This window comes from Zootoca vivipara, chromosome 9 (genome assembly GCF_963506605.1).
Source record: "Zootoca vivipara chromosome 9, rZooViv1.1, whole genome shotgun sequence".
Taxonomy (NCBI): Eukaryota; Metazoa; Chordata; class Lepidosauria; order Squamata; family Lacertidae; genus Zootoca; species Zootoca vivipara.
In genome coordinates this window covers 27,863,928-27,994,730 of record NC_083284.1, presented here as the reverse complement: position 1 = coordinate 27,994,730, position 130,803 = coordinate 27,863,928, and the positions used below count along the sequence as shown (strand labels likewise).

General features: G+C 42.5%; 2 protein-coding genes across 4 annotated transcripts in view; one reads left to right on the top strand and one right to left on the bottom strand.

Annotated features, from left to right (window-relative positions):
• Positions 1 to 27,314: 27,314 nt before the first annotated feature.
• SYNPO2 (synaptopodin 2) lies at positions 27,315 to 120,563 on the bottom strand. Its single transcript, XM_035111525.2, has 5 exons — positions 120,242 to 120,563; positions 61,173 to 61,324; positions 56,703 to 57,475; positions 50,601 to 52,918; positions 27,315 to 34,483 (listed from the first exon to the last, which is right to left on the bottom strand). Exons 1-5 carry the CDS (start codon positions 120,344 to 120,346, stop codon positions 33,911 to 33,913), a joined length of 3,921 nt encoding a protein of 1,306 aa, XP_034967416.1. The 5' UTR covers positions 120,347 to 120,563; the 3' UTR covers positions 27,315 to 33,910.
• An 8,863-nt stretch (positions 120,564 to 129,426) lies between these two features.
• Positions 129,427 to 130,803, top strand: part of SEC24D (SEC24 homolog D, COPII coat complex component) — a 59,941-nt gene continuing 58,564 nt past the window's right edge. Inside the window, exon 1 of one of the 3 annotated variants that reach the window (XM_060278559.1) lies at positions 129,427 to 129,631. The gene's annotated coding sequence lies outside the window, so the exon portion shown is untranslated. Of the gene's footprint in view, positions 129,655 to 130,803 lie in introns of all 3 variants that reach the window. The other 2 variants (XM_060278560.1, XM_035111604.2) reach the window with 2 other exon arrangements.

Genomic DNA, 130,803 nt, shown 5'->3' with positions numbered 1-130,803 from the left:
TCCATTTAGAGCATATTTAAAGGACATATCCTTCCCACCAAATGACCCTGGGAACTGTACTAGAGGTCAAAGAGAACAACAATTACCAGACCTTTAGAAGGCATCTCAAGGCAGCCCTGTTTAGGGAAGCTTTTAATGTCTGATGGATTTCTGTATTTTAGTGTTTTATTGGAAGCCGCCCAGAGTGGCTGGGGGAACTCGGCCAGATGGGCGGGGTATAAATAATAATAAATTATTATTATTATTATTATTATTATTATTATTATTATTATTATTATTATTATTATTATAGTTTGCCCCTCACAAAGCCATGATTCCCTGCACTCTTAATGAACTACAGTTCCCATGATTTTGAGGGGTTTTAAATTATGGTGTTCTTGGCGACTGCCCCTCGACTATGGTCTCTTAACTCAGTGCTCCCCAACCTTTTTATCACCGCAGACCAGTCAACGTTAGATAATTTTACTGCGACCCGCTGATGGGGAGACGTTGATTGTTTATAGTTTATTTAGATTGTTTTGATTTAATAATTTTAATTTAATTGTATTTAATGTTCCTTCGGCAGCCCGGTACCAATTGATCCACGGACCGGTACCGGTCTGTGACCCGGGGGTTGAGGACCACTGTTTTAACTGATACTCTTTACAAGGTAATTGATAATTATCCTGGGGGGGTGGTGGTGAGGAAATTTACAGTAAGCAGCTTTGGGGTTATTTTAGCTTATTTTGAGTATATGTTTGCTTTATTACACTGGACATTTTTAAAACAATAGACCTCTCACCATACTCTATTGAGGGAATGGGTTAAGAATATTTAAAAATCTGTTTTGACCATCTTTACCTCTTGTTATCAAGATCTTAATGGTCCCTTTCCCAGAAAAAAATCCTTAGACAATTTTTATTATGTTTAATGTAGAACTATACAATTTGTAGAGCAAATAAATTATATGCTGGACGCTCAATTCTTAGTTTTTGTGGGGTACCCCAGGGGTCTTCCTCCTAGTAAGCCCTTCTATGGAATGTTGCATCCAAAGTGGTATAATGTTTATTACACAGCTGAAATTTTAAAATAGGGAGGGGGGGAATCATTAGCAATTGTTCTGGCTGCAAAAAGGAAACCAGTATTTAACTCGTTGATTAATGAATGGCCACTTCAGGAATGCCAATGCCATAAGAGTGAACAGGAAGAAACTAATTTAAAGGGCAGAAGCCAAAACGGATAAGCAGGAAACTATGAATTAAGTGACCATTTGAAGAGAGAAAAGCCGCAGCAGCTCTTTAAGAGGCCACACTGGACAAGCAAGTGTTACAATTGCCTTTTCTGGAAGCGGGTGGCATTGTGGTCTAAACCACTGAGCCTCTTGGGCTTGCTGATTGGAATGTCAGTGGTTCAAATCCGCACGATGGGGTGGGTGAGCTCCCATTGCTCTGTCCCAGCTCCTGCCAACCTAGCAGTTCGAAAGCACACCAGCATAGCTGCCAAGTTTTCCCTTTTCTCGCGAGGAAGCCTATTCAGCATAAGGGAAAATCCCTTAAAAAAGGGATAACTTGGCAGCTATGCACACCAGTGCAAGTAGATAAATAGGTACTGCTGCGGCGGGAAGGTAAACAGCATTTCTGTGCGCTCTGGCTTCCATCATGGTGTTGCGCCAGAAGTGGTTTAGTCATGCTGGCCACACAACCCGGAAAGCTGTCTGTGGACAAACACCGGCTCTGTCAGCCTGAAGTGAGATGAGCGCTGCATCCCATAGTCACCTTTGACTACCTTACCTTTACCTTACCTTTACAATTGCCTTTTGATTTTATTTTTTTTATTACCACAAATCAGGTGTGAAAAAGGATGGGAGGCAACTCAGACACAGCAGATTGCAATAGGCAGCCCTGTTTAGGGAAGCTTTTAATGTTTAATGGATTTCTGTATTTTAATGTTTGATGGATTTCTGTATTTTAGAATTTCCGTTTTGTTGGAAGCCGCCCAGAGTGGCTGGGGGAACCCGGCCAGATGGGCGGGGTATAAATAATAATAAATTATTATTATTATTATTATTATTATAGTTTGTTAGGAATGACCTCCAGGTTCTCCATATAACCCGAGAGAATGAATTATGTACATTCCAAAGAAAACAGTTATTGTGGAAACAATCTACTACAACTCTCTGGGCTGTGTTCACTTTTGAACATCTCAGGTCCGGCTTTGTATTATTTTTGAGACTCCTAGTGCACTGGAACACAACAAACGGTTCCTCAAATATCTCTGGTGTCAACCAGATAATGACCAAAACATTTTTTTGCAGTGGGTAACATCTCCATGACTGCACCATTTTATAAATGTTTTTAAAGGATTTAAATTTTTTTCTCCTCCTTTAGGAAATAACAATCACTTCTCTCCAATGAGGAGTTCTTTCCCCTCCAAACAGATTGTTTGTTATGACTGCAACAGCACCCCACCGCTGCAGCAAAGATACACTTGATTCATTTTGTGAGGTCAGGATAATGCACTTACTAATGCTGGCAGGGCTACTGCTACTGAACTAAAATCTATTTTTTCCGATCATCTGAAAAGACCATAAGAAGCCACCTGCTGCTATGACTCAGCAGTAATGCCACTGCCTTTTCGTAGAACAGTGCAGCACCTGATAAGAGGATGAAATTAAGCTAGCGCAAAAGAAAAAGTTGCTGTATAAGACAAAATATTCTGTCCATGCAGCTAAACATAAGGACCAACTGGAAAGTGCTATGCAGCCTTATAACATAAAAAGAATTTGATTCCAAAGTGTACCATACTGGTTGTTCTTTATTTTAAATAAAGTGTGGTATTCTTTTTTTAAAAAAATTTTTTTTAAAGAGAATCTTTCTCTTCTTAAGCAAGCAGACCAGCTTTTCCCAAGATCTGGTTCACAAAGCCAAATTATTTACATGAAGTTTGATATTTTAGCCAGCCAGCTATGATAAATGATGCAATTTATCTTTGCGCAGTCATTTGGCATTAAATATGAGAGCTGTTCAAATCAAAGAAAGGAAGAAAATGACCTAAGTGATTTTGAATAAGCACACCATGAATGACAGGGCAGGTTCACACCATACATTAAAAACATACAGTATGTTTAAACCACATGACTTCTCTCAAAGTGCAGGGCAGCACCCCCCCCCCCAGCCCCTGACTAGACACAGTGTCACATAGATATGTCAGCAGAGTTCCCCTGAGCAAAGCTTGAAGATCTCTGGGGGCTCATAGAGCATAGCTGCCAAGTTCTCCCTTTTTTAAAGGGAAATTTCCTTATGCTGAATAGGCTTCCTTGCGGGAAAAGGGGAAACTTGGCAGCTATGTCATAGAGCCAAGCTCGAAAGAAGTGAATTTTATATAAAGCTGTCTTGCCTGGCTCACCAGCCTGCACAACTTACTGAGATGCAACGTTATCTTCCTGATTACCTGTGGAACCATCAGCAGGTCTCCAGATCGCCAACCTTGACATGAGCTTATGTCAAGCTAATATGGTATCATCCACATATTATTGGACTGGAGTTTCCATCATCCATGACCATTGGCTTGCTGGAGCTGATGGGAGTTGCCTCTGGAGACACAGTATGGACTACCCCTGACTTGTGCTATCATAAAAGCCACCTGACATTGCAATGCTTTGGTACAGAATTTTGGTCCAGATTTTTTTTTCAAGCAGTAGCACAGATCCACTTTCTTCATCTGAATTTTCAGCTGTGAGTGTTGTGGATATCTTTGGCTTTCCCCCCATAAAAGCAATATCTGACTACTGCAGCTCCTTCAAGACATTTGATCCAGTTTCATCACTGCTAAGAAGTTGGTAAAGTAGATCTGTTGGGTATCCCTGTGTTGGCTTGGGCCAGACACTTCCTACTGCCAAACTGCTTCATGCAACACTATTGGACCTAGATCTTCAAATCGTGTCCTCCCTCAGAGAGGTGCGACCTGGCAACCGAACCCTGTGTTGTGGGTGGGTACGATTGGATAGCCACAACACCCTATTGGTAGGTCCCTTGATGCTGGGTTGAATCAGGCCAATGGGGTGCTAGCCAAACAGACCAAGGGAACTATATATGACCATGCACGTGACTCAGAGCTTTCTCTTTTGGTCAGTGCATCGGAACACCCGCCCACCTCTCCCTACTTTTAGGGCTTGTGCACTTGACCTTGGTATGCCGTTGTGTGTCGTCTGTCGTTGGGAGGGGCACGGCAGGAACTTTCCCCACTTAGCTGATTGGCTGGTGCCATTTGGGTTGTGCCTGCCGCGTAGCAAATTGTCACAACTTGTAAGGTTGCAGATAGGCTCTGGTTCAGGTGATAGGGATGGGGGAACGCTCTCGCCATCCCTATGTGAAGGTTATTCTGTTAAAAGAATCAGTTAAAGGAATCCAGGGACCCTGAGAGGGGTTGTGCCCGTGCCTGAGTTTAGGGGGGACACCTGGGTGGTGGACATAGCATGTCCCCGGCTTTCAGCCATTCCAGGTGTTCACCCTAGGCTGACCTATGCTGGTGCCCTGGGTCAGCGCTACCTGCAACTGTGCAGGAAGCTAGTTGAACCAGAGCCTATGCAATCACTCACCTGATGTAATAAATAAAGTTGTGGCCTAAATTCTGCCAAAAACCAAACCAATATTTGAGTCTTGTCTGAATTTATTTAACGGGGGAGGTTTAAAGGTCTAAACACGCAACTCATATGCTGTATAAAAAATGGATGCCCGAGGCCATATTTTAAAAGGTGCAATGTGAAGGAAACAAACACATATTTTTGCAAATGCACACATGGCAGTGATTTGCACATTATGACCCCATTTCATGGACTTCAATGGAGGAACAAAAGGGCCTTGGTGGAATAGAATATTTAACTTTGAGCTGCACATGGGGAGCTATTTTTTGAATGCTCTCCTATATAAAAAAATAAGCAGGTGATCACTACAATTAAATCAGACTAGTCTGTCAGGGTGAAAAGTGCTATCCCAACACTCTCTTTTCTGTATTTGTTTTCTAATTGCAGTGACTTTTTTTTAAGCATAAGGAATCATTCACAAATATTACTCTAGCTGTGTGCAGTCTTAAGTGGTACAGTCCATTCTACCACCTCATTCTGCAGCAGGTGCCTATGAGGTCAAAAATCAACATCTAGCAGAGTTGAGAAAATGTTTTGATTAGGTTTTATTGGAATCATGAAAACTATAGCAGAAAGTCTGAAGGCCTTTCTCCAGAGATTATTTAATGATAACCATTTATACGTCAAGTCTACTGGTGATAGTTCTGTACTCAAGCTTTATGCTGCTCCAGTCTTAAGTTTTAGCAATTCACTGAAAGGCCTGGTTCACATGGCACGCTAAACCAGGGGTTATGTCCCTGGCAGGCCAGGGTTTCTTCAGTAGACTAGCACTGTCTCTCACAGCTCCCAACTCTGGTGGCAGATGCAGGAGTGAAGGCTTCCCTTAATCTCCATATGTTTCAGCTGCCACTCTGCAGCTGAATATCCTTGCCTGGGTGTTAGTTCCTCACAGGCCAGGGCTTCTGCTCACAACACAGTAAGCCAAACCATGGTTTACTGGACTTCACTAACATGGGGACTCCTGGAAAGGAGCTTGCATCCCCTTTACTCCTCCACTGCCCCCTTTGCTACAGTGCCATGGGAAGCTAAGGTCTGACTTAGCATGTCATTCAGACCAGGACTTATGGTTTAAGTCTCTCCTCACTAACAATGAGCTGTAGCCATGGTCTTGCAGAGCACTATGGAAGGGACCAGGGAGAAGGATTGCTTCATCTTTCTCTTGCTGGTTGCTTTTTGTAACAAAAACAACAACTCTCAAATTCTTTCCCACTTCTGCCAGTGTTCCAGACTCCCAGACATACTGTAGAATGACACTGGGATAAAAGCAGGTAGGCCAGAGAGTTCAGGCAGGAGAAGGTTAAAGTGCTTCTTTCTCTACTGTCCCTTCTCTGAGGCAAATCACCTCTTTTTGAGAAAAGAGGCCATCACGATCTGGTTAGACATGGCTGCTGCAGTGAAACATTCCCCTCCCCAAAGCTCCCATTCGTTGACACAGTAGGACACAGCCATAAACCAACTGGATTACAGTGAAAGGAAATATTTTTGAATGAATGGCAGACATTTGGTTACCCAGAGGCCAGGGCAATACTGACCTCAGTTCTTCCTCTAGCAGTTGAGTGAGCCAATGCTTTCCATGTTTGTTCTTATTCCTCATGGGATTGTTCATTTTAATCATGCAGTTTCCTCTAGTTTGCACAGCTGACCAGAACGGAAGACCAAACTTGAAGATGGAGCTGGAGTGGGGGTGGGGGGTGGAACCAAGTCATATAATCCAGTTTTTCTCCATTAATGCAATTTCCAGATTTCTTTTTCAGCCATGTCATAGGAACACGTTCAGCTTTCACAGCAGAATATAAATAAATTTTAAACCCCTGGATGCATCTGCTCAGCAAGACTTTAAGCTTGTCCTTTAGTTCTTTCATAACTCACGGGAGGAGGGAACCTTTGAGGGTGACTTTTATTTTTTATTTATTTTTGCCTCATTAGGACTTGTCTCTTTTTTGTGGCACTAAGCACAATGTTTAGATTGCAGGGCAAATTAAACAGCGTCTCAGCAAACACATGTTCCCAATCCAAAATAATGGCATTTTTATGGTTTCTATCAGCAGAAAGAGGAGCCCTTAACTCTTTTCTCCCTACTGTCTCCCTCTCTGCCCATGCAGAATCCTAGATAGGGCCGGTCCTACTCTTAGACAGAGCTGCCGCAGACAGCAGATGCTGGTGTGCGTGGAGAAGATCAATTACTGGTAAGCTGTCGGATGGCAGAGCTGTGTGTGTCACATGGTCTGCTGATTGCCCCTTAAGCTAGCCTATTGCCCTAGCGCAGGGGTCAGCAAACTTTTTCAGCAGGGGTCTGGTCCACTGTCCCTTAGACCTTGTGGGGGGACAGACTATATTTTTTTGGGAGAAATGAACAAATTCCTATGCCCCACAAATAACCCAGATATGCATTTTAAATAAAATCACACATTCAACTCATGGAAAAACACCAGGCAGGCCCCACAAATAACCCAGAGATGCATTTTAAATAAAAGGACACATTCTACTCTTGTAAAAACATGCTGCTTCCCGGACCATCCGCGGGCCAGATTTAGAAGGCAATTGGGCTGGATCAAGCCATTGGGCCTTAGTTTGCCTACCCATGCCCTAAGGGGTAGTGGAGAATGGTGTCCTGTCCCCAGCATTATGGTAAGATTCAACTGCTAGCTTTTATCCATGGAATGGGAGGACGGGAACCATCTTTCCTTCTGCCCCAGGCACCAAAAATCTCTTGGTTTGGCCTTGATCCCAGACATGTGCTTCCCTTTACAAGCATGCATCTGGAAGTACCAGCGAGTGATTTGTGACAGAAAGCTGGCAGGGCAGAAAAGTGTTATGCAGTCTCAGCCACATCTCTGCATCAAATCACCACACCTCCCACCTCAGTTTCTTCTCCCCAAGAGAAGTGGCTGTCGGTGTTTCATTACATGCATTTCTATGTACCGGGCAGTTCTCATCCGTCGTTTAAGCAAATCCACTTAGACAAAAAAATAGACGGTTTTGAAAGAATTTTAAAACATAAAATTCTGTAAGGAGTCGTAAGTGAAATTTATGTTTCATCTGACAACAAAATATGCCTATGTAGTTATTGCCAGTGCATCTTCCCAGCAGCATACAATTAAATTTAAGACACCGGCAACAAAAATGTTCCTATGCCTGCTGCCCACACCAACTCCACTACTGGCATGCTTTCGTTGCCCCAAAGCCGCATACTGCATCCATAAAAAGAAAAGAAACTATGTTCTGTAGAGAGACTTGTACATGAATAATGTTCTGGGCCACGTATTAAGAAATGAGCTGTCAGCCTGTAAAGTGAAATTATTTTGCCCCACTTGCAGCTATGTTTCCTTTAATTTTTATATATTATTTTAATTTTTTAGAATTGCCCTTGGATTAGAGTGAAGTATATATGTGTGATGAATCAGGGCATAGCTTTAATTTTTTTTATTAATCAAGATAAATATATATTAATTCAAAAAAAAAAACTCATTCTTGCATGGTATAGGGGCCAACAAGCGGTAATTTTAAAATGACCATGTGGCAGACCTAATCTGTCCCAATTGAGAATGGGTCTTTAAACGAGCCAATCAAAGACACTGCACAGTCCAAAGAGATTGCCCAGCACAACCCAAAATGCGTACTCCATGATCTCTCCAAATGTCATTGTGTCTTTCAAATCTGCAGTCATATTCAGCCATGTGCAACACATGAATTCTATCCTGGAATTGAAAAAGGATGCTGTTGTACATGCACAGTTGACACTAAGTATGGGCAGTATCTGTCAATTTCAATTTATCTCAGTTTCTCATTTTTCCACTCTTAAATTTGGTTCTATATCAGTTTATGATTTTTTTAAATAAAAAAAATCAGTCCTTCTGAAAATTTAGCAATTTAATGTGAAATTCTCCAAATATATACATCTTTGTATGCAATTTTGCCTAATATACACATTTTTACAAAGCAGTTTCCCCTTACTTAATGCATTTTGTATGCTATTTTCACTAATACATGCATTTTTATGCCCACTTTACCCGAGTGCATTCATTTTTGTATATATTTATTACTTGACTAGAGAACTGTAATGCAGAATTTGGAGAGCTGCAAATTTTGACGCATGGCTGTGTTTCAGTTTGCACATCGTTTTCAAAGTGTAGGTTCACCTATAAATGTGAACTGAATCGGTGTTCTCCCCCCACATTCCCTAGCTACTCTCGTCATGCCTACATTGCTCATATTTATCAGCCCCTGAGTCTTGGTGGGTTGATTCAAAGAGAGGCTAATGCTTATGTATTTCAATATGCAAGCCAATAATAATTAGGTAATAAAAAGACAATTCTAATAAGGCAAGCAGCCCTACCTGCTTCACTGTAGCACGTTGAAGATGGAGGTGTCAGTTACAGAGGCTTTCAGTTTTTTTCCATCTCCTTTTTGTTCTCTAATCTCTTAAATCATTTTCTTTAACAATTACTTTGGCTGTTAGAATATCTGCAAGCTTTCCTGGCACAAATTTAGCATGACCTAGATGTATTAAGTTTGGTTTTCGCAACATGAAAGGCACTTAGATTTTCATTTTCCTCTTTAAAGGGATTCAAAGTGGATAGACTGGCACCACTGTTTTCGTTTTCGTTGCAGGAGCTTACAAGAACAGTCTTTTCAAAACAAACTTCTCATTGTTATTGGGCAATGGTAGGATGTGAAACTATGGAGCTGTGTCACTTAAGGACTGCTGGTTTTTATGGTCCAGGAGAGAAAACCCTGTGCAGATTTTGGAGGCCTGGAATAAAAGAATCATAGAGTTGGAAGGGACCCCAAGTTTTACTTGGTCCAGCTCCCTGCAATGCAGGAATCACAGCTAAAGATTTCCTGACAGATGGTCAACTTCTGTTTAAAAACTTTCAGTGAAGGAGAGTAGTCTATTCCATGGTCAAACAGCTCTTACCATCAGAAAGGTGAGTTTTGTTTTTTTAAGGAAGACCCCCAAATCCAGATGTATGGCAGCCCTATGCTAATGTTTAGTTGAAATCCATCTTGATCCATCTTCCATCTCTTCAGCGATCACTCGTAGCTGAATAAGATTGTCTTCCATAAACACGGTTTTAACAATGAATCCGTAAGTGACTGTGGAAGCCAATTCTGGATCCACACGTCCTTCCACATTGGTTTCCGGGCAGGAGTTGATCACGGTGTGGATTTGCCGAGCGTGCCTTCCTTTTAGCACGTTTCTCCCTTGCATCCTGATATCGAGTGTCTTCAAAGCCCATGACACCTTTGGTAAAGGCTGTTCTCCAACTGGAGCACTCACAGGCCAGTGTTTTCCAGTTGTCAGTGTTTATACTACATTTTTTTTTTTAGATTTTTTAGATTTTAGATTTGCCTTGATACAGTCTTTAAACCTCTTTGACAGCCCTTCAGATACGTGAAGATTGGATGCAGTAGATTGCCTTGGGTAAATCAATATGCGGCTTTCAGTGATCTGCCTCATGCCAGGCTAAACGTGACAGATATTCAGGCTACTTCAATGCTGTATAAGACTGTACATAACACATAAAACAGGAATCTTACCTTATCTGCACTCCAATGTTTGTTTAGTCTCAATTGCACTAACTCCAGGGAAACAGGTTCCACAACTTTCCCAAGCAATCTTTTCCTTTAACCCGATCATGCTTATGGTCATGATGATTCGCCAATCTCAGTCTGCCACCCAGATAGTGTGGCTCTGTTCAAGGCTGGTTGCCCTTTCCCTTCATCCATGCCAGTAAGACCATTTACTCCTCACTGTTCTTGGCAACCTTTTGGTAATTGTCAATATTCCCATTTCTAGAGCAGTCCACAGTTATTGACATTTTACCATAGGCTCCATATACATAAATGTCGAGATCCATCTTATCTTTGTTACTGCCATAACATTTACACACTATTTTGCATTTCTGCATTTGGATTTACCTCCTTTAAAAATGCGTCCCTTAATATAAAACTGTTATGCATGCTGCTCTTAAATTTCATTGTTTTTGGTGTATGCTAATTCCCACCTTGTCTTTCATTATTCTTTCCCCTCTCACTTTCTGAGTAATCAGAACACTTTATTAATACATATTTTCCCAGATTTCTTCTGTGTATTATATTTGTTTGCTTGATTTGTATCATTAATAAATGTAATATAAGAATTTGCTGGTTTGGGGATTTTTGATCCATTGAATATCCTGGCAAAGAGTGTTGATCTCCACAAAAACACACAAGGAATCACAGGGCAATTAAGGACATGTGTGCATTATTAGCTAGCCCTTGCTGTCCTACAAACACAACATGCTTAGGTGATGGAGTGTTGCTTGGTACTTAAAAGACTCAGGGTACAACCCCATGATGCACATTTGCATACAATTTACACATGCTAATTTATAATGTACAGATGCAAATTTAGGCCTCTGAGCAAATTAGGATGGCGTTTCACTAGCATTGTGTCATACCGCATGGAGAAAGAACCACCCTGTTTGCAAAGTAAACATATACCGGTTTTACAATTTTTCCTATCATAATTCATTTTTGTATGTTATTTTCTTGAACACGTGCATTTCTTTGTGCACTCTGCAACATTATATACATTTTTATACACATTGCTTGGTTGGAGAACAGCTTTGCAACTCAGCAAAGTGCTAATTTGGAAGGATGGCTGTGTTACGGTTCTTGTATCATTTTGGAAAGCATGTGTTAGGAAAGTTTGCCTTTAAATGTGAACACAATAAAATGTCTCACCCATCCCTACTCCTGAGTCACCACCTAACAACAGTGCTCTTACATCATATCACTGGGTCACTCTCGACAAAATGATTGTGTTGTTACCTGTTACGAATGTGTCTGGGCTTGCTTTGAACTTTTAAAAAATACGTTTTGAACCTAAAATTTAGGGAGTTTCCATGTTGCATTTAGGACCCTGTGCCACCAATAGAAGTGAAATTATCACTGTATAACAAACAACAACAACAACAACAACACCCAAATATGAGGGTTTTGTGACTGCCCTTCCTGTCACATACTGTGGCCCAGCTGCATCCAATGGTGACCACTAATGAAAAGCACTTCTGCTTGCATAAGATGTGGCGGTCAGTTTTTGCCAGTCCTTGCTACCCACTGCCAGGGCTGGCCCTACGGCAAGGCTGGGTGGCGCAGGGCGCCACGCTGCGAAACGGGGCGGGGGGGGGGTGCACCGGAGGGATCTTTGCACCACGGTGCCAGGGCGCCAGATATGCTTAAGACGGCCCTGCCCACTGCAGCCCTCCCCTATACACCTTGAATTGGATAGCCCTCTGCAATGGCATTAGATATGCTCCTTAGGACTGCTGAGGACTGGCAATAATTGTGTGCCTTTCCTTGTGTGAGCACTTACCTTTTCCGCTCACATAAACACACCATTGGGTACGAGCCTAGGTTTTTAAATTAGTATGCTTAATGCTCTATTTAACATTGCCTTTCTGTCACACTATCCCCAGTAAAAATAAAGGAAGGTAGCTCTGAAGGAGTCAAATACCTGTTTAATATGCACCAGCTTTAGATATTTGGTTTTCTTGTAGCCTTTTTTTGTGGCGAAGAAATATTTCCGTTTCATGTTAGTTTTTCCGTTCCCTCATTCCCCGAGGGATGCATGAGTTCAAAGTAAAGTTTCTCAGATTCAACATGTTCTGCCAAGACTTCGTGCTTCTCTTTGGCAGGAACAGCCAAATAACTCAGCTTGCAATGACTGTGTATGCAAACTCTCTTCTGAGGTGCTGTGGAAGTAAAAGGTCACAGGGAGAGGTTGTGTGAGAGGCATGCTATTGTATTGAGGGCACCACGGACTGGAGGTTGTTATGAAACCCTTGGAGAGGTTGTTGAGGAGGAAATGGGATGAAACAGGTATGTGGAGGATGGAATAAGAATCACGAGAGAAGTATATGCCTACATGTGGTATTTCTTTGGAGATATTTACAAGTATTGAAAATTCTGCCTCTTAAAAAGAGCTATGCTGAATCAGATCAAAGTCCTATCTTCTCCAGCATTCTGTTCTCGCAGTGGCAAGCTAAAGGAGGGACTTTTGTCCAGCTCAAGGCTGGCTGATCTCACCTTCTCTTGGCAAATACAACTTAAATATATTTATGAAAAAACGCATAATTACCAATGGTTAATTAATGAATAACTCTATTGCCAGCTTAACAAAACAGACATGCTTCTACTTTATTAATCTTCCAACTCCCTTCTCTCACTATATAATTTTGAAAGGGCAATTTGGGAGAGCAAAAACACTTCTATTGTTCAAACAGATATTGTTTAGCTCTACTCCCTTTTACTTGGCAAAGGAAGTTCCCGTACTCTTTTATATTCCAGTGTCCCCAACATGGACAGGGTACACATTGCACCAGCAAGAAGCGAGCAATAAATGCCTTCCTCCTTTTAGAACAGCCACATAGTTGTTGGGTGTGTGGTTTTTAGAAAAACACACGCGTTAATCATCCTGGCTTCTCCACCGCCCCCTTTCCCTTGTGAATAATTTTCTCTGTACCCTTCCCAAGTGAGAAAACACTTTATGGAAAGAAAATACAATGGTCGATCCAGGGAGGGAAAATTTGAAGAATAGGAATGGTGAAGTTGGGTTGATGTGGGAAGATGAAAACAAAGTGTGTTTTTGTGTGCCTGGGCTGCAGTACTGCAAGAATGAGTGAACCATATGCATTTCAAGACAGAGGCTGCAAAAGAAGATACAGTTCTCATTAAACTAAAGTCCCCTTGCATCATGTAACACCCACAGCATACATTTAAACCAGGGGTAGGCAACCTAAGGCCCGTGGGCCGGATGCGGCTCTTTCGCCTTCTCAATCCGGCCCACGGATGGTCCGGGAATCAGCTTGCTTTTACATGAGTAGAATGTGTGCTTTTATTTAAAATGCATCTCTGGGTTATTTGTGGGGCCAGCTTGGTGTTTTCACATGAGTAGAATCATAGCTGCCAAGTTTTCCCTTTTCTCGCGAGGAAGCCTATTCAGCATAAGGGAAAATCCCTTAAAAAAAGGGATAACTTGGCAGCTATGGTAGAATGTGTGCTTTTATTTAAAATGCATCTCTGGGTTATTTGTGGGGCATAGGAATTCGTTCATTCCCCCCAACCCCAAAAAATATAGTCTGGCCCGCCACATGGTCTGAGGGATGGTGGATCGGCTCACGGCTGCAAAAGGTTGCTGACCCCTGATTTAAACCATATCCCCAGCCTAAGAATCATGGGAACTGTCGTTTGTGAAGGTTGCTGGGAACTGCAGCTTTGAGAGGGGTAGATGGCAGTTCCCATGAATTTTTTTTTTTTTGGGGGGGGAGAAATGTGCTTTAAATGCATGGTGTTTACACAGCCTTATTTTCCAGCTGATGCCTGTGAACAATTTCTCTTTGTGGTTCGAAATAATTGCACTACCGTATAAGCAAAGAATGAAGCACCATGTTGACCATACCATTAACTTGTGCCTCTTACCGCACTGAACAAATGACAGTTCCCAGAATTCTTTGGGGGCAGCCATGACTCATATGAGTGCTTTGAATGTATGGTGTGCCTGTGACCTTTGTTACTTGTAAGCTGCCTTGGAAGGATTTAATTTCAAATGGTGGGGTATAAATAATGTATAATAATAAATAGTATATAATTAATTTAAGTAGTATATAATTAATTTAATTGATGTAAGGAAATCAGCCCTGAGTGCTCACTGGAAGGACAGATCGTGAAGCTGAGGCTCCAATACTTTGGCCACCTCATGAGAAGAGAAGAATCCTTGGAAAAGACCCTGATGTTGGGAAAGATGGAGGGCACTAGGAGAAGGGGACAACAGAGGACGAGATGGTTGGACAGTGTTCTCAAAGCTACGAACATGAGTTTGACCAAACTGCGGGAGGCAGTGGAAGACAGGAGTGCCTGGCGTGCTATGGTCCATGGGGTCACGAAGAGTCGGACACGACTAAATGACTAAACAACAACAACAACAATTAATTTTCCAGCCAAAAACTGAATATGGATAGAATACCCAGCCTGTCATCTGTGAGCAGCTCTCTCTCACACCCCTTTCCCCTTCATTTGCTGCAAAAGTCAAACTAATACACCTAATACAGCAGATGAAACAATAATCATCTATAATGCCACACCCAAAGACCCTTTCCTGAAAGGTAAAACATAATATATCTCCTTAGCTTGCTGTTACTGGCTGTATATACATAATAGATTTGTGAATTCATTTCCTTCCACTTTTGTATGAGCTGCAAATGGAAAAGTAGGTACTGTACTCGGGAATTTAGATGAGCTGTGTAATGAACAGCCCTTTCACAATCACACACTTTCTTGGGGCAACGGGGCCAGCACTGATAAAATTCTCCCAGCAATACTCAGATTCCTCTGGATGGAATGTCTTCTAGGTTTGGCTCTGATACAATTACTGAAGAAAATGTATCCATGTAGGTGCCTCGTTTGTAACGAGAGAGAAAGAAAAAGCAAAGAAAGAGGGAGAGAAAGAGAGCAGTAATATGCCAAGCATCACATAATCTCTTGCACTGCTTCTTTCTCTGTATGGAAAAATAAAGTGAACCAACAGCTATCTGCTAGTGTCTGTAGTGCATTTTCCTGAATGGCTAGTGGCTTAACACACCCTAATGCAATTTGTTCCATAAATTCATTTCTGCTTTCTATTTTTCCAGATTTTTGTGGTATGGAATATGGTCCTTCCCCCTTCCCCCTGCTTAATTTGGTTGGCATCTGCTTATTTTTATTGTTTGTTTCTCTCCCCCACACCTCCCCCACCCCATAGAAAAGACCTGGTGAAATCAGTTTAGAGAGACTTCACTCTTCACTGCCATGTCCTTTTTAGATGATTAACAGAAAACAACCCTCCAACTAGCACATGCTTTCCACTTTACATCAATCCAGGCATGCCACAAATATCTTCCATACCAAACCAGTTCTCTACAGTTGTGGAATTAAACCAGCTTCAATAACTTTGAAGTTCATGCCAGTTATTAGAGTGCGCAGTTTCATAAAAACCTGAGACAATCCTGTGCCAAAAATGCATAAAGCAATAGTATTTGTTCCTAAGTCATTTTGAACTGGTCACATGGTGAAGCAGTCCTTCGAACTAGTGCTGTCACAAAGTGCTGATCTTGCACCAGATCTTGCACCTGCACTAGGGATTTAGGAGGTATACTTTCAACACCACAGCTGCACCAGTGCAACTGCACTGTACAAGGAATTCATAGAATCATAGAGTTGGAAGAGACCACAAGGGCCATCCAGTCCAACCCCCTGCCAAGCAGGAAACACCATCAAAGCATCCTTGACATATGCCTGTCAAGCCTCTGCTTAAAGACCTCCAAAGAAGGAGATTCCACCACACTCCTTGGCAGCAAATTCCACTGCCGAACAGCTCTTACTGTCAGGAAGTTCTTCCTAATGTTTAGGTGGAATCTCCTTTCTTGTAGTTTGAATCCATTGCTCCGTGTCCGCTTCTCTGGAGCAGCAGAAAACAATCTTTCTCCCTCCTCCATATGGCATCCTTTCATATATTTGAACATGGCTATCATATCACCCCTTAACCTTCTCTTCTCCAGGCTAAACATACCCAGCTCCCTAAGCCGTTCCTCATAAGGCATCGTTTCCAGGCCTTTGACCATTTTGGTTGCCCTCTTCTGGACACGTTCCAGCTTGTCAGTATCCTTCTTGAACTGTGGTGCGCAGAACTGGACACACAATTCCATGTTTCGATACTGAGCAGCAAAAGGCCATGGGACGTAATGGACTTTGGACTGATAATGTTAGTCAAACTATGGTGTACCAATAGTTTAATCAACCTATTTATTCATAACATTCAACGCTGCTTTTCATTAGCTAGCCTAAAAGACGCTCTGAGATTCCATAAAACTAAGACAAAACACCAGATAAAGCAAGAGAGCCGGAAACTGAAGCCCAAATAAAGAGAGCATAATCAAAAGGATAGCTGGTAACTGTACTTTTGTGAGGAAAATAGCGTTCTCCTAACAATTCTCAGTAGGATTAACAAACTGCAGTTCCCTTCTTTGGGGAAAGCCATGGGTGTTTAAAGTGGGATGGTGCTGCTTTAAATGTACTAAGGTAAAAAGGTAAAGGTAAAGGACCCCTGGATGGTTACGTCAAGTCAAAGGCGACTATGGGGTGTGGCACTCACCTCACATCAGGCCAAGGGAGTCGCCGTTTGTCCACAGGCAGCTTTCCAGGTCATGTGGCCAGCTTCTGGAGCAATGGGACACTGTAACGCGTGCCAGAGCACATGGAAACGTTGTTTACCTTCCCACCACAGCAGTGACTATTTATCTACTCGGGTTGGTATGCTTTTGAACTGCTAGGTTGGCAGAAACTGGAACAGAGCAACGGAAGCTCATCCTGTCGCATGGATTTGAACCGCCAACCTTCCGATCAGCAAGCCCAAGAGACTCAGTGGTTTAGACCACAGTGCCACCTGCGTCCCTTTTAAATGCATAGTGCAGATAGGGCCCCACTTTTGCCTTGTGAAATTCAAAAGGTGGCTGGGGGGGGGGAATAAAAATATTTGGTTCTGCCTGACTCTGGCTTCACCTGTTTTCCACCTGACCAGTCACAATGGGCACTAGCCACTGCTGGATATCAGTTAAAGGTAAAGGTAAAGGGACCCCTGACCATTAGGTCCAGTCGTGACCGACTCTGGGGTTGCGCGCTCATCTCGCATTATTGGCCGCGGGAGCCGGCATATAGCTTCCGGGTCATGTGGCCAGCATGACAAAGCCACTTCTGGCGAACCAGAGCAGCACACGGAAACACTGTTTACCTTCCTGCTGTAGCGGTTCCTATTTATCTATTTGCACTTTGACGTGCTTTCGAACTGCTAGGTTGGCAGGAGCAGGGACCAAGCAACGGGAGCTCACCCCGTCACAGGGATTCAAACCGCTGACCTTCTGATCAGCAAGCTCTAGGCTCTGTGGTTTAACAAACAAAATATAAAAAAATCCCTTCCAGCAGCACCTTAGAGACCAACTAAGTTTATCATTGGTGTGAGCTTTCGTGTGCATGCACACTTCTTCAGATACCAAGAAAGGCCAGTTAGCCTCTCACTGCTGCGATGGAGGAGAAGTGTCACTGCTGGAAGAGAGAATATAGCTTTCTACCCAGCAACAGAAGTTTGGGTCGACCCCCTTTGCTTACTACTACTACTACTACTACTACTACTACTAATTTATACCCCACCCATCTGGCTGGGTTTCCGATGAGCAGAAAACCATTTGAATTTGTGCCAGTTTCAAGCAAGGACAGAACCCCAAATCACATGAAGTGCAGAACCGTCAAGCTTGCTTCTACATTTATTTTATAGCCTTAAAATATGATCGTTAAGTCTACTCACACAAAGAGGCTTTGGGTCATGCAGGGAAAAAAGGACACATATTACGACACGGCTTGTTAAGAGATTAGCTGTGCAGCTATATTTACTGTGCAATTAGAAATGAAATGAAAACACTGAGATAGCATCAGCATCATTATCTTGACTGGAAATGAAACGTAATTAAGCTGACATACATTTGTGGCAGGAATATGGGGCACATTCTTATCTGCCATTAGCTGTGGTGTTCCCTTCAGCTTGCTATCTTCTTTCTCATTAGCCACGTCATAGACTTCCTCTGTCTCTTCTCTTGCACGTCGACATAAAAGCTGTCAGTCAGATAGATTTTGTTCCAACTTGTGTAAGGAAAAGTCCTTCATCAATCTATTCAAGGTTTGTATGATGCAAATGGGACCTGTAGCAAAATGGTTCACTGTGGTGTGCTCCTGTAGACCAGCCTTTGCCAACCTGGTGCCCTCTGGATGTTGTTGAACATCATCCCCTGCCAGCACAACATGAGTGGAGTTCTGGTCCAACATCTGGGGGGGGGCACAAGATTGGTAAATGCTACTGTTGAGAGTAAAGTCATCCATGCCATTCTCCAGTAGACTTGATACCATTCCCCCACAAGCTTGTCAGTTTCACTTCTCCCCCCTTTCTATTTTTTTCTAGCCTTGAATTCTCCACATTTATCAAGCAATTTGCATTTTAAAAGGCCTAACTTCATGAAAATTCATCATCAGCTCAGTGCAAATTTCTCCAAATAAACACATTTGTGTGCAAATTTTGTCTAATGTAAACATTTTTTTTTGCAAAGCAGCTTCCCCTAGTAAAAAGCATTTTTTTTCTAATATATATGTTTTTGCACTGTACTTTCACCAATATATGCGTGGGGTTTTTTTGGCACACATTGCAAAATTTGGAAAAGTGCTAGTTTCAATGGGTGGCTGTATTTCAGTTCACATACTGTTCAGGAAATTGCAAATTTAGGAGGTTTGCTTCTAAATGCAAACTGAACAAAATCTCTCCCCCATCTCAGCCCACATCTTGATTTTCTGTTTCTCTCCCCTCAGATAAATTCAGGTGAAACTGGGATTTGGCTGGAGATGGTTGAAACAGCCCTGGGTCAGATTTGGTCTACACGGCACAATCTGGGGCTGTCAAAGGGGGAGGGCAAACATTCTGATGGTGAAGATAACAGGGGGGAAGAAACCTATGCATCTCTTTCTCCTAACTGAATGTTTAATTAGGGTCCCTCCCAATGCTACGATTCTATGGTTTTTAACCCTAATTAAGCACTTTGCAACACCCCCGATCAGTTCAGGGCTTGGATCTGAGTTGGAAACTTCCCTGAGATCTACAGATGAAGGGCAGTATACAAATTTAATGATGATGATGAGATGATGATGATGAAGCATCCGAGGTCAGATTGAGTTAACAAATACTTTGAGCAGGGTTTTTTTCCATACTGTATCTGAAGTTGACTCTCTGCTGGCACATTGCTCTATTTTGCTGTTAAGAAAGACTCATTAGGAATGGGTGTGCTTTGCATTCTTTTCCTACTCCCACATATTCTTAGGCCACTCCTTGCCTAAAGCATGTGCTATTTTAGTTTATTTCTTGCGTAATTATTTAGGTTTCTGCCCTGAAAGTACAGGGTGGGTCACAGGGTATTTAAAAACCAAAACACAAAAGCAAATCCCAAAATATACTCAGTGGGTCATCTTGGAAGACTCAAGACAGGATTAAATTCTCCGATGCAGCCCTGCTCACTAAAAGCCATCGCAAAATGTAATAGATTGGAAGTGAGTTTTGTTGCCCACTCTGTTTTGTTTTTGCTCTTTAAATATTCTGGCCTTATTAGGCATTCATTAGGCTGTCAAGTGTTAAAGATAGAAAGACAGTCTGCAGATAAGAACCAGTGGGGTTCTGGTGCCAATGGTCAGCTGGTTGGGAAAGTGTTGGGGTGGGGCAAGGTGGTGGTGAGGTTGGGGTCATTGCCAACCCAGAGCTTGCTCCCACAGCTTCACCACCACCTTGCCCCACTGTATCCTGGCCCCAGTGAGGGGTGCCACTGCAGCATCATACCCTCCAACACATCGGCAGCAAAATTTGGGACACTATCAACTGGGATAGCAGTTTTCTGTTTTTTCTTGGGGGGAAAGCGGCCATTTTGGACACTGTGATTTCATGTGATTTTGAAAAGTGATCCCACCCCCATCACTTTTCGGGTATTGCACCTAACAATGGGGTGTCACACAAGATTGCAGTCCTGGGGCTTTTTGCGGTGTGAAATCGCACGTGATCACTATGTCCAAAATGGCCGCCTTTCTCTTGCAAGAAAAAATTGGGATGTCCTGGTTTTTCCGGAGCACTTGCAGTAGGGTGATGCAACATGCTTCAGGCGGCTTAGATTAAGGCAAGAATTGGTCTCTGAATAGTGCAGCAATACTTTTTTTAATGTGTTGGTCCTGGTGGTGTGGAGGGCATTGAGGAAATTTAGGCAGCAAAAGGTCTTGGCCTAGCACAGTGTGGGCCCCCAACTGAGCATGCACTAAGCTTCCATCAACATACCTGCAATAGTAGGGATTGTGCTTGAGATGCTGGTGGGTATTCCCAGAGGCTCAGTGGGAGCATCTAAGTATGGGGCTGACTAGATAGGGTGAAGCCTCTGCTCCTTTATAAGCTCTCAGCCTGATCTAAATAATTTCAAATGTTCCCAGCTTCTTTGAAGCTCCAGTTCTCTTGAAGCTCCAAGCTCTAGTACAAGGCTTTCCAGAAAACAGACAAATAATTAAGGCAGTCTGTACACACTTGAATAATTTACATTATCTACTCCAACTGCAGAAATCTGACATTTTCAGTTGCAAGAATGCCAGTTGTTCAGACCAGACTACTAGAGGTGCTGGCCATGAACACAAGCAGCAGTAGGTGTGCATTGCTGTTTGACATGCTGCTTTCCATACCCACATCACTAGCATTGGGCTGGCCCAACACATTTTGCTGCCTGAGGCAGAGCATAAGATGGAGCCGCCTGCCAATTTCATATCTACAGCATGAGGACACTGGCAGGCCATTCGGAACACACCCACCCCTCTCTTCCAAGAACTTGTTGCTGCTTCCCATGACCTCTTCTCCAGCACCTGCTGCCTAAAGCAGCTACCTCACTCTGCCTAATGATAGGGCCGGCCTTAAACCGCCAGAAGGTACATTTTCGATTTGTGACAGCATGTTCAGTGTGTCAAGTGATCTGAGGCTCTCATTGACAGGTTGCTGAAGAGGAAACAATTTGATCCTAGTTCTTGCCTAAACCTATGACTGTGATTTCTGATTCACAGTCACAAGTGTTCTGTGGAATATGTTAGACATGCCTGGATCACCTCCTGCAAAATAACCATTAGCTAAGGAACCCTCCCAGCAGTCTTGCAGCTAGGTCAAGTGATTGCCCAATGCCAAACAATGGGTCAGTGTCAGAGAAGAAGCCATAGTTCCTGACTCATTGTCGCAGGATCAATTGATGCTTGCCTCTTTGCACGTTGGTACGACTTCTCAAATAGCTTGTTTTAACATATTCAAAGAGTAACTATAAGAACCTCAACCCCCCACATTGTTAAAATGTACAGCACTAAAGAGCCAAACCACAAACCTCTGTCTAGAGGAGGCTGTTGTGGCCACAGCAGGGGTTCCTTCATTTAACTGCCTATATACCATATACTGTATTTAAGGTACATGGCTTCCTCCAAAGAATACTGGGAACTGTAATTTGTTAAGAGTGCTGGGAATTGCAGCTATATAAGGCAGAAACTTTCCTAGGAATATTTGGGGGAAAGCGTGTTTCTCAAATGGATGGTGTGCACACTGCTTTAGACCTGCACTCCCAAATGTTTCCCGATAAAAACTCACAAAATTCACTTTGTTTGTTTGTTGACATCTCTTCTGTGGGCCATCTACTTTTGTTTTAGTCCTCTAAACACTTTTTAAAAGCATCATTCATTTTGGAAAATGAGGCTAGAACAAGAGATTTCAGGGGAACATATGAATATGTGCATCCCTCTAGTTTTTCAAGGATGCAATCCCTCAATCAAGCACAGGATCTGTTTACTGGCAGCGCATAGCACAACAGTGGAGGTAGCACTCTGTATCCAATACAGGGTAGAACTCTGTATCCAAGTTATACTTTTCCCAAGAGTCTCCTAGTCTGTAAACAATTTAAACTGTTTCTCTTCCTCACTGCCCAAAGTGGTATAATGATTTTGTTGCAATGTGTGCAGGGGATTGGGGATATATTGTGGGAGTAATGACCCAGCCAGTAGATTGTTAGTTATCAAAAATGAGTTGGAGGAAAGCAAAGACGGGGGGGGGGGGGAGTTGATGTCATGGGGGAAGAGAGGAAGGATGTGAAAAAGGGGGCGGGCAGTTTTATCCAATCCTTCATCCATATATTATGCCTGCTGGAAAGGGTGCATATATCTCCAGTGGCCACATCAAAGCAGATAAATATGAGAGCTGACACAATGGCTCCCTGAATTTGATGTGAGTACAGTTGTGCCCTCTTTAGTAGGGACTTTAAACAGTACATACGTACAGTATATTAAATGCACTAAATAATCCGTTGGCTTTTGCTACTAGGTCTGTCTGCCCTCTAATGGGCAGAACTAGAATTGCACCACTTTTCTGGCCTGTTGGTTAAATTACTTCTGCATTACACTTTCTCAAGTAGTGTTCTGCATCCATTACAAAATATATCAAAATTCTGTTTCAAATGTTCATAATATTTACAAACACAATGCCATTTCTGTATAAATTTGGATAAAACAAAATGTGCCACACACTTTTGCTCTGATCTAGTTGCCATTGATGTAGGAAAAATAGCTAAAGAAGCTGAAAACCAAGACCAAATAAACCAAATGAAGACAACCTAAGAAATATATGAACCTTTCCCTCAATTTTGCTTTTTAATCTGCTCTCCTTTTAATTCACTTCTGCCGTTATTCCCCTCCTTTGAATCCCTTCTTTCCTTTCTGTCTTTCCTCCCTGCACTGCCCATTACGCTATTTCCTGAATTTATTCTACTGTATCTCTATTTTTGTAATTGTATCCAAGTATTTTTTTATATAATTGTATCCAAGCATTTCCTTGTAATTATATCCAGGTAATTCCACATTGTATCTAGGTATTTCTTCTTGTAACTGTATCTTTACTACTTGTAAATGTGAATCCCTACTGTGACCCTTATGCAATTGTTACATTTGGGGGTCTTTGCAATGGAAATTGACCCCTTTGCATCCTTGTGCCTTACCAGTGTTTGTTCAACTTCTCAATGATTGTAACTACTTTCAGGAAAATAAGAATTGGAACCCATGTACTGTATTCAAATTGCATCTCTTTATTGTAACCATGAAAGTATAAATGTTATTTTTAGCCTCAACCTGATCACTTCCACTCAGCTCCCCTTCCTTCTTCCGTAAAGTGCCAGACTACCAGATCCATTTCCTTTGACCCTGCGGGAAGAGGAATCCAACTGTTAGATAAAAACTCTCATCCCTATTGTTATTCTAGAAAAACGGGTTACCACATCATTTGCCATCTCTCCCTAGATTTCTAGGTATTACTTTACTCATGTAGATAGGATTTGGACCCCACCTTGTATCTTGCACCCAAACCTCCCTTTTGCACCCTGCACCCATGTACCTCCCCCTTACCTTGTAAACTGATGAACCTGTGACGAATAAGACTACCCACACTTGTGATTGTATAAATTTCTGGACTTACCTTTGGGCAGGGTTCTGCATACCTTTTGTCACCTTTGCGTAGGGAACCCAGTTGCAACAGAATAAAAAGCCGCTTGCTTCTTTCTCTCCTTGGTTGGACATTACCCGTCTTCTCCAACCATAGTGGATCCCTTTGGACCCCCGAACCAAATTCTAAGTTTTTTGCATCACCATCAAGAGCTCCATATTTGTACTGGCTTCTTTATTTGCACATCAATATAGTACAGTATACTATATTGATGTGCAAATAAAGAAGCCAGTACAAATATGGAGCTCTTGATGGTGATGCAAAAAACGTATAGTACAGTATGGGACCCAGGTGGCACTGTGGCTAAACCACTGAGCCTAGGGCTTGCTGATCAGAAGGTTGGCGGTTCGAATCCCTGTGACGGGGTGAGCTCCCGTTGCTTGGTCCCAGCTCCTGCCAACCTAGCAGTTCGAAAGCACGTCAAAATGCAAGTAGATAAATAGGAACCGCTCCAGCGGGAAGGTAAACGGCGTTTCCATGTGCTGCTCTGGTTTGCCAGAAGCGGCTTTGTCATGCTGGCCACATGACCTGGAAGCTATACGCCGGCTCCCTCGGCCAATAATGCGAGATGAGCGCGCAACCCCAGAGTCGGTCATGACTGGACCTAATGGTCAGGGGTCCCTTTACCTTTATAGTACAGTATAGTACTATACTGGGAATTCATCTGCATCTATGGAAGCAACTCCTGGATCAAAGCAGTTGACTTCAACCGTGTGCTGATATCTCAGGGAATGTCTTTTTAGGGGGTGAAATTTAAATTTTTGCAAATTTATTCAATGAGTGGTCTTAAAAATACATTGTGAGGTGTGAGGAGGTCAGTTTGGCTATAAGTTTTGTGATTGGACAACATTTAGCTGGGTAAATCTACATTTGATTAAAACACACATAAACTGCTCTTGGAAAACCAAGGAATTTTAATTTTACCTTCTGAAAATGTCAGGTAATGCTATATAAATTTTTGTTTCTCTGCATAAGATATATATACTATGAAGCATACAACATTACCTTGTAACAACATTAGAAAGTAATGACATCAGTTAAGAAGAAATGCAAACAACAAGTTTCCCAAGTCATGTTTCAACTGTTTAGCTCCCCTATTTTTTAGAATTTGAAAGCTGAAAAATTCAACACGCCCTATTAGTCACCTAATTTTTGTTTTATGTCAAATCTTTAGTTTTCACATATCAAAGCTTATCTTTACAACCTAGAAAAATGCTTTGCTTGCAGAATGACAACTTGATCTACTAGATTCCACACTCGAAGCCATCTACTGTGATTGAAAGTGTACCCGACCACAGAGAAAACCAGCTCCCCTGCAGAAGACACTGTCTGTCTGGATTTTAGGTCACATTTAAAACAAAACTTGTTGTGATCCACATGCCATGATACCAGAAGCATTGTGCATTGTAATTTATATGGTTAAATTATTGGGCCTACAGATATTGCTTCCATCTTTTATCTGTCCCTTGAGACAAAGTGCATTAGAAATGCTTTGGGGGATGAGCACATGGGCTTTCTTTCAAATACGATGTTTTCCAGCAAACACAGAGAGATCTGCTCCGATTATACTAAAGCTGGCTATTAAGATCAGGAAATAACAGATTAAATCTAAAAGGGATTAGCATTTTATTAACTACATTAAAAGCTATACAATTTTTATTGGTTTTGATGGTCCTGTGTGTTTAGTGATGGAAGTGAAAGTATGTTACCCTGTGCATTATTGATTAAATTACACTATTTTCTTTTATTTCAGGCCACTTGTATTAATCTTGTTTGTGTATGAAGACTGACATGGACTAAGACCACTCTTCTTCTTCCTCCCCCCCCCCACTCCTGACTAAAGAAAACTAGAGTACCTAAAAAAAAACCCAGCTCAAATAAACCAACGTTCTGTGGATATTTTGCTGTCTGCGGAAGCAAGAAATGTAATTTCCCACTTCACCAGCAATTTACTGTGTGTCTATGCAATCAGCAAAGACCAGAAATATGCACCTAGATTATATTAATTAAAGATAGTTTACCATATGCAGGACAAGCTTGGATAAGAGAGAATTCTGGTGTATGTGAATTCCTGTTCAGCTCATTGACATGCAGGCATCTAGAGACCTCTTTGGAATTCAGGGGACATTTTTACATGCCTCTGAAAATTTTGGCAGGAGCAGCATGAGTGGGGGTGGAGCAAAGTGATTTTAGCCTGGTGCACCAGCACTCTGAATGCTCACTTTTAAACCATAGCTTAGGTTAACGGTGGTTTACAAAGACATACAAAGTCATTATCTACAATGAGCAGCAGCAGGTCTCCAGAATTCCAGGCAGAGGACTAAGGTGGCAGGGGTTGAACTGGGGTCCTTCTGCATGCCATACGTGTGTTCTGCCACTGAGGCATCACCATTTCACAGATGACACCTAGGCATTAAAAATGGAATACTGTGTATCTGTGTCAGGGGCTGGTCTGGATCGGAAGATTGGGGAATGCAATTGCAGGAAAATCAGTTCCTAACAGAAGAGGAGGGGGAATATTCAGCCCATCCCCTGCTTCCAGCGTTGCCAGCAGCAGAGAGGCAGGCAGACACAGAAGCTGCACAGTTGAGAGAGGAGCTACCTAGCTATCACATAGTAGCTAAGCAACCAGAAGGGAGGGAGTAGCTGGGCAATACATTAATAGGGAGGGGGTTGCCCCCCACTCTCAATTGGTGCCCTTCTTGCTGCAGAAGTGGGGAGGAGTCAGAGTAGGCAACAGATATCCTTGCGGAGGGTTGCCTGTTTGTGCTTGTAACAGAATGCTGTCAAAAAAGGACTATAAATCTACCAAATGCTCGTTAATTCTTATGGGTGAGCCACCAGGAGGGAGAGGGAACTCCCATATTTGACAATGTGTGACGAACAGCTATCCAACTGTGTATCTATATATCACATGTACACAGTGGAGGGAAATACTAAGGATGGTGGTTTCAAACGTGACCCTTGAAGCATTGGTGGGGGAGGAGAAAAAAAAGATGAAAAAGGACTTAATAGTGCTGTAGAAATTGTAATGCTGTGTGTTGTCTGTAGTCTGTAGATGAAACCTGTTGTATCGGATATATTACCAGGGCACTTGTGGGTATAGGGCGGTGTACAAATTTAATAAACAACAAGAATAAAAAGATTTATTTAAGTTTGCAGAACTGGTGTGGTGGTGGTCAGACAGACAGACAAACAAACACAGTGTGGCACAGACTGAGGAAGTAAGTTTTTTTTGAGTCAGATTACATACACAAATGGGGAGAAATAAAGTGAAGTCTTTCATCTGATTGGTAAAATCATTTTTTTATTAGATGATACCATTTTACAACTCTCTCATGCATTCTAACAAAAGTGTCATTCCCTGGCAACCTAACAGCTGGTGAAAGTGGGAAAAAAAACTTAAGAGTACAAATCTTACCTGTTATGCAAAGGCAGTGGCAATAGGTACTAAGTTGCACTGAAGCAAAACAAAATAATCACAAAAGTAAGGTATCTTTCTTCTAGTATAAACATAGGATATTCACTTTCAGTTACATATTCAGAGTCTCTGGCATCTTTTATGCAGAAATCTCTGTGATGTAAGAATCTGTTGGAATGTCAGTAACAGCTACTTAATACTGCCAGAGTATTTTCTTCCTTCAGCAGATAGGATCTGTACCTTTACACACAGGCACAGGGGAAAAAAAAGTAAAGTTCTTGAGTGAATGTTCAGAACTCACACAAAACTTGCACATACCTATTTCAATAAAAGAAGTGGGGCTGTAGGAAAGTGTGCAGTGCAAGCAAAGCAAAAGAGTGTGATTTTTCTTACCGCCCATGGTTTATTAGGGGAAAACAAACCAGGAGTCGGCTTCAGATGTAATGCTAAACCAAACTGTGCACTGCACAACACAAGCTACTTCAGTCCTTCTGATGTTCCACAGTTATTTCAGTAATAAATGGGATCCTAAGGTGGTGCTGTGGGTTAAACCACAGAGCCTAGGGCTTGCTGATCAGAAGGTCAGCGGTTCAAATCCCTGTGACGGGGTGAGCTCCCATTGCTTGGTCCCAGCTCCTGCCAACCTAGCAGTTCGAAAGCACGTCAAAATGCAAGTAGATAAATAGGAACCACTACAGCGGGAAGGTAAATGGCATTTCCGTGTGCTGCTCTGGTTTGCCAGAAGTGGCTTTGTCATGCTGGCCACATGACCTGGAAGCTGTACGCCGGCTCCCTCGGCCAATAATGCGAGATGAGCGCGCAACCCCAGAGTCGGTCACGACTGGACCTAATGGTCAGGGGTCCCTTTACCTTTTAAGAGTAATTTCAAGAAAGCTGAGCTTCTATTTACCCATTCAACAATGCAACAAATGTGCATCAGTTCCCAGCCTTTTAAGCAATACCTGTCCTAACTTCCAAAGATTTTCTTTATATTAAGCCTCCTCTGAAACCTTTACTTTCACAGCCTATGACAGTCAAAATTCTCATCAGCCTGTAGTGATTTCAGGACCACACACATTGGCGTAATGCAGTTGATCACTATATGTATGGTCAGTGAATCACACTGCAAAAATGAGAAGTACACCACCAGTGTAGCCACAAACCACTAAACCCATCAAGTTTTTAAGTGGCATTCATGCCCCATCTTAATCTGATCTCCCTCTTCCTTTTCTGCTGTCTCATCTGATCTCCTGAAACTTTGCTTTTTGCCCCATCAGTTTAATCTTACCAAGCATAGTATCTCTTCTTCCATTGCAGTTTTCTAAACAAAGCATCGGCATTTAAGAGAAGCTGAGTTTAATAGATTGTAGCAAAGCATGTGGCCATTCCTCGCCAAGCTAGTTACAATAAACCTTGCAAAATCTGAACTCCTAAATCATAAGGCACCCCCTCTGCACATTAATAACATTTTCTTAAAAGCAGACATCCTGGCATGTCAGTGAAATGGCAAATCCAGATTAGGTTTTTCAGAGCAGAATTTAAATTCACTCTCGTTCTATTGTAAAGCACGGCAGTAGGAAGCACCTTAACATCTTCGTTTGTAGGCTTAGCATACATTTTTGGAATGTCATCTGAATCAATGCACATTTTTAAATATTTACCCTTCTTTTCCTTGTCTTACTTTTTCATGGGTCACGTACTGGAGACACACTGTCCATACCAAACCTCACCCACAACTGAACCTAACTTAAGACGATGCTATCTAGACCAGCATCCTATAGGTATCCTTTAAACATGACACGAGGACAATATCACTGCCCTACTTGTGTCCACCTAGTGCCTGTGCCTGCCTAGTCTGCTGTCCAGGTGCTGCTAACTGTTGAGAGACAACCCCAAAGCACTTGTTTCCCCTTCTTAGGGGTTCTTTGGCTTTAAAACCAAACTTGGACCAGGCAGCCCTTCAAACTAAGGGCTGCCCTTTGTGAAACAGCAAAAAACAGACCCCTGTGTTGCAATGCAAACGAGAATCAAACAGAGCAACAAACGACCATACATGAGAATGCAATGTCAATTCTAAAAGAACTCTTTATAATGTAAATAGGGCAGCAAATAATAGTGGTTGTGAAACAGGACATGTGGCCACTTTGTCCATGTATAGTTTAATTCTCTTTTAAAAACCCTCTAAGTTGGTGGCCGTCACCAAATCCTCTGGTAGATATTGCCACAGTGTGAACAAGGCCAAAAGAAAAATGGGCTCTATATAATGCCCTGTTAGTCTGGTTTGACCCAACAGAAAAAAAGTCCATGCGGAGTCTCTTCCAAGCAGGATTTCGTGTCATGACCTTGTCTGTCAGCACAACTAGCTTAATGTCTTTAGATATGGTTAATTCTTAAAACCTTTGGACCACGGGAAGCAAAAACTCCCATTGAATTCAGTGAGCCTGTGGCTTGAGCTTAAACCAGAGAAGCTAGAGTCACCCTCACCATGATAGGCAGGGCTAAAGGTTTGCAACATTCCATATAAGTTCCATCATGTGCTACCTAGCCATACACAATCCCCTGGTTATCTCATGACTTCCCTGCGGTCGGATGTGTCATGATGGGTGCAACAAGGACAATACTCAGGGTTACTGTTCTCAGGATTCTCAGGGAGCAGAGAACATCCCAGACAGAAAGACACACACACACCCTCTTTACGGTCCTTCTTGTGATGTGGAAATTATTTGAAGGGGCCTCAAGTATCCATGCTCTGATCAGATATGATTTCATGCTTTTATCCGTGCCATATTAGGTTTTGTACAAATATTCAGAAAGAAAACAGACATGGTTGTTTTTTCAATACTGAGAAAGGGCAGGGTGTGTGTGTAGCTGCATTTGGCTACATTTATGTTTGGGGGAAGCTAATTAATCATGGTCCAGATAGAAAGGCAAAGCATTTCAAAACAGAGACCTGATCCCTTGGGGCATACTTTGGCCTCCAATAAACCAGCACATGAGTCTCAAATCCACAATGTAGAGTTTCATATTGCCTTTTGCCCCAGGCAATAAAATGTCTTGGACTGGCCCTAGCTTTGGTTAAGCCAGGGACAGCCAATGTGATACTTTCCAGATGATGTGAACCAAAACTTCCATTGCCTTTAGCCAGCATTGCCAATCGTGAGGGATCATGGGAGTTGAAGTTGAAGAACACCTGGAGGCCACCAGGTTGGATATTGCTGAATTGAATTAATATTAATGCATGTCTCTTTACAGGTTCCCTTAAACTAGGCTCAAACCACTGAACACTTATCAGAAATCTACTTCTATACAAAACTGACTTTCTACAACTTGAATCATAGTTGATCTATAGCAACCTTTCCCAACCTATTGCATTCCAGATGTTTTAAAAGCTTGTCCAAAATGCCTAGAGGCAACTGGTTGGGGAAAAGCTGCACTATATCTATGTTTTGATATCTCGATAAATCAGATGTTCCATGACAAATACTCAACTACTAGTGACACAAGAGAATGTGAGCCACTGAAGGGTTGGTAAGGTTCACATTTCACAAACATATGCAACTTCTAAGGCCCCAAAGGGACTTGCATAGTACATAAATGTTGCGACATGTGCCTCCAAATCACTCTGAACAAAATCTAAAGCATTGCTTCCCACTTACATTATCTGCCCTGTGATTTTTGAGGTCACCCTGTGGTGTTCAAATACTAGGAATAATTTCTACATGCACCAGACTTTGCCACATGTCTTCAAACGGATGGTCTTGTGAGACCAGCTTACCAAATTTAGCCATGAAACTCACGGGTTTGCTATTCTAAAGATTGGCAGGTTGGGGGAATCTATGTACTGTATATATGCCTGCCTGTCGGTCGGTCTGCACAAGCACATACTAGGCTATGCACAAGTATGCACATATTGGCAAAAATGCCACACAAAGTTGCATTAGATTTCAGAATTCTGCTTTGCAAAATACATATATTAAGCAAAAGTGAATACCAAAATGTGTATATAAGGAGAATTAGGTACTAAATGCTAGTGAATTTTCAAAGTGGTGGAGTTTTTTTTGGGGGGGGGGGATTGTGTGGAAATGTGGAGAACTGAATCCAAGAGTGGAAAAATGAGAAACTGAGAGACATTGAAATTGACAGATTTGCTCATCTCTAATGACAACTGTGCATATATCACAGAGTCCATTTCATATATGAAGAGAATTATGGAGTACTATTTGTGGCATTGCACATGGCTGAATATGACTGCAGATTTGAAGCACATGCACAATGACGTTTCAAGGGATCTTGGAGTACACATTTTGGGTTGTGCTGGGCAATCTCTTGGGACTGTACAGTATCGTGGGTTGGCTCTCTTAACAACCCATTCCAAAATGGACAGCATCAGAGTTGTCGCATGGCCATTTTAAAACAATTGCTTGGTCAGCCTCTATACCATGTAACAAGAAGTTTTTAGATTGGAAAAATATGAAACTGAGAGAAATCAAAATGGACACCCACCCCTACCTCTTCCTTTTGCAACACACTTACCTGCCTTCAAATCCTGCATGGCTTTGCACTTCATACCCCATGATTCTTTTCAAATGCTATTTTTGCTAACACTCAGCTTGTATATGTGATAAAAGATTTATTCAATGTCAATCCTGCTGTTTATTTCACTATAAACCTTGCCCCAGCTGGTGGCAGAGAAAAGGGAGTGACTTTGTAATTGCCAAAGGAGAAACCAATCAGCATTCTGCATGCCAGCGTTGGCTGGAAACAGGCGTTTGGTTCTTTTAAGAAGGTGGCACAGCTATCCAAAATGCAACGAGCCACAACAGGCTCACTGTCCACAACATGTATGCCTGTAGAGAGACTATTAAATACTTCTAGAGATCTGGCAGAATGCAGAACATTCTGTTTCTTCCCCCCACCCCACCCCATCAAAAACAACCACAACAAAAAACCACCAAACCATTGCCACCCTTCTTCAGGCCATCTTATTCCCTTGCCATCTAGTTTGCTAGACTTTGAATGTCTGTGAAAAGTAGTATCACATCTTCTTCACCTCTCTGCATTTCAAGCTGAATAAGCTTCAAAGAAGGCTATTCCCCAGCATAGCTGCCAATTTTGAACTGGTAAACAGGATGAGGAAGTTTATCAGGATGAATTGCAGTTTTTCAATATGTTGGAGTAGCATCAGACAGCAAGCAGTGTTGCTCTAAGGCAGAGGTGGGGAACCTGCGGTCTTCTAGATGGTGCCTGATTCCAACTTCAATCAGGCCAAAGCAACATGATGAGGGATGCTGGCAGTTGTATTTGCCCCTCCTGGAGTTCACTTCCAGAACAGGGGGTGGGGGTGACGATTATAAATTGTGATTTCCCAGCTTTTTTTTTTTTAAAAAAAGGCAGTAAAATACAGCTTCTGGAACTGTTTGCCTAAGCCAGGTGTCAGCAAACCTTTTCAGCAGGGGGCCGGTCCACTGTCCCTCAGACCTTGTGGGGGGCCGGACTATATTTTGAAAAAAAAATGAACGAATTCCTATGCCCCCAAAATAACCCAGAGATGCATTTTAAATAAAAGGACACATTCTACTGATGTAAAAGCATGGTAATTCCCAGACTGTCTTCGGGCTGGATTTAGAAGGCAATCCCCCGGGCCTTAGTTTGGGGAACCCTGGCCTAAGCTTTAACAGGTTTCTTACTCAGGGGAACCTCCCTCCTGTCTCCAGTTTTCATTGCCCCGTCATAAAAAAAAAAACCAATCACCCTTAGAGGAGCAATTTCCACCCCACCCCACCCCAATGCTAAAGTCTGTCCTTGCAATTATCTTCCGGAAATTTGTCACAGTTCATCCCTTTAGAAAGGTCTATTGTACCTGCAATTTGCATGCAAATATTGTATGGTTTTGATATTTATAAGTGGGAGCAGAGCTTGACAACAAGTTGTGCATGAATTTAGGAGGCCGCCGTATACCATTAGACTATTTGTTCACCTGGTTCAGCATTGTCAACTCTGATTTGCTGGACTACAACTCCTCTTATCCCTGACCATTGGCCATGCTGATGGGGGCTGGAGCCTAACAACATCAAGAGGCTATCCCTGATTTAGGGAATCTTTACTTGCTCCGGCCCTTCCCTAATCCATGATTTACTAGGGAAAGCCCCATTTGACTTGGTGAAAAATCCAACCACTGTGAAACGGTTTAAAGTCAGTGGTGACATTTACACTGAACAGAGACCAGGGAGTTTCTTTAAAACCACAGACTGGACAGCAAATAAGAGGTGGACATTTAACCAGCCACAAGCAAGTTAGGATGGAAAACAGAAAGACAGCTTTTCAAAAGACCCAAGGATACATTCTTGATAAAGGCTCATTGGTTAATTTACAAACATTCAAATCCCACAATTGTTGCACTCTTCCCAGCTGAAGCTTTCACCTTTGAATTTCATTCTTCCACAAATGTGATTTCCTTTTAACACACACACACATGCACCCAAAGACAAAGAAAATCTTTGAAGCTGGTATCAAAAGCTGTTGCGCTACTGAAAGCCTCATGGATCCACAGCACGGATGCTGTGCTACTTTTTAGGTAACGCTTGATCTCTTTTGTCAATATCTTATGAGGCCAGCAAACAGCTGTCCCACACACTTCTTCACATTTTCAATTCGCCCTCGAATCTAAGACTTGTAGAACTTCAAGAAGAGAAGCTAAAACAGGGTCTTCCGCTCTTCATGTTTGGCGCCTCCATCCCTTTGGAAGTGGGTTATAGTTGGAGTCAGCTAGCGACAGGTAGTAATCAGACCTGGAATCCATGGAGACCATGTCAGGATCTGTCTGGGCACGTTGGCCATAGTATGCATACTGTAGACGAGAGCTGCAGGGGGCAGTGGAGCTCGGAGCAGACACTGTGCTCTTTGCAGGGAAAAATGCCGCTGACTGGCCCCTTCCGAGCGAAGCTAATTTTGCATGGGCACTCGGAGCAGGATGCTCATAAGCCACTTTTTGTTTCCACTCATCCGGCGGGGCAGGCAGTGTTTTCCGGCGAGCGGCAGACACAACATTTGCAGCGATCGACTCTTGAATGGTCTGTGGGCCGAAGGCATCATCCACTAGCCCAAGAGGGGACTTGGCGGCCGCTTCCCAAGGAGTCAGCCGCTTCCCAGGCTTATCAGCTGCAGGAGGTGGTTTGCTAAAATAATCAGGAGCAGGTTGGAACACCACAGGAGAGACAGGGGACATGGATCGTGAAGTGGCTGAAGGTGGCCATCCAGGGAGTGATAAAGACCGTTCTCCGCCTCTTTCCTAGAAACAACAAAACCTTAAATATAATGACAATCACTGAATAGCAATGACAGAGACTTCCAAATTAAACAACAGGTGGTTGTTTTTGTCTAGTGCTACTATTGTAATACTGTGCTATAGCCCCCCAATTTTATAAAAAGAACAAATTATGAGCAATAGTATTAGAAAAGAAAAAGAAGGAATTTGCTGGAAAATTGTAGGAAAAAGAAATCTTCCAAGCTTCATTACCATTGCCATTGAGATTTCAGCTGTCTTTTCTTATATATCTTGATGAAACATTTTTTCCTCAAGGAAATTTTGAGCATCTACTATTACTGCACACAAGAAAGTTCTAGAAACATAGGCGATCAATTAGCAGCAATCACCAGCCCAACCTGTTTGCAGGCTTGCAGTAGGTGGTCACGTCTGGAGAAGTATGGCGACACAGCAGGTTCATGGCCAGGAATACCAGAGCAAACAGTTAAGGGGGTGATCAAATCAAGCACATCTATGGTGGAATTCATGGAAAGGAACAGAATCAAGGAGAGAGAGATATGAAAAGGCAAACGACAAGAAGAATTCATAGTTCTCAAAGAGGCAAGGAAGACAAATTCAAGGAGACAGAATTTTGTGTGAATTTTCAGTTCCTTGGGTGGAACGATCCTTGACCAGAGTAGCCAAACTCAATCCACATGTGATACATTCAGGTAGCTTGTGCAGGCAGCAGAAGTCAGTCCCAACCCTAAGCTTTTAAGCTTCGTGCTTTTGATTGACACATTTGACGGTGAGGGAGAGAGGATGAATTAGATAGCGTTAGAGAGATAACTGTGAAGAAATTAACTCATTGGACAGTATAGGGATGAGGCAACTGTCTCAATCCAGATTTTGTTGGTCTACAGTTCCCATCATTCTTGACCACTGATTTATGCCAACAGGGGCTGATTTGAGGTGAATTCCAACAACATCTGGAGGGCCACAGGTTATTTCTTCTTAACTTAAAATCTCAAGCATGCTCTTCTATGAAGGACAGTTCCAATCCACCAATCATTGCTGCTGTGTTCATTTCAGGGAGGTTATGCTGGCAGTTCCTGAGGGTGACCCTTATTTGGAATTGAAAGAGAAAAGGTGAGAGGATGACCTGCGTACCCTTCAGAGTACTGTACCTCCTCTGTCAACCTGTGCTACTATGTTTAAGCTATTCAATAGCAAATATTATATTCAAGAGAATGATTATGCTTGTCACTCATTCTAACATACTTATATCCCTCCCCCTCCCAATGATTACGTTCAATATGGTTAGGAAGGCCAAAATTAAAATCAAAGCATCTGACTGAGCCTAATTGCAAGTGTTTGTCTTCCACCATTATGATACTCTACTTAACCCTGCTCCTTTAAAATAAAAATAAAGCTTTGCCTTGACGATTTCAGAACACTCTGACCCATTTATAGGAGCAATCCATTCATAGTTCACAAATCCTAATCTGCTTAGGCAATGAGCGCTTTCATTCATAAATCCAGTGCACTGCCCCTGCAATCTTCTTTCATATACAACATGCCCTTAACCTACAAACACTGCCTAATAGGCTGTTCAGATGTACAAAGAGGTCTTGTTAGGCTGCACAAAGACAAAAGGTTTTGGGACACATGGGTGGAAGGTGATGAAAATTGAAACCAATATTTCCTAAGTTTGTGAGTTATACCACCCTAAGTACATACACGTGGCCTCAGGCTTCAGGTACCACTGACAGTTACTTCCAGGTAAGGTAGTGGCCCAAATATAAGCCACACCCGCAAATAAGCCACACCTTTAGAATTCGGGGGGGGGGGAATAAAGACAATACCCAAATATAAGCCGCTCCCTTAAAATTCTGCAGGCACTCACACCCGTAAATGGCAAATGTAGAAGAAAATCCTACAGCAATATTGCAAAAGCCAATTTCTGTAAGGTTGCAAATTTAAGCTGCACTTTAACTTTTCACAGTTGGATTTTTTTTTGGGGGGGGGAGTGCAGCATAAATTTGGGCCAATACGATATATAGCTTGGATCCAAAGTTGCTGTTGCATGGACAGAAGGCATTGCTTTTCATGTGAAATTGCAACAGTTTTAGGGAGGATGTAGGAGCACAATGGGGAAAGGAGTGGGTGAGGAAGTTAGGCTGTGCAGCTAAAAGCTGTTGTGCCAAACTGTTTAGTTGAATACTGAGTATGGAAGTAAATTGCAGATAGTTTATGGTCTGCGTTTGTGTTATCTTCCACCACTATTTGGAGGGGAATGAGTAATGCAAACAGGTCTTCTACATAATTGTGCCTTTATATGGAACATCCGCTTTACACAAAGTGTTATCTGCATCGTGGAGAAGAGAAGAAATGGGCTTTCTCATGTAATGGCTGTATCAGTCTTGGCAACCTTAGAAACTGGAAGGTTTCTAGCTACCTACTACACACATCCTAAATAACCATCCCCTTAATCTAGAAAAGTAAATGCAGGAAGTTAACTACCTCCTGCATTTTTGACCTACATTACACAATCATAGCTTTGTGTTGGTGCAATTCTTCTGCCAAAACATAACGCAAGGTTACTGTGTCACACTGACCTTGCGTTACATTCCTCCTGTTATACTGACACAGAACTATGATTGTGCAACCGTTCTATGTACTGTACTTCATTCTCCACAACTTGGCATTTCAAGCAATGTGGTTTTTCTTCCTCAGGAAGGTTTTCCTTCTTCTTTCCTTCTGACTCTCTAGTCAGGTTACATCACTCTCTTCTTCCTACTTTGTCGCTGGGGTTTGTGGCTTTTCTTTTTTCTTTGCATTTCCTTATTTCTTAAATAGTCTTATACTGTTCCTTCTGACTTCCTAGAATGCAACAGCCAAACAGTGTTGTTCAGTCTCACATAATCAGGCAAGATTTTTTTTTTTAAAAAAGAAACACCCCAAATTTGCATGGCCATTCCACCTGCCACCGAACACACACACAACAAGACAACGTTACACTAATATAGTGTGGGGAATATGTTGTGAATAGTTCAGCCCATCACAGAAGCCTTACCCATCATGGCTAATTTCCTAAAAAGTAGAAAAGGTGGAAACCTGGGCTATAGACAGATGTCCTTGCATTTCCCTGCTGCCTAGCCCATCTGTCCCAAGGAGTAAAGTAAGTAAAAAGAAGTTAAAACACCATATCCTATCATAATAAAAAACCATCAATCTTTACAATCTGGGGATATAGATGATAGATGGATTAGATAGAATAAAGATCCTCAAAAAGTCCTTACCTACCAAGGGCAATAACTATTTTCTTATACTTGTCCCCAGTAAATCCTTGCCCTTACTTTGCCTCTGTCTTCTAAGGAGGCTTTCAAACACCACCAGCTTCCTTCTATAGTGTTAGTAAACCAAGCATCAAAAAGAAGCAGACACGATCTGTTTACTAACATACCCTGCTTTGTAAATCCTGTGAGCCATTCTAAATCTTGCCTGCAGTCACATACCAAGATTCATATCTTCATTGCTGACCTGGTTCGTCATAACTGTGGAAATTTCTCTGAGTGGAGACTGTGTAGATGAAGCAGTGTTGTTATAAATGGGTAGAGGAGCAACTCTAGTAATTGGAGTTATTGGAATGAGGTGTCATTCAAGGAACACAGAAAAGAGAAGAGTAAGTGAATACCCCCAGTGAGGTATGCCAACTTTTCAACTGATTTTTGTAGCCGTGCCTTTAACAGCAACATGTCCTGCAGCAATTAGTAGATGATAACATTCCTCTCCATGCCAGGAGAAGTCAACAGCTAAAGGCAGGCATCCCCAAACTGCAGTCTTCCAGGTGTTTTGGCCTACAACTCCGATGATCCCTAGCTAACAGGACCAGTGGTCGGGGAAGATGGTAATTCTAGTCCAAAACATCTGGAGGTCCGAAGTTTGGGGATGCCAGGCTAAAGGCAATGCAACAAGGTTAAAAAGTTGACTGCATTATCTACAGGATGCAGAGATGCATTTCAGTGCTTTGAAACAGTAGGAAGGAGGTGAGCAAGTGGTTCATGAGGGGAATATTACCAGTGTTTGCCTTTTTTAAAATCTGACAGTACACCCAACAATGGGACGCGGGTGGCTCTGTTTGTTAAACCACAGAGCCTAGAGCTTGCCGATCAGAAGGTCGGCGGTTCGAATCCCCGCGACGGGGTGAGCTCCCATTGCTCGGTCCCAGCTCCTGCCAACCTAGCAGTTAGAAAGCACGTCAAAGTGCAAGTAGATAAATAGAAACCGCTCTGGCGGGAAGGTAAACGGCTTTTTCGTGCACTGCTCTGGTTTGCCAGAAGCGGCTTAGTCATGCTGGCCACATGACCTGGAAGCTGTACACCGGCTCCCTTGGCCAATAACATGAGATGAGCGCTGCAACCCCAGAGTTGGTCACGACTGGACCTAATGGTCAGGGGTCCCTTTGCCTTTACCTTTACACCCAACAATATGAACAGTTTGCTGTCATAGCTTTGACTACTTTGTGGTCTCAATTGTATGTAGCATTAAACCATAGTTTAGCATTATGTGAATAGGTCTTGGGGTTTTCAGCTTCTCTTTCCCTACTCTGCTATTGTCACAGGGATAAAACTGGAAGCTTTCACTTCTATTTTTAACTAATCACAATTTATCATTATGTACAAACCTGGGCAAATCTTAGAAAAACAAGTCAACTTCAAACCGTGGTTTACAATCTTGGCTTGTTTCCCTAAACCCTAGTTATGCACAGTTTGGGGGTATGGATGTGACAATAAAATTGCAGTTAAATCAAAATGGAAGTAGAAGTTTCTAATCTCCACACATTCATGCCAGAAGACGACTGGGTAGCAGTGAAGACACAACCCCACGGCCCATTCAGGTAACAGTAAGCCACACTGTACTGCACTCATTGCCAGCTTAAAGTGATTGCTTTGATTTTGTCTGTCGTTTGGTTCCTACAAGCTTTTGAGTTGTCATGATGAATACACTTCGTGCTAAGTCAGTGCAGCTCACTTCAGTTTCACACCTCCTTAAAAAACAACAACGAATAGCTTATTTCATGTACTAAGACGGCATTCACTACTGCCACCTTCTGGGGCTCAAGAGTAAAATCACACATGGTTGACTTTACTAGAGCAAGACACTAAGGACATTTGTTAACAGGTGCAGTGTATGAGCCTGCCATTGCTTCAGAGTTTGGCTAAAAATCAATTGGCCATTTAAATCTGTTAATACTTGCATGAAGAACTGTATAATTACAGTCATACCTTGTGTTGCGTTAGGTTTATGTTGCGTCTTTTCAGCTTGCGAACGCGGCAAACCCGGAAGTGTATCTGAAGAAGTGTGCATGCACACGAAAGCTCATACCAATAACAAACTTAGTTGGTCTCTAAGGTGCTTCTGGAAGGAATTTTCTTATTTTGTTTTGACTACGGCAGACCAACCTGTAACTGTTTCAAAGTTGCAACTTCAGGGGGTTATCCCTAGCAGGTTTGCAAATTAACTTATCACGCACATTCTTCTGGGTTGCTAAATTGTATTAGTTTGTCAACAGTTTTAGTACCTCTCCCACCAGTTAAATTTAATCACTGTAAGGGAAGCTAAGGCTCATACATGTAATACTAAACAATGAGTGATACCCAACTATCTTATAAGTAGAACCACTGAATAAATGAACTTGAATTATGCAGGTCCATTGATTTCATTGGGTTTATTCTGACAAACATTGGGCAGCATACTATGGTTTTAGCATCATGTGTGAACACAGCCACAGAACAAATACTCATAAATACATGCATATATACACCAATATTTTCCAAATCCAACCATTCATCTTCCAGAGTATGAAGCATGTCCTCTCAAAACACACACATACAGTTCCATCCTTTCCCAATGACAGTTAAAATTTCTTTTTAATGCAATGCTCCACCAACCACACTTACTGCCAGTTCTCTGCAGAATTCAAATCCCTACCTGAAAAATAAATTCAGCACTACACTGAATTTAATGGGGTTCAGTTATTTTTAATGCAGGAAGTAGGCTTTTAAGGGATGTAAAAACCTAGCTAGCTAGCTCCCCCCACCACCACCTTTGCATTTCTCCACACTACTGCGGAGCCCCCATAAGCAATGTTATTTTAAGGCTTCTTTCTTCACTACATGGACCTAACCATTTACAGAATATGTAGTGAATATATTATGGCACTATACAGCAAATCTGACTTGACTATTTCATTTCACTTTTGCCCACGTACACCAACATTCTCAAACATTTTCACGACAACTTTATAATGAGCAATTTTCATCCCTGAATTGTAACTTTAAAAAGTAAAGAAGGTAAAGGAGCCCTGGATGGTTAAGTCCAGTCAAAGGTGACTATGGGGTTGCGGTGCTCATCTCGCTTCAGGCCAAGGGAGCTGGCGTTTGTCTGCAGACAGATTTCCCAGTCATGTGGTCAGCATGACTAAACCATTTCTGGTGCAACGGAACACTGTGACGGAAGCCAGAGCGCATGGAAACACCGTTTACCTTCCCGCTGCAGCAGTACCTATTTATCTACTCGCACTGGTGTGCTTTTGAACTGCTAGGTTGGCAGAAGCTGGGACCGAGCAACAGGAGTTCACTCTGTCACGCGGATTCAAACTGCTTATCTTCTGATTGGCAAGCCCATGAGGCTCAGTGGTTTAGACCACAGCGCCACCTGCTCCCTTAAAAAAACACTTATTACAAACTTTAAAACTCCATTGTGTAACATAAATACACGCACCTATAGGCCCTAGAGGGTCTTTGGTGGTGTTCATTGGATAGAAGATGGAACAGGTCCTAAGAATAATCACATCTTATCTCAGCCCTTGAATTACAGTTCTACTTTATTAGCCATAAATTATCTTAGTGCCTCATCTACCTCACATGACTGTTGAGAATCAATGAAGACGTCAATGCACTTTGAATAATAACTATAGTGCTCTGTAAATAATAACAGAGGCATTCGATAGGCTTGGTGACATATCCTGACCTACTAACTACGTGCATAACTCATCAACATCAGTATGGAATCCTGTGCAAAGGAACACTAAACTTGGAAATAGAAGTTCACTGGGGAGCAGAGGGGAGCATTGTTATGAAGGCATGTAATTCCCCCCTACTGTCCTCTAAACTATTTACAGAGGGAGGGGGAGGGCTTTGAAGAGCGACACTGGCAGCTCTTATTGCATCCAATGAATCATAGGAAGACCTTGGGATTCTGGAGCTGTTGTCAGACTATAACATTCACGGTTGCTCTGTGTGCATTTCAAATGCTATATTGGGCCACAATTGTTTTTTTCCCAACTCAAGGAAACAAACTTCTTTTATGGGAAGTTGTTGTCCCATATGCCTCTTGAGTAGATAACAACTCCGCCCCTGTGAATTTGGGGCTGGGGTAAGAGCATCATGCATGGTTGCACACTGCCAAGTTATAAATTCATATTAGAGGCTGTATAAACGAAGCATGTAATGCTACATTTGGGTTTCTTCTGCTGTACAAAGTAAAGTTAGATAGTTGATTGGCAAAGTCCTCAAACACTGTGGAAGGGGGGAAAAATTGAATCCTGGGAGTCCCTAACCCAAAGCCAAGATCCGTTGGTATCAGCAAGTTATGATCCAGCACATCTCTAACTCAGCCAACTGATTCCTGGTGCAGCCATGCTAAGATGGCATAAGCCCCACATCTTAGCCCAGCTAGAGAGAGCACAGAATAACTCCTTCATTCTGGCTCAACCAGAGTTCAGCCAGCTGAGCTGAGAATGGTGGATCTTACACCACTGTAAGCACTGAAAAGCAGGTATTCCAGGGGAGTGATATGGTGGGATCGAGTGGGGGTTGGATTTACCACGGATCCTAACTCCATTCAGCTTAGTCATGTGACCTGATAAGCCAGAGCAACATACTCTGGTAAGATGGATAGTGTAAGTCAAACTCTATTTTAAAGCTTAGCCCTCCCTCTCTCAGGCATAGGACAGCTGAACCATCAGGACCTCTGTTTCTGAACAAAGTCTGTAATACCACATTGGCTTAATTTAATTTCCATCAGCTACCTCATACTTAAGATTGCTCTGTAAAGCAGAAGTAGTCAATATGGTGTCTTCCAAAAGTTGTTGGATTGCATTGCAATTTGGAGTTGACTATCATTGGCCTAAAGGGGGGAAAATACATAGTTGCAGATATCTGCTTAAGATCAACAAGCTTGTCTGCTTATCTATACTGGTAACAGTAGGATCAGGGACGGACTTTGGTAATATGGCACCCTGAGTGAGAACAAAATTTGGCCACCCCCCAAAAAAATTATTTTCACAATAGCTCCTTCCTTTGTTATTTATTATTATTTTGCACCCCATGGCTTGGCATCTTGTGCAGAGGAACTGCCTCTACCACCCTAAATCCAGAGTTGGTAGGATCATCTGTCCCTAGAGTTATGCCACTGCAAGGAAAATATTGAAACACATGAAGGAAAATGATCTTCCAATGTTGCTACCAGAATCAGCCCCATTGTCTCATACCCTGGCACTCACACCTTTTCAGAACTTACAGGGAGATTCCTCACTGAAAAGCTGGAGCAGCTGAGCATCCCTGTAATCTGGAGAGCGCGCTCAGGCAAAGGGCTGGATACCGTGTGTAAGCCAGGCTTGCTCTTATAGGACTCTCCTTCCCCACTCCTGCAAGGGGCCCTGATTCTGTTCTTTCTTGCTTAGAGATTGTCACTCGTGCATCTTCAAGAACTGTCTTCTCGTTGGAAACTTTTCCAAACAACATGAGCATGTCTCTCTCACCAGGCAGAGGAGCTAACCCTTTGGAACCTATTGGTTCTCCAATTGCACTTGCAAAGGCTGCACGGTTCCTCATTTATAGCTATTTTAACTCACCAAGTACTTGTTTTATAACTGGCTTTATTTTGTCTTCACCATTGATAGAAATCTTGTCAGCTATATTTGTGCATTTGTAATTTTGTACGGTATGGGACCTGGCAGCTACAGCAACAATTTTTTGCATGGTCTGTGGTATTTTAGATATCATATATTTGCTGCTATTTTTTTTTGGGGGGGGGTGTCTTCTGGTTGTTCCCTCACTGCAGGAAGTGAAATTCTCCTTGGGGAAAGCCCTCCCATCAGATGTCAAGGAGATAAAGAACTAGACAACTTTTAGAAGACATCTGAAGGCAGCCCTGTATTGGAAAGCTTTTAATGTTCGATGTTTTATTATGTTTTAATATGCGCTGGAAGCCATCCATAGTGGCTGGGAAAACCCAGCCAGATGGGAGAGGTATAAATGATTAAAATTATCATTATCATTCTTTTATATATGACTTGTATGTTAATTAAATTGTGAATTGACTTGTTATAGAATGTGGGTTTTGCTATATTATTTTGTCAAATCTTTGAGTTGTGATTGTGACCCACAATTGGAAAAAGTTTATGTACAAATTAAAAATCAAAACAGAATAGAGTAAGATGCGCATCGAGTACTTTGTGGACAGAAAGGAGACTGTGCCTTCTTATGCTGAAGACAATGTACTATCTTTCTAACACCATGATAAAAAAAAATCCCAATAGAATAACAAAGCTCAAACCCGGCAATAAAAAACCAATTCTATACTTGTACATTTAGCAAAATCTATGAAAAATTGAAGAAGGAGCTATATAACCTGAAGGTTTCTCAGCCCTGGTCTAACGTGGCCTCCACTGTCAGTGTTTATGGGCATTGTGAGGTTGGCCACTGAATGGTGTCATGAAGGCAATACACCTGGGACTCTTGGGATGAGGGGCTTCAAAGGGACCACACTATAGAGCAGGCATCCCCAAACTTCAGCCCTCCAGATGTTTTGGACTACAATTCCCATCATCCCTGACCACTGGTCCTGTTAGCTAGGGATCATGGGAGTTGTAGGCCAAAACATCTGGAGGGCCGCAGTTTGGGGATGCCTGCTGTAGAGGCATCCCACTAGCAAATTCCACCTGACTCATTATCTAAGCTGGATTTCACTAGAATATTAATGAGTGGAAAAAGCAAAGACCCTGCTTTCAAAGATATGAACTCACTTCTTGAGGAAGAGCCATTAGCAGCGCCCTATCTTTTGTGTTACCAGTGAAAGAATGCTCCCACTCTACCCCAAATAGAATTGTCCATTACATGGGCAAACATGTATTCCACATCTTACATTTACTGTACAAGATAATATGATGGGGGGGGATTGGGGTGGGACACCTGCAGGTCAGGTGAGGCTGCTTAATCCTTAATCACCTGCTGCTTTCCCTCTGCTGTTGCTCTTCCTCCCAGCTGAGCTTCTTTCTTGTTTCTGAAACCTGGCTGGGAGCAAAAGCAGGGGAAGCAATTGGGGCAAAGGAGGCATTGCAGTGGGGAAAAGGGCAGGCGGTGAAGGATTAAGCACACACGGCTTCCTCCCTACAGATTCCTCTTCACCATGTGCATTCATGTAATTCAGCAAACATGGGGCAGGGAAGCTGCCTTCGCCTGCATAACATGAAACTCCCGTCTGATGAGTTGCCTTAACCAACCTCATTGTGGCTTTTATTAGAAGGGGATGACGCATAAGGCACATGTGTGTAGGTTTACTATGGAAGTTGGAATCCAGAGAACATTAGCTTCTGTCTGTAAAAAAAACCACACATTTCTAACCCACCAGCAAAAGCTCAGTAATAGGACAGGGGCTGGCAATTTCTGAAAACTTTAAATACCTTCCACAGCTCTCCATAGTTGTCTATCCTCTGCCTGTTTCATACCGCCACAGCCTCTGCCTTAGCAATCTTTTGCCACAAAATTCCAAAGAATTTGAAAACACGAGTGCTTGAAAAAACATTGCATTGCCTTGACAGATAATTCAGATTTCTGGGTGTGTGCTGTGCAGCCGTGAGAGTAGATTGATCTTCACATCTGCTCACATCTTTCTTTCTGAGTCTTCCAATAAGAATGCCAGTTAAGGCTTCTTTGGGTTGTGGTTGGGCGTGAGGCAAATCACTCTGCTTAAACTGGACTGAGACTCACCATCCACTGATGTCACTCAGACAACTCAGCAGCTGGGCATGGCTTTCTGTCATTCCTGCCCTAGGCCATATTTGAACAAGAGGTGAGAGGGGCTGTATTCTATTACCAGTCCCCTTTGCAACCCATTCCCTGTGGAGTTAAAAATGAAAAGCATCTAAAACTTTAGCCACAACTTAGGAAGAGGGCAGGCTTTTCCCATGTCATTGCAAAAATAGGTGTAGCAGTACAATTCTCAGAAAATATCCTTTCAGAGCAAAGATGGGAATAGAACATTGCATTTATCTATGAGCCCTCTTCCTAAACAGCCAAATTGGGCGGCTATTTTGATAGGCACATTTTTTAAAAAACCAGTAACTGCAAGTCTAATGTTCTCATTCAAGATGCTGTTTTGTGGATTCAAACACCTAATGTATTTATTTGTCTCTGATTCAAACAAATATTTTTAATTAGTCAACACATATTTACTCTTGTGGGTGCCCAGAGGGTGGATCACGGTTGTGAAATGCTTCAGCACATATCCAAATTACAACTCACCGTGTCTTAGTTAAAACTTAGATTTTGAAGCAGTCACATGTCTACTCACCACTGAAACGGCAACTCATGTTGACTCAACCCATTAAAAATAGTTGGGGAAACCAGACTGGAATAATTTATTCCTGTACAAACTTCTAGCAGAATGGTTTATAGGATCCTGGGCCTCTCAACCCAATTTATAATCCAGTTCTGACAGATATGATGAGGTCTACTCACCTTACCCGAAGCAGGATTCCCCAAAGGCAGACCCTGAGAAGCAGACAGCAACTTTGAAATGCCAAAATGTGGCCAACAGTAGCCACCCTTTGAGGGCCAGACCAGAGAAGAATGATAGCACATTTCTCAGGTCGTCTCAAATTCATGGGGCAGCAGCATTGATTAGTTTCTCTGTTCAGAATTTAGGAAAGTGAGCAAAAAGCAGAAGGGAGAAGGAAAGCATAAGAGAAGAGAACTGTAGGGGATATGCAATGAAGCTTTAATGAGATGGTTCAGTATGAGCCTGGTGAGTGATTAGAGAAAGACATCACCAGGCTTCTCTCACTTTCCTCCCTCTGATAGTAACAGCAAAGACCAACATATATGGCTGCAGATTGATCAGCTGTAGAATCACCCTCATAACCGTATTGGCACCAACTCTGCACAGCAAATTTATGACACTTCAGTTCTATTGATGTCCTACGCAATTCACACCCTATTCAGATTTAAATACTTGGATTTAATTGAGCTGTTGATCAGGCTGAATTCATTCCACCAGAATCGGAATGGCATTTTGAGCAATTTTGGCAGAAGGAAGGAGAGAAAGGAAAAGAAGGAAAGAAAGACGTCGAAACTCTTTTTCAACTGCAGATAAAAACATGTGAAATCAAAGAAAAAGCAAAAAAAAAACACAAAGAAGAAAGGAGCAATTTTAATGGTAGAGGAAAAAATACAGCAGGTTGTAATTGGAAAATGTACAGAAAGAAGATCTCAAGAGGATTAAAATATTGATACCACATAATCTTAAATATGTTGTGTTGCAAAAGAATCCTTTGTGTACATATTTCTACGTAACATGGGCTGTTTACTTAAAATTGATACAGCCACATTTGACTTCCAGTATAGACTATTTCAGCTAACAAAGCCTACCCTAAATATGTTGAGCTTTGGACAAGAACCCCACTGTAGTCAAAAGGACTAAATATGTTCTAGCTAGTCAAAAAGAGTTATTCCATTTGCTCTATGGACTTTGGATAAGTCCTACATGTTAGGAAATGCTCCTTTTATGTGTGAAGTATGAAATATATGCCTCAAATGTTTCCTAAGTGCAGCACATTTAACCCTTGTTCATTTTTGGATGGTGATTGGTCTACTTATACAGTACATCGCTGTTCTTTCAATATTATAGTCCAAATGCCTTCCACATGACTGGAGAAAAGCTGTTCTCAATTGCCTGCCCACTGGACGCAATCACATGGGGCGATATCCAATAAACTAGTCCCATTAGCACAAAAGTTTCCGCCTATCACAATGGAACTGGCCCCCTCCCATCTCCTGTGTGCCCCCTTTCAACCTCCAAAGCTGTTCCAGAAGTTTGGAAGAAACCTCAGAGCAGATTTAGGGGTTCCATAGAAGGCAAACAGAAAGAGGAGAGGAAGGGGAGGTTTTGTTGTGCACTCCAATATCCTTGTGCTAATGGAACTATTTTAATGCATACCACCCAAGGGAGGCTTGTCCACTGTGTGACCTAGTCTGTTCACACAGATAAGTATGGCTTCCTTACATAAATTTCTGTAATTGTGACATCAAGCCACAATGGTGGAAACTGGAACCAAGAAACTACCCATTGGGGTATTCCCCCACATTTGAAGGCTGCAGATGGTGTTCTCTATGAAATGCATCTTCAAAGGCCCTCATGACATATTAAATTGAAGTAATTTCGACTGCATAGAAGCAGTTTTGATGTCCTGAGTGTGGATAGGTAGAGCTTTTCCAAAGGTGGTTTTTTAATGTTTTGTTTTGCAGATTAGGGACTATTTGCAACATTATTTTAGTGGTATAGGAAGTGTTGCAGCATGTGCCCATCACACATTGCTGAAACCTTGGAAATTCAAGCAGTAGCTGTTTGTGTGAATTGGACTGTAGGCAAGGAACAGCTCTGTTTCAGAGGGATTCAGTGATGTGAAGGTGAGCGTCAATTTCAGCACTAGACAATGGGGCAACATCTCCCATTATCACCACCAGCCTTGTATTGATTCAGGCAATGCAAATGAGAATGAAATGGCATTATGGCCACAGTAGGTTTTGAGGGCCTCCAGAACTTGGTATGCTACAGTGGGGGAGGACTGTAACTGTGTAGATCACATGATTTGCATGCAGAAGGTCCCAATTTCAATCCCTGGCATCTCCAGTTAAAATGAGAAGATAACAAGAAATGGGGGCGGGGGACTCTGCTTTAGACTCCAAAGAGCAATTGCTAGTCAGAGTAGATAACTCTGGGATCTATGGGCCACACAGAAGCTTTGTATGTTCATTTATAAAAATTCAAACTATTTTCAGACCAGACTTTGTTTGATCTTTTAATCAACAGTCAGTACATTCACATGAACTGTCCCTACTCAGGCACTTTCCCATTATGGCTGTATGTCCAAAATCCATCTAAATAATTTAGCCAAACCTAAATTAATTATTGTCCTTCATTTTGTGATATTGGTTTAGCTAGAAGTGTGGAGAAAGTCTATCCCTTAACCCCTTTTTAATCACCTCAGTGTGTGCACTCAAACTGTATTCAATGGAATTCAGTCTGTCTAGAGCAGGCATCCCCAAACTTCGGCCCTCCAGATGTTTTGGACTACAATTCCCATCTTCCCCCGCCACTGGTCCTGTTAGCTAGGGATCATGGGAGTTGTAGGCCAAAATATCTGGAGGGCCGCAGTTTGGGGATGCCTGGTCTAGAGTGAATACAGCCTAGACACTCAAGCATTACTGGAGATGTCAAATATTGTTCTTTTGTATCACAACCATAAATAAAATTGGCAGAACCTAACCCTGGATATTCAACCCAGCAAACATGGCGTGGTAACAGTGTCTTGATCCTCCTGGTCCACAGTGTATTATTACTCAAGAGTAGGGTGAAAGAGCAGAGTGCACAAAAGCAGAGTGAAAAGAAATACCAGTGGAAGAAGCAGGACTGGAAAGCTCAAGGTGAAAATGAGAATGTGCCTAAGCGATCCACAGAAATATGAGGTCAGGAACCATGGCATGTCATTAGACAAGTATTTATAAGGCACATACTGCTCTGGTTGCAAAACTGGTATTCAAGGACGTGTCCCTTCAGTTTATAGTCGCTATGCTTTCACGTGAACATATTGCACCACTTCCACAACTGTAGGACCCAGCTCATCCTCCTGGCTCTTCCACAGTTCTGCTTGATGTGTAATTTTCTACTTGTCAAAAACAGAACAAAATGCTAGGCCTGGGGAGGTCAACATTTTCCCTCCAAATGGGAAAACTTTGAATAGCCTCTCCAGCCTATGGCTTTCTTCTTCCAAATCTAGTAATATTATTTACCCTTAACCAGGGAAAGGGGGAAATTGAAGAGGTAATTCATGATTGCGGATCACCAGTTTACTCTCTAATGACCCAAGTCTGCAATAGAACCTCCAGCGAACTAAACTGACCAGTGCTGATTTGTATGAATCATTTCCCTGTCGTTATGGGGTCACAGGATCAGGTGTAACACGGCCACGTTATTATAGTGCTTATGTGAGGTAAACTGTCACGGATCCGTGGTGTGTCACCTTAAGCCGAGAATCAAGGAAATGCTGCTGGCGAATTCACCACTTTGCATGCCCAGTGGCTATACAAAAAGGAAGTAATTCATCCCCCCCCCCAATATGGTTGCAGTGATAGTAGGAATGGGGCTCTGAAGATGCCTCATAAAAGGGATTCAACTGCAGAATTGGGCCAAGACTCTATACCTATTTTTATACACAACATTCATAAGAGACATAACATTTGAAGGCACTTTTCAGAAATAAATCTAATATCATTGTTATTTTGATTGTGCTCCGACCCTTTGGCCGCCAGTCTCCCCCACCCCCACCCCAAAAACCTTCTGTGAAACCTATGTTCTAACAGATGAATTACAGGAACAAGGTTCCCTGTGTATTTGTGTACTGAAGCACTAACACCAAGCATCCTGCTTACTTAATATGAAGTGGCACGTACCCATCTTAGGACACTATGCATGCATAGCCATGAAAGAGGAGTGCATACATAAATGTGTGTCATTGCAAATTAATATTCATTTTGATTCATTTAAAAATCGTTCATTGTGCCATCCTATGCATGTTTACTCAGAAAAAAGCCTCACCATTTTCGGTGGGGCTTACTCCCAGGTAAGTGTGCATAGGATTTCAGTCTGAAGCCTTTTTTTTTGGACCCAGATTTCATGTGATATATCTGAAAAAAATTATTAAGTAAGCCAAGGATCGCTTGAGTGCCAGATAACCACTGCAAATAATTCATTGTGAGCTAAGTGGATACTGAGTTGTAGCTATGCTTTACTCTTCAATGGCCGAGGGTTTCCACACCTGTGCTGAGACGCCAACTTTCTTGGCTGAGAACTTTGGCCTGGGAGCAGTAAACATAGAGGATGCTGCTGGTTCTTGCTTCGAAAAAGAAGGGTAGCCTGTCGACGCACAGGACTCAATGACAGGGCTAGAGGCATTCGACTGGAAGAAAGGCTGCGAAGTGTAGGCTGGTACAGAGTACACTGAAGATTCCCGGACATTAGAAGGAGAACCGGCATTGAGCGATCTTGAAGGTAGAGCTTGCTTTGAGGCAGACGCTGAGTCGAACTTCGCAGGCTGTTTAGGAAGTGCACTTTCCTTATTATCAGAGGGAGGTTGGAAAGTAAATAAGGATGAATTAAGCTGGTATGGTTGATGCTTCATAACTTCCAAAGAGCTAAGCGCTTTCTTAGGCTTTTTCTTGGTAGTTTTGGCAGCAGCAGGGGACTTTGACTGTGGCTTGGTAGCAGCGAGAGGATAAGATGGAGAGTAGATGGGGTTATAGCCCACAGGTGGTGGTGCCCGAACATTCGACGAATATTTCCAAGATGCTGGTAAAGACGGAGTTGGTGATCCGGCCCGCGCCATATTGGCCTGCACGGTTTCTGAGTCTACCACATATTTTTCCATCCGCGATTGCCTTTTGGCAAAGAGCTGGGCTCCTTTCCCACTCAAAGCTGGGGGCATCTCGAAAGCTGGCCCCACCCCTCCAGCAAGCACAGCATTTCCTACTGGGGTGGTGGGTGTTGTTTTGGGTGTATAGTTTTGGTGTGGCGCTGCTGTTTGAGGCCCTTTAAAAGGACTGGCTAGCTTAAGAGTACTTGGGGGCTGTGGAGGGGAATAAGCAGGTTGGGGAGGAGGGTAAGCAGGTTGTACTATGTTGACAGGTTGGGGAGGGGGGTAAGCAGGTTGTACTATGTTGACAGGCTGGGGAGGGGGGTAAGCAGGTTGGGCTGTTTTGACAGGTGCTGGAGCTGCCATTTCAGGGGAGTTTGGAGCTGGAAAGATAGGAGGTTGAGTAACAGCCACAGCTGGAGGTGACCAGACTGGTGAAGTAGGCATTGCGGCAGTGGGAGAAACCTTTAAGGAGGGTTTGGGAGCAACAGGAGGTGGGACCTTTTGCTTGCCTGCCTGGATTTGCATGAAATTGCAGGCCTCTGCTCCCAAGCTGAGGTAGTCTTCTTCAGGCCCCGATTCAAAGCCTGCAGCACCGCCTTTTTTGCCTTCTGTATTCTGTACAAGGGACAGAAGAGCAGGGTTAGGGCTCAGCTTGGGGGTGTCTTTGAAAGTAAACATTGGCTTTGCGGTGCTTCTTCTCTTTGCCTCTTGCAGTATTCCAGTTCTTTTGGCAGGCACCGCGATCCTTTCATCCCTGGATGCGATCTGTTCTGTTGACTCTGCTGGAGACCATATCGCCGGCTGCGCTGCACTGGCGGCAACTGGAGACAAAACAGTTCTGTATAAGGTTTCAGGGGGTGGGCTGACCGAAGTGTAAGGCGGTGGCGCAGGGAGATCTGACAGGGGGCTCGTCATGCTTCTGGTGGGAGAAAACGGAGCCGCTGCTCTGTTTTGTACACCAGGGAAAGGCTTGGCTGTTCTGTTGGAAGCAGCAGTTTTAAGGGCTTCTGAGGATGGGTACATCAGGTTTGCTTCGGGAGTGATCCCGATGCCATTTTGCTGAATTGCTGCACCGTGACTATGGCTCACTTCTATGTAGCTTTTGCTAACATGGCTTTTCACCCTGGAAGATTCTTCCTGTTTTGCCTGATATGAGGAGGAGCTCATTTTGTAGGTGCTCTCGGTTGCTGTGGCTGCCTGGTGTTCCTCAGAGGAGCTGTGCCCTGCCTGCATCCTCATTGCCTCCTGCTCAGCCGTGATCTGGTCCAACCGTTGACGCCTTTTGGCAAACATGACTGCCCCCTTGCCCTTGCTTTCTGGAAGCAGCTGAGACATCTCGTCCCCACTTTTTGGTTTCTTTTCAACCTCAAGCAGTCCAGTATCCCAGTCAAATGTCACAATCCGATCTTCTTTGTCAATGTCGGAGAAGAAATCTTCATCGATTTCCGACTCGCTCGTGCCTAGCAAGGTAATTTCAAAAGCGTTCTCTTTGTCACCTTCTTCACCTTCGTCTTCTTCGCCCTCGTCCTCGTAACGCTCTAGCTCCCCAGTCCCGTAGCTGACCAACGTATATTTCCTGGCTCTTTGGCGACGCTTCTTGAACATCAACACCCCCTTGGAATTGGGATTTGGAGCTGCTGTCAGCAAGAGGGCAATGCTCTTACATTTAGACTTGGCTTCTTTCACCTGCTTCTCTGACTGACTCTCGCTCCGTCTGAGCCCTGCAGAAAAGGATTAAAGAACATATCTCAGGCCACAGTGTAACATGAGAGCCATTTTAACCATAAGCTGCACAATAGCTATTTGGGGTGCAAGAGTGCGGTCCTAATCTTTCTTTCTCTAGAGCTAGAATCTTCCCCCTTATGTAAAGATGCATAGGCAAGGCATTAAGAATAATCTTTTCCCACAGTTCCAGCCATGATAAAAATTCCATAGCAATCATTCCTCCCTGGCTGACATTCTTTGCACAATTTTTTTTCTTATGGATTTGCTAGCTCCACTTTCAAGAGCTTTTGATGTCACATATTTGCTTCAGTCTGTGTACATATATAAGCCAGTATAATATAGAAGATAAATCAGATAGATGTACGTATACTATGGGTGCTGAGTTAGGCACATATGCTCCGGGAGAAGTTTGGAGAATATGTTTATTAACTTAAACAAGATCAATTCTTCTGAAATAGTTAAATGGTTCAACTTGTCCAGAGATCTCCCTCTCCCCACCAGTCTGAAAGTTATGGTGTAAGGAATAGGAGTTTGAATCAAACCTGGAATATTTTATATACACATACACACACAGCCCTACTGGGACACAACTAGCCCTTGTATTTCTCTATCCTGAGCCTTCTATCCAGCATAGAAAACCATGGTTGCAATGTAGTAAGCTTTTATAAGCAGATTATATGATAAAGAAAAAGAAAAGGATCCCACTGGAGGTGTCCAAGCTATCATGCCCAAAGTAGCTATTGGGAACTCTCCCAACAGTGCCATATCTGCTCCTACAGAAGGCAGCCCAATTTTGCTGCTGAATTACAGGGCAAGACAAGTCACAAGTTCTTCTAGAAACAGAAAAAGATAATACTTGTGGTGTGATCATCCAGGAGTTGTATCCACAGGGGGGAAAGTTTGATTCCCTGTACCCTGAAAACCATTTTGAATGTGAATAGTGGTAACCATGGTATTGACTCCTGCTATTCAGAATTGGATTTTTTTTAACACGATGAAATAAATACTTTAATTAAATGTAACCAGACTGTTAATAGGGAAAGCACTTCCTCTGGGGAGTGAACAAATTAAAGCAGACTCTGTAAGCAGACCTAAATCAGTGTTATTAATTTACATTTATTTTTTAAATTACATGTTATAACTCTACTTTAATAACTAATTTCTGTTAATGTCTCTACAGTGGTACCTCGAGTTAAGAACTTAATTCGTTCTGGAGGTCCGTTCTTAATCTGAAACTATTCTTAACCTGAGGTACCACTTTAGCTAATGGGGCCTCCCGCTGCCGCCGCGCTGCAATTTCTGTTCTCATCCTGAAGCAAAGTTCTTAACCCGAGGTACTATTTCTGGGTTAGCGGAGTCTGTAACCTGAAGTGTCTGTAACCTAGAGCGTCTGTAACTCAAGGTACCACTGTAGTTTTTTTTAAAAAAAAGAAGCTCTGGAGGATATAAACTTTTCACCTTGAATGAACTGCTATTGGATCCTCACATTTTGCTATCCTGAGATAAGCGGCATTTCCTTCTATTCATATTTCATCTCATATTTCATTTTTTACACATGTAGGTCTGCGCCTGAGTGTAAGCATTGTAATGCAAAAAATGTTTCCACCAGTATCACGGCAATCCTATGCCCGCTTATCTGAGAGTAAGCCCCATCAATCAGAGGAGGACATACTTCTGAATAAATAGGCACAGGGTTGGGTTGCCCACTTCCAGAATCATGTCTTGGGCAATAAGGGGAAAGATTCGGTTGTATAAGACATGAGATCTTAAACATCAGCAGGCACATGCTACATGATAAGCAGGCTGTAGTGTGAGTACTAAAGCATAGAACAGAATCCCCAACCCGGTGCCTTCCAAATGTTTTAGACCATAAATCCCATTATCCCTGACGTTTTACATCACTGCCTAGGAATGGTGGGAGAGAAGAGTCCAAAAATCTCTGGAGAGTACTTGGTTGGGGAAGATCGGCATATTATATATATATATATATATATATATATATATATATATATATATATATATATATAGTAATATGGAGCCCTATTGCTTTACAGGCTAGCTTATATTTCAGTGTGGGATATACTACCCCATTTTCCTTTTGATGCATTGCAAACAGCATCCGTTTGAACATAACAATGTTACATAATATTTTAGGCTGTAGATAGCCTAATCCAGGGAACATGGTTTTCATGAAGATTTCCATAGTAGATAGTTGTTGGGAGCCAAAGAGCCCTGGAACTAGAGAGCCACACCCCAGAAGACATTAGATTTGGGTGTTATCGAACAGTAATCTCATGGTAAAACACCTTTGAAGCTGTTTCTAAAGCAGTTTATGATATGACACGAGTGTGGGAGCCTATTCAAAGAGCGGGGGAGACAAAAATCATATTGGGTGCACATTAGCCCTTGTGTATATGGCACCTAAGCCTATAGTGACTCTTTAGATACCAGCCTATGATCATGTGTTTAGAAATGAATGTATTTTCTTCTTTAAGAAAGGAAATACAATTCCCTGATTTGTATTCATTGCAATGGTACTTGAAGAATGCAAAACATTCCTGTATTGAACGGCTTAATTATGGGTATTTAGTCAAACCCCTTTATAACTAAACCGATGGTGTAATCTGACAAGCACAAGCCCACAGTTGCTGCTGGCTTCACTGCCAAAATGCAAAGCATGCATGCTGTTCTTTTATACTCTGTTAAATATGACATAAATATGTGGATTACAGCTGGGCACTTCAAGCATAAGCAACAGCTTAATTTACACAATGATGCAAACGGTTATAATTCTAAAAATATGCTTGCAGAGGAATTAGTAATGGGCTAGCATGCTCAGCCTGTGCAAGACAGCTCAGTGCTACAGTATATCACCAAGCCTTTGTCATTTTGCAATGAAAAATCCCTTGATGGAATTCTTGAAATAGTCCACAATGAATGCACAACTGCCAGGATCAGAACTGAATCAATAAAAGGATGCTTTGAGAAAAGCTGCATCTGAGTTAGTTGTTTTTAGCTGTCGTACTATTGGTCAACTAGTTTACTTCCAATTAAAGACCTTGTGTAGATTTTGCACTGACCTCTAGGTATGGAAGGCAGAAGGAATAGTAAGTTCACTTTACAGTGTAGAGAAGCCTTGCAAAACTGAAAGGGATCAGATAACTGGCCAAAAATACACATGCTGGTGTCTGTCAAAGCGGCTTTCTGCAAGCATCATCAAGCTTCACTACTTCACTACTTTTCATTTTTTTAAAGGAACTTAAAAAAACTTTTAATAGAACTTTTAATAGAAGTAGCATCATAAGTATGCCAATTCTAGACAAAACACAGCCTTTCTTTGTACATGGTAAAACCTACAAGCAAGAAATGATATGCCTGACAACATTACTCCTCTTCTGGGACAATCTCTGTCAAATTGCCTTTTACGTCTTTGTTAAGAAGCCCCACAGGCTGTCTGTACCAGCAAGTATTTTTAGAAGAAGAAAGTTAGCAGTCCTAGATAATGTTTCAAAGCGAGCTTTCTAGTCAGTGCTATGAAGAACATTCAATTCCTACTGATTTTTTTTTTAAAAAAATATTGCTACAGGGCTAACAAAAACCATACATCAAAACAACAGAAACTGAATGGCATTTAGAAAAGTGAGGGAGGGGATATTAAGAAGCCCCCTTTTAAAGTTTATATTAATCCTAAGCACATGGACGCAATTGCACTTTGAAATGTTCTATGTTGCAAAATGTAAGTCTCAAGCAAAGCCACCCGCTTAGCAATAATATACTCACTGGCGTGCCTTGCCCTGTGTTTGTGAGGTCTGCTATGTTCCCTTTCAGAGTGCTGGTCGTCTTCTCCCTGCTCTGTGCCTTCTGATGAGATTCCGAAGGAGACTACAGAAGGAGGTGCTTCTGACTGCCCTCCTTCCACTTGAGAATCCACACACCCCTTTTCGGCCAAAGACCCGAACTCTTCCTTTGCCCTGTCAGAGCAGTCTAGGATCACCTCTACCTTGGTGAGAGACGGCTCCTTTGTCTCCGCTCCGAGGTCTGCTTTGACCTCTTTGCCGCTAGCAGCCTGGAATGTTCTGCCTGACCACTGGACAGCGTGGTCTTTTTCAGCCGCGGGACCTGCAGTCAGCCAGCTGGTCCCATCTTGCGGTAGGGTGGCTCCCGCTTCTGAGGACTTGTGCTGTTCAGCTCCTAGGACAGTCAGGCTGGGAACACTGCTGCCTCTGTGTTTGTCATGCAAGAGGGACAACTGGAGCTCAACTGTCGGTCCTGGCTTTTCCCCAGTGAAAGCAGGCACCTCTATGAAGTGTGTTTTAGGGGCTTCTATCACTTTGGGAGGGATTTTGTGAGAAGGGGTGATATCTCTTTCGGCATCGCTTTGCTGCTCTTTCTGGAGTGTTTCATGGGTTGCCTCTATGACCTGCAGTTGTCGGTGGGGTCTGGGCGCTGCTGTTCTGATTTGCAGGGTAGTGCTCTCTTTATATTCCTCATTTTTAATGCCACTGCCATTTTCTGTTTCAGGACTGAAGGTCTCATTCACTCCACTGGAAGATCTGCAGAGACACAAATAGCAAATCTGAGTTGTAAATCTACCGTAATTGCGTATCAAGCAACTGTTTAAAAAGTTTACATAATCAATACAGTGCAACGCACAAGCAGTCAATGTGCTGCCCTCCAGACTTTTGGACTACAACTCCCATCAGCCCCAGCTAGCATGCTCAATGGTCAGGGGTGATGGGAGTTGTAGTCCAACAACAGCACACCACGGCTATCCCTGGTGTATGCAGTGTTGGACTTAAGCTGGGGAGCACCAAGAGTTTACAAATGAATCTCAGAATGGAGCTGGGCCAGCAAGAAATCCTCTGGATCCCAAGTCAACCCTGCTGCTGTTGTGTGATGACAACGAGCCTCATTCAGGCCTTTTCACTGCACCAGTCTAGGAGCTGGCAAAGCAAACATTCAGTTTCAACCTTCTGCCCAGGCCAGCATCAGTGGCAGGGCTGTAGATGTGGCACTGGGCATCCTGCTTCATTAAGTTCCACTGCTGCCAGCCATATGTGGGGTGGCTTTTCTTCCTAGTTATTATCTAAATCTATCACATAATTTGCTTTGTAGGACAAAACTAGTAAAGTGTGTTGTTGTTTTTTTACTAACAGTAAGAAACGTAGACACCTGAACAAGTGTTGACATTAATGCCAATGGATCTTTCTAACCTGGTCTTCCAGTATATTGATGAGCCTCAAACATATTCCCATGTATCCCCATGTATTACGAAGAAGAACATGTTAAAGATGGCATTCTTTTCACTAGATCAAAACATGGCTTAGTGTGACTGTTCAAATGCGCAGATTATTGGAGAGGATTGTGGCTGCCCCACCAGCCCTGCGGTTCTGCTGCCATACTAACTGGGAATAAGCCATAGTTTGGCTTAGTGTATCATAAAAACCCAGGCTCATGGTTTGTCTCACTCCAGACATACCGTAAGCTGTCACCAAGGTTTGTTCTTCATTTAGTGTATATGCCACACAACTGAGTGGAACCATTCAAAAAAAAAGGGGGGGGTTGGGGGATTTTAGCTGTTAGCACTGAAACTGGAGACGGGGTGAGTCTTCGAGGGATGGACAAGCTCTGCCCTGCTATCCTCTGATTTTGCTCCAATTTCCCCGAGAAAAGTACCTTTACCTTTGAGGAATGGTGGCATAATACATGGGGGAGAGCTGACTTCAAAACAAGACAGGCTTCACAAGATCTGTCCTTAATTGCAAATGGCAATCCCTTTGGTCCCCAGCAGGATCAGGCCACATGTGACTTCCAGCTAAGGGAATGCTTTGTGGTATCGAGGTTCGCTGTCTGCCATTGGATACCCTATCCCTTCTCAAAGACAAGATCTTTTGGGTGAGAATGTTTGGAAAATTGTCAGTGAATGTGTGAACCAATCCTTTGGGTTTTTGAGCATTCAAAGCCCAGTTGATTTTTAGGGCAAGCCCAATGAGTCCCACATTTTAAACAAGTTTTTCAAAAGCATCTAACAATGACTTTTTCTCTTTCCTTGGCTCCTAGAAGCCAGATTGTCCAAGTATTGTCATCAGAGAACTATTCATCTCTTTGTTACTGCCTAGAGGCAGCAATGGACTATATATGAAAAGGCAAAACAGAGGTGCTCCTGGTCAGGAGAAATGACAGGTCACTTTTTGTTTTTGGGGTGGTGAGAGTCTAATTAATTATTCCCTCTAATTCTTCTATTAGTTAAATAATATTGTACTTCACAGAAAGGCTATGTAATGGGAGGTTACTCACAAATTCCACAGGCAGGATAAATAGGAAGCAGTAAAATATATTGAATTTGTGAGCAGTGCATTTCTGTTTGAAATCATCAGGGGCTTTTGCTGAATGGAACTAACTTGTGGGCTTATTGATAACCCACTTGGCCATTGGGAAAGGGAACCGCTAGTTAATATAGCTGTTAAGTGTGTTAATATAAATGTCACCCTGAGCTTGTTTGGGAGGAAGGGTGAAATATAAAGTTAATAAAAATATACAGTATCGTGCCACATTGAGATCTCCCTTTTATTTCTGCTTCCAGCAAATTGCAGAGTGGTGCCTCAGCAGCACTAAAGGGGATCTAATATGGACCCAAGGCTCGCACATCTTAAAGGAAAGGGGGGAAATGTAAATCCTTGGTTCCTTCAGACCCCATTACTGTACCATACATCCAAGTGATATACCATTAATTTTCTATCTGGCTTCGAGGAAGCAAAAGTTCAGTATACTGAATAAAAAGCATAAATAAATATTATGCAGGATCTGGCAGTGTTGGCTGAAGATTTTGGGGGAAGCTGGTAAATTAAAAGACATGCTTAAAAAGCCATCTGTTCTGGCAAATCTCAGTCCCACTCTGTCTCTGTCTTGCACATCTGTATCAGTTGTTGGAAACAGTACCTGGACACAGGGCTGGTCCGTAATATCTATCAAACTATGGACAGAGCTCCCAAAAGGTCAAGCATCTTAATTTATGCAGCCCTGTGAATGTAGCTGGTTTCCATCATGTTGTGTTATTTGGACAATCAATTGTGGTGCTTAATAAACTATGAATCTGTAAACATTTCCTTGTAGGAAGGAAAACTGGGGGTGAGCCAGATAAATGTTAGCCTTTATTGGTAGCTTAGTGTGTCTGGATTTCTGTTTATGTGAGGACAGGAGGGAGGGAGGGAGGGAATGAGGGAGGGAATGAGGGAGGGAAAGCGGGAGAGACAGAAACAGCCACAAAGAATTCCCCCCTTAAAAGGCTCTCTGCCTACGGATATACTTGAAGTCTTTATACACCATCTCCTGTCCCCAACAATAAATGTTTGCCATTTGCTGTGCAAGATTAAATATCTTTCTTTAAAGTCTGATGATGATTACAATTAACGAAGTTGCACTTCTGTTGTGGGGAGATTGACCACAAGATACAAAGTGCATTGTTCCCTCTAGGACTTAAATTTCAGTGTTTGTATCTGGTCTGTGGGATTTAATCTTCACTTTTATTGCGCAAATGCATTTTCTGTTACATAAATGATAAGTGATACAACTCCTATCACACCACAGTACGAACTTCAACAGGTTGATGCTGTTTAAAAGTGAAGTGAACACCACTTTGATCCCTCTGAAAGTTTAGATAATTTTATGTTATGACTGTCAGAATGATCCTATACCTGTTCCATGGGAATTAGGTAAAGGGACCCCTGACCATTAGGTCCAGTCGTGACCGACTCTGGGGTTGCAGCGCTCATCTTGCGTTATGGCCGAGGGAGCCGGCGTACAGCTTCCAGGTCATGTGGCCAGCATGACAAAGCCACTTCTGGCGAACCACAGCAGCACACGGAAATGCCGTTTACCTTCCCGCTGTAGCGGTACCTATTTATCTACTTGCACTTTGACATGCTTTCGAACTGCTAGGTTGGCAGAAGCTGGGACCGAGCAACGGGAGCTCACCCCGTCACGGGGATTTGAACCGCCGACCTTCTGATCGGCAAGCCTCAGTTTTCCAATGAAATAATTTATTTATCCATGTAATTAATTTGCACTTTCTTGATGCAATTATGAAGTGCAAAGAACCAGGCATTGTGATTGTGAAGATAAGTGTTCTTAAAATGGTCTATTAAAAATTGTGCAAAGTGGCATAGAAAGTGCAAAGTTGGTTCCCAAAATCGCAATGGGACTATAACATGGACCTTATCAGTATATGTAGCCAAGCTGAGTTTCCTTTACCTCTTGATAAGCATCTGGAGAGTGTCAGCCAAGCCCTCCATCAGAGCGATAACTTCAGAATAGGTCAAGTCGCCACAAGGGTTGCCATTGATAGATATCACCTCATCCCCTTCACACAGCCCAGCCTTGGATGCTTTGCTTTTATTGCGAATCTGAAACAAATAAAAAGTAAAGCATCTATTCAGATAATGGCAGAAAAAAACGTTCATTTCATTCGTATGGGGCAACAAATTGCCACAAGAAAGTTGTATTTAAGCATTGTTTTGATTCACGAAAGACTGCAATGATTGCAGTAATTTATAAAATTCTTCTACATTTCATCTACTTACATTTTCAATTTCTCTCTCTATCATTGCTGACCACATATCACCAGCTTATGCCCCTTTATTTCAATCAAAGGATGGGTGCCCCGGAAGGCTATATTGTGCAGATGTCCAGAGTGATGGTTTGTAGAATGAAAAAAGGACACTCACTAAAACCCCTCTGTCACCTCCGAAGCAGGCTAGCTGCAACAAAAAACCCTTGATAATTTTCTTGATTGACAGAGAATGGTTGAAAAACATAATAAAGCAGAGTTGTACAGATGTATCAGAACAAAAACCCAAACCAGGCATGTTAGAATGTATTTCTACAGTGGGATGTGCCAAGCTTCTTCCACTTTAAAATGCCAATGATGTACCACTTGAATACTCAGTCATTTCCCTTGCTCTTTCACAGGGTCATTCACATTTTAATGGTTATTTTTATAACTCAGCATTTATTTTGTTCCGAAGTTTTTTAAATATTGAAAACCAGAGGGAAGTAGACTCAATCCGGCTAATGGATTGAGGTTGAATCCTGAAAAGACAGAAATACTGTTTTGGGGGGACAGGAGGCGGGCAGGTATGGAGGACTCCCTGGTTCTGAATGGGGTAACTGTGCCCCTGAAGGATCAGGTGCACAGCCTGTGAGTCATTTTGGACTCACAGCTGTCCATGGAGACACAGGTTAATTCTGTGTCCAGGGCAGCTGTCCACCAGCTCCATCTGGTACACAGGCAGAGACTCTACCCTGTTTCTCCAAAAATAAGACGTAGCCAAAAAGAAGCCGTAGCAGGATTTTTAAGCATTCAAGGAATATTAGCCATACCCCGAAAATAAGATGTCACAGTGATAGGTGCAGCAGCAATGCCGGCCACAGCAGGAGAAGGAGAAAAAAATTAAGACACCCCCTGAAAATAAGCCATAGTGTGTGTGTTTTTGAGGAAAAATAAATATAAAACGGTGTCTTATTTTCGGAGAAACATGGTACCTGCCCGCAGACTGTCTCACCAGAGTGTTACATGGTTATCTCCTGCTTGGACTACAGCAATGCACTCTACACATGGGGATACCTTTGGAGGTGACTCGGAAACTACAACTAATCCAGATTGTGGCAGCTAGACTGGTGACTGGGAGTGGCCGCCGAGACCATATAACACTGGTCCCAAAACACCTACATTGGCTAACAGAAACATTAAATCGTTTCTGAGTACAATTCAAAGTGTTGGTGCTGACATTTAAAGCCCTAAATGGCCTTGACCCAGTATACCTGAAGGAGCGTCTCCACCCCCATTATTCAGTCCGGACACTGAGGTCCAGCTCCGAGGGCTTTCTGGCGGTTCCCTCACTGCGAGAAGCAAAGTTACAGGGAACCAGGCAGAGGGCCTTCTCGGTAGTAGCACCAGCTCTGTGGAATTCCCTCCCACCAGATGTCAAGGAAATAAACAACTATCTGACTTTTAGAAGACATCTGTATCTGTAGCCCTGTATCAGGGTATTTTTAATGTCTGATGTTGTACAATTTTTATATGTGCTGTAAGCCACCCAGAGTGGCTGGGGAAACCCAGCCAGACGGGTGGGATATTAATAGTAATAATAATAATGATAATACTAATAATACTAATACTAATAATAATAATAATAATAATAATTGTTATTACTTGTGACATCACAAGGAACCAGGCAGTTGGTGCTACATACAGCTGTCTTCAGCTGCAAACAGGAGGAATGAAATTCCATTTAACTCAGCTCTTAAGACAAGATTCTACCTGAATCTGTTGCTTCTACAGCAGGTTCAGACCCTCCAAATGTCTCTATTTTCAAAGGACAGTCTGAGATTTACAGGTTTCTGATTTGATCCCGGAAATGTCCCACTTTTCTTTAGGATGTCCTTATTTTCATTGGAAAATTATTGGAAGGTATGGAACAGGATGTCCCTATTTTCATCAGAGAAATGTTGGAGGGTATGCAGGTTTACTGCTGAAATTGCTGAAGTCTTGATACACCAATACTGTTTCTTTTTCTGCATATCTATAATCTAGCTTTGAAATGAGAATAAGTGCATGGAATTGATATAAAGCAATGTTAAGCCGACTTAACAGTGCCTCAACGGAACACAGATACATGAACATTACAGCTCCTTGCACAGTGGTTTGACCTGGTAACTCACTGGTTGGGCACCTGTGGCTTGGGGTTGTAATTAGGCCTGCAAGGACTCAGGGGCTGGCCCACCAGGCTATTTTGGATTAACCATGCCCACCTTTCCCACGCCTAATGATGCGGATGCAAGAAAGGAAGAACCAGGAGCCCACTCCTGCACAGTAACAGAAAGAATGAATCAAATTTTTTAAAAGTGCTCAATTTTGGTTGCAAGAAAAGAATTGGGAGCACACTCCTGATTTTTCCTTTGCAAGCATGGTTTGAATTCAAACCAGGGCTGAAAATGATGAATCTTGAAACTTCAGTGATATAATGTCACATGACGGAAAGTGACAGACAGATGGGCGGTGAGAAGAAATGCCTTCAAAATGTGATACCTTCTGAGCCTCCAAGACTCACCACCCCTCATGCTTCCTGAGTCATACTTAGCTGCAATAAAAATAACTTTTAAACCCAAACTAGTGACACACAGTGAACCTAGCTGCCACCGTGACATCAGGGTATTCAGTTGGATTAAGTAAAGAGAAAGCTCTGTCAAAACATTTTCCTTCTAAACAAAAATCCGAAGTGGCTATCCTAGTGGATTTTTTCAATAAAATGGATTTGGAATTGAAGCATGGTGACTTTAGGGTGCACCTGTTAGTAGATACCAAGACAAGTCCATACCTTGATAGGACTGGTAATTTCTGGTGACTTTTCCCACTTGGATTATGCCAGAGCCTTACAAATTTGTAAGAAACAAAATTACCAAATGCGTAATTTTTAACTGTGCAAGTTGACTGAGATATTCCTTAGTCTGCAAACTATTTCAAACAGGCCAGCTCTATGCATGGATGAATGAACATGACGGAAAAAGGAGTCCTCATATTTATCCTCAGATGTGAAGTGTGATCCTCAGATGTGAAGTGTGGCCCTTGTGTTTTTAGTCCAAACACAACTGTTCCATGAATTGAAGCAAGTCTGCATCCCTTGGATTATCTCAGATTGCAAGGGTAGAAGAAACAGGTCTGGGATATCTATGACTCAAGTCACGTAAAGCACCAGAGGCCATAAATAGAATCTTACATTGTTGGAACTGGCAGCTAATCCTTGGAAGTACTAGCAAGACAAATTGTTAGTATTTTATGAGTTCCAGGACTAACATAAGATATCTACTTTCTGTTATAGTTCGCATGGACTATGAAATAATATAATATTCTGAGATGTGTAGTGACATTAACCAGGTGGACATCTAAGAACTCAATTATATTAGCCAATGCAACAGCAAATAAGGACATCTCTGCAAAGAGAAGGGGAAATAGGCTCAGAAGTGCCCAGCAGTTCACCCAAGCACCCATGTTTATAAAATTGTTGGCATTGCACAGATCTAGGGATAAAAACAGATGCCTTAAATGGGGAGTGGGAGGAATGAAACATGCTTATGAATATTCTCTGTCGAATAGAATGCTGGTCTAGTGCCCTTTCCAGTAAATGGCTTTTATCGATCAGTGACTATCTAGATCTAATTCATGACAACAAAGCACTACAGTACAGTACATGACAATCTCCAAATATGCTTTTGGTGTCAGAGAACAGGACAGGAGAACCAAAAAGCCAGATGCCAATTCAAAGTGGATCAATAGTCTCTGCGTCATTTAACCTCCTCAAATAAGGTTCCTGCCAGAGTTATTGAGATGTATTTATTTGCTGTCTCTGCCCTAACAAATGCATCTTCCTTATGGTGAATTTTGTTGCATCACATTAAAGCTTCTTAAAACTTCTTATTGGTTACAAACAATCATTCCTAGCGCACCCCCACTCAGAGCAGAAGTATACTTGGCTCAACATTTCCCCTTAATGCTTATCATTTGGGCCTGTCATTTTAAGAAACTAACTGGCAGAATGCCTTGATGATAACCATCAGTAGGGTAATCCTTGGCATAGCCATGGTCATCTTCACTGTTGAGAATACTTGGCACTCATTTGAACAATATCAAAGCACACCCTCCATAGCCTAATTGCTCCTTGTAGAGATGATAAACACTTACAAATATGGTGTGGTATGCTGTGCACATATTTTCCTTGGAGGAATATATAAACACCCTTGCAAGTTTGGTCTCGAACCTAACAATTAAATGCCTTGTTTTTGCTTGAAATACAGAATCTAGGGTTTTTCCATTATTATTATTATTATTATTATTATTATTATTATTATTATTATTATCAGTAACCTTCGGTGCTAATATTTGGGAGCCTGCATTCTTACAGCAAAGAACAATGCATATTCCAGGGAAATATTTGGTTGCTGAAAATAAAAGTTGTCAGTGATGTCAAGGGAAAATACAGCAGTTTCCAATTTCAATCTGGCTGAAGCTGTTAGTCTTATTGGTGGAAGTTGGGTTTAAAATATAGAGGAAACAAACTCTCTAGTCACCATTGGGGCATTTAATCCACTGCTCCTGCCACACATGAGGTTAATGAAGACTGTCTTTAGCTTCTTTGACTCTAAGATAGTTGCTAAAGTTGCTTGGTTTAAATATGCCATCTATTCTCCAACAGCAGAAATCCATTCTGGCCTTCTGCAGTCATTTTCTACAGCCTTGAACTACCTTATGTTGAATATGTCTAGACAACAGCTGCCTTACTGGAACATTCAAATGTCTCCCTTTCCTTCCCCCTGGTGCAGAGCACTGCTCCTGTTGAAAGATGTGTTCCATAATACGTATACAGCTCTCCCTCTAAGGTAAGTTCAATAGTGTGCCACCTGCTGGTTGGAACTGCACACAGGAAGAAAACACAATGAGAAATTCAGATTTGCATTTTGATTGTGTTAAAAGCATGTTTCCTGAATTTAGTGATTTAGTTATATAGGTCCACATGCACCCCAAACCTGAACTTAAATTGGAGGGCTTAACCTTACTGACCCCAACACTATATTACAAATCACTGAATCCAGACTGATAACTGCAAGAGTTCAAAACAGATATAGCAGAAGAACTCCCGGAGTCACTCCATGGCAGCCAGAGCGATTTCTGGAGTCTGCTTTTGGATTATTCCAAAAGTGATTTCTCTCCACTGATTCCAATGTCATTTCTGGGCACAATTTAAAGCACTGGTTCTTACATAGCATAGAAAGCCCTTTTTTTTGTTTAGGGTGAGGTAGCTGAATGGCTGCCTACTCCCATATGCTCCTGCTTATACAATGCACTCAACATCAGATACTTTGTTTGTCCCAATATCCTTGAAGGCTTCCTTGGTTTTATGCCTTTCAGGGCCTTTTTTGTTGTGGCACCCAAGTTGTGGAACTCCCTTGTTTTGACCAGCTTTCAGCTGCTTTTGAATTTTTCTCTTTCCGCTGTTGAATAAGCTAGTTTAATTCTCCTCTAGATTTCATTGCATTTCAATTGTAGAAACAGAATGGCTAGTGTCCTGTACAAGGTACCCTGACTAGTTTGGAGAAAACAAAGGCAAGGGAACAGAGTTGAGCAGCATGAGACAGATACTGGTTAAAGAAAAAGAGAATCTGGATCCCACAGTGATCCACAGGCTTGGAGCATCTTGAAAAGAGGAGCATGGAACAGTATTCTGGACACACCCCAAAAGCTGAGCTTGGGGATGCAAGAGAGGTTTAGCCGTAGGGAAGGAGCTTATCAGCAAGCACTAACCTAAGTTTGTAAGGCGGTCTCCTTAATATCTGCGATGGACATAGATGACATTAAACAATAAAAGCTACAGGTTGTGAGATTTCATAAGTTGTCATGAGTTCTTACAAGTTTCCCACATCAGAGTGGGGACACAGACACACACATGTCTCAACCAATCAGATAATTTTTAGTGGGTGTGGCGCATATGCCCATTAGAGCTGCAAATATGCATAAAGTTGATTTTTTTTGTATTTTGGGCAGCAAGCCTTTGTAAGAAGGGTATGAGGGTGAAGCGAGTGGGGGATCTGTAATATTGTTGCATTCGACTGGTTTGGGTACGAGTGCTTGGTTGGTTTCAGGGACGAGGGAGAAATCTGATTTTGTTTGCACTTAAGGTAAACATTCCAAAACAATGTGCGAATCCTTTGAAATTTTCACTTTTCTGAATTTTGCCATGCACTTCTAGTAATGCCAAAAAAAATGCATATTCTATGGTAAAGTTGACATTAAAATGCATGTATTAGTGAAAATAACAAACAAAATGCATTGTTGTAAGGGAAGTCTCTTTGCAAAAATGTTAGCCAACATTGAATAAAAAATGTATATGTTATACATGTATATATTAAGAGAATTACACTATAGTGTGAATTAATTTTCATGATTATTTTTTTTAAAAAAACAGCAAACAGACCTGGAAATGTGGGGGACTGACATTAAGATTAAGGCTTTACATTGTTGTTGTTGTTGTTGCTGCTGCTGTTGCTGCTGCTGCTGCTGCTGCTGCTGCTGCTGCTGTTAAAACAACTGGGAGACAAGAAACCCTAGTTGTTCCACCTAGTGATCTGCCAGCCAATTCTGATCTTTCTTCTGACCCCCCCCCCCCCGCTCTGGAGAGTTGGTTCTGTACTGAAGTCGACCACTTTCCCTGTGCTCCAGAATAAGCTCTCCTTCCCAGTCATGCTATATATTGCATATGAGGTTTGTCTCCTCCACACATCCACCCAGTCCAAAACACTGACATCAGTGGAGCTTGTTTAGATACACAGGTTTCAACTATAGAGTAGAATAAATGCCACCTTTGAGGGTACATCTCAGTTTCGTTACCCACAAAAAATGAACGGCTGCAAGAGGCTGACCATTCCACCACATAGAGCAAAGGCCCCTCTTGCTGTCTGCATCCAAATAACCAGTTGAGTTCAGTGGAAGGAAAAGCTTGCTTGGGTTTCAAAAGCAGTACCTAAAGGGGCTAGTCTTATCATTGTGCTAATGGACTGCCTTTCCCTACTCCTCCCCCTGGCCAAAGTCCAAGGTGAGCAACCGAAGTAGGGGTGAGGTAACGCTCACCAAAATGTTAACCTGGCAAGCTGACGACACAGCACATTTTCAAAGAGTGAGCCCCGTGCATCACATTGGAGCTCCACGTTCCATCAGAGAATATTGTGCAAGTCTCCATTTCCCCCCTGCAACGCAACATTTCGTCTGAGCTCTCAAACTTCTCTTCTTACGGAACTGGCTCTTATGTCACTTTCCCTGCTAATGCTTGTTTTAGCTTAAAGTATGTGTGGCTGGGGAAAGAATAAGGCAGGGAAAAGGAACCTCCAGATATTGTTGGACTACAACTCCCATCATCCCTGACTGTGAGTCTATGGGAGGGTGAAAGAGGAGTAGCACTCTTTACGTCCATGGAGATGGGAAATGTAGTAAGAGAAGAGATGCTGTTGACAGCTGGGAGGAATGATGCTCTGAATGAGAGATGTGACTCCCCTCCAATCTGTGCATGTTAATTATGGTAATTCTTTATAACTGGGATCTTTTTCACCTTGCTGGCTACCGTTTTAATCTCTTAAATCAGGTTAGTTTATTTGTATGGCTTTGTGCAGTGTTGTATAAATTGGTTTTATGAAAAATCTATTTACTTATTGACGCTTTGATTATTTGTATAGGCTCTTATATTCTTTTGATGTTTATTTGATGTGTTGTGAGTCATGTTGGGCACAATCTTGTGGGAAAATGTCAAATGAATGAATGAATGAACCATGCTAAGTGGGAGCTAGAGTTCAAAAAACAGCTAGAAAAGCACAGTTGCTCCATCCCTGGGATAACAGAAAGGGACAAATAATTGCTTAGAGTGGTATCACTACCTATTCCCTTCCATGTGCACTGAAGCTCCTTTACTTCTTACTGGCACCATAATCTGTCATCTGCTTTGCTTTTAATTCCTCCTGAAATCCTGTTGCTGATTTTAATTGACATAAACGTGCAAGGCTGCTTCCAACTTTGCAGATGGGATTCATAGAATCATAGAGTTGGAAGAGGCCCTGAGGATCATCTAGTCCAGGTATCCCCAAATTGCGGCCCTCCAGATGTTTTGGCCTGCAACTCCCAAGATCCCTAGCTAGCAGGACCAATGGTCAGAGAAGATGGGAATTGTAGTCCAAAACATCTGGAGGGCTGAAGTTTGGAGATGCCTGATCTAGTCCAACTCCCTGCAGTGCAGGAATCCTGCACACAGATGTCCCTGGGTGGCCTTCTGGTTAACAGCCAGATGCACGGACCCATTGCATCACAGATGGATTCAGTAGCATGCTGACAAACTCAGGGTGCAGAGTTATTATTTTCATTATTATTGATTAAATTTGTACACCACCCTTCCACACAGTTCAGTTAAAGTGGATCTGACATCCTTGCGCAACAAGCCTGCTCCCCCCCCCCAAAAAAGAGGACTTTTTTGCAGTAAATAATGAGGAAATGCACTGGAAAGTTTGGGATAACTTATGACCTCCCCACAAGCAAATCAGAATGAAAGCTCAATAAGCAGCAGATGGTGTATAATCTCCCCACAAATTTTGTGCAAACAAATCAGAATGAATGCTCATTAAAAAGGTCTTCTGGAAGTGACTTAAGTCTTCAGCCATTTTCTCCTAGCTTTTCCGTTCACACAGATCTTAAGGATGCAAGTAACAAGAAGCAACATCAAAATATGACCTGGCGGCTGGAATAGAACCAGGGAATGTTTTAGATTCCAGTGAACATCTTTGCAAAGGAGGAAAATGATGCCCTTGTATGTTTGCTAGAAGGCTTCTTGCTCCATGGACCTTCTGCAAAGTCCGTGGTGCCTGTTTCCACCTAATCATGGTTTTCCTGTCTATCAGTACACAGCAAATGACATCTGCATCATGCTCACTCCCATCTGTGCTTAGAATAAAGTTTTACTTTCTCTCCAGATTTCTCTGATAGAGAACAATGCCCATTACAAGTCATCCTTGGCCATAACCTTAGCAAAAGCAAGCCTCATAGCAGCTACAGCAGCTAATTGCCCTTTTATTGCCTGTATCTGTTTCTTCCAATTGGTCTGGTTTATAGCTTTCCTGCACTCGATGACATAAATAAATGAGGAAGGCATGTGTGACTCTGCCCAGCAGGAATACTGGAAGCAACAAGGAAAGAATCAGGGGTGTTTTATAGGCCTATTTTCCACCCAGCATGCAATTATCACTCTCAGTGATGTCTCTGGGTAATACTGAAATGTAATATATTTTTTGCTACTTGACTCATTGCTTGGGCAGCCTACCAGTCAACACCAAGAGCCACAAACCATATAGAAGGGCAGCTTCTCCTCAGCCCTGAAAGTAAGGCAACTGTAGCTGGAGTTAAAACAGTGCTCAAATTACCAAGGGTGGCGGGAGGGATAGGCCTTTGGCTCCTTACCTTTTGTGACAGTTCCTTTAGATACTGTTTTTAGAAGGCTGCATGGTAGGCATGATTCAAACAGAATTGCAGGGGGTAATGGCTAGAGTTTTGGGGTCCCTTTAAGGGCCTCCCACTACTTTCCTCTCATCAACTGAGTGCTTAGTTTTTTAAATAAAAAAACCAGTTAGTTTTACAATTGTAAATCTCCCTTAAAGAGAGCACATATTGCGGTGAGACCTGGAATCCGACACCCTGTGTTGTGGGTGGGTTCTATTGGATAGCCACAACACCCAATTGGAGGTCCCTCATAACTGGGTGTGATCTGGCCAATGGGATGCAGTCTAAACAGCTCGAGGGACCTATTTATTCCCATGCACATGACCCAGAGCTTCCTCTTTTGGCGCGTGCATTCGGAACACCAACAGCGTGTCCTCAGCGAGCCAAAAGAGAGAGCTATTTACCTTTGACGATCGTCTTGGTGATATCTTTCTGTTACCCCCTTTTATTATATTGTTTTTCATTATTCCTTCCCAATTTGTATTATTCCCCCCCATTTTTCCTTTCCCCCTTCCCTGCCCGTTATTGCAAGCTTTTAATGACCTAACTGCGGAGTCAGGTGTTCCCTTGGCGGCTGATAAAACTGAAGGCCCAGTCACGAGGTTATCTTACCTCGGAATTCAATTGGATACTGTGGCTTTAACTTCCGCTTTGCCTGAAGTAAAATTGATGGCTTTGCGTGACATCATTATGGAATTTTTGCCATGGGAAAAGGTTACCTTGAGGCAGATTCAAGTCCTTGTTGGGCCATTTGAATTTTGCGTGCAGGGTTGTTCCTGGTCGCCCCTTTTGTGTGTGCTTAGCAACACTTTCTGCAGGCTTGCGGTCACCCCATCGCTGGGTCCGACTGCCCAGTAAGGTCAGAGCAGATTTAGAGATGTGGCTTGAATTCCTGGAGGAGTTCAGTGGTGTATCCTTGTGGCAGGATACTTTGAATCTGCAATTCGATTTCCAGGTCCCTTCGGACGTTGTGGGTTCCTTGGGTTTTGGGCTCTATTTCTGTGGCCGCTGGTGTCCTCAGAGGTGGCCTGAGCAGTGGCAGGGTACAGCCATTACCTGTGATTTAACCTTTCTTGAGTTTTCCCCCATCGTAGTGGCAGTGCACATCTGGACCACGGAGTTCAAGGACTGGCGGGTCTGTTTCTGGTCCGATAACCAGGTCGTGGTGAGTGTTTCTGTAAGTCCCTTTATTCTAGAGACCCTTGTGCAAAATTTGTTGTCCATTCACCATTTTGTATTGTTATTATTACACAAAAATCACTAATTGCCTTCTAACCCACTGTCTCAAGGCAATTTACAAACAGTTAAAAACAGGAAAAAAACAATACATTTGGGGGGGAAAGACTAAAACCCTAACAAGTTTGACTTTCATGTAAAATGGTCCATTTATTCAACTGGAAAAGCCTGTCAGAACAAAAATGTCTTCAACTTTTCCCAAAAAGTACAAGCAGTGGATGCCTGCTGTATTTCAACAGGACTTCTGTTCGACAGAACCAGCAGCAGACCTTGTGGTCTCAAATTTCAGCGGTGCCCCTGTGCGATGCCAAAATTTGGTGCCCCCCCCCTGCTCTTGCCTTCTAGTGCACTTCATAGTTGCGACACCCCCTGCAGTGCACTCGAGGCTCCATGCGCTCCCCTAAAAACGCCTCTGACAGAACAGGGGCAGCCACACTAAAAGCCCCACTCCAAGTAATCTTCTAGAATGGTGTTTGCCTGTGTTCAGTCCAGCACATTGCAGGGTGGACATGGTAGCTACCGCAAGAAAAGACAGTGAAAACTATCTGGAGGAAATTCTGCAAAATGCCTTCTGAGCAATTTTGACTCAGCTCTAGTACCTATGTAAAAACTTCACAAGAGGAAGGGCATGCCAAGCACTAGCAGCTGCTGCTGCTGCAAAACACAATGTTCACACAGCAGACTTTCAGAAGGCCAGTGTGGCCTTCAACTGTCAGGGTTAGATGAGATATCAAGGCTAAATTAAGGACACCAAGTCCATGCCTCGCACAGAAGTTATATCAGGAGCAGCTTCAGGGTTGCTGAGAGTGGAAAAGGGAACAATTTGAGACCCGGTGGCATTATTGGAGCTGCTGAAAATTACCAGCCCGAAGGAGTTTTGGGGTTCAAAGCCTTGATATTAAATACAACCGAATCTGTACTTAGCTAGATTAAGCATTTCCCTTATTTATTTTATTCTCACTGAACCAGAAGCACCATATTTTGCAAAGATGTGTGACCTGAATTCAACATCATATTTGAATATCTACTGGTGTGTTACTAACAGCATATATGTAATATTTTTATCATTCATCTCTATTAGTAGATATTATTATGCTGGGCATGTTGGAACCAATAGTTGGAACCGATGTAAAGCATATTCTGCCATAATAAGAAAATGAGCTTCGGAATCTTTCATAATAAATGGACACATAATGAAACTGAGAGGTTTTTTAAACCTCAGAATTGCTTTTGAATCCCATGACCTAGTAGATCCATCCAAATTCTGAGCACACCTCCAGAGAAACCATCACACACACACACCCCACACACACCTGGGAGTGAATGTGCCTTTTCCAACCATCACCAACAGGAGGCGCTATAGCTGGAGAGGTAGAGCAATCCAGAGTGTGAGAATGAATGTTCATCTACTTCCTGGGCATAGCTCCAGAGAAACTATCACCACCATAACTGCTCCTTGACCAGCCAGTTCAAATCTTCAGCAACTCTTTAACAAATACACATAAGAGGTGGCTATCTGCAGGAAACACTGTCCCTTGGACTGGTTGGTTATGGTGCATTAGCAGGGTTTGTTTTCTATTTACAATGTCAGTTGTATTTTACTTGGCCTCTCCCAAACCATCTTGTTTTTTAAAACCATCATCAATCATCAACATCATCCCACACAGAGAAAACTATCAACATTTAAAACAACTGCTATGTGCCTCTCTGAGAGTAGGAGGGATGGATAGCCAGATCCAATGTTATTTTTTCCTAATTAACATCAATAGCTTCAATAGGTAGAGGTTTTTTAATGAAAATATGGCCAGCCTGCATGATTCAGCTCAATTTTGGCCTTGCGTTATGGAAAGTAAGGTTGCAATCCTATAGAACACTTGCCAGGAAGAGAGTCTCAGTGAACTCAATAGGACTTAATTCTGAGTAGATATGCAAAGGATTGCATGGTAGGGATCATTTTATGGCCATTGGCACTTCACCAGCTCTCAGATTCAGCTGTAAAATGGAAATAATAATGAGCTAACTTATAGATTGGAAAGGAAAATAATAATGAGCTAATTTATAGATTGCTGTGTGATCCCAAACATCAAAGGCTAGAAAGCATTGTACAAATCATATATAGAAACAGCAAAAGGTGGCCAGGATTCTAGGGATTTTTTTTTTCTACCAATCACTTCTAGGCCTGTTGGCTGCCCTTGCATGAGTTGTGTGAATGGGGAGAAAATTGTGTGGAACTGAAATTATGACAGTAAAACTGTGATCTCACAGAAAATTCACACTCACCACTGATGCTGTTGAAAGTCCATTCATCCTAGTGGAAGATCATAACTAAACTTGTGATTGCTCAAGCATATATGGCCAGATATGCCTGAACTGGGAAGCTCATTTGTTTTGGAAAGTTGGAAAAGGACATCATAAATGGCCCTTTTAAAGTCATGTGATTTGAAGATATAATGTCCCCCTCTCCAGGTTTTGTGCGAGTAGACAGAATGTGAGCAGTTTGAAATTCAGTTTACTAGCTAGGGGTGGGAAAGAGCTTATAAGGCGAATGCAGCCTTCAGCTCCACACTGCATACAAGTACGCAAGCATACAAGGCAAGGCAGAGAAATGCTTGGAACTACTGTACATTCATTCAGTTCTGGGGGAAAAACCAGCCACCTCAAAATAAGACAATGCTGCCATCTCGTGGCAAAGTCACCAGATTCAAATTCAATAGACTTTCTGCTGCCTGGCATGAAGAAGCGTTGGAGTCCAACAGTATCTGGGAGGTCATTACTGTCCTGAGCACTATGGAGATTCTTTAGAGTCTCCCCTGCAAACATTGTGATCACACTGCTTCTTGGTCAACTGGAATGTCACAGGAACACTGGAAGCTGTGTTATGCTGACTCAGGCCATTGGTCCCTCCAGCTCAGGGGATCTCTCCCAGCCTTAACTAAAGATGCTGGGGATTGAACGCAGGAAACTCTGCATGCAAAACAGATGCTCTACCACTGAGCTACAGACCTTCCCCATGCCCACGAATGGACACTAGACTCAGTTATTATCAGAGCATAATAGACACAAGCATAATAGACTTTGTTGTTCAGTATAGAGACCTATTCTACCCCCACCTCCCTAACTTGGCTTTGGAATCCAGACATTAACTTATAAAGGAAGTACCCCTTCTTAAAACCAGTCATCTGGTTTCAACAATAATTTCAGCAGACCCTTGATGATTGAGCAGACAGAGGTTAAATCAGCAGAACAAAAATTATCCTAAATTGTTGAAAGCAGCTGCAGATAGTTATACAAGAAACTGAATTTAATTAAGGATCAGAATTGGGAACAATTTATAAATATGTGGATCGTTATTTTCAGTTGATGGGGAGCCAAGCAACGCTGTTCTTATAGAAAACATGCTAATGTGGACTAGCCTCAGGTGATTGCAGGAAGCCCCCTAGCAATGTTGTAACAGCAATGTTATGCAAAAGGTTAGCTGCCCATTTTTAGATGACTGACTACTCTTGCAATGAGTCATTCAGATATCTCTTCAACTGCAGTTACACAAAGGATAGGTGATACCACAAATTTAATGAAACTCTGTGATTATGTAATGATTTCCTACACATGAAATAATGTACTGTAGCTGGATTGGGCTACCAATCTTTTGTTGCTCAGTATAGAGACCTAGTCTATCCCCACCTCCCTAACCTGGCTTTGGAATGTAGATTTAAGCTTTATGACAAGGGTATAATGTCACACCAGCATAGGACTGCTGGTTTTTTAAAAATAAATAAATAGCTGGTGTAGAATTCAGTACGCTTTTAGGATGGTCACTTACACATCACCAGAAAAAAGAGGAGAAAAGAGAGCATAAATTTGCACCATTTTTGCATACAGTATGTTCATTTATACGTATAGATGCAAATTTGGGGAAAATATTTTAATTAGAAATACAATACATCTCACCATAGTGGAGAAGAAGACTACAACCAATTGACCTCTGTTCTTCTCAGTCCAGTTGAGCCCAGGGGCTCAACTGTTCTTGGGCAACTTCAAGGCCCCTTTCTTATGGTTCATTATGCTTAAAATAAATTAGACTTGGATTGGACAGCCCTTCAAAGAGAGAATACCTTAAAACAGAGGACTGTCCTATCATATCACTTTGAATAGATGCCCTCTGCAAATTAGGATATGTGATCACACTAGTCATTGAGGGGGTCAGGAGTAAAATAAAAGCAATGTAGGCATTGAGTAGTTTAGTTTCTCTTATATCTTCCAGCAAAGGCCAACCTTCTCAACCAGCAGTTCCATATTTTCTGTGGTCTTCTCCTTCCCTGACAAGTACTTGTAGAAGCTTTTATAACTTTGACCTTGGTGGTGTATGGATTTCACACTCCTGCATTGGATCCTGCACATCCCTTTGAAACAGTCCCCTGATTCACCATGTTGGAGGGGGATTGGATGAGATTGCGGTGTTCCCCAACTTACCTCTGCTTGGCTGTGCCAGGCTCTGCCAGACGTAGGGGTTCCACCACCCAGGAGCTCCCAACTGCACCCCAGTAAATTGTGGATGGGTGAAACAGGTCTATTGGGGAAGAGGGAGTGTTGAGCTAGCCAAGGATCCACTCAATCCTAAACTGGGCCAGCTACTGGCAAGTTGCAGAAACATGCCTGCCGTCTCTGCTCTGCCAGTCTGGAACTGCTGCAGGAAAAAAAATCTGTAATTTTGCTCCCCGCCTTTCTGTCCTGGCTGACATGAGCATCCACACTCCAGATATGGCAGCAACTCCACTGCTCCATTAAGTTCTGCTGGTGCCCACCAGGGCATAGCTGCCAAGTTTTCCCTTTTCTCGCGAGGAAGCCTATTCAGCATAAGGGAAAATCCCTTTAAAAAAGGGATAACTTGGCAGCTATGCACCAGGGGGTTCGGTTGTCCACTTTTGCTGTCTGAAGTGGTGCCAAAGTGCCCTTCCTAAACTCTGTTCTCCTGCCAAGGGTCAACTCTTCAACAAAGCTTGCTCTACCATGCACCAATTCTTGCCTTCTTCTCCTCCTCACTGTGCTGTTTGAAGAGGGCCACTTCCCCTTACATGGCAGCAGCAGCAGCTGTGTCTCTTTACACAGCTGTGTCTCTTACATAACTGAGGGCTGTCTAGAATGAAGCCTGCGACAGCACTATGCTTGAAGGCTCCTCCTCCTGCTATCTCCCTTTCCTGTTGGAAACATGGGCAAACTCAGTATTGTTGCATGCCACCCCAATCTCTGAGTAGTGCAAGATTCCAGGAGTTCCAGCTGCTTACTCAGGGACAGTGAAGAAGACTGTGTTTTTATGATATATGGTTTATTTACACACACACATATATAACCTTAGCCTATGATGGAGGGGCTCACAGCATTGGCACCCCAAGAAGGTCTTGCCACAGGCTTGGATCCCAGCAGAAATCAGGCATGGCTCTGGCTCTCAGCTGCCCAACTTGCTTCCTGGTATTAGCTTCTAGTACACACACCTCAACTCTGGCTTCTAACTATCAGACAATGGGGGGGCACCCATTAGCTCCCTGGCACAAAGCCACTTACTTTGTTTCCTTAATGACTTATACTTAGGGGGCATTACCAAGAAGCTGACCTGGCTTTCCCAGCAATTGAATCCTCCATTAGATTTTAACCTTCGCTGGATCCAGGAATTAGAAGGGACTTGGGCATACAGTATAGCCTACCCCACTCCCCAACTCACAACAGGATTTTACACACGGCTGCGTCTTCCTCATATTGTAAAGTCCCCAATCCTCTGCTTTGTGGGTAAATTCCATTCAAGATGAAAGATAGTAAGGCCCGATCACATATTTAGGTTTTCACCCAGTGTGACCATTCCTGGCCTGAAAGGAGCATCTTTAAGGAAGGTTCATTGTCCATGCCCATCCAGTTTTTGGTTTATTGCCTGCCTGTGTTTCTAATTAAATGCTTGTTTTCATGGTGATATGAACATCTTTTTCCTCAGAACTGGAATGAAGCCAGTGACATAGGTCACTGGAGAGCTCCCAAGGATTTTGTTTTTAAATCATGTTCTCTGGCAAAACTCTACAGGCCCTTTGATCAGCTTTTCTTAAAAGTGAATTCATGTGGGCTACTATCTCTGTGTTTTACAGAAACACAAGGGCAGCGTTTACATGTTGGACCCCCAAATCAACCTAGCACAATGGGTATTAGAGCCTGTTTTGTAATGGGTAAAATAAGTTTTTCCTTAGAACACCATAAGGAACTGCATGGAAGGGGCTTTTACAGGTTATTTTTCCAGAAGAGTTGTCCATTTCTACTCTGTATAGCAAATGCCATCTTTTATCAGGCACTAGAAACTAGCAAAGAATACTCACATATTAACATTTTTGCATAATAATAATAATAATAATAATAATAATAATAATAATAATAATAGAACAACAATAGTAGTAATAGTAGTAGTAGTAGTAGTAGTAGTAGTATTTTATTATTTATACCCCAGCCATCTATCTCGGCTTCCCCAGACAACATGTGAAGGTATGTGTCATAAGTTTTGAAACTTTCACTAAACAGGAATGAGATACGGTATGTGCTCACAGCCTCTCCCACCTCCATGTGTATGTAGTTTTGTGGATTTGTGACTCTCCAGACTTCAGTTGGTTGCTGCCGTTTATGGCCAATACATTTTTTTTTATTTGTGCAGAAACTATATTAGCACCTTTTTCATAATCCCTCCCATTCTCTTAGCAACTCATTTTTCCTGATTTGAGACCCACTTTGGGAACAAATGGAAGGTATTTATCCCTTTACTTCATAGAAAGTATAGTGAGCTCTCGAATGCTATCAGCGAACCTGTACAGAAAATAAAAGACCTGATTTCAGAATCTTAGGTCAAAGTTTGCATAATATAAACATCTTAAAGTGGAGCATATGATATTCATTTTTTATTGTGAAAGTATAAGTTATCTTTAAATGTGTCTCACAGCAAGGTATTCCCAGGGAATTAATAATTCGCTTTAAGTAGTGTCCCCTATTTTCCCTTCAGACCACAATTTGCCTTGGTTACTCATTAAAAGCTTCAGGAAGTTGTTGGATTTCAGTCACTAGTGCTTGAATAACTGTGCCAGCACTATTTGAAGTCAATTTTATATGGTTTCCTCAATAGTTTAATAGATTTGAGTAACAACAAGATGGCATTATGGTAGAGATGACAGAGAAGCAACAAAAGATGTTTTAATGAGGCCAACCTGTACCCAATACATTTAATAACCACATGGAAATTGTGTCTTGGGGTGTTGATTAGATGAGGAAAGGGTGGCATTAGGAAACACAAAAATCTAGCATCCATTATACTTAGAGTTCTGGTAACTTTGGTGATGAGAAGCAGGAGGAATGAGCCCTTTATTTACCTAAAACAAGCATGGCCAAACTCGGCCCTCCAGATGTTTTGGGACTACAACTCCCATCATCCCTCGCTAACAGGACCAGTGGTCAGGGATGATGGGGATTGTAGTCCCAAAACATCTGGAGGGCCAAGTTTGGCCATGCCTGACCTAAAAGGATCACTCTGTGCAAGTAGATTTTCTCCAGAACATTCCTAAGGATGCATGGCTAAGATGTCTCTTCCTCGAACTCCAACAGGTACTTGTTTGTTAGAGATACCCAACAGCAACTCCTACTCCATACTGGTGCATACTGCACCAAAAAAAGCAAGTCAATGGAGCAACCATGCTACAAAGCAGAACTTCTGCAGCTAACTGAACCCCTTCACCGTATGCAAACGTTGTGTCTTGTCTGAACTGCCTTTGTCAGTAGCTAGGACTCACAAGTGTGGAGATTGCTGTTGTGCTCAGGCCCAGCTTCTCATAGGCATAATGGGAGGGATGATGAGGCTGACCTATGGGAGGGGGGGAATAGGCAAGGGGTTGGTCAAATTGTTTGCCAGGGAAGGAGTGGGCCAAAAGGATTGGCTGACCTGTGTAAGAGTCAGGCAATTGATCCATGCAGCAGTCCTCTTTATTGGCTCTGCTGTTTCTGGGAATGGGGGGAACTGTGGTGAAAACCACAAGTACAGACAAACCTTCAGCGTTAACATGAACCACAAATCTACTTATTTAGAATGTGCAGATTGCTCCCCTTATCTTTATTGGATTTTTTTCCTTTGTCACTAGGTGCATGCATGCTGAACACAAACGCAAGCAGTTTTTATGAAAGAATACCCAAAGGTCACCAGTGAAATATCTCCATGGTAATTTTAAATGAAAGCTCCTTTCATGCCACAGGGGTCTTTTCTGTTAACAGAAAATTGCTAGATTTATCGCTGGTTATTTCACTGTGACAATCTGTCCAGGTCAGATAATGTTTCACTTGGCAGTTCAACAATAACAGGCCCTCCTAAATTGATATTGTTAACCGTTTTCTCTGAAATCAACAGATCCTATGTGTTCATTGTTCTTGGCAGCAGGGGGCACTGAACTCATTGAGGAGGGGCAAATTATGATTCGCTGGAGGAAACTATACTGCTATGCTGGAATGATAGCAAAAGTGTAGTTAAGGCTTGACTTGAATTTCACATTTGACAGGAAAAATATTATTTTACAGGTTTTCATTATACAAGAGACAAAAATACATGCCCCAAGTTTCCCATATAAGTTGAACAGCTACTTTAATTATCACTATTCAAATACCACTTTAAAAGCTAGAGCATATCTGCCTGGAAATGAGAAAGTACTTTATGTATTAATGCCTGGGTTTCTTGTTGAAATAGAAAAAAATATTTTCAGTTATTTGAGTTAAGGAGGTATTGGAGATATTGATGACAACAGTCATCATCAGCATCATTCTTCTATTTCTGATGTACCAGTAGGGAGCGCCGATGCTTGTGGAGCCTAATACTGTATTCAAGAGGGAGATATCAGCAGGCTTGGAGGAATGCTCCAGTCTGCAGAGGTATAACAAAATATTCACAAGGGAAAGCCTTAATGGGGGAACCCCACTCAAAACAGGACTGAATATCATAAGTGGCTATGGAATACTGACTGACTGTGGTGACTGGAACCTGAACAGGGAGTGCTGGGGATTATTTGAAGTGATCTCTCTCTCTCTTTCTCAATTCACAAGAAGCTGATACCCCTCTCCCAATGCTTTTGGGAACCAGGAAAAAAAAGAATGAACAAAGACACTAAGGAAGAAAGGAAGAAGAATGGAAAGGCTGAGGAAATGAGGGAGAAAGAAAAAGAGAGGAGACAAGGGGGAGTGACAGACTACCCAAAAGCTACTTGGGGATGAGATCATCTGCATTCCTTATAGATGGGTACTGAGACTCCCATCTCCAAGCATAACTGAACTGTGTCCCCTACCCTAGTTACAATTGTGGTGACTAGGATTTGCCTTCTGTATCAAAATAATACCCCCCTGAAAAATATGTATAAGGTACTGTTTAGAATTCCTATTTTGATATACTAGGGTTTATGGCAGCTCTTTGCAAAATTGTGGCTCAAAAGCTGCATAGTTGTTGCTTGTATTAATTTATACCAGTCTTGAACCAGATCCAGGAGCATAGCTGTCAATCCTCCATTGTTCAACTCCCTTGTTCCTCCATTGTTCAACTCCCTTGTTCCAGCACCATTTCCCGCTGCTATCCTGGATTGTAAGATATACCGTAGACTGTCCCCGGGACAGGCGAGGCTGCTGCTGATCCCTTATTTTCAAATCCGAAAGTTGACAGCTATGTCCAGGACACAAACTTAACCATGTATATATCTGACTGTTTGTTGGAAGCCTTTTGCCACTTCACAGACCTATTTCAGTTTGTGAAACCTCACAGTCTCTTGGGCCTTGCTGACGCCTTTCTTTGGTCTGGAAGTCTCCCTGAGCTTTTGCCTCATGAAGAGCCCATATTGAACTAAACCTTTTACAAGTCTTGTCAAGTGGATATGAGTCTTCTTCAAGGATCATATCTCTAGGATAAGTGACAAACTTGCAGAAAAAGGTCGATGCCTTCTGGTAACCTCAAACTTACAAGCAACACACATTGAATGGGATTCAAAAAACTGTCAGAGAAACAAAGGAGTCTGAAGAAAACTCTGAGCCAGAGAATATACCTCAAGGGAAAACATAGCTCTTCCTAGCAGAACCAGATGGAGTCACTACTGAAGTTGCCTCAATACCCAAAATGTAAAGCCATATCGGGGCAATATGGGATTTGTAATGGCAGGACACTTTTTCAAAGGGGAGTACACCATTGCTGATTCCCACTGGAGCAATCTTGGCAACTGCTCAAGAATGCCAGGAGATGAAACTGGGCTCCATCCTTTTAAATACTGGAAAGATACCAGTTATACTTCCCTGCAACTTGATATATAGAGTGGAACAAGGCTATTAGTTCCTGACTTTTAGACTGCATTAGCATAAGGACTGCATCCAACATATCATTGGCTTTTTGTGCTGAAGTCCCATATTGTTGATTCATGTTCAATTCATTGGCCATAATAACTTCACAAGACTTCCCAGAAATGCTACTGCCTGGCCAGCTAACCTTCATATGCTTGTGTACACTTGGCTCCCATCCCCTCTTGTGTAACATTTTCAATTCACCCTCTTCTGAAGATGAGTTGTGCTCTCCAGTTTTGTGAGTTCTCCCAGAGATGGGACAAGAATGCAGTCCCCACACCTCCTTCAGCTCAATACTGAAAGAATATTTAGACAATGATGGATCATTGTAGCTTGCTCAGATATGTGAATAAATAGACAAGACCCCCCCCAATGCAACATCCAGTTGATATTTTTTGGCAGAGCTACTCTCCCTGTATGCCTCTATCTTCTTTCTCACAGTTGATATGAAATCATACCACTGGCTCCCAAGCCAACACTTCGAAGAAGAAACAGATGATCTGCTCAGTGCTTGGAAGGTGTCTTGATTAGAAGGAAGAATCTTTAGCAAGAGGCCTTGTTCTCCTGAAGGAAATATGCCAATTTGATTCAGGCTGGAGGAATGAAAAGATTCTCTGGTTTGAATCAAATAGCTGCTTTAAAATAATGAATGTGCACAAAGAGCAATGCTTATTGCATACATTTATGATATCCTTTAATATGCGGTTGGCGGCACTCACGTCTTTTCTTTCTCACGCCTGAGAAACCTGGCTGGATCTCACTAAAATTCATCTGCCTCGGCATCCAGCTGGGGAAACCCGCAATCAGGAAATAACAGCCACAGCTCTCCCTGATATGTGCCCTCTGCCAGCAAGTGGAATTGAGAGGCACCCTGGTATGAACATGGAGTTGCCATGAACACATTATGGAGCATGGGCTTATACCCCAAGTGTTTGTCCAATACACTTGTGAAATCATCTAAACTAATGGCCATTGTTGCCACATCTTATGGCTGTGCTCTGCATAAATTTATGAAATGTTGTGTAATAGTAATAGTAATAGTAGTAGTAGTAGTAATAATAATAATAATAATAATAATAATAATAATAATTTATTATTTATACCCTGCCCATCTGGCTGGGTTTCCCCAGCCACTCTGGGCAGCTTCCAACAGAAAAATAAAATAAAATAATCGATTAAACATTAAAAGCCTCCCTAAACAGGGCTGCCTTCAGATGTTCTCTAAAAGTCTGGTAGTTATTTTTCTTTTTGACATCTGGTGGGAGGGCATTCCACAGGGCGGGTGCCACTACCGAGAAGGCCCTGTGCCTGGTTTCCTGTAACTTGGCTTCTTGCAGCAAGGGAACCACCAGAAGGCCCTCGGCACTGGACCTCAGTGTCTGGGCAGAATGATGGGGGTGGAGACGCTCCTTCAGGTATACTGGACCGAGGCCGTTTAGGGCTTTAAAGGTCAGCACCAACACTTTGATTTGTGCTCGGAAACGTACTGGGAGCCAATGCAGGTCTTTCAAGACCGGTGTTATGTGGTCTTGGCGACTGCTCCCAGTCACCAAGTCTAGCTGCTGCATTCTGGATTAATTGTAGTTTCCGGGTCACCTTCAAAGGTAGCCCCACATAGAGCGCATTGCAGTAGTCCAAGCAAGAGATAACTGCAGGCAGGTAGGGTCTCAGCCTGCGTACCAGATGGAGCTGATAAACAGCTGCCCTGGATACAGAATTAACCTGCGCCTCCATGGACAACTGTGAGTACAAAATGACTCCTAGGCTGCGCACCTGGTCCTTCAGGGGCACACTTACCCCATTCAGGACCAGGGAGTCCCCCACACCTGCCCGCCTCCTGTCCCCCACAAACAGTACTTCAGTCTTGTCAGGATTCAACCTCAATCTGTTAGCCGCCATCCAACCTCCAGACACTCACACAGGACCTTCACCGCCTTCACTGGTTCTGATTTGAAAGAGAGGTAGAGCTGGGTATCATCTGCATTTTGATGAACACCCAGCCCAAACCCCCTGATGATCTCTCCCAGCGGCTGCATGTAGATGTTAAAGAGCATGGGGGAGAGGACAGGCTTCTCCCCAATTACATGCGGGTTATGTTCCCGAGTACTGTACAGTACAATTGAGTATAGTGAGGAATACCATCTAAAAGGCCTGTAAATCCACTCTCCACTAAACTCTGCCAAAAATCCACACAAAAATTGCCAAGCTCCACCACAATTACTCCCTCCAAACCTCCTTTCTCAAACTCCAACTTTCCACAGGCCTCAAAGGTTGGTGCAAAGGCTGCTGGGATTGCAGCCTTTTCATGCCATTTTTGCAGTTTAAATCAATGCATTTGTTTATTTCACTGTGCTGCATGTATATGCTGTTGCACACAAGTCAAATGTGGGAAGATGCCTGTACTTTCTTGAGAAAGGTTCTGTGCATGTTGGACTTGTTTCCATTCCTCCTATCACGGCTGTCGCATCTCATGGTGTTTTGCCAACTATGGAGAAGATGGCTGAGGAACACTTATCTTGCTTTGCCCCTCCCCAAAACATCTCTTCAAATGGTCAGCTGGAAACATGTTCTGATTCATACTATTCTTACAACAAATAATTCCAAAGGATGTGCCTTATGGCCAATGTAGCTACGTCAACATAGTGTATCCTTGGCCCTATTTTTATTGAGGTAGCCTGCTTTGACTTTGATGGGGAGAATTTATTCAATTGATTCACATTTAAAGGTGAACCTACTAATTCAGACTTTCCAAAGCAATACAAGAACCAAAGCGCAGTCATCCCGCAAAATTTGCACTTCTTTGAATGTTGTAATACAGTTCATGAGCCAAGTAATATTTTTTTAAAAAAACACCACCACCACATATTTAAAGTGTCCATCAAAATAACATACAAAAATGCATTAGTTTAAGGAAAATTGCATTGCAAATATGTGTCTATTGTAAAAAAATTGAATACAAATGTGAAATTTGTACTTGGAGAAATTCTTATCCAAATGGTGATGAGTGGGTGTGGGTGTGTAAACTGATGTGGAAATATGGACAACTGAATCTAAGATTGGAAAAATGAGAAACTTAAAGAAGCTGAAATTGACAGATTTTGACTCACTACTGGTATGTTTATGGGTGGAGCCAGTTCTGGCACACTATCAGCATTGCACTTGCATGTAGAATTAATGTTCCTCTCTATTCCTTTCTTGCATCTGTAAATGAATGGTTGACATCAGCAGGCAGTTAAGGAGTAGAAAGTGCTAGGTAAATCTGTCCTCCCCCGATTCTTTCACTATTTTACACACATATCAATTCCATTCAACCCAAGGGGGAACCACCATCCCCCCAACATCTTTCTCCACATTTGGATTTATACAGCAGATAGATTTATCCCTCTCTTCTCCCTAGCCAGGAAATGCTTTCAAATGCACTGCAGATAATAACATTATAATAATTCTTAACAACGTGAGGAAGAGAAACTTTGGCAACAGCCACACTCTTATCACCACAGAATCTTTATAGCTTCCATTCAGCAAAACAGAATATCAGGTTTTTAAGGTGTGATGTGAAGGCCCTTTTAGGGCCAGATGCAAAGCTGGCAGCAGAGGTCAGCACAGTCAGGCATTTGCCAAGACTTTCGCAGGACCCCTATAAAGGGCCCACTGATCCCAGCCCTACTGCTGCTGCTTCTCTTTCCTGTCACTGTTTACTTGCCCTCTCTGAGAATTTAAGTGCAAGGATGATGAGATCAGCACTGGACCAAGACATTGTCCTACCTGAAGCAAAGGACAAGATCCCATTCTATTTAATGTAGCTGAATGTACTGACCATTCAATCTTACTATCCTGGTGATAGGAGAGTGTCCTCTACTAAATCCAAGGCAGCAGAATAGATTAGAGAGTTGAGGAGGAGCTATGTGACAACTTAGGTGGAATTAATGGCCCTCCCAACACCTGTCACCTGAGCTGGTTGCCTTGCTCTGCCTAATGATAGGAATGAGTTTGGATGTGTTGGAGCCTATCATTCACTTGCCCTGCTCTTTTCCTCTGGGGACATTGACAGATTGGGCCCAGGGACCGAAGCAAGTGAGTGAGAAAGGGTGACCCTGGAAAGGAGAAAATGGACACACTAACAGAGGCAGCTCCCTGAATAATCTTGCCTAAGGAACCTTCAAGATTGTGCTCAAATCAATCATATAAATTTCAGAGTGCAATCCTGTAAAAATCAGAAATCCTGTAAAAATCAGAAATCCTGTAAAAATCAGAAAAAATCATTGAGTTCAGTAGGGCTTACTCCCAGGAAAAGGGGAGTAAAAGTGCAGTATAAGTCCATTCATGAAGTTATCAATCAAATACATGTAAATTTGCATATGAGAAAAATAGTTAAAAAGAAAGAATATTTTATTTTCGAAGATGATATGAGTGTGGATGTGTCACAACATGGAGGTATTTATATTTAAAATAAATTGCCCAAAAGACTACCCACAGGCACTTTTTAGTCAATCAAAACAGATTTCATTGCTTCATCTAGCCAGTTCATCATTAACAGTGGAAATATGTACATGTTTACTCAGAGGTAAGTGCAATGGGGCTTACTGCCAGGCAAGTAAGTGGGTGTAAGATTGCATGAAGCAGAATCTAGGGCAGGGGTGGAGAACCTCTAACCCCCCAGATGTTGCAGGACTATAAGTCCCATCACCCCTGTCTATTGGCCATGCTGGTCAGTGTGGATAGTAGAAGAAGAGTTTGAAGAAGAGTTTGGATTTGATATCCCACTTTATCACTACCCAAAGGAGTCTCAAAGCGGCTAACATTCTCCTTTCCCTACCTCCCCCACAACAAACACTCTGTGAGGTGAGTGGGGCTGAGAGACTTCAAAGAAGTGTGACTAGCCCAAGGTCACCCAGCAGCTGCATGTGGAGGAGCGGAGACGCGAACCCGGTTCCCCAGATTACGAGTCTGCCGCTCTTAACCACTACACCACACTAGTGGTTGAAGTCCAACAGCATAGTTAAATTATGGAACTTGCTCCCCTAGGAGGCAGTGATGACCACCAACTTGGATGGGCATAAAAGACGATAGGAAGGATTCGTGGAGGATAAGGCTTTCAATGGCTACCAGCCATGATGACTGTGCTCTGCCTCCATGGTCAGAGGCAACAACACTTCTGAATATAAACTGCTGGGAACTACAAGAAGGGAAGAGTGTTCTTGTACTCGGGTCCTACATGCAGGTTTCCCACAGGGATCTGGTTGGCCATTGTGAGAACAGGATGCTGGACCAGATACGCCATTGGCCAGATCCAGCAGGCTCTTCTTATGTTCATAAGATCTGGAAGGTCACAGATTCTCCATCCCTCATCTATGAAATATCACAGCAGGTCAAGTAAATTAGCTCAGAAAGTCTGTCTCTCCCCTGGTGGGCACCAGTTCTCAACAAACTGCAGATTAGTACTTTGTGCAGAAGGAATTGTTTTAACTTGCATTGTGCCTGAAACTCCATGTCAGGTCAGAAGGACATGCTGTCCTCCTATGAGCTGCATTTCCCATTCTTTACCTTAATGGGAACTGACTAAATCCTCTCTCTCTCTCTCCTTCTTTTGTTATCACTCAGAAGATAATGTTTTAAACTATCAGCACAGGGAAATCTGCCTTAATTCCCATTCTTTAGTTGCTTTGCCATAAAAAGCTAATAATCCAAAATGGGCTCGTATTTCTTCAACACTACAACTTGGGGCAGCATCTCACAGGCATTCCTAGGTTCTCTCTCTGTCTCTCTCTGTTCAGTGCTCCCCACCAGAGATACATGTATGAAAGGGGATACTGCTGCTTTTTATTATTATTATTATTATTATTATTATTATTATTATTATTATTGTTGTTGAATTCCTCTTTTTAGAATTCCTTGCTTTTTCACAGGCTTATTATACAGACGGGAAACAGAAACAAAGTCCTGCTCTCTTTTCTTTGCATGCACTTCTCCCTGTGTGGGTGTGAAGGATCCTTCCCTTGCCCCAAGGAAGAGAAAAGGCCCTAAAAAGCACGTGCAAACTTGCCACATGGCAATCCACTGCTTTGCTTTTGAGGAAGTAAAGTCTGAATGTGGTGGTGACTCTCACTGGGAACATGCTTGTATGGGCCAGGAGCAGGCCTCTCGTTAGGCAAGGGGAGCACCTTCCTCAAGAGAAGCAATGGATTGGTGCTCCTTGGCCCATCTGCTGCTGCCTCCGCTCACCTGCAGTGATGCCAGCTGCCACCACTTCCTCCAACCTGCCCACCCTTCTATTGTGGAGTGGCCAACATTAGCTGCCACCTACGATGGCAGCAGTGCTCCTACAATGCTCTCTCAGTGGCTACCACCTATACTATACACCAATCTGAGAAAGGGTCCTTCCTTGAATGAGGCATTGTGGGCAGTATTTTGCCATGGCAAATGCTGTTCAATGATCCCCCTAGTGGGACAGTCTTGTATAAACTGACCACTCAACAGATACAGCTGCCAATCTGGGGAAAAATTCTTATGATTTCAGGGGCTAAGACACTTGGGAGACTCAAGCAGAGACAACATAAATGCTGTTTCCACCCTAAACTGGGACTATATTCTTTTGCACTGCGATGACAGAACAATAAACAAACAAACAGATACAGAGCTTTTCACATCTGCAGAAAATCATGAAGCTGGAAAGGGCCAAAAGCTCTTTGCTCTATCCCAGGATTCTCTCCATGCAACAAAAGAACAGGGAAATCCTACACGTGTTAACTTGAAAGTATGTCACACTGAGATCAATGGGACTTGCTCTCAGTTTAAATGTGCATAAGACTGTAACCTAGGCCATTTTTTGTTTTTTTCAAATAGGGTCTGAAACAATAGAGACACATGCTCTTAGTAGTCTACCGGAGCTCCTGTTCAACTGTAATCCCAGCGCAATTCTATAACAAGCACACCCCAATGAAACACACAGGAAATGAATGAATAAATAAATAAAAGAGAAGAAAATGGAGAGAGAAACAATCTGAAGGGTTATTTATGGTACATCCAGCTATGACAAAGAAGGATTGTGTGACCAAAAATAGCTGCCTTAGTATTATATGAAAAATTAAATTACAACTCACAGCAATCCTTCCACCTATCACCCAAGCCTATCTAGAGTGCAATGACTCAGTAGGATACATACTTCCTTGTGTGTATCAAATATGTTCCAAAATAAGTATAAAAATAAGTATAAAAAGTAGCATCTGTAACTCATATGCAACATAAGCCATCTGTATTTTCAGCCTAAGTACAGAGTGAGCAGGGTCTTGTTCTTCAAGCTAATTACTGTAATCCTAAACCAGTTTCTAAATGGTCCACAAACTCTTAGAGGCCCTTCCCTTTGTTGCCTATGACATTGTCAGTGATTAGTTACATTGTTCAGCTCAGGGTGAGATTGGGGCATCTGCAGAAGCCAAGGTATAGTTGGAGAAATAAATCCATTCGCACAAATGGATCAACTTTGCCTAGTCATCTGAGGGCATGTTCTTAGAATCCTTTTCTGTGCCAGCGACGACAATTGCTACAGTCCTCTACGCAGCCGACAAACTGAGGCCCTTTCATTCCGCAAAGCAGTCACAGCTTGAATCCTAAATGTAACTTAGAACTTTGTTGTAATATCTAAGGAATTTGCTAAATCATTTTCAGGTGCCTTGAGACCTGTGTGGCCTCTGAAATGAAACTGAGCGGGAGGGGAGTATAGGGTTACTGTTTTGTTTTGTCATAAAAGGCAAGTGTTTCTCCACAAGGCTCCTTGCCTGAACTGTAGGTGGCTACCCCCAAGGATCCAAACTTGTAGAAAGCCAGTTGCAGTTGCAGAATGGTCTCTAGGGCTTCCCCCCCCCCCGCTCCTCTGTGCCCACCATCTGTACCCACCATGCTAGAATGTGAAAAATAGGGGTGCTGTTGCATATGCTTGCAAAGTGGTTGGCTTTACAGCTGAGCAGATTTGGGGCTAAGTATGTATCTCTCCCCCTTTCAAGTGGCATGAAGACTCAAATTTGAGGCACATGGTTGAGATTGGGGGGGCAGTTGTGGAGGGCAGGGGGATTACAAGGGAGTTAGCACATTGGCGGTGATAGTGGGTGGGGAAATGCTAGTTTCCAAGCTGTAATAACTGCACAGACACTCAGTGAAGGAAGGTAAGAAGTTTATTGGAACTGGGGCAACTCTTGGCTCATGCTTGGGGCAATTATAAAACCACTAGTGAAACTGACCAAAGTAGCACCTGTGCCCACAAGGGAAGAAAGACACATGATATTTCATGCATCGTTACATTTAACCTGTGGTTTCTTAATAATGCAAGCAGCATCAGCTTGCAGGGGGATTATAATGATCAGAATTGCTGCAGGTGTGCAGGGGAAATTTCACTGGACAATCCCACCTTTTAGTTACAAGGGAATCCCCTATTGGTGCCAATGAAAACTACTAGCTTCAGAAAAGGATTTTTTCCTAAGGCCTGCAGCAGGGGAGGAAAGGGTTATATTCCCACTTGCAACTCATGCTATTTTATTTTATTTTAAATCTACAAAGACAGTGTGGTGCAGTGGTTAGAGTGTTGGATTAGGACCTGGGAGACGAGAGTTCAAATCTCCACTCAGCCCTGCAGTTCATTAGGCAACCTTGGGCTAGTCACTGTCTCTAAGCCTAGTTTACCTCACAAGAATATTGTGAGACTAACAGAGGGACAAAAGTGGGGAGAAGCTACCTTGAGCTCTTTGGAGAAAAGTTGAGACATAATTGTAAGATTTATTGCTAACCATATTTGTAATGTATTTTTGTTGGTGTTTGTCTTTTTGAAGTGGCCTATAGGCATAGCTGCCAAGTTCTCCCTTTTTTAAAGGGAAATTCCCTTATGCTGAATAGGCTTCCTCGCGAGAAAAGGGAAAACTTGGCAGCTATGCCTATAGGAGGCCTCTGTAGTGGGGGGAAGATTCTGCATTGCGGATTTTAGGTGCGAGATGATTGTTTTCCTCTGTGTCTATGTACTGCTATGTACAAGCGGTTACGGAGAAAAGTGGAACACGCAGTTTCACAATTTTTACATTTATATATATATAGATTGAGGGTTTTTCCAACATAGCAGCAACAAATTTCCTTATCCCTCCCACCTAAGCTAAGGCACATAATAGCGAGCTTTTTAACCAACACGACAAAGCCACACACACAAAAGAACAAAAAGAAGGGGGGGGAGGCGAGGTAGCCACTGTCTTCAAAGCAAAGGAGATTTCATCAGTTTGCTGTGCAGAGCTGAGAAAAGTTGCAATTCTTGAAATCATCTCAGTGCACATCCATAAGAGACACAGGACCTTCCTTTGCATCTGGTAATTCCTTTATTCTCACCATGTGGTGTGTGTGTGTGTGTGTGTGTGTGTGTGTGTGTGTTAGAGCTACATAACATCAGAGACCAATTTTATTTTTTCTTACACTTAAATTCCACCTTTCCGCCAAGGAGCTCAAGGTGATGTTTGATGTTTTCCAACTCTCCATGTTATCTTCACAAAACCTGTGAGGTAGATTGGCCTGAAAGTTGATGACTGGCCCATGGCCACCTAGGGAGCTCCATGGTTGGGTGGGGATTTGAACCCTGGTCTCCCAGGTTCTAGTCTCACAAAAAGTGTACCACTAGTGCATCCCACCCAAGATCAGGAGGGCAGGATTCACTTATGGGCCCTTACCTACCAGCTGAAGGCTAGAACCCCAAACAATTTAATCCAGTCCTTTTAGCAATTGGCATTATTGTAGAGTGGCTGACCGAGGGGGATAGAGCCTAGTGGTGTCTGGATCTATTGACCATCTCCTCCCTTTCCTTAATTTTATTTAAACTGCCTACTGGGCAAATGAGGCAGTGCAAAGTGCAGAACTGGTGAAAACTCAGCTACCCACCGTCTTAATTATTCCAGAGGCATCTATACATGTAAATGAACCACACTGGTATTTCTGCTCAAAATAAAAGGTGCATATTGGGGCAGTGGAGTCTTGCGCCCCAGAGAGGTCACTTGGGTGCTGGTAATGCAACAAAAACAAAACAGGAGGCAGCAGTTGCTCTCTGCAGCCACAACAGGCGCTGTGATTCTCCAGCACTTTGACTTCACCTCTGGCAGCACACTCCATTGTCTATCAAGACAGACAGGTGCCAGTAATAGCCACAAATTAACATATTTAAATTTATATTTGCATATTTATGTGCTGGTTCAGTGCCCCAAGTCCTTGTAAGTACCTGGCAAGGCCCCTGCTTCTAACCCCATCTAACATGTAGCTTGCTAAGTGACGGTTATCTGGATGTGCAAGTTTAATCATTGATTGATTTCTTGCAATGAAATTAATTTATTTGTGTGTGTTTTTGGTATTACATTTTAGTGCAATTATCTGGGGAGCTGAAGCAAGAAAATAACATTCAGCATTATTCACATGGAGGGAAATGCCAGAAACAACAACTGTAAGAGATTAGCCTTCCCAAGCCCATTGGAGGATCGATTAAGCACCTCTTCAACCATTTTACACTTTCTTTGTTTTCATCTTGGAAAATGCACATTCTAGCATGGAAAACTGTGTGTTGAAGGTATGTTTATTTTCTGAAAAAGAAGGGGGAAAAACCCTGCTGGAAATACTTCATTCCTTCATCTGCTCAAAGTTGGAGCTAATAGTATCATTTTCTCAGGAGAAGGGGGGGCTTCAAAATGTGGGGTTTTTAAAAAAAAACAATTAATCGAGTTGTCCAAGTGTTCAGTTTGATGAATTTCCCTTCAGTGTGAGTCCAGAATGTGTAATTCACACGGCATCTGGAGTGTCAGAATTTCTCACAAAGCGTCCAAATTATAAACCAAAGGGAGACGCTTCTACCAAAACTGATAAAACAAGGGTCATTAAAATACTTCGTGATTAAGATTGACAAAAGAGACCCTGAAGCGGGGAATGGATAGGGATGAAAATTGTTCTTGTCTCTAGTTTCAAAATCAAAATGAAAAACAAGCAGTGCCTGTAGGTGATGAAAGAGGGCCCAAGTAGCATTTTGTGTCATAGGACTTAATTCTGCAGTCCTTCTAACACAACATTCATGTTACTAGAGTTACATGCCCTCTGCATTAAGCAGGTCCATTATTCTTATATCTTGTCCTTTTCCTAAATTGGTAAGAACTCCAGAATGTCCTCCTGTAACAGATCTGTTATGGTTGCTAGTGCAGTTTCCATTGCTGTTGGTAGGAAAGTAGTTCACTAGTTGTGCTGTGCTAAATATATATATGTCAGTCCTTTCATGTTCACACAGGCAGTTTTTTCTTATATGTGCTTTCTCAATCTTACCAAAAAGCAAAGGTAGCTGTTTTGGCCCTTAAGAAAAAGTTCCAAAAGCTGCATTAAAACAAATGTGGGCTCTCTCCAGGTTTCTGCAGAAATTTGAGATTTCTTTTTAAACAAAACAAGAACACGAAAATGTTTCAGCGTTTTAGTGCATATTTATCCTAATGAACATATTTTTGCCTGCAGTTTTGACTGATGTACACATTTTTACTGGAAGTGTCACCAAAGGCTGGAAATGGGGTGGGTCTGAGTCACACTTTACAGCTGACTGTCCCCTGTTTGAAGGAGCTGTCCAAATGTCATCTGTTTGAAGGTCCTTGAACTGGAAGGGCTGCCCAGTGGAAGTCTGGTTTAAAGAATGGTAAGAATGTTAAGAAGGGAGAGCATCAGGGGCCTGGAGATGCCCTTCAAACAGTAGCACCTGGGCACACCTGGTGGCAGCCTTCCCCATGATGGTAAGATGGTGAAATGCTTTCTATTTCTGTTTAAAGTACAGTAAGCTCACAACTTAACTCACATTTAATTTGTGTACATTCAGCTTTACATGCTTGGCATTTTTTTAAAAAAAAAATTAAAGGGGAGAGGCATCCAGAAAAAAAGACTTTGGCAGCACCACCTGCCATTGCACCCTACGTGTATTGACCAGGCATCCCCAAATTTCGGCCCTCCAGATGTTTTGGGACTGCAATTCCCATCATCCCTGACCACTGGTCCTGTTAGCTAGGGATGATGGGAGTTGTAGTCCCAAAAACACCTAGAGGGCCGAGTTTGCGGATGCCTGGTTTTGTCTATACACAACTTGGGCTTTAGGCGTGATCCGTGGAACGTAACCCCCACGTCAGTTGAGGGCATACTGTATAGTGATTAGATTTCAGAGAAACCCTTACTATTTGTGGACGTTCATGCACTCTTAATTTCAGCCCAGTGGTCTGGGGACAACAGGTGGATAACAAAAGTTGATCCGGTGAGCCCTTGTGGGTGGCAAAGAGATTTATATTGCAAGGCTGGACAGACAAACACCATCCACTACTCATCAGTCTGAATATCTTTCTTACATTTGAATGCATGGCCTGTGGTTCCCCACCCCGCTCTAAATCAAAGTTTTAAAAGTGGTCCACAGTGGAAATAAATTTACTTTATTTGATATATTATTGTGGGCCACTAATAATACTCTTACCATTTGTTTGTTTGTTTGTTATAATGGGTAGATCAAACATTACAACCTTCTAGAATCACATACATGTTAACCGCCCCATTAAAAAATGGGACATTCCATTTCCCCACCCCCACCCCCCATGAGAGCACAATAGCCATTATGGCCGCATTTGGGGGGCATGATTTAATGTGGCACTCCAAAACACATATTTTGGGGTGCCATGCCTGAAAAAGTGCTTTGTCTGTGTCCACAATCTCATGCAGGTCACGTGACTTGCACGGGAGTGCAGACCCGAAAGATGGTGTTCTATGATTTGAGCTGCCTTGCATTGGAGGGTATGGAATCAGTCCTGTGAGAAAGACTGTCTATAGAGTGCTTCCTTCCACCTCTGTGGCCTCATGCAGCCTTAGACTATTGGTGACCACAGAATCTGTGGCTACTGTGACTTTGCAAGGATCTATTTCCATTACATGCAGACAGGAAAAGATTATCCATTTGGACCCAAGTTTAATGTGCTACAGAGGTTATATTCCTCTTGTGTAAAACCTTCATCTGCTGTTGGTTAAAGTGCCTGAGACATTTTAAACACTTTTAGTATATTCTTATAAAGTTGGTTAATGGCTCCGTGAGACAAGTGTGAAGTAATACAGGATGAAGTAATGCTCAATGTGGTCTAACGAGTAACAGAAGAAATCAGATGTGGTGCTCTTAATCCAAGCGTCTTCTTTTTAAGTGCTGTTGCCAAAATGAAATTGTGATAGAGAAGTCCTGACGACAAATTCTACCAAACACATTGTAGGGAATATTCAAAAAAGTAAAAGACTATCCTCATTCTAAACTTTGTAGTCTCTGAATGTTCTCCATAGCTCATTATTTTAGTAACAACTTTTCTGGGGGGTGCTGTTTTATGATGTTCCTATGAAAAGTGCCACGTACAGTGAATTGAGTGCTATTTTTCCAAGAAAAAGAGGTGCCAGATCTCACCTTGCTCTCTTACAATGGCAATGGTGCCCACCTGAGAGGTGCCATAACCCACTTGATAGGTGCTGGAAATGAGTTCTGGCGAGTTCTGGGCTGAAACAGAGCCCTGAGTGAATGTATAATATAAATTAAGGATGAGATGAAATATTGCTCATGATACCTGAAGATAGAAGATAATTTCTATGCTCAAATTATCAGCCTCTTACAGCTGTTTTTCTTTTTTTAAAATATATATCCAGAGACTGTTCCACATGTCTAATGAGTAACATGCAATTTGGCCCTTGGTATCAGAATGAAGATGCTATGCAGAAACCTGAAGCTGTCTTCTTAAATTCCTATCAATGCATTGCATGCAAAAGAAGCAGAGATTTAAGACAAAAGCTAGCCAGCCCTTGCTGTCTTGAACATCCTTGCCAACATTCAGACCATTTGACCCTAGACCAATTGCCAAGGGCTATCTTTGAGACCATTTTGCGTCTCCATTTAGAATGAATAAATCTTGTTGCCATTTTTTATCACCATGTTGCTAGCTACATTGCGAGTTCACATCCAAATGAAGCACAAAAACCAACATAATGATTTCCTAAATAGGGCAAGAGCATTGCCATAGCATCAAACCAGCTGTGCCTGTGAATACACAGAACTTTTGTTTTCTCTGGGCTTTGCCAACCCCACATGGATACCCGAACATACCATAATTGGGTTACTGGCAATGTGGTGTGTGCGCGTGGGTGGGTGGGTGCATGATGCACTCTTGGAAAAACTAAACTATTTTTAAAATGGTATGACCTGAGCTGAGGATGAGTGACTGCGGAGTTCATTAGCATTAATATTACAGACAGGTTGTTCGGATACTGCAAATGAGACACTGGCAACAGTGTTCTTGATTGTTGCTGTTGTTGTTTTTAGCTTACTGCATTTCCCCCAGAAAATATGGGCTGTTACTTTGAGGCCAGAATGAGCTGGTTTATTTTGTGGGGGGAAAATGCATGTTCCACAATAAACTTAAACTCACGCCTGGAAGCACCTCGAGATGAATGTTTTTATTCTTTGAAGATAGAAATATTAGGGGCTTGGAGTCAAATCTCCTAATTTCAGTGTCTGTGTATTGTACAGCTTGAAACACTGCTATGAATGACTGTCAGCTGTGGGGCCATTCTGATATCACCTGGGTGGTACTGGAGTTGTTGCACTGGACTAGGATGCATGGAATGAGTCTGTGGCACACTTTCTTCCCTTGCCAACTTCACCCCAGATTCAGGAGTCACAAAGTTTGGTTGGAGAAGAAAGAAGACCCATTAAAATAAATGCACTTAAGTGACTTAAATCCATTGATTCCGATGGCTCTACTATGTGTATGACTAATGTTGAATATCACCTAATACCTGGAATTACATCTTAAGCCATTGAAGTATTAGTGTTTTACAGGAATCAAAACAGGCGTATTTTTACCATGGAAGCTTTCCAGGAGGCAATTTGGAGTTGTTCACTGCTAGGAGCTAGCAGAATTTCCTCCAAATAATTGCTTTCAGTATATATATATATATATAGTAGTAGCAACCGGTCATAAAAGATGCAGGGCCAAGTCCTGTGTTCTTCGACCCAATTCTTCCTCAGCATACGCCTGTCTTAAAAAACCAACAGTAACTATGCAATTGGTTTTAACAAGTACAACATAATACCCTAAGGGGACAATGTTTTCCATGGGATGAACTCATTCTGCTCTCTCGGAAATAATGAGATACTGACCATATTATAGAACTGACACTAGGCAGGCCAACAGCTGGAGTAAAAGAAGGGAGTGCACACCAATTTGTCTTGCTCACAATAATAAGTCTGCAGTATCTACCTATTAATGGACCTATGAACATTTATGGCTGAAAAAGCCACCACATGAGGATTTTCCTCCCACTTTCTTCTGGTGATACTTCTTTTGAACTTGCCACCAGGATTCCTATTTAAACACCATCTGAAGCAGGTTAGGCTTTTTGCTCAGTTTTCAGAGGAGCAAGTGGGATGATGAAATCAGTATCCCTCAGCACAGCAACGTGGTTATTATATGGCCCTAAATGTATGCTTTTGCCAGTCTACCCAATGAATGTGGGGATGATAGGAGTTAAAAGTGCAGGTCACAATACTAATCCTTGGGGGACTCTCTTCATTCAGAGAACTACAGTATCCATTTATTCATACTCTCTGCTTCGTGCTATTTAAAACTGATTCCTGATTCACAAGAGGGCATTTCTTATTCCACAACTGCTCAGTGGCCATAGTGGTCAGCTAAGAATTGGCATGGATTAAAGGCACATAAGAAGATTGGAAGAAGGCATTGTAAAAAGACTGCTGCTGAGAATGATACTCTAAACACCTGCAAATTTGGGACTGTTGCCAGCTGTGTTTAATCTGTGTGATGTATTATCTAAAGATTCTCTGGCATTTTTATCATCTCATATGGTACAGCACAACTCGTTGGGAGTCTGCTCATCATACAGAGGCCTTGTGTCTTGGTTTCTAATCTTCACACTACAAATCAGAAACAATATGAAGAGTAAGTATTTTAAGAAGTATAACAGGAGATCCCAGAATGGCCACTTACCCTGATCCAAGGTGAGCAGCAGTTGTAGCCCCTCATGACTACCCTCCATACTCCAGGAAGTGAAATGCTTTTTTCTTGGCCGGCCATTAGATCATTCCCCAGCTAGCCATAGTGGATGGAAGGATAGCCTACCAAAACCCATAAATTCAGGGGCAAGCTGCTAGGTGGAGCCAGGGTGGCAGAACGTGGTGCAGAAGTCTTCACTCTGGTCCGCTGCCATCAAAATCAGCTGCACTTGTCGAACACAACACAGCTGGGCGAAAAGTAGCCCTCCCATTATGCTATCCATGCATGTTTGTTGTGAACAAGAAAGGGATTTAATCCTCACAAAGTTAAAAAGTAAATGATGCTTTAGTAAAATAGTGGATCAGAACCAGTGGGGGTGTAGTGGTTAGAATGTCAGACATCCTAGGAGACCAGGGTTCCAATCCCTACTCAGTCATGAAGCTCACTGGGTGACCTTGGGCCAGTCACTGACACTTAGTCTAACCTACGTCACAGAGTTGTTGTGGGAATTAAATTAGAATAGAAACCTTGTGCTTTTTAGAGTAAAGGGTGGGGTATAAATGCAAATCCACCTCCTCATATAGGCAGGAAGCATAATAATAATAATAATAATAATAATAATAATAATAATAATAATTTATACCCCGCCCATCCGGCTGGGTTTCTCCGGCCATTCTGGGCGGCTTTCAACAGAAAAATAAAACACAGTAATCTATTAAACATTAAAAGCCTCCCTGAACAGGGCTGCCTTCAGATGTCTTCTAAAAGTCTGGTAGTTGTTTTCCTCTTTGACATCTGTTGGGAGGGCGTTCCACAGGGCAGACGCCACCACCGAGAAGGCCCTCTGCCTAGTGCCTAGTGCCATCTAACCAGTTCAAAGGAACCGTGAAGAATGGATTGACACACATCAGGAACATACCAGAAATAAAACAGGTACTGTTTTTGGTCTATGAACAACGGTGTCGGAATCTTGGCCTGTTAAAGGATATGCTGATCCAATTGGGGGGAGGGACATTGGGGGGGGGAGGAGAGATTTTTATAGTTTAAGGTTAAGAGCTTTCTGGAGGGAGTAAAAAGAATGGCTGAGGAAATAGGCTTAGAGTTTGTTTTTGAATAATTTTGGTGATCAGGTGTTTGGGTGGAAAACTGCCTGTCTCCCCCTTCTTACTCTTGGTACCCAGTGGCAGGGGGTGCCTTGAGGGGAGAGGGAAGGGTGGAGGGAAACCCAGACACAAAAATGGAACCTTTTGACTGCTGGACTCCTCGGGCTACCCCAGTGGCAGGGGGGGGGGGCTCAGAGGGGGACAGCATGAAGAAGGAGGAGGATTGTGTTAATATTATAAGAATAAGATTCTGAATTGGATTAGAAAACCCGCCATAACTATGTAAAGAGGTTGGGAAATCCAGGAGGAGGAGAGTCGTGGAAGCCATTAATATTTTTCCTTTTTCCTTTTTTTTTCCTTCCCTTTTTTTCCCCTTTTCATATTTTTGCTTTTTTTTTAATCTCCTTTTTTCTTTGTTTTTCTTTTTTCCAGTACAGTGAAGAAATAGCTGGGGGATAAGCCAATCCCCAGAGATCCTCCGCCTTTGTCCTCTCAGTGGCAGGGGGGGGATGAGGGGGGAGGAAGGAGGGGGGAGGTCAAACCCAGCTTAAAATGGACCCCTTTGTTCCCCAATACCCATGGGGCTCACTGGTGGCAGAGGTGGGCTTGTGGGTGGAGGGAAAATGAAGGGACAGAGTTTATGTTGTATACTTTGTATGTGTTTTCTTTTTCTAAAAATTAATAAAAATTATTCAAAAAAAAGAAAGAAATAAAACAGCCTTTGGCCCTTGTTCCTTTGTTGCCAGGGTAGTAGCACTGAGGTTTCCTTGAACTGCTTCCCATACTACACTGGCAATGTATGCAATAGACATAAGGATGGATGGTGTGTTTACTCAGGGCCGTCTTAAGCATGTCTGGCGCCCTGGTTCGAAGATCCCTCGGCGCCCCCCGCCCCGTTTCTCAGCGCGGCTGTCTGGTGGATGCTGCGTGCAGCGCAACGCCCCCCTGGCAGCCCGGCACTCTGTGCCACCCAGCCTTCCCTTAGGGCCGGCCCTGTGTTTACTTCCCATGCCAGTGCTGTCAGCCTCCGGTAAAGCTTTGGAAGAGGAGATTATAGCTCAGGAAAAGGTCACAGCAGAAACAGTTCAACATACCCCTGCTATCCCACTCAATAGATGTTCATGGCCACCTTAAAGTTAAAAAGAAAAAAGAAGTCCTTACGGAGCTGATCACAATTTCCTGATGAAAATCCCCACCCCAGCTCTCTCATAATGCATGCTCACCCAGGGCATATGTAGTTTGGCCAATGTGAACCTCCCCAAATATAGAAAAGAATGGAAAAGTGAAAAACCTAAGGCCACCCTTCAAATACATGGATTCTGAAACTACAAACACCAGAGATAGAGTGGAATGCGCAGCAAAAAGCATGCCCAGTTATGTCCCATATATCCCTCTGATTTTGCTTTGCAAGCTCTTTATTTAAAGTGATCCCCTCCCCCAGTACACTATATTTCTTTCCAGATGACTACTCCCAAGATGTTGGCAGATATACTCTCAACATTAGTGTCTGTTGCTCCTCCAATCTCAAACAGTTTAAACAAAACAGAGCAAAAGTACCCAAGGTTTTTTGGAAATTATTAAGCTTAGCAGATATTTAACCACAGTATCCCACCCAAGTGCATGTGAATCAATAGCAAGCACAAGCCATAGGCACAATCCTTTTCCTATGGGAGCCCCATTGAAATGGAAAGGTGATGGACACAAGTTTCATTTACTCTCCTGTCTACTTCAATGGGATTCCCAATGTATTGTGCCTAAGATTGCCTGAATGGCAAGCTGATCTAAGAAAGTAACATGCGGGTGGGGGTGGGGGGGTACTTTTATGGCAGAGCAAAAATGGGAGCCCATCACCCTCTGCATATTGTTGGACCATAATTCCCATCAACCCAGCAAACATGACCAATGGCCATGGATGATGGGTAAGGTAGTCCAACAACAACTGGAAGACACCAGGTACTTTTAAAATAATTTACCAGCAGGCATACTTTAGCAGGCATTCATAGAATAATAATGAGTTCAAGTGAGATGCAATTGTTGCTTTCTGGGAACAGATACTTATGATTTTGAAGGAAGCCTTGGTCTCTCATTCAGGATGTACCAATCACTGCAGATCAGTCAGACACCTCAATATTTTGACTTTCTTTCACTGCATACATAAAATCCACCACACAGAGATACAATTTCAGATTTTCTGTGTGGGTGGGAAAGAGGCGCAATGTCCAAATGCATTACAAATTAAAATTCTGGGAGAAACCCATGTACAGTACTTTCAGGATATGTGTTGTGATTATTTTCTTTATATCTCATAGTAACAATAATCAGTTCAAGCAGTTATGCACTCATTTTTAAAACAACAACAAAGTATCAGTTTCCTTACTTAACAAAACCACCCCTCTCTCATCTGGATTAAATCTCACATCCAGCCATCACAGACTTCAGACACTAGTTCAGGGTCTCTACTGCATCCCTGGAGTCGGATGGAAAGGAGCGGGAGAGTTCGGTATAACAAGCATACTGAAGAATTGTACTCCAAATCTCGTATTTATGGGACCGCCTCTTCTGGTATGCCCCGCGGAGGGCCTTAAGGTCCATGAATAACCATAGTTTAGAGGTCCCGGGCCCTAAGGAAGTCAGATTATCCTCCACCAGGGCCAGGGCCTTTTCAATGATGGCTCCGACCTGGTGGAATGTTCTGTCCCATGAGACTAGGGCCCTACAGGATTTAACCTCCTTTCGCCGGGCCTGTAAGACAGAGCTATTTTGGCTGGCCCTTAATTTGAACTTAGCCTGATCTTTTATTTCCCTTCCCCCCCTCCCCTTTTTATGAAGATTACCCACTCTGGGACCCCACAGCTAATTCTCCCCTGGCCTCCTCGCTGGCCCAAGTAGGACTAATTTAGCTAGCTAGCCCTGGTGACTATATAATGTTTATTGGATGGATTTCCCCCAAATTGATTTTTGATTTTTGAATTTTATTGTTATTCATGCTTCTATACAATATTTTATGCTGCTTTTATGTTGTATTACAATTAAGTGTTTTAAATTTGTTGTTAGCTGCCCTGAGCCTGGGTTTCTGAACCGGGAAGGGTGGGGTATAAATAAATTTATGATGATCATAATGATGAAGAAGAAGATGATGATGAAGAAGAAGAAGAAAAACACCCCCAGCAGTTTCATGTAGATGTTAAATGGGATGGAGAACAAGATAGAACCCTGTGGGAACCTAATAGCCATGGGACTGAATTATAGCTCTCCAACACCACTAACAAAGCCAGCTGGGTCATGCTTTCCCTGTCTGGCCTCAGAACAAGTTGTCCACCAGGCTGGTCAAGACAATGCTACCCCCAAAGCCAGACTCAAAGATAGTTTATTAAGGATCAAGAAAATCAATATCATCCAGATATATATGGAGCTGATTACTGCCATATGCTCAACAACCACTTTGCCCAAAAATTGTATGTTAGACACAGGTCAGTAATTCTCCAGGAGCTAAAGAGGGCTTCTTTGAGAGAATTCCTTACCAAGCTTCCTGGTTTGTATCTTGATTTTCTCTGCGGAAGCATTCATAATCTCCTCTACCCATCCAGCTATTCTGTCTCTTGATTACTTCAATAAACCAGAATGACCAAGAGTCAAGAACACAGGTGGTCACCTTCACACCTCCAGGGATCTTTTCAACAAGCTAAAGATGAAAGATAACTACAGTATAGGAACAAGATAGACAGAAGAGACCACATACCGCCTGATGATGGGGAGTAATGGTTGTGGTCCACTGTGGCCACAGCAGGTTGAGACATCCTCCTGGCTTTGGCGTGGCTGGGGAAGGATGTTGCTTCCTCCTCCACTGGCTGAACTGATTGCTGGGGCTCACCTGTAGTTGCAGCCCATCACGGGTGAGCTATGGGGTGCGTTTGGGTCCAGTCTCTGCCAGCTGCACCCAGGCCTTGGCCATTGTTGGATTCCTCCCTCCCCCCGCCCCACTCTTTATGTTTGTGGGCTGTCCAAGGGACTTTGCCAAATCAACCAGCAGCTGGGTTGGTTGATTGATGCACATCCAATGCCTAAAGCAGTGTTTCTCAACCAGTGTGCCTCCAGATGTTTTGGGACTACAACTCCCATCATTCCTGACCACTGGTCTTGCTAGCTAGGGATGATGGGAGTTGTAGTCCCAAAACATCTGGAGGCACACTGGTTGAGAAACATTGGCCTAAAGCACTGTTTTGTGGGTGTGACAGCCACCATTTCCCCTCCATAATTCTCTTGAACAATGCTGATTCTGGAACATTGTGGAGAATGCAAAAGGGTTGCCATGTTGCCAACAAAGCTATTCCCCACCTTAGGAAGGAAAAAAGAAGTTGTGCTATTGCAGCTACTACTGCTAATGGTAAGCCCCAACTCTAAGAAACCATCCCTCTATGGAAATTCATTGGGATGTCCCAATTCTGTTTCTCTGCCTACAAATACGGTATGTGAAGAATTTCAAGACACCATTTGTGCATGGGTCTAGTTTGTTTGGGCTGGCCATTTCTTCCTCTGTCAGTTTTATCCCTACTGTTTTATCACCAGCAGAAAACACAGAAGCTCTTACAAGTGTGAGAGGTTGTTTAAGAGTAACTGTGTCAGCTGCCTGAGTCTGGAACATTTCCCCATTCCTGAGGTTAAGCAGGGCTTTGAGGGAAGCGCAAGTCATGGCAACAGGAAACTCCACCAAAGCCACCTGGGATCTAGTTGGATCTATCTAGCTAAGGTTGTTACTGTATTAGAAGATAACACAGTCTGAGGTGGGGAATTGGATCCAGCTGGTGGGATGCGCCCGGAACTGGCCTGCCCTCAATGACCCACTTTTGACAAGTCATATGATGTCAGGGGACAAAACATTAAAGGAGGAACTGAGCATACATGCTAAGTGTGCTCCCAATCTTTCCATTGCAGTCCCAGCTTTAATTTAAGCCAGGGCTGCAAAGGAAGCTTCCTTTTTTTGCAGTTGCAGCTCAAATTCAAGTTGCAGCTGCAAAGATTCCTGCTAGAATTGGGACTTGCGTACAGAACTGAATACACGTCTTCATTTCACCTTGAAAAGGAACTCAAGAGCGGACCCAATCCCTGCAGGGCTTGCATTCAACACTGAATTTAAGCCTCTTGGATCAGGTCAATGGCTCATCTAGTCCAGCATCCTGTTCTCGCAAGTTGCCTCTGAGAAGCCAGCAAGCAGGATTTGAGCACAAGAGCACTCTCCCCTCCCTTGGTTCCCAGAAACTGGTATTCAGAAGCATTGTTGACTCTAGCTACGGAGGTAGAGCATAGCCATTGTGTCTAGTAACTATCAATAGCCGTCTCCTTCCCAAATTTACCTAAGCCTCTTTTAAAGCCACAGTTTAACAATTCAACTATGCCCCTAATCCATGAACTATTATTTGTTACTTGCATGTAGGGCATTGCCATGTTTAGTCCAGGTGGGCTGTGCTGCTGCAGCATCCCTTCTCCTTCCTCCAACATATACATGTTGCACATGTTTGTTTGCAATGAATCCCGAAGGCACAAGCTGCTGCTCAGTACAGAGGTAGTCACGTGATTTGGAATTTCCTGGGTGTCCCAATTGCATGGCGTGCCTAATTTGCATTACATGAATATTGTGTGGCTAGGATGCTTATCGTTCCTCATATGCAACACTAACATACGTTGCATGATTGAAATTCTGATCATATGCCTTTATTCTGCACTCCTCATGAGCACAACTGGCTCTTGGGAAGATGCATCAACACAACTTACTGTACAATTTTATAAACAGAGTGCATTAGCATGACGTAAATATATTATCACAGCTGGGAATCAAATGCAGAACATGACATGTAGTGTTTTACATTAAGGGTCTAAGGAAGCCACGGTGCGAGGGCAGATGCATACTGCAGTATCTTAGCTCAGCTGGAAGTGTAACTGTAAACAATATGTGCTTATCTGCTGCTCTCTGTAGTTTTACATGCCTGGGCATCTAAATGCTTGCCTCACCCCCTTGATCAGCAGAGCTGTAAAAACAATGAATGCAGGATTTCATTTGAGAAGGAGCAGCATTTTCCCCAGCACAGCTAAGACTAGTATCTGGAACATTTACTCCACCTTGGCTGTTGCTGCTTTACAGAGAAGTTCATATTACCATGTTGTCTTAAAACAGTTTGAGATTTTCCTCCTTGGAGAAAGAGCTGCCTTCCAGTAATCTGGGGTCTGTTTTATTAAAATCCTATCTGAACTCTGTGCAGCTATGGTCCTCAAATGAGTCATACAATAACAATTCCCAGTTTGTAGCCAGTACTCCGGAGAGGCAGAAGAAAAACGAAGCTGTTTCCTTTTAAGGGAATCAGATCTGTTTGCTGTGATAAACTTCTCTCCAGTCCTATTTGAAGACATTCTCCATAGCCCAAGAACTGATAGTTATAAAACCACCTACCTCATTTTATTTGCAAGATAAACATGCATTAAGAGCAGAGAGCTTTGTTGAACATGCTACGCTACCATGTACATCTATGCAATGGCCGATACAAGAGTGCTACATAGTATATAGCGTTATAGAAATTAGGACAAAACCTGGAAAGTTTCTTTTAGCCACTCTTGAAAACTTTAAAAAGTGAATAGCGTTCCAAGTTCACACAAGCACATGATGTTGTCTGCAGCACAAGAGTCCTTTTCATGCATTACTCATGTGTAGGGCCTAATTATGTGGACCATGGAGTGAGGCACCACTTCTAGCTTTCCCCCACTATCATGGCTTCGTCATTCTGCAACAAGTTTTCCTGGCATCAGCATGTAGCATAGCAAGGCAAATGCCAGGAGCCAGGAGCTTGATAGTGTCCATCTCCATTGATTCCAGCTTACTTGGTTTTTAAAGACTTAAAAAAAATACCATCCTGAAGAGAAGCTTCTGACAAGGCAGCAGCTGGTATCAGGCATAGAGTCCTCAGATGATGAATCAGACACCCCACAGCTCAAGGGCCCTCTGAGTGCTCAGGATTCCCTTGAGGGTTAAGGTTGCCAGCCCTTCAGGGGTGACCTGGAGTCTCCAAATGGCAAGTAGAGGATTGAATATCCAGGTGGGTGAGAGTATTCTTCTCATGAGTAAGGGGCCTACTTGTGAGCAATGATAGTTCACTGCCAACGGCTGTAATGTTGGGGGCCAGAGTAAATAAGGTGTCCAGATCCTTCAAGTGTCCCTATTTTCCAGGGACTGTCCCAGATTTACAGGGGCCGTCCCGGTTTCTGATTTGATCCTGGAATGTGCTGCTTTTCCTTAGGATGTCCTTATTTTTATCGGAGAATTGTTGGAGGGTATGGGAGTCTAGTTTTGCTACTTTGCTACATTACAACCTACTTGAATCTCTGTGACATTGACCTTGAACTGTTGCCTGATTTTGTCTTTGAATCATATGTGGACCTAGACCAGGCTTCCTCAACCTCGACCCTCCAGATGTTTTGGACTACAATTCCCATCATCCCTGACCAGTGGTCCTGTTAGCTAGGGATCATGGGAGTTGTAGGCCAAAACAACTGGAGGGCCGCGGTTTGGGGATGCCTGACCTAGACTGATTCTTTCTGCTTGACCCTTGGTTTCTTTGGGCTGTGATCTCCTTGGTGAGTATTTAGGTGAAGTACTCCTGCAACAGGGACTCTTGCTTCATGGGCATCTCCCAGAGCGTGGCATCATCATAGTTTCCCATAATGCCTCTGAGTCCCAATTGAGGGACCAAGGGAATTCTGGTGAAACTAATATGACGGTGGCTTCAGCTTCCTCACACTGGCGCTTCTCTTTCGCATGCCAGGCTGCAGGCCACTGCCCATCCCTGCTGTTGCTCACTACTGCTGCCAACCCAACTGTCCCTTGCAAACTTGCAGGGAACTCAATAGGGTGGTGTAGCCCAGGGCATCCTCATACCTGGCACCACTGATGGCACATAGCTTCATTGTTTGAAACAGAATCTCCCTGGAGCTGTATAAATATTTGTGGCTCCCCCTCCCCCATGTGACATGACTGGTGGAAAATTGCTTGAGTTCACTTCTAGTTGTCACAAGGAGATGGACAACTACTGTGGAACTTCCTTCTCTCCTTGGCCTGGTTCCATTAAAAATAATGAACCTGCCTTCACACCCAAGAAAGACAGTGTTCCACTGCTGGAAACCAGGACACTGCAGAGCCACAAAATGAACAGTGATTGCTTCCCTCAGCACAAACTTTAATATTTACTATACAGTCATACCTCGGGTTGCGAATGCTGTGGGTTGCGCATTTTTGGGTTACGGACGCGCCGAACCCAGAAGTACTGGAACAGGTTAGTTCCATGTTTCAGTGCTCACGCATGCACAGAAACACTAAATTGTGCTTTGCGCATGTGCAGAAGCGCCAAATCGTGTCACACATGTGCGCAGATGCGATGCTACGGGTTGCGAACGTGCCTCCTGTACGGATCACCTTTGCAACCCGAGGTTCCACTGTACTGTATTGGAAAGTTGTCTTTTTTAGAGTTACAGTCATTAAATATGTAAAATGATTTGAAACAGCCTAGGGTAGTTTTTTCTTTTTCTTTTTAGCTACTTTTCTGGCTTTGGCAAATAACTAAATTCTTGCATACCAACCTGCAGCATGCTAATTAATTAGTCAACATTGCTTAATCTCCCTGCAAGCAACAACAAAATGGATAAAAAGGTTGCCTGAAAGCAATTTTGCTGAGTGAAGAGTGCATCTCTCTCTCTCCATCGATGTGTTATTGCGTGCCATCATCATTCCTTGCATCTCAAGTTAACTCTGGTGAAGGTAATCATGAATATTTCCTTTGTGTGTATCCTTCTATATGCCAGATCGTCAAGATTAAGGATGAACAAAACAAGCTGAAAGCTTGCTTCATTTTCAAAACTGCTAAAACCCTGACAGAGATTAAGGAAATAGCAGCTATAAAAACAAAACAAAACAAAATCCCGTGTAGTATTTCCCTTTAGATCTGAGCTCCACAGGGTACACCAACCCCCCAGGAGGAGGTCAAATACATCAGAATGGAATTGAACAGGAAATGGATTTGGCTACATCTGCTCCCTGTCATATACACAGGGCTACCCCCCAATATACTTGGTGAAAAAGAAAAATAACCCAGAGAAAAAGGCCGATTTTGACACAAGGTATCTGTCTTGGGAATAATGTCTGACACTGGCTGAGCTAGTTTTTCAAAAACAAAAAAGTTTGCTTTTTTAAAAATACAACAAAGTAGGAATAACTATGAAGAGAATTAAAAGGAAAAGAGGAGAACTGGTATCAAACTTCACTGAAGCAGGTCAAACAAACAGGTCTGTGGTCATTGGATCATAGCTGCCAAGTTCTCCCTTTTTTTAAGGGAAATTCCCTTATGCTGAATAGGCTTCCTCGCGAGAAAAGGGAAAACTTGGCAGCTATGCATTGGATATGAATATGGGAATCATTGGTTCAAGTCCTGCTAATTCATGACAATTTCTATGTCGCTTTTGACAAGTCACATAAGCCCCTTTGGGATGTACTGGAGGGACAACTATGTTTTCAATGAATGCATGTAGGCCATGATGGAGGAATTGTTTGGCGGGATCTGTTCCCTATGCAGCATGCATCTCTTCACAACTCTGCAAAAGGCCTACATGCAAATGTAAGCCAGGTTTCCTTGTAAGCCAGGTTTCCTAATCCCACTAATATGGCGCATGGGCAAATTTAAGGGTGGGGGAGAAATTAGAGTCAGTTTGCATTTAAAGGCAAACCTACCTAGTTTCCACTTTCTGAAGCAATATGTACAGCTATCTTTCGACACACATTTATCTGAATTTTGCAGTGGGATTTTTTTCCCAGCCAAGTAATGTGTACAATATACATATACCCAAATATTCCGGTGTATAAGATGACTGGGCATATAAGACAACCCCCATCTTTTCCAGTTAAAATATAGCGTTTGGGATATACTCGCCGTATAAGAAATACAACCTGGCGTATGACGACCCCCGACTTTTGAGAAGATTTTCCTGAGTTAAAAAGTAGTCTTATACGCAGGAATATACAGTACTAATGTAAAGTGAGCATATAAATGCATATGTTACTGAAAGTAGTGTTGAAAAAAATCCATTCAATTCATTAAAATATGTTTCGTGTGACGACTTTGTTTTGTTATACATCACTAGCTGATGTGGAAATATGGAGAACTGAAGTTAATATTGGGAAAAGGAGAAACTGAGATGGACAGATTCACTCACTCCTAGGCACATTGCAAATGCAATTTTAAATCCAGTGATAAAGCCACTTTGCTGGTCTAAAATAATAATAATAATGTGCAGTGCAGTGCATAGGAGATAGATCTTGCCAATCCATCCCTCTCAGTCTCCAACTCCAAGTATCTGAAGGAGCTTAACTCACTCTAGATGCAGACTTCAGTTTAAGGCTGCAACCCTGTGCATGTTACCTGTGAATAAGTCCCATTGCACCCAAAGGGACTGATTTCTGAGTAGACATGTGTAGCTTTGCACTGCAATACCTACTTTCTAGAAGACTGGAGATGCTAGTCCTGAGTAGAGAGTTGGTAGCAAAGGATTTCTAACACGCAATTCTCAATACCTTACCAAACTATCTACCCCAGAATCAACTTATTTGGTGGGCACCATGGCAGTTAAATTGACATAAATCCTGGTTTGAGGAGATCCTAGACAAAGTTTTCTTTAGTGAGGTTCATCCTCCATCCATGGGTCCATGTAGGCTTAATATGGTGGCACTGGTGGGCTGGGATAGTTCATAATCCATGCGTTCAAATCCCTAAACCACAATTTTGGGTATTATTTCTTTGCAGGGCAGTCCTAAGCACATTTACTCAGAGGTATGTCTTACTTAGTTCAATGGGACTTATACCCTAGAACTTCAAATTGCAGCCTTACCTTAGATTTCTCTATAGATGTGTTTGTTTTTCCTTCCCTTTTAACACAGCCACAGCATTATCAGATATACAGTATTAGACTGATCTTGCACCATTTTTATGCAGGGCTAGGGTGAGTACTTGGGATCCGTTGCAATGACCCATTGCTGAAGTTTGTCCTGGCCCTTCTATACATTTCCCCCTCTAGTCAAACACTCCAATCAGCACCAGGCAGCTGGATTAAGCTTTCATTTTAATGTCCCACAATGCCCCACCATGGGATTGCACTGAGGCTACCATGGGAAATTAAAGTGGTAGTTAGACCCATATTTTAGAATCCAAATAGAACTTAGAGCATATGAATGATTCATAAAACATTTCAACACACACTGGAACATTTCTGAGTAAGTCGTAAATTTATGAGAGCAATGTCAATAGAACAGGCAATGAACAACGGGCAACAAACATATTTAAAGCCATAAAGTGGTATCCTAAAGTTAAATTGTATTTATCAGTCAAAGTTATGTTTCATTTTATTAATGATTTTCACCCAAAACTGGTCTGATTACAGCAACCGATAGCCTTGCTGTTGTGTTCAATGTATCAAATTTCTAAGTAGGAATCTAACATATGGTGTCACTTTTCTTCTCCAGATTACCAGTCATGTATGCTTTCATAAATGGCCTCTACTGTTGTGGCATTATCTTCATTAATCTAATTCTGAGGAACAGTCCATTCCAACACTCTCAGCTGTAAAAACTACAATAGTCAGTTCAGCTTTCTCCAGGAAACAGACTTTAAAGGACTGGATAGCCTTTAAACAGATGTCAGAAGTAATTACCATTGTAAATGAAAATAAAGTTAAGATGTGTGCCGTTTCCTGTTCCTTTTATTATTTTGACCTGAAACTTACCTTTCCCTTATAGAGCTGCATAGAATCATTAATAAAATATTTGTGTTCAACAAGGGAATTCTTTTCCAAAAGTTTATGTGCCGCCAATGTATAATAATCAATCTTCTATAACTCCATTCTTATAAACCTTCTGCTACTTTATGAGTAGTTGTCTGAGACTCAGAGCTGCTAATTCTAGTGTTACTCTGCTTGATGGCATACAAGGAAATGGGTGGAAAATGGCTGGTTTATGATTCTTGTAACCTAAGAACTGTCAGATGTTCCAACCAGTTAGGTGACCTTCCCAAATGGGCACTCCACCAGTCTCTCACTAAAGCCAATGGCAAAATCCCCATGGGTCTGAATGGCACTGTTCCATATCGTGCTGACTGTTGCTCCTGTCCTGAGGTACGGTAGCTATCCTGGACTTTGCTAGCAGAGTTGTAGATTCTAGCTGGCGTACATGAATAAATAGGCTCCATGGTTGACCTGTTCCCCACGATCACATGCACCAATCAGAGGGGATAGGCACTAGCTCAGTAACAACCAGCGTAGTCAAGGAGTGCTGTGGCGTCACTCTCCTAATGATGGCATTGCTGCAGTTTACCTGGATGGGCCTAAGGCAGGGCTGGCAGCGACAAGGTCAAGGCTGTGTGGGCATACTTAACCTTATTGGAACCCCAAAACTATTGGTATGGTCCCTTAGCATTTTATACAGTACACAAAATGTGACCGTTGCTCAAGAAGGACCACATAAATGTTCTGCATTTATAAGAAATTGTGTGGGGTTTTTTTTAGTATTGCGGCCCCCATACTTTGGAACTCCCTGCCTATTGACATCAGGCAGGTGCTTTCACTATCTTTTTGGGGGGGCCTGCTAGAAACATTTTTGTCTAGACAAGACTATCCAAGCATGTTGAATGCCGGCATGTATTTTAATCTTGTTTTTAGCTTGTCATTTGTTTTATTCATTCATTCATTCATTCATTCATTCATTCATTCATCATCATCACCCAACCCATCTGGCTGGGATGCCCCAGCCACTTTTAAATAGTTGGGTTTTTTACTGACTTATTATTATTATTATTATTATCATCATCATCATCACCATCACTGTTTTTGTAAACTGGTTTGAGGTTTCATTATCAATCAAGCACCAAACAAATGATATGTGAAATGAAGGGGATTTATTGTGAAATCTGATATTCAAAACTAATGGTTAAAGTTTAAAAATCACTACAGGTTTATTTCTTACTTCATCAAACCTTTTTTTTTAATCTTGCTCTTCATAGGATCATGCACCCATCTATCCAAATTTATTCTCTCATCAACAAACCTGTGAGGTAGGGAATGCTTTCTTTGCTATCTTCTACTATAATTTATAGGACATATTATGCCCAATAACTCTATAGATATGTATATGCATAGGACTGGATTTTGGCAATTGTGTTTGTGTAGTTTTCAAGTTCAACAAAGACTTCACCTAGAAGTCCCAAATTCAGCTGAATTCTGCCACAATTTTCATCTACAGAAGAATCCTCTGTCTCCGATCATATGACCTAACTGAGCAACAATGGTGAAAGCCAAGTGTTTGATCTGATTTAAGCAGTCGAATGATGCTTTATTTTTAGTGTCACCTAGTGGTACCAACTGTATGTTTTTGTTAATTGTGTTCAAGAGGGCTTTTTTCTAGGTCAGCTATGCAAATCAAAATCTGATGAAAACAGCAAGTGAGGGGCAAACAAGAGATGCATGCAATATATCTTTGTTCTCAAATAAAGGACAAGGATTAGTGTTTTCCCCCAACCCTCAAACTAATTATTGCACTGTGCCCTGTTCTCTCTAAAGATTTCACCACGTCACTTCTCATTAGATTATTTTATAATGCACCCAAGTTGGTTTTTAACAATGGCCACAATAGAGGAAGGTCTGTTACGGTTTCCCCACTGAAGAGTAATGTAGGTCTGAATTTCAAACCACTCTTTTAGCCAAAATTGTTCCCATGAGACACTGAAAACCACAAGAGCCACTCAGCAGCCAATCCATCCAAGTTCTTTTCCTATTGTTAATATTATTTACAGCAGCCTTCCCTGGTCTGATACTCTTCAGATAGTTTGAACTGCAACTCCCAGATCTCTAGCTATTAGCCACAGTAGCTGGAGCTGATGGGAGTTGGAGTCCAAAACATCTTAAGGGCACCAGCTTAGGTAATGCTGTTTGACCATTAAAAACTTAAACTGCAAGCAAACATTCAATCACATGTATTACTACTTCAGTACTCAGTCTGCTTGAGTATTCCATCCTTAAATTCCATCTGTAATGCTAACAGGGAAGTTATTCCAGGAGTTATTAAATGTGGACTTGAGATATCCAACCTTCAGTTAAGGGTGGACACTTGGCTAGATTAAAACATTATGTTGAGCCATGGTTCTATTCATCCTTCTTGTTTAGGGAAGTTTTTAATGTGTGACATTTTAATGTATTTTAATCTTTGTTGGAAGCCGCCCAGAGTGGCTGGGGAAACCCAGACGGATGGGTGGGGTACAAATAATAAATTTATTATTATTATTATTATTATTATTATTATTATTATTATTATTATTATTATTCATTAATTTATACCCCACTCTTTTCCCTGAAAGGAACTCACCCTTCCTACAAGTAGCTGGGGAGAAAATTTAAAGAGCCTTTGCTTTCACATCTAGCAGTTAACAGCATCATCTGATTAACACCAACTTGTTAGGGTGCCAAAAGGTTGGCGTGCTGAAGGCAGCAGTCGGATACAGATGGAGCCCAGGTCCAATGGTCCAGCTCAGGAACCAGCCGAGGTTGGGTATCAGCACCGGGGGTCAGGTGAAGCTGAAGTCAGGTAAACTGGAATCAGGAACAGGCCGATCAAGGACAACCATGCGCTTTAGCACAGCAGTTGCAGGTGCTGGCGAAGGCAGCAGCCGGCCTTCCTTAAGTAGCCGGCTCATCACAACGCCTTTTACAAGCTGCAGCTGCCTCCAATTGTTCCCTACGTTTCTCAGCTCTACGCTCTACAGCTGAGAAGGGAGGAGGGGAGAGGGGGCCCGCCGGCTCCTCTCCTCACAAGGGCCTCGACTCCTTCCTCCTCCTGTTCTGGTCTTCCCTCTTCCCTATCTGATTCTTCCTCTTCCGAGGAGTGCCGCCACCAGTCTTCTCCAGGTATGAATTCCTCTCTATCTCCAGATTCCCCCGTGGGGGCATTCTCCTCGGGCGGGGGGGGGGGGGTTGCCACCACTCCTCCTCGTCCGGCTCAACCCTGACACAACTTCACCTTTGGACAAATAAAATAACTGGCTACTTTCAAACAAGTTTTCTTCAAACAGTAGTTTCCAAAGCTGGCTTGCTGAAACTATAGTTAGTGCTAACCACAGTTCTCAGTTCAGACTACACAGTTAACTAAAAGTGGAAATGCAACATTCCAAACTCTCTTGGCTACATTGGAAGGGATGAAGGGAAGGTGGAGCTCTCATGCCCAGGAGAAGACTTGGTTTCTTTATGTTGCCCTAAACCAAATGTGGTCTTTATATTGTAGTGTAGGGGTGGCTAACCTTTATACTGTGGGTTCCATTGCCAATGGTCAAGGATGAGAGGAACAGTTGTCTAACATCATTTGGAAGGCCATCGGTTCACTAGCCCTGTTGTAGTGAAACCAGAGGTAACTACAGAAGGAATTGACCTATATTGCAACTTACAATATATTTTCACAAGTCTTTAAATTCAAAACCTTAATCACAAGGCATATGATCTATCCCCCAAAGATGAATGAATGAAGAAGCACTCCCTCAGGATGGACACAATAGAATAGAACTCTGCTGGGCACTTTGCCGACCAACATTCCCAAACATGTGGTCTCATGAATCATGGAGATGACCCAGGTGTTTTCAGAAGTTACTTTACCCTTGCTTATGCATAAGATACAGACTTCAAATTACAGCTTGTTCATTGCATTTGTTCTTATGTAATAGGAAGCTAAAATGTATACTCGTATACTGATCTAGAGCCATCTTTTTACTACTGTCCTAGAAGACGGCTAGATTATTATTATTTTCTTGCCTGGGACTTGATTTCCCTCCTAGTTTCATTAGCCATGAAATTATTCTTGCCTTCCAGATTATTTCCATATGCTTTTAAAAACCGGGCCAATTAAATTTGGCAGCTAGCCTTTGAATCAAGTGATACAAAAGTGAATGTCATGCAGAAAAAAGAACCCCACACATAATGATGAACATGAATCATTTCAGTTACCCAAATTTGGACTGTAAATCTTCAATCCTGATTCAGAATAATAGACTGGCCTAACCAGAAAGGTTTACTCCAGTCAAGTCCATGCACATTAAACTAGAATGAATGGATTTAATCCACATTTACCCCATTGATTTAGTGACTTCAGCTGGCCCAAATATTCCGGCGTCTGAATACTTTGGATTTACTCCATTATGGATTGGGGTGTTTGAATGCAAAGATCTCTCAAGGTGCTGGTAGGACAATATTCATTTAGAAAAGCCTGCAGTTGCTGCCATCTTGACACTATGCCTCAGTTTGGACAGCTCTCATAACAAGCCTGAGAGGACCTGGTCAAAGGTCACTCAGTGAGCTTCATGGCTATTTCAACTCTAGTCCTGTACCTAACTAGGTATATTTACTATACACATATTGAATAGATTTGGCCCTATTGAGACTCTATCTTTGATTGCTATGTGCACCTTTTTAAAAGTTTATATATCCATTATTTTATTTCTTCACACTCTTGCATGTCTGTTTGGATACAAATATGTTTCCATTGGCTGCCGCACAGTTAACTAGCATTGCATTAGTATGATTGCTTATTTGGTACAATGACCAAAGACAGACGAGTTTACATGAGCCCCTGAGAAGAAGAAAAACTGCTCATTGTTAAGGGTAACACAAAGATTAGATAATGGCTGTCACACACACACACACACACACACACACACACAAAACCTCAATATGATTTGCACAAACTGTCATAGGAACACTATTGTGCATATAAAACTGCTCTTTCATTTATTTATCTTTTATTCTTACATGGCTTGGAATTTCTTCAAATAAACATTTTAACACCTTAAGAGTAGGTACAACCCAGAGGAATGTATTTAGACCTGTGAGTTTAGAACTTTGCTACACTCTTGCCTTCTTTGCATACATACTACCGCCAGAGTGGAAGCCATTTCCCCATGATTTAACCTCATCACAGGAAGGCACTTGGTGTATATTCTAGCCACGAAGCTGGGCTGGATCATGTGGGTCTTCCCCGTGTGATCAGTTTAATGGTCTATCAGGTTCTGACCATTATCCTTTATGGCTGGAATCAACATTTGAAAGGCCAAACCCTGGTCTAAATTTAGACCAAACCCTGGTCTAAATCAAATGCTTGTGTCCTTATCCCAGTGTGTCCAGGAGGACAGAAGAGGGTAGAGAAAAACAGATTGAAGCACTTCAAGAAGTTTTCAGTGCCAGGCATGCCTGGGACCCTATGATTCCATACAGCAGCCTAGATGTTAGAACAGGATACTTAGAAGGTTTGCTGAGTCACTAGTTCTCTTGGGAAATCTCAATATCGGAACATACTGGAAGTTTGGCAGTCTTCCCTCTCCCTCAAAGGCAAATAGTATACTGGGAAAGATTAGAACCCAAGAGAGTCCCATGACTATCATGGATTTTTGTGTGAGAGAGGGTTGCTTCAAACAAGCCCCCCTTTCCCAAGCTTGCTATTTTTAAACAAGAAATTAAAAGCATTTCATCTCATTTGTTTTATATTACAGCCTATGGCTCAAGCCAATAGTGTTTAGATCAGTCAACAACAAAAGGACAGCAAAGTGAAGCACTGAACTGAAGAGGAGCTGGGAATCACTTCAGGAGATTCTAATATTCTATCGCGGGCCTATCAAAATGCTATTCTCCCTTTTTTCTTGCTTTTATTTCTTTGTTTGCATGCAGCCAAAAATAACAAAGGGTTGGATCCAGAGTTGCGTTTTTAGTGGAGTTAGCCTTTAGTGGAGGCTCTTTTTATTGGTCAATTTCTTCTTCCCTCTGCACCCTTCTGGAAAAGTTTTCCAGAGGGCTGGGAGTTGCTCTAGAGCAGCTCTGGGGCTCTGTAGAGGGGAGGAGAGATTGCAATTTATTTTCTGTATTTATAACAAACTTTTAAATCTAAGGAACTCAAGGTTGCATCCATGGTTCTGCCCCACCACATTTGATCCCTGCAACAATCCTGTGAAGTAGGTTAGGATGAGAAGCAGTGACTGGCCCAAGGTCACCCAGTGAGCTTCATGGGCAAGTGGGAAGTTGAAGAGGTCTTAGTCCAAAGCCTTAACTATCATACTACACTGGCTCACATTGGCAAAAAGCACCTCCCCACTTCCTTTTTCCAGTGAGGAGCCTCTGCTAGATATCAGTGCCTTCAGATCAGCAGCCATTTTGGACTAGAGTGGATGAACCTATCAACTTTCAGTTCTTTTTTTTTATTTCCCCAATCTTAATTTTTTTAAAAAATTATTACAATTCTTCAGCATTTTAGTGTGGATTTCTCCCAGTAAATATACCTGTATGCAGTTTTAAACAAACATACACAGTTTTGCAAGCAATTTTCCATAATGCTTTGCATTTCTGCATGTTATTTTCACTAATATGTGTATTTTTGTACATTCTCTTGGCTGGAGATTGCCAAATTGGGGAAAGCGTAACTTTCAAGGGATGGTTGTGTTTCAGTTCACTTAGTGTTTCAGAAAATTCAAATTTGCTAAATTCACCTGTGAATGTGAAATGCATCTTATTTTTCAATCAACCCTAGTTTGAGCCCAATCCAAAATTGAATTCACCTTGAAGACTAAGATGTTTATTATGGTCTAAGCTTTAGTGTGCTAGAGTTTATTTCACTCAACTGTTCATTCCACAGTTTTCAATGAAATGATACCACCAAGTACAATTGCTGAGTAGCCTCCCATTCATTTCAGAGTGTTTTCTCCAAATACACTTTTGAAACACTTTTTCATGCAATAGGTACATGGTACTATGGAATTCACTGCCACAATTTGTTGTCATCTAAGACGTTAGCTTAGATTACTATTAAAATATTTTATTTTATTTTTTTATGATTTGGTGAACATATGAAGAATCTATTTTATTGAAATAGTTTGTATTGCTTTCTCTCACCAAAGTTTCACTAGGTGGCAGGATTCTGCTATCTCTTGCAAAGCAACAGCTACGGCACATTCAAGACATGGGAAGCTTTTCTCTCTCAAAAAGAAATCTACTAGTGTGTTGCCAAAACGTTTAATAATCAAATATCATGATACATGCATATGATATTTGTACATATGAACTGCCTAGAACCACTGTTTAAGAAAAAAGCTAGTGTCTTTCTTCATATAGAATGAGGCAATGCTCCTTTACAAACAGAGGATAACTTTTAAAACATAATTATAATCTTATACTTCCAAGTTATTTTGCTTAACTATTTGAAAAAACAGACTGGCCTAACAGGGCTGAACAAAGTTGACTTGAGCATTGCATACATCATATTCTTAGTTACCTGTTTTGAAGAACTAGAAGACAATGAAAGTTCCACATTCTCTTTTCCTTTCTTATTGAAACATGATCTTATGCATGTTTACTTAGAAGTAAATTTGATTGAATAAATAATGCTTGATCCTAAGTGCAGTTACGCAATATATTTGTCTCACTGAATTCACTCAACTTGCTCCAAAATTAGTTTAGATAGCATTGTCATTTCCTTCTAAGTAAATATGCATACTATAGGGCTGCCTCAGCCTACCTATTTCTTCAAGTTAAGATGTTCTGATTTATAGTAAGTAATCCAAAATTAAACCTAAAACTCACTCTCTCAAGCATTATGGAAATAGAAGTGTCATATTCAATGGTAAACACAAGTTGCTCCCCAAACACAATAAAATGGCACCCTAATTAATTGTCAGATTATTTTTTTAAAGAGTTCTAGAACACGATCCCCTCCCATACAAATCCCCTGAAAATGCAGAAGATTTCAGAGTAACTTCTCACATGATCCATAATGCAGATCACAAATCTCCTACAAATTATTAAATATACATCAGGACATAAGCAGCATCTCATAAAAGCAATTCAAGCTGGTGTGAGGCTGGTAAATATTAAGCAACAGTTTCATTAACATGCTTTCCAAGATTCCTCAAAATGGTAAGCACATTTTCTCTCTCGCAGCCATACATTCATTCCTTTGCCAAGAAGACTAGAAGGAAAGTGTCACAAATCTCTCATCAAAGGAGGGTTTGCTAGTTTAAGTCCCAGAGTCCTAACTATACAGAGTTATTTCAACACCATTCAGCAAGTTCAACAGGAGCTAAAACCAATCAGCATCTCATCGGACTTGAGTATTTATGTGCAAGGCAGGGAAAACCTTTGTACTTTGATTGACATAAGAAACTTTCAGAAATATTAGCTTTTAAAAATAAAACTCAACACTTGCTAAGAATACACTTGAGAATTCCATTAACCCAAATCTAAATCTGCAGCCGGAATAAAAGCTTCATCAGGATTTATCAGCTAGACATACAGTACTAACCCCTCTCCCAAGGAAACAAAACATCCTGCCGATACTTTCCTTTTCACAAAACATTGATAAAGACATTCTCACCATCCTACCTTGGCAATCTGCAAAGGCTGCTTTTCTTCCTTGCCACCTTGAAGTCTAAAGCCCCAGGGTGCTCCTCCAGTCATGGTGATGCAGATATAATCCCCAGTGCCCATTTTTTTTCCTTGGGGAGGTTAGGCAGTATTCATTTGCAGAAGTAATTTGAGTGGGAGGGGGAGAGAAATCCTAGATGCTGTGGATGTTCACTGAACTTGAAGCTTGCTTTCCCGTTTGGTGTTAGAGAGAGAGAGAGAGAGAGAGAGAGAGAGAGAGAGAGAGAGAGAGAGAGAGAGCTCCTGCTGCATGTACACTGCACTCTGTAACATAGTCATTGACTGAGAGCAAGGGAGTTTTCCCAGATCAAGGGAACAGCCCACTCTTTCGTCAGTTAACTCTGCTCAGCCCACCTTCATGGCAAAGCAAAATGATGTCGAGGAAACACAAACGAAAGGGACTATTTGACCATGAGGCAGAAAAGGCTATATTTAAACCCAAGAGCATTTGCCCATGACAACTAAATCAAAACAGCAGAGACGAGGACTTGTAGATCTCCCTGAGACAGAGAGTTTACTTTTGTAAATGTTACCAGACTTGTTAAGTTACAATTGCAGCACGTTTTGTATTCTCCTAATCCAAACAAAGTTTGTATATATATTGGGAAGAGATGGGGTCACCCCCCGCCTCCCTGTTCTCTTATATACACTATATTGAAGTGTCCCACTGAGAATGGATGAGCAACAATGCTATTCACATTCATGGGATTATTGTAATGATCAAGCAGCAGCCTGGTTTTCTGAAGGTTTTAGCACACATGTGCCCTTCTCTCTCCATTAAAGACTTTACAGGATTTCTAACCAGAAAACATCTAAGGTTGCCATAATGGCTTTTCTCCTACCAAAGAAGGGTGTTGTTGTTGTTTAGTCGTTGAGTCGTGTCCGACTCTTCGTGACCCCATGGACCATAGCATGCCAGGCACTCCCGTCTTCCACTGCTTCCCGCAGTTTGGTCAAACTCATGTTCGAAGAAGGGTACCAGATGCATTTTGCTCCTTGGTAAATGCACACCAAACAGGCAGGTCTTAAACATTGGGTTTGCATGGCATGTGACATCAGGGTTTCAGAAGAGGTGGTGATGAACCAATTGGGAGGGGGATCGCACAGTGGAAGGGAGGGGCGGGAAATCCCACACACAAAGGTGTCATGCTAATATGTAACTTTGGTGGGCGTTCGGAAGGATCTAAAGGCAAGACGAGCACAGATGGGAAGTGTCGCCTCAGTCAGTATCATGCACTGAATGATAAGCCATGGTGACCCACACAAATCCTCAAGAGCCCAGACAGAAAAAAATATCTCAAATGCATTATTTTAAAATTCTCACCTATGCTTTTGTGCAAGTGTCTCAGACTCTGGGGATACCTAGGACTGTAACAGAAACTGGGCCTACAAAGGGATGTAGTGAAATGGCATTTACAGTAACAGGATTTGACGGATGACTACCTGACCATGTACAGTGGTACCTCTAGTTACGAACTTATTTCATTCTGGAGGTCTGTTGTTAACCTGAAACTGTTCTTAAGTAGTGGCATGCTTTCACTAATGGGGCCTCTTGCTAGCGGAGTTTGTAACCCGAAGTGTTTGTAACCTGAGGCGTTTGTAACTCGAGGTACCACTGTATTTGGCCTGTTATCAAAATGGTCCTTTAGGAAAATGAGTTGCTGGTGCGAGTAGGAAGAAAGGGAGATTGGAGTGCAAGGAGTCTTGATTTTATTTTTTAAAATGCTTTGTGCGTCTGTGTCTAATCTTGCCCCTTTCTAAAATTTATTAATTGCTGTGTGGTTTTTTTTTTTTGTAAATCTACTAAATAATAAACTAAATTAAAATCAGGGTTAAGGGGTTGTCTCGGGACAGTGGGGAGCATGTGTGTTGTGTCCCATTTGGGGCACTCACCCTCCTTCTGATAGGAAATGCTTGGGTGGTCGGTGTGTGTGTGTGTGACAAAACAATGGTGGGTCAAAGAGGTTTAGCTGGGAAGAGTGAGAAAAATCCTGAGGAATGTTGGAGGGTATGACAATGTCTGAATAGGGCTTATGTTTGTGAGAGAAGGAGTGCTATGGCTGCTTCCAGGTTTCCTTGTGCACTGGGGCCCTATATGGCTGCTGAAGTATTGCTTTTCTGATAAACTGCTCCTTACTACTGATAAATTGCTCCTTTATTGTCCTGTTATTAACCAGTTCCTGCTAGGAGAAATGTGTGTTAATTACTGATTTCTTTTCACCTTTTCTTTTATATTTTTTGTGGAAAAGTACTACAGTATTTTACTATAAAGATAAGGCAAAAGGAGGAAATTTTACAGTCTTAATAATAATAATAATTTATTATTTGTACTGACTGGGCTTCCCCAGCCACTCTGAGCAGTTTACAGAATATATTAAAACAAAGTAAAACGTTAAATCTCAAAAAGCTTCCCTATACAGGGCTGCCTTCAGATGTCTCCTAAAGGTTATATAATCACTCATATGCTTGACATCTGATGGGAGGGCACAGTGGCGGAGCTTCATGCTCCAGCACCGGGGGCAGAGAGCAGGCGGGGGCGGGACTGGTGCGCATCCCGGGGGTGGAGCATGCATGGGCGTGGTGTGCGTTTGGGGGGCGTGGCTCATCGCCCACAGGGGCGTGGCACGTGTTCTGGGAGCGGGACAGCCGCAATGGCACCCTACCGGGATCATGCTGCCAGGGGCGGAGCGCTCCCATCGCCCCCCCTCTTCCTACGCCCCTGGGAGGGCATTCCACAGGGTGGGTGCCACTACCGAGTATTAACACATAACGCGTTAATACTTAGTAGCTAATGTAAAATAGAATCAGTGTGAAATTGTGCTGTTTTACTATAAAGATTTGGGGGGGGGGAGGCAAAGTGAAATGAAACCAGTAGTTTAACACTGTGAGGAACAAGAAAATGGGAACCTTAAGGGGAAATTCAGCAGTTACTTATTAGGAATGCTAGCTGTACTGGAGGAGGCAATAAGAAAGAGAGAATGCTAAGCCTTCCAGAAAGGAAACTTCTAATTAAATGCACAGAAGCGCTTTAAAGCGTCAACACAAATTCACCGTTTTACATTGGAAAGGCTTGTGCCTACAATTGCATATTATTTGGTGGGGAGGGTGGCAGCTACAAACTATATCTTGGGACTGGGGGAATAAGAGGGCAACACAAACAATTCTTGAATAGACTAGTGATGCCATTGTCTTTCATCCAGACTAAGGTAATTGATTTTAATTCTGATTAAAATCAATGGGTAAAATTAGTCATGACTAAAATCTCATTTATTTCAAAAGGGAACTATGCAATTAATTCATTCTGGATCCAAACCATTGTCTGGTTAGTATAAAAAGTGAGTTTTAAAAGATGGCAATTCCAGGCTAAACAGCACTCTCCCATCCCCCCCCCAAATTTACTAGAACCATGCCTAGTGACCCCAAAAGAGGGATTTTTGAGATTCAGCATGAAGATTGGTGTATCACACCCATGCACTTCATCAAAATGTGAGGCCATTTGTCACATCAGTACACAACGTACAGAGAAATATTCATTCTAAGAATGTGATTCCCACAAGAGGGGTTTAAAAAGTAGTTCTCATAGCCTTATTATCTCTAGGAATTACTTCTTATTGAGCACCCATAATTCCAGTTACCATATACAACTATATAAATTTTTTATTTATTGGTATATCTTGCTTTTAATGCTATCTTTATCTCTTTCCACATTCTTTGCAGGATTCTTTTGGGATTTGTGCATTACTGTAAATAAATCGGAAAATGCTTCATTGCAAAAGCATCAACAGCTGTCTTACTGTAAAAGCTAAAACAGAGATCAAAATGTATGTTAAACAAATTACTGAGGAAATACAGTATTTCAGTGACTTGTGCGATAGAAAAGAGGCTCTTCTACCAGTTAAGAAACACAGTTTAAGATTCTCAAGAAACTAAATTCTGGTGCTTTTTACCTTTTATACCAGGATGGGGAACTTTTTTCAGTCTGAAGGCCTCATTCCCCAATGAGCAACTTTCCAGGAGGTACATGCTAGTTGTGGGCAGGGCCAGAAGCAAAAAGTGGGGAGACTAATGGATGTAGATCTTACCTTTGAACAGAATGTTATATTCCAACAGCCAGCTATGTACAAGTCTAGAGATTTTTATGCACCCAAAAAGAGACCTGTGAAGGACTGTTTCAATGACTGTTTCAACTTTCTAGAGTTTAAAGTCATAAATTGACTCTTCAAATATAAACTGAATTGCTTTTAAACACACACACACACCACAAAATCTCTTTTAAATTTATAATGTGTGATGCTTTTTGTTTTGATTATGATTCAGGCCCTTTTCCCACACACTTGAGTTTGTTTTCCAAATCTTGTCATGTGCTCCGAGAAACTGAAGTTTGAGGCAAGTATCTGCAATAAATTTTGGCTGCAGTCTTGGCCTATAATTTAGGCTTATGAGATCTGAGCAGGGATCTGTGCTGAGTGAGACACCAGAAAGCTGGTTAACTCATTGCATGAGTGGATTTCTGGTCGATATATTAAATAAGAATTGGCCTGTTTTGTGACTCTCTCGAGGCACACACTCCTTGAGGGTGGGGGCTTGGCTAACTAGTCAGAGTGGGAGGGGTGGGAGCTATAGCAAAGCAGTGCTGCCCCTCACAGTGGAGAACAGAAAGGCTGCTTGGAAACCAAGGTTGATCCACTCCTACCTGCCATGCAAAGACTCCAAAGGCTGCCCCCCCCCTTTTCCTGGAGTCCCATTATAGCCTGGTTACAGTTTCTGATTGTGCAAAAGCAGAGGTCAATGCTCACACAAACTCTCTCCCTCTCTCTCTCTCTCTCTCTCTCTGTGTGTGTGTGTGTGTGTGCGTAGCTGCCATATGAAGGAGGATGCATCACCTCTGTGAGGAGCAAGCGAACAGGAGGCAGGGAAGCAGGTAAAGCACCCAGAGCCAAATCTGCTGTCCCTTCCAGAGTGCTACTTGGTAGCTTTGGAAGAAGAGTTTGGATTTGATATCCCACTTTATCACTACCCTAAGGAGTCTCAAAGCGGCCAGCATTCTCCTTTCCCTTCCTCCCCCACAACAAACACTCTGTGAGGTGAGTGAGGCTGAGAGACTTCAGAGAAGTGTGACTAGCCCAAGGTCACCCAGCAGCTGCATGTGGAGGAGCGGAGATGCGAACCTGGTTCTCCAGATTACGAGTCTACCGCTCTTAACCACTACACCACACTGGCTCTGGCCCTGGGCTGGGAGAAGTAGGGTTTTTTTGGGGGGGGAGTCATAAGTGGCAGAAGGTCTTATGACTGTTTCTTGCCAGCTTTTTCTCTGCTTAGTGTTATTTGTCTCTCACTTACACTTTATGGGCATTTGGTGGCACACTGTAAAAAGGTGGTTCTGCCACAGTTCATTCCCTCCCACCACCACCACCTTGGAAGGGCCTCTGACACCTTCATTGTATAGTTTTTGGTCATAAGTTGTTGAATTCCCTCCCCATCTAGCTTTTTAACTATACTGCTTTCAGCAAATGCTGAAGTCTCATTTCTTTACCCTGCCCTTTGAAACCCAAGATGTATGTTTTGATGACTTCCCCTATTTTTTGTGATTTTAATATGTCTTAACGGTTTTTAATTCTTAATTTGAAATGGTTATAACCCACCTTGGGACCTGTTGGTGGAAGCCAAGTAATAAATGTAAATAAGAACAATAGGTTGAAGACATGCCTCTTTACCCTGACCTAGGACAGCTCAGTAGGTAGAGCAGGAGTCTCTTAATCTCAGGGGCATGGGTTTGAGTTAAGGTTACCAGATGTCCCCGTTTCCCGGGGACAGTCCCTGGATTTACAAATCAGTCCCCATACAAAATCCATTGAAGTTGAAAAGTGTCCGCAGATTCATTGAAAAAAAATCTGGTAACCTTAGTTTGAGTCCCACGTTGGGCAAAAGATTCCTGCATTACAGGGGGTTGGAATAGATGACCCTCGTGGTCTCTTCCAACTCTACAATTCTATGATTCTCTCTCTCTCTGTGTGTGTGTGTGTCTGCCTCTCTGTGTGAAACTGCTTCTTCTGAAATTTAGCTCAGTTGCAGCATTAAGAGAAGGGGCAATCTTGCCCACATACCTGCATTTCAGATCACGTGTGAGTATACCTTCTAAATCTGTGGATATTGTGGGATATAAAACATAACCACAAAAATGCCCTTAAAATGCACTGCTTATATCGAAGAACAGGCCTCTGAACCTTGGTACGCATCTTGCCTTCCCTCACTAAAATCTCTGCCCCTTCCCCCCAAAACATGAAACAACTCCCCTAATTCAACTTCACATGTGGAACACCTGTGGAACACACCTTTAATCCTTAGAGCAATTACGGTATTTAAATAGCTTACATTCCTCTTCTGTGTTGTCAATTGGGAATAACTGTGGGATAAAATCTTAACAGATGTGGTATTATCAGCAGACCATGTCACTTTTCTTTTATGTTATCTCCTGTAAACTAGCATATCGGCTTGACAGTTGTGCTTAGCTACAAAAGAAGAAAAGAGTAAAATATGTAATCTGGAACAGCCAGAAGAGAATTTAAAACATTCTGTCTGTACAAATAGAAAGCTTTCCAAAGCAGACTACGAACCTGTTGGAAATTGGTGCCTATTACATCACGGTTTACAAGGCATAATTTTGTAATGGTTTTTCAAAGCAAGCATTCAGCTTAACCTTCAAGGATCTTCAACATTTTTGCTAAATAACTTAATTACTGTGATTATAAATTTATATCATCAGATATGTACCATGATGGAAAAATTGTTTCCAGCTGCCCACTCCCTGCGTTTGGAAACCTTATAATGGGTGTGGGAACCTTTGGCCCTCCAGATGTTGATGAACTACAACTCCCATCAGGCTTGGCCAGCCTTACTAGGGCTGATGGGAGCTGTAGTTCAGCAACATCTGGAAGGTGAAAGGTTCCCCATAAGAAGATTCAGTAGGAGAGGGACTGTGAGTTGCAGCATTACTTCAGCTGCTGCCTGAATGGCGAAGTCAAAGGGGTAGTGATCCTTTGTGGAAGCTGAGGCCTAGATATGTATTTGATAACTTCATTCTTGGCTAATTTGTAGCAAACAAAGCAGCAGTAACAGAAACATCAAGGTCCTAGGTAAAAATCTTTCAACTCAGTTGTTTTGCTATTGCCTGGAGGCATAATGTTGCTACGTTTATAGTACTGAAAAGTTGTGGGGTGAGGATTGTTTGCTGTTACATTTGTTATATATTGCTGTTTTATTATTGCTGTTGTTATGAAATTACTCCTATAATTGTTGGTTTTGTGTGTTCTAATTGTTTGCGCTTTGACCATAAGTTGTCTGTGGAAAAGCAGTGTGCAAATACTGTAATGTGGTGGTGTGGATGGTGATAATATATACAGTACTGCTACGATTAGAGAGAGAAATCCAAACATGATATCAGACAGAATGAAGGGGATATAGGCAGATCCCTGCCTAAGCTGAAGTTCCTCATCCTGGCTCAGTGTAAATCAGGCATCCCCAAACTGCGGCCCTCCAGATGTTTTGGCCTACAACTCTCATGATCCCTAGCTAACAGGACCAGTGGTCAGGGAAGATGGGAATTGTAGCCCAAAACATCTGGAGGGCCAAAGTTTGGGGATGCCTGGTGTAAATCCTCCATCTCAGCCAAAACTGGCTGAACCAAGTCCAGACAAAGTGTTTGATTTGTTTTTTGTAAACAGTTTATAGGTTCTATTTACAATCAAGTAGTATGAAAAATGTGTTAAGTAAAATAACTATGGATTTCACATGTCATGACTACTCTAGCCCTAAGACTGCAGTAGTAGGTCTTTATCCTCCAAGGGAGCATTCCTGCCAGCTGCCAGGTAAAGCTTACGTTGGCAATTTGGCTTACGTAAGCAATTTGGCTTACGTTGTTTTTTAAGCACTCTACCTACAATTAATTTCCACCCTTGTTAATATTGTCTACTTTCCCTTTAGCCCTCTTTCTTGCCTATCAAAGAACCTGTATGTTTTACTTCAGGATGCACACACCTGGTTAACAGTCAGTATTTCCAGAGATGAGGAATCAGCCATTGCATATTTATTTCTTCAGCTAATGCAGGAAAGGGGATGCTTGACAAGATAGCCCAGCCTTCACTAGCCTGCTGCCCTCCAGATGTTTTGAACTACAACTCCCATCAGCCCCATGATGGGAGGCTAACAAGCAGGATTTAAGAGGGAAAGTGCTCTCCCTCCTGTGGTTTCCAGCAACTGGTATTCAGAAGCATTGCTTCCTCCAGCTGTGGATGGCAAAGCATAGTCATCATGGCAAGCAGCCATCGATAGCCCTTGAATTTGTCCAACCCTCTTTTGAAGCCATCCAAGTTGGTGGACATCACTGCCTCCTGTGGGAACCAATTCCATAGTTTAAACTATGTGCTGTATATAAAAAAGTACTTCCTCTTTATGCGTCCTGAATCCTCCAAGATTCATTGGAGGCCCACAAGTTCTAGCATTATGAGAGCGTTCCCTATCCACTTTCTCCATGCTTAATTTTATAAACTTCTATCGTGCCACAGTCTTCTCTGAATTAAAACGTCCTGAACGCTGCAAACTTTCTCTATAGGGGGAGTGACAAATGCATGCAAAACAAGCACTGTTAAAAGTCACAACAGCAGTCATTGGTGACAACAGTAATCTTTGAGAAGCCATAAGGCTCTCTCTTATTTTTGGCTGGGGAAACCCAGCCACATGGGTGGGGAATAATAATAATAATAATAATAATAATAATAATAATAATAATAATAATAATAATGCTGTGCTACCCTTCAGGCATGTATTGTCCCTCAAGGAAAGCCTTCTAGCTTATGCGATCCTTCCATTCCGTTCCCGCTTCCTTAAGAACCCCGAACCTCCCCTTTGGCAGGTCTGCCTTCCCCACGTTCATCTCCGGCCAATTCTTCCTTCCTCTTTGGGAGCAACGACTGGAAGAGCGCGCCAGGGCAAAAGGCTTCGCCAGAGGCACCGCGCATGCTCGACTCTTCCCCGAAGGGGGCGAGGAAACACCTTTCGCCAATGACGCGCCGCTTTCCTGACGCGAGCTCGGCGCTTGTCGGCGGCGGCGCGCGCTCTCCTCCGGGTCAGCTGTGGCCTCGCCGCGCGCTCCCGCGAGCACTGTTAGACGTGGCAGTTCACTGAGCGCTCCCGGGCGGGGAGAGCGAGCGAGCAGGAGAGGCGGGAGCCTGGAGCCGGCTGCCACGCTCTCCCTCCTTCTGACAAGCGCCTGCTGGACCCGCTTGGAACGGCGCGACCCGCGGAGCCTCCGCGCGGCGAGAAGGACGGACGGGACCGCGGGAGACTGGCCAGGTGAGGGGGCCACCTGTGCCCAGGTGGGTAGGGGGGGGGAAGAGGCGAGCGTCCTGCGAGGGGGGGGCATCCTGGATGTTTTGCTCAGTGAGTGGAGCTTCTGTCCTCCAGGGAGCAGGAAGGAGGGGAGCAGCACAACGGCTTGAAGGATCCCAGGATGAGCCGGCGAATTTTGTAGGTTTGGCATAGGGGGAGTTCTGTGGGGAGGAGGAGAGGGGTGTCCCAGCACGAGAGGGGACTGGGGAGAGTTTATCCTTCTGCAAGTTGGGTGCAGTTGCGTGGGGGTGGGGGTGGGGTGAGCGTCAGACGCAGGATCTGAGCAGCACCAAGGAGGCATCTCCAGTCTTATAGGGACTGGCATAAGTCGGTGTAAATTGCAGGAGTGTTCAGCTCTTCTTTGAGACTCGGGAAGGTTTTTGTTTAGGGATCTGCTGTATCGTTAAGGACAGTTTTAAATGTGTTTAACTTTTTTTTTAGAAAGTTGCCTCCATTAGTACAATGCTAAGGTGCTTAAAAACACACACATCCATCACCTGTCTAACTAGCACCTAATATTGCAAGGCTTTTGTGGTTTTTCTAGAGTTGATTGTATAGGCATTGAATTTTGACAGAATGCATCCAGGCTGTTTAGGTGGGCACAGGATTTTCTGTTTGTGATGAGTCAAAAGTGTGATGTTGGCACCTTGGCATATTGGGAGAGTGTTCTTGCCATGCACATCAGGGTTGGGCAAATCAGCCTAATCACCACAAAAGTTGCATGATTCTTCCCTTCCTTTTTTAAATCTTGGGTTGACACTCTTTATGATGGGTTGTGTAGTCTTTTGGTAAGCATCTTAAATACTGGAGGCGCTGGAAAGAGATTGCACAATTGCTTCACCTTCACCATGCACCCATCATTGTAGAATACAACACAACCACAAAACATCTCACTTGTTGATCATGGGAAACTGATGTTAATTTCAGAAACTGCCACTGTCCCCAACAATCTCCTTCTGATTTACTTCTAGTATAGCCTTTGGATTAATTTTTCTAGCATAAGAAGAAGAGGAGAATCATAGAGTTGGAAGGTACCACAAGGGTCATCTAGTCCAACCCCAGGCAATGCAAGAATCTTTTGCTTAACATGGGACTTGAACCCACAACCCTGAGATAGTCTCATGCTCTACCAGCAG

Bases quoted from the DNA above. Each gene is read 5' to 3' on its own strand.
- SYNPO2 (XM_035111525.2), bottom strand. From the start codon at position 120,346: ATGGGCACTGGGGATTATATCTGCATCACCATGACTGGAGGAGCACCC. The intron at 61,325-120,241 runs GTAGGATGGTGA...TATTTGTTTCAG, and splicing joins AGCCTTTGCAGATTGCCAAG to ATTCGCAATAAAAGCAAAGC. The intron at 52,919-56,702 runs GTGAGTATATTA...CCTTTTCTGCAG, and splicing joins ACACAGGGCAAGGCACGCCA to GGCTCAGACGGAGCGAGAGT.